Below are 144179 nucleotides of genomic sequence, written 5' to 3'. Positions count from 1 at the left end.
CACACGCTTCACACCATTGCAGAGCCTCCACCAGCTTCAACAGTCCACTGCTGACATTCAGAGTCCATGAATTCATGGGGTTGTCTTCCTACCTGCACACGTACATCCGCTAGATGTAATTTGAAACGAGACACCAGGGAAAACGTTTCCAGTCATTAACTGTCCAACGTCGGTGTTGAAGGGACCAGGCGAAGCGTAAAGTTTTGTGTTGTGCAGTCGTCAAGAAGACACGATTGGACCCTAGTCTCCGAAAGCCCATATCGATGATGTTTCATTGAGTGGTTCGCATGCTGACATTTGCTGATGCGCCAGCACTGAACTCTGCAGCAATTTGCGGAAAGGGTTGCACTTCTTTCACGCTGAACAATTCTCTTTAGTCGTCGTTGGTCTCGTTGTTGCAGGATTGTTTCCTGGCCACAGCGATGTCGGATATTTGATGTTTTACCGGATTACTGATGTTCACCGTATGCCTACGAAATGATCGTAGAGGAAAATCGTCACCTCATTGCTACCTCAGAGATGCTGTGTCCCATACCTAGTGTGCCAACTGCAACAAAACGTTCAAAGTCACTTAAATCTTGATAACCTGCCATTGTAGCAGCAGTAACGATTACAACAACTGCGCCAGACACTTGTTCTGCCGACCGCAGTGCCGTCTTCTATCTGTTTACATATTTCTGTATTTGAATACGCATGCCTATACCAGTTTCTTTGGCGATTCTGTGTGTACATACAGAACTGGCCATTAAAATTGCTCCACCAAGAAGATATTTAGATGATAAAAGGGTATTCATTACACAAATATATTATACTAGAACTGACATGTGATTACATTTTCACGCAATTTGGGTGCATAGATTCTGAAAACTCAGTACGCAGAACAATCACCACTGGCTGTAATAACGGCCTTGTAAAGCCTAGGCATTGACTCAAAGAGAGCTTGGATGGCGTGTACAGGTACAGCTGCCCATGCAGCTTCAACACGATACCACAGTTCATCCAGAGTAGTGACTGGCGTATTGTGACGAGCCAGTTGTTCGGCCACCATTGACCAGACGTTTTCAATTGGTGAGAGATCTGGAGAATGTGCTGACCAGGGCAACAGTCGAATATTATCTGTATCCAGAAAGGCCCGTACAGGACCTGCAACATGCGGTCGTACATTATCCTGCTGAAATGTAGGGTTTTGCAGGGATCGAATGAAGGGTAGAGCCACGGTCGTAACACATCTGAAATGTAACGTCCACTGTTCAAAGTGCCGTCAATGCGAACAAGAGGTGACAGAGACGTGTAACCAATGTCACCCCATACCATCACGCCGGGTGTTACGCCAGTATGGCGATGACGAATACACGCTTCCAGTGTGCTTTCACCGCGATGTCGCCAATCACGGATGTGACCATCATGATACTGTAAACAGAACCTGGAGTCATCCGGAAAAATGACGTTTTGCCATTCGTGCACCCAGGTTCGTCGTCGAGTACACCATCGCAGGCGCTCCTGTCTGTAATGCAGCGTCAAGGGTAACAGCAGCCATGGTCTCCGAGCTGATAGTCCATGCTGCTGCAAACATCGTCGAACTGTTCGTGCAGATGGTTGTTGTCTTGAAAACGTTCCCATCTGTTGACTCAGGGATCGAGACGTGGCTGCACAATCCGTTTCAGTCATGCGCTTAAGATGCTGGTCATCTCGACAGCTAGTGACACGAGGCCGTTGGGATTCAGCACGGCGTTCCGTATTACCCTCCAAAACACACCGACTCCATATTCTGCTAACAGTCATTGGATCTGGACCGTCCGCAGCTCGTGGTCCTGCGATAGCGTTCTCGCTTCCCGCGCCCGGGTTCGCGGGTTCGATTCCCGGCGGGGTCAGGGATTTTCTCTGCCTCGTGATGACTGGGTGTTATGTGATGTCCTTAGGTTAGTTAGGTTTAAGTAGTTATAAGTTCTAGGGGACTGACCACCATAGATGTTAAGTCCCATAGTGCTCTGAGCCATTTGAACCATTTGGATCTGGACCAACGCGAGAAGAAATGTCGCGATACGATAAACCGCAATCCTGATAGGCTGCAATCCGACCTTTATCAAAGTCGGAAACGTGATGGTACGCATTTCTCCTCCTTACACGAGGCATCGCAACCACGTTTCACCAGCGAAAGCTGGTCACCTGCTTCTTTTGTATGAGAAATCGGTTGGAAACTATCCTCATGTCAGAACGTTGTAGGTGTCACCAACGGCGCCAGCCTTGTGTGAATGCTCTGAAAAGCTAATCATTTGCACATCACAGCATCTTCTTCCTGACGGTTAAATTTCACGTCTGTAGCACGTCATCTTCGTGGTGTAGCAATTTTAATGTCCAGTAGTGTACATAACCATTGGCGATTCTGAATTTGATTCATGTATGTCTGAGTGGCACGATCGGAATTTGAAATAGACGCCGTCCGAGAACATAAAATCACTGATCTCCCTAAGCGGGAAATTAACATGTGCAGAAGCAATGAAAAGCGAATCTGTCGTGAAGCTACTGATGGAGACCTGTGCCTGATACCCGATTCAGTAACGTGTTAATTTAGTGCAAGTGAATGTGCTGTGAAGGGTTTGTGGATCCGGTGGAAGTTTGCCGGGGATTTCCGTGACGAGCCTCGGCGCTGCAGACACTGCTACCTGCGGGACCGCAGTGCACTGGACTGGATTGGGCGCGGGCACTGCGCCACGGCACGGCAGTGATAAAAGTGCACGGCGCGGCACGAGGCGAGGCGAGGCGCGCGGATTTATACCAGTGGCCAGAGGCGGCGCTAATGGTTATTGCGCGGGGCGTGTTTGTGGACCGGCAGAGGTGTGTTTTGTGCGCGCGCTTGCGCGCCGGGCGCAGTTCACAATCGTTAATGGCCGTTATGGATGGAATTGCTCAAATGCGCGCGGCACTAACTCTGGAGGCCATCGCCAACAAATTCCCGCCGCTCAGCGCGTAGCACATCGCGATAAGGTGCGAAAACGACTGCGAGCGGCGAGTGCTCAAACAAAGCGGCTGGTCGCAACTACGACGGCGAAGCCGCCGCAGGGTCCCGCGTAAAAAACCCAGACACGTCACTGGCGCGTAATTTCTTGGCGCCCTTGAACTGGGCACTGCCGTCGTACTTTGAGGGGCAGTACGCGGCGTGGGAGGTACTGGTTATAACTTATGACACTGTCAATGAAATTTGACGTTGTCAACCGGAGCACGCCATCTAGTTCCAAAGTAACTGTCGGACCCGAATTGAAAGACAAATTATGGTTAGCAAGTTTCGCCTCTGGAGAGGTACCATCAGAACTAAAAATCCTCTATCTTGTGACGGAAGAAACGTGAATTTCAGCGGTTCCTGCAATGAAGGACTGTCTCAACAATACCGTTTATTGAGATTTGGAAATTAATATTCGACCTATCTGTAAACCATGTGGCATGTAACATGAGAGAAGGTTTTCCGTTTCTCATCTCATTTATCACTATATTTTGGCTGCCACGGTAGTCAAATACGTCTCGTTACCTGCTGGTTGCTAAGATAAATAAGATGAATAACGGTCGAAAAAAGCGGAACCTTTGACCATAGAAGTGGCTTATCTTGGGCTACTTAGGAAGAGGACTTAGCAGAAATGGGAAACGAAGTAGCCGCTCGAACAGACTCTACTGTTGTACAAGATTATGTAATTCTAGTAACGCCGCTATCGCTCTGCAGTAAGTGGATGATGCTTGCTATGCCACACTAAGGTTATTCGCGCGTGCGAGAGAGAGAGAGAGAGAGAGAGAGAGAGAGAGAGAGAGAGAGGGGGGGGGGAGGCGAGAAGAAGAGTCAACTTTTCATTGCTTTTGTCGTTATATATCTCTTTCAGATAAATCATCCTATTTTCGATACATTTTGTAAACTGATTAATGAAATTAACAACTAGACTCTTTTTGTCGAGTGGTGCTTCTTCCAAGCTCCCTTAGCAACCCAGTTATCACCTTATCTGTTGAATCATCAAATAAATGCTTTATCTCGGAAAATTTTATTTGAGTTAATTTCCGTATCTGTAATGCTTTGTGAACTAGAGAGCCACGCTGTTGGTTGGAGTTTCTTGCCATGTTCCCTTGTAGTGGCAACCAGTTGTTATGTGCTGATGTGCTACAACGCACTGGACATGTTGCACTAAAATTACGACATTTCGTTTCGAATGTGAGCGGGAAATCGAGACAAAAGCAAGTCACTTCTCTTCGAATGCTAGCCGAAAATTGTATTAAAATTACGCCATTCTATACGAATGTGTGCTTATATCCTAATAAAAAAGGCGAAAACATGTTTTATAGCGCTCTGTCCGTGGTAACTGGAAAGCACTGTCGGGTACTGAAATGATGGTCAGCCACACTACGAGCTACGCAGAGAAGCGACGCTGCTGTCCGATTTTTACTGTGCATTTTCTGTTGTGACTTCTTCGGTCCCTGCACAAAAAGTGGTACGTTGCCCACAGCACCAGTTCGGTAATTTTCTTTGAAGCTACCTATAGCGTATTATGCAAGTGTGGAGTATGAGGACTTCTTTAAAAAGCTCTTGAAATGGCTCTGAGCACTATGCGACTTAACTTCTGAGGTCATCAGTCGCCCAGAACTTAGAACTAATTAAACCCAACTAACCTAAGGACAACACACACATCCATACCCGAGGCAGGATTCGAACCTGCGACCGTAGCGGCCGCTCGGTCCCAGACTGTAGCGCCTAGAAGCGCACGGCCACTCCGGCCGGCAAAGCTCTTGAAGTCATGGCACTGTGGGCGAGTGGCGTAAAGTACAGACTGGTAATTCGCTGTTGTGAGTTCGATTCCTGCAGATTCCGACATCTTCTTTCATTGTATTTTATTCCTTGCAATGCTAAACTATTAATTACAAAATTTATATATATTTTAAGAGCTCAATTTTGATACATAAAACTAATTTATTCAGTTTAATTAAGATTACTCCCACTGTAAGTAAAAAAGCTACAGGCCACAATGTTGTGGAACAATGGTATAATTTTGCATGAGCTGCCGTTGCCCATGTGAATCAAAATGACGTTGCTGTAGCTGTTCCTTGGTTGTGCATTTCTTACTTGATTGGGAACTTTACAGATTGAGATATGTCGTAGGCTCCTAGCATTTTGGAGAATAATTCATACTTCAAAAATTGACATATCACGTGCCACATAGTGTCTAGCGATCACTACGTCCTTCGTCTTATATTGGTTGCGGTTTGTAAGGCGTGAATGTTACAAAATCACGCTGTACATAATCTAATTTCTTCTATCATTCATCTCGTTTCTGAATAAATAATTTAAAGGCTCAACGATGAGATTTCGCCTGTGTTCAGGTACCTTTGTCCTGACGCTTAATATATCCAAAATGTATTGACCATGGGTGCATTTTCATTGGCGTTATTAGTGACTAAATATGGAGTGTGAGTATGATGCACACATATTTTTCAGTTCTTAGAACTTGTTACTCTGTATCGAAACAGATCTATTAGTATAGAACACTATTTTGGGAAGAGAATCTAAATAAAATATTCTGATTACGAGATGTGAAATCTTAGATCAACTTGGTTCGAAACTAAGTTATTCCATTGCACGGTCACTTTTGTGAGAGATGGTCTTGCATCTCTTTACTTTCTGGTTTCTGCTCCACTGCCAATCAGGATGGAATCACTGTTGCCAGTAATTCTCTACCTTACGTGGCTAATTGGGTCTTTCGGCTGTAGTTACGTACAAAATAATAGAACAAAGTACAGGTTGTCTATGTGCAGTCACGAACACCCGGTGTGCGTTAATGGTTGCAGAATACTAGATAAATTCTACTGTAAGTCATAATTTTATATTTAGGACATTCAACCTTTTGATGAATAAAGTTGTTTTAAGTTGCACTTAAATAATAAATTTTAGTCTGATGCGATATTCGGTCAAAGTAAAGTGCAACGTAATCTGTTAATCAGTGGTGCCTAAACATCTGTGTTAATCATAGAAACTTAAATAATCAGCATCAGTTCGATGTGCTTGTACACATCATATTAGTCAGAGCACTTTCAACTTTCAATATATCAAATAACTATTTCAAACTTTTAAAATTTCAGAGCGATAATCAAACACTTACTGTAGTCACTGATGAAGACGAAATTGGAAAGGCATTAACTGAAGCATCGTATGCAAACAGCGTATGTTTGCGTAAAGCATTGGATCTTCCAAGACAGTAAACGCATGATATGCTACACTAGAAACCGTAAGGTACTGTCTCGTTCACGAAGAAATCGTGAATTAACGTGGAATGTTATTTGAGCCGTCTGATCGTCTGGAGCACCGCTGGAGTATGCTGTGTCGAAGGAACGTAAGGTGGCGCCATCATCTTAGTTTAAGGTCTGCTCGTACTAATAACACGCACTCCGTGTTACGTACCCCTTTCTACATGGTTCCCGCGAGCAGGTGTTTGATCTCATAAATGATAGAGCACACACAGTCTGGCAGATGAATAAAAAACAGTCATCAACGCGATGTTTGTTTTGACCACAGTGCTCTACTGGTCCTGCTGGAGGTGGTACGCAGTTGCCTTCTTCCGACATTTGAACTGGAGTACCATCCCATTTAACTGTAACGTGAATTCTGGAGAACAGGACAACCCGGCAATTTCCGTTTATTTAGGTTGAGCTTAAGACGGAATTTCGTATTTAACGTGGTCTGTTTCACTACACGTAAAGCATGCTGGCAGTTGGCTCACCTAGATAATGTATGCATGATAGCCCTCAATGCGCATTACATACGGAATCGGATTTTTAACATCAATTTTGATGGGTCGTATTCCATTTTGGACGTGAAGTGGATAAAAAATTGCTTAGGACTCTTAAGTGCACGAACGTACCCTTTTGTCTGCAGTTTAAGTCTTATTATTCCGTTGGGATCTTCCATTGCTATGTTAAAGACACGCACATTTGTCAATTTGCCTTCGACTGGACTAACTGTAAATTTGAAGAGAGAGAGAGAGCCTGTTTGTTAATATTTACTCAAAGGTATCAGTACAATCGACTCATTGGTGTAAAGTTGCACACTGTCTGCTCGATCTCATTTTTTGTTTCATGTGAGCTGTTGACCTATCGGTATGCTTGGCGAATTCGTTTACACTGTTTCAGACAATTAGGAGAGCGTAACGAAGCTACGTAATAAGCGCGACGGCGTGAGTAACACCTGTCTCCTAAGCCCTGCTGAAGTGGACACAGTGACCTACGGCTGCGACCGCTGAAGCAGAACTGCCACAGAAACGAATATGTAGAGCAAATAGGTGTACAGTTTCTGGAGTGGTTAAGTTTCTCCCTAGGCTTAAATCCCATTGAATCTGTATGGAAAGAAAATCTCACCTGTCAGGCATCTAAAACAAAATCGACAACAGACTAAAACTACTAAGCGGTCTGTAAACTCTTGATCTTACCTAATCTCTGATATGTCAATAATCCATGAATATCCGCTCCATGCACTCAGCGTTAATTCCCACATGCGTTTATCTTACTCACATGGATGTCTTTACCATCTCATTGAATGCCTACCTCTCATCACTCAAAGTAACACTTCCGTACATCCTATACTACGCTATAATTTCGAACAAAGCTACGGTGCCGTAACAATACTGATATACTCCATCAACCCTACACTTACAAAACTCTTTATTCCCTACCAACGTTATATCAACTGACTCCCACCTTCAGACAGTATAATATCCCCAGATATTTATCATCCTGCCAACTATAACTCTTCCTCATCTATCCCACACCGTATCAGGGATCCCCCTTTCCTTTCTATCTTCACTATCTTTGTCTTCTTCGTACCAATGACCCGTTCACACTCTAATATAATATTTTCTACCTGTCTCCAAACACCAACTCTGTCTCCATAATTAAGAACCCAACAGGCCCCAATGCTTATAACTACACCCTACAACTAAACAGAAAGCTTGATGTTTTCTGTTCTCTAAATAGACTTTTCCCCATTTGCAGTAGCTTCAGCTTCTAGGGAAACTGCAGTGCTACATTTTAAGATAGTTACCTGGCTGTAATGTATTTTCCTTACATATTTATTATTATATTTATTATGCCTTTCAGTTTTTCTGTGTTAATTAAAAACGAAGAAAACCAGCCATTAGTTTTATAAAAACACCAACGAATAAATATGTATTTTCCATAAATTTTGAAAATATATAGAAATATTTCGCCATTATATATATATATATATATATATATAATTTTTTATATGATGGAAGGAAGACAAAACTCAATGCTATTTCAAAGGAAAGAAGCAATGACGGGAATAAATGAAAAGTTCAAGTGGGATTAAAATTCAGGGTGAAAGAATATCAGTAATGAGATTCGCTGATGGCATTGCTACTCTCAGTGAAGGTGAAGAAAAATTATAGAATATATTGAATTGAATGAATAGTGCAATGAGTAGAGAATATGGACTGGAAATCTGAAGAGGTATGAAGCCAATGAAATAATAGAAATAAAAATAGCGGGGAACTTAACTTCAAAATTAATCAAATGGTAGACGAAATGAAAATTCTACTACCGTGTGTGTATGTGTGTGTGTGTGTGTGTGTGTGTGTGTGTGTGTGTGTGTGTGTGTGTGTGTAAGGGTACACAATATGTTTACACTTTTATTGTTGTACTTGCACTGTACAACTCTTTATATTATACGGAAACAAGGTGGCGAGCAGCTGATTGTGTTCTGGGCTACACACAACATTTCACAGAGAGTAAAATAATGTAGTTCACTGCAGCATAGCATTCCAGACGCTATTTTCTATTTAAATCACTTGTCTGTATTAAATTTTTTGTGACAGTAGCTGTACTCAAAAGTACAGCATGTTACAGAAACCACATAATGTATTAGCAACGTACATAAAAAATTCATTTTCCATTTTGTGAATACTTAACCCAATCACATCAGGTGACGAGCTGTAGTCGCAGAGAAGAAAAAAGTGAAAATGTGTGGTTGTGTAAAAGGTGAAGTGGGCTCTACATTTTGAAGACTCTTTAGAGGTAAATATTCCCAAGAATCATTCTAGCTGAAATGTAAAACTATTATACCAGCTGATGTGTATTAAATCTGATTTCGCACCAACCAGTATAATATTAAAACACAATACAATTGGGTTAGAAACAGAACTTTGTACAGGCAGTGAAAAGCAATTTTCCTGTTATTTGAAGGGAAATCACTGAGGATGCTGTGACTTCATAGGAAAATGTTTCGGTGGAAACAAAAGGATATCTGCGTTTGTTCAAGGCGGAACATGCCAATTGCAAATTTATTCAATGCATGTGACAAATTGCTGTCATCCCAGTACTCTCTGTGTGTAGTCAGGTACGGAATACAACTGTTCACCGTGCACGGTGGGCGTAACGTTTTTATTTTTGTCAGCGGACTTCCTTGAAATCTCTTACTGAAATTACATCTAGAATGGAAATTCCAGCAAGTTTTCAAATAATGGATGGAAATGTTCGTGATTTCGTTTGTCAAGAAGACAGATCAAATAGCAGCACAATATGAAGTGACATGCGCATACCGGGATGCTTTCTCATGCTCAATTAAAAGAAAAAGCTGTGCAGAAAATTGCTTCGGAGAGATTACTTAAAGCTATGAAGTATAATAGTTGACATGGGCAATGAAGTTAGTGTCTTTATTAACAGATAGCATGGCACAGAGACAATTCGGGGCAGCAGGGTGGTGCGCGCAGTTTGACAGTTGCAGAGGCGACCTCAAAAGCCGTATCATTCCAGTGACAACTGAAATATTGGTCTGTCAGGCCCACGGATACGGCACTGGCCTCTCGGGCATAATACGCTGCGCCGCTGCCAGGCTTCCAAGTAAATTAAACGCCCGTAACAAAAACAGCGTACAGCAGACAACTGAAAGAAAGGGAAGGGTACGGGGGAAAAGTGGAAGCTTTCGACATGCCGCTTGAAATTAGAACGTAAAAATAACACACATCGCAGGCGATAATATAGAGGAGCGGTGATTAATGGCGCGCCTTTTTCGCCCCTTTTCCTTTTATCGCAGGCAGCAGACCATTGTATTGGAAGGGTAGATAATCGGCAGGCGGCCTGCATCGAACTGAAAGCGCACGCCGACCGTACAATGTATAATTGGATCCGGCCGGCATTGACGACGGCCGATAAGGAAAACCGTTCGGCCACACGAGTAAATCCTTGTTAATGGCAGGCCAACGGCCCCCGCCGTCAGCGACGCATGAGGATGTGTCCGTGTTGCAGAAGAGAAATTCTTTCCTGGTCCGGCCGCACAGTTCAAGGTGATAGATGTGTTGACCTCATGAAATTCAACGTGTGTTAACTAACATTTACAGCCAAAAGGCAACAGAAATATGAAAAATTAACACTTCCCAACAAAGACCATGTAGGTATGAACATACAGGATGACAGTTACTGAACTAAATGAAAAAAAAAATTGCTTCAAACTACGGACGTAGTGCACACAGTTTATGCAACCTTAAAAACGTCACTGTAGATTGAGGTTGTGACATGTTCGATATGCCTGCCATCAATGGCGCTGACGTGGCGCAGACAAATATCGAAACTGTGCATGACGCACTTAAGTGTCGGAACATCGATGCTGTCTATGACCTCCTGATTCGCTGTTTTCAGCTGAGCAATGGTTTTGGGGTTGTTGCTGTACACCTTCCTTTAATACAGCTCCACAAAAAGGAGTCACATGTGTTCAGACCCGGAGAATACGGTGCCCAATCTAGGCCCCCGCCAGCTGCCTCTGGGTATCTCTGAGCAAGAATGCGGTCCCCAAAGTACACATCAAACACTCTCCTGCTTCCATGGGGTCGAGCTCCGTCTTGCATGAACCACATCTTGTAGAAATCAGGGTCACTTTGGGTAATGGGAATGAAATTAAAACCTTCACGTACCGTTCGGTAGTCACCGTGCCATCAAGGAATACGGCACCGATTATTCTATGACTGGACGTTGCACACCACAGCCACCTGTTGACGAAGAAGAGACTATTCGACAGCGAAATTCGGATTCTCAATCCATCTAACGCTCCAGTTTTGCTTATTGACGAACCCATCCAAATGAAATTGGAATTGTGCATGCGCATGCGCAAATTAATTCCCGTAACGTCCAGCGCCTAACAGTGAAGCATGAAAGTCCTAACGCAATAGTTATAACTATTTTATTTCATATAGATCAATAATTGTAACCCTGTGTATCGACACATTACACACTTAGTACAGCGTACATTATAAAATAACATGATATTTACAGGATTTCGTGTCATGGATACCAATTTACTTATTACAGCACCCTCTAGTAGCAATCAGCTGGTTAAAGAAAAACGTAGAGGGGTAGAATATAATTCTGGGAAGTAGTGATCCACACCACTTCCACTTGTCGCATATATCCTCATTGAATTTTGCCGGTTTTCGATGCTGGAGAAGCCGCCTTTCCGTGAATGTCTCAGACATGCTCCTTGCGAGACAGCTATAGCAGTCGCGCTGGTCGAGAGATGTTTTCTTTTAATTATAGTTGGCTTTTGTTACATCAACAGAACTAGTTCCAACTCAGAATGCTACTGTCGCACTGAATTCACAGTTCCATATTCCACACATATTTATGAATAATTTAAAAACCAAATTTTATCTACATTAACGGTAACAAATATGTCGCCAAATAGTCTTTAGTTTGTAGTTGCAGGTTATGAAACATGTTTGTATATATACAGAGAGAGAGAGAGAGAGAGAGAGAGAGAGAGAGAGAGAGAGAGAGATTACAGTTTAACGCAGAATTTTAAAAACAACACCACGACAACTTTATAAATCTTTATGTCAATGGCGTCAACAGATGCTAGGGAAGTTTTTATTTAACCGCCCCTAAGAGCTAATATCACGCCTTTCTGTGCCTAGGACGACCAAAGTATGTGTTGTTGATATCCTCCGCTCTCTACAGCGCGTGACGATACGACGTGAATATTATGGAGGTGTTGTCAGTAGATGACGTGGTTAAGTTTCAGTCTGACAGTGGTCATTACGAATCGCCTCTGGGTCCCTCAGGAGGAGAGTCACGTTTCATACCAATGTTTCGTAGTACAATTTTATCTTCCGTTTATGTTTCTACAGATCTTCGAGCTCTCTCTTGTGCTTCCATTCTCCCTATAGGAATTAGAACAATAACTGGTGTGCTCCTCTTTGCATTCAGCTCTTTACTACATTCCTTGACAGTCGGTATACCTTCTCATACGGCACGATAGCGCCATGTCCCTTGTTCCGCCCAAAAGCATGGTACTGTGATCGAGGTTCATGGACTGATGATGAATGGCGTTACATAGTGTTCAACGATGACTTGCTGTTCTGCACTACTCCGGATGGACATTGTCCCGTGAGTATAGCGGTTACTTGGGAAGACTTCCAGTACATTAAATATTTTGCAGAGGGACAACGATCTTTCTCCTGGCGTCATGTTGTGTGGAGTCATCGGGTATGACTTCAAGTCACGACTGGTAGTGGCTGAGGGAACACTGACTGCACAGCAGCGCGCCACGTGTCCTCATGTGTTATCCCTCATGCAACAGTATCGTGGTGCTATTTTTCAATAGGGCAATGCCCGTCCATAGATGGCATGAAGTGTCTGCACAATGTTGAGGTACTCCCGTGACCAGCAAGATCCCCAGATACCACATGGGTTCAAAAGTATCCGGACACACGCAAAAGCATACGTTTTTCACGTTAGATACATTTTGCTGCCACCTACTGTCAGGTTATCTATATCAGCGACCTCAGTAGTGAATAGACAGCGTGAGAGCAGAATGGGGCGTTCCGCGGAACTGACTGATTTCGAACGTGGTCAGGTGACTAGGTGTCATTTGAGCCATACGTCTGTACGCGAGATTTCCACACTCCCAAACGTCCGTAGGTTCACTGTTTCCGATGTAATACTGAAGTGGAAACGTGAAGGGACATGTACAGCACGAAAGCGTAGAGGCCGACCTCGTGTGTTGACTGAAAGAGACCGCCGACTGCTGAAGACGATCGTAATTTGTAATACGCAGACGTCTATCCAGACCATTACGCAGGAATTCCATACTGCATCAGGGTACACTGCAAGTACGACGACAGTTATGCGTTAGGTGAGAAAACTTTGATTCCATGCTCGAGCGGCTGGTCATAAACCAACCATCACGCAAGTAAATGCCAAACGACGCCTCGCTTGGTGTAAGGAGCGTAACGGACGATTGAACAGTGGAAAAACGTTGTGTGGAGTGACGAATCACGGTACACAAAGTGGCGATCCGACGGCAGGGTGTGGGTACGGCAAATACCCGGTGAACGTCATCTGCCAGCGTGTGTAGTGCCAACAGTAAAATTCGGAGGCGGTGGTGTTATGTTGTTTTTTATGTTTGTTATGTTTTTCATGGAATGGGCTTGCATCCCTTTTTGTTTTTTAGTGGCAGTATCACAGCACAGGACTACATTGATGTTTTACACACCTTCTCACAGTTTAAGAGCAATTCGGGGATGGCGATTGCATCTTTCAACACGATCGAGCACGGCCAGTGGCGGAGTGGTTGCACCACAATAACATCCCTCTAATGGATTGGCCTGCATAGAGTCCTGACATGAATCCTACAGAACACCTTCGGTATGTTTTGGAACGCCGACTTCGTGCCAGGCCTCACCGATCGACATCGACAACTCTCCTCAGTGCAGCACCCTGTGAAAAATGGGCTGCCATTCCCCAAGAAACCTCCCAGCGCCTGATTGAATTATGCCTGCCAGAGTGGAAGCTGTCATCAAGGCTAAGTGTGGGCCAACACTACACTGAAAATTTTTGGAAATTTGGGGTAAGTGTCTATGGGACAAAACTGGTGAGCTCATGGGCCCCTAGGCTTACACACTACTCAATCTAATTTAAACTCACTTACGCTAAGGACAACACACACACACACACACACACACACACACACACACACACACACACACATGCCCGAAAGAGGACTCGAACCTCCTACAGGGGGAGACGCGCGAACCGTGGCAAGGCGCACGGCTGCCCCTCGCGGAAACCACATTGATTTTCAGCATTACCGATAAAGGGCGCCACGAACTTGTGTCCCGATTCTTTTGATCACATAGTGTATGTCCTGTAAGAGAAAATGTGGGTCCTTCTGGGACTCCAAGTTCGTCGCAGTACCTTTATCCAGGTTATGAACGACCCTGTTGCGGGCCAGCTCGGCTCAGGAGAGGACTACGCAGTGATGACACTCTTTTCAATCGTATCAGTGGAAGCTTCCAGGCCAGAGGATGTGCCATATCATACCAATAAATGGGCTGATTCCACCAGGTTCCTTGTATATTTTAGGTGATTGGTAACCACTGAACATCGCATACCACTAAACCGGATGAGGTATCGTTTAGTTTTCCCTTCCCCTTCAGGCTGCTTTGCTAGGCAGTGATTTGTGTTAACGATCAGTGAACAACGAGACGAAGAACAAGCTAGGCTTATGGGATGGATTAGCATTAAGTTATTGGGAGAAATCACTGAAAACCTTAATCTGGATGGGCGGAAGGATTTTTGAACTGCCGTTCCACAGAATGTGATTTCACTGTCATATTGATTACGCCATCTCGCACGGATTATGTAGAATCAGCTTAGATACCCTCTCCTCCAAAATTTTAGAAGTGTCTCCAAATCCTTCGCTCGCTTCACACACCATAAATTTTTAAAATTCTCTTAGCTCCTGGGACACGAAAATATTAACCTTTTCTACACTGGCTGAATGGTTCAGTCTTTAGATCCTACTCCACCGACGATTCATGAGAATCTTAAGCTGCTGCCACGACTCTATAGGGTTAGACTTTATTTTTTTCGTCTCATAACTCTTCAACTTATTTTCCAGTTCTGCTGCTATTACTGGCTCTTCACAGATATCTGCCTACACTATCAACTCCATCCTTCCTCGTCTATCGAAAAATATAGCCTCCACCCGATCGTCTTCCTTTCTAATTCACCTGCTATTTACCTCCAACATGTGAATCCTATAATCTTTTTTCATGTAATATCTACGGATAAGTTTCTGTGCTACTGTCATTAAATGCCCTCGCTTTCATCGGACATACCCCCGTCATCACTGTTATGTAGCAGTAAAATAAAATCTAAGACAAAGAAAGAGAACGATGCTCCACAAAAGAATTATCAGGATGCGAAGGAAATCGGCATACTTTATGTATATGTACGGATATACCCGTGGTCTAGGGGTAGCGTCTTTGATTCATAATTAAAACGTCTTCGGTCCTGGGTTCGATCCCCGCCACTGCCTAAATTTTGATAAATAATCAGACTTCCGGCATAAGAAGTCAGCCTCATTCTGCCAACGGCCTTGTCAAAGAGGGCGGAGGAGCGGATAGAGGTTCAGGGCACTCTCTTGTCCTAGGGGTGGGAAATTGCCCCTAAAGGCGGAAGAATCAGCAATGATCAACGACATGAGGATGCAGAAGGCAATGGAAACCACTGCATTAAAGACACGTAAAGTGTATCCACAGGACATGTGGCCCGTAATTGAAGAAGTGTCATGATGATCTCTCCATTGGCAAAAGATTCCGGAATAGTCCCCCATTCGGATCTCTGGGAGGGAACTGCCAAAGGGGAGGTTACCATGAGAAAAAGATTGAATGATCAACGAAAGGATAACGTTCTACGAGTCGGGGCGTGGAATGTCAGAAGCTTGAACGTGTTAGGGAAACTAAAAAATCTGAAAAGGGAAATACAAAGGCTCAATCTAGATATAGTAGGGGTCAGTGAAGTGAAGTGGAAGGAAGACAAGGATTTCTGGTCAGATGAGTATCGGGTAATATCAACAGCAGCAGAAAATGGTATAACAGGTGTACGATTCGTTATGAATAGGAAGGTAGGGCAGAGGGTGTGTCACTGTGAACAGTTCAGTGACCGGGTTGTTCTAATCAGAATCGACAGCAGACCAACATCGACAACGATAGTTCAGGTATACATGCCGACGCCGCAAGCTGAAGATGAACAGATAGAGAAAGTGTATGAGGATATTGAAAGGTTAATGCAGTATGTAAAGGGGGACGAAAATCTAATAGTCATGGGCGACTGGAATGCAGTTGTAGGGGAAGGAAGAAAAGGTTACAGGAGAATATGGGCTTGGGACAAGGAATGAAAGAGGAGAAAGACTAATTGAGTTCTGTAACAAGTTTCAGCTAGTAATAGCGAATACCCTGTTCAAGAATCACAAGAGGAGGAGGTATACTTGGAAAAGGCCGGGAGATAAGGGAAGATTTCAATTAGATTATATCATGGTCAGACAGAGATTCCGAAATCAGATACTGGATTGTAAGGCGTACCCAGGAGCAGATATAGACTCAGATCACAATATAGTAGTGATGAAGAGTAGGCTGAAGTTCAAGACATAAGTCAAGAAGAATCAATACGCAAAGAAGTGGGATACGGAAGTACTAAGGAATGACGAGATACGTTTGAAGTTCTCTGATGCTATAGATACAGCAATAAGGAATAGCGCAGTAGGCAGTACAGTTGAAGAGGAATGGACATCTCTAAAAAGGGCCATCACAGAAGTTGGGAAAGAAAACATAGGTACAAAGAAGGTAGCTGCGAAGAAACCATGGGTAAAAGAAGAAATACTTCAGTTGATTGATGAAAGGAGGAAGTACAAACATGTTCGGGAAAATCAGCAATACAGAAGTACAAGTCGCTGAGGAATGAAATAAATAGGAAGTGCAGGGAAGCTAAGAAGAAGTGGTTGCAGGAAAAATGTGAAGACATCGAAAAAGATATGAATGTCGGAAGGACAGACTCAGCATACAGGAAAGTCAAAACAAGCTTTGGTGACATTAAAAGCAACGGTGGTAACATTAAGAGTGCAACGGGAATTCCACCGTTAAATGCAGAGGAGAGAGAGCAGATAGGTGGAAAGAATACATTGAAAGCCTCTATGAGGGTGAAGATTTGTCTGATGTGATAGAAGAAGAAACAGGAGTCGATTTAGAAGAGATAGGGGATCCAGTATTAGAATCGGAATTTAAAAGAGCTTTGGAGGACTTACGGTCAAATAAGGCAGAAGGGATAGATAACATTCCATTAGAATTTCTAAAATCATTGGGGGAAGTGGCAACAAAACGACTATTCACGTTGGTGTGTAGAATATATGAGTCTGGCGACATACCATGTGACTTTCGGAAAAGCATCATCCACACAATTCCGAAGACGGCAAGAGCTGACAAGTGCGAGAATTATCGCACAATCAGCTTAACAGTTCATGCATCGAAGCTGCTTACAAGAATAATATACAGAAGAATGGAAAAGAAAATTGAGAATGCGCTAGGTGACGATCAGTTTGGCTTTAGGAAAAGTAAAGGGACGAGAGAGCCAATTCCGAGGTTACGGCTAATAATGGAAGCAAGGCTAAAGAAAAATCAAGACACTCTCATAGGATTTGTCGACGTGGAAAAAGCGTTCGACAATATAAAATGGTGCAAGCTGTTCGAGATTCTGAAAAAAGTAGGGGTAAGCTATAGGGAGAGACGGGTCATATACAATATGTACAACAACCAAGACGGAATAATAAGAGTGGACGATCAAGAACGAAATGCTCGTATTAAGAAGTGTGTAAGACAAGGCTGTAGCCTTTCGCCCCTACTCTTCAATCTGTACATCGAGGAAGCAATGATGGAAATAAAAGAAAGGTTCAGGCGTGGAATTATATTACAAGGTGAGGTGAAAGGATATCAATGATACGATTCGCTGATGACATTGCTATCCTGAGTGAAAGAGAAGAAGAATTAAATGATCTGCTGAACGGAATGAACAGTCTAATGAGTACACAGTATGGTTTGAGAGTAAATCGGAGAAAGACGAAGGCAATGAGAAGTAGTAGAAAATAGAACAGCGAGAAACTTAACATCAGGATCGATGGTCACGAAGTCAATGAAGTTAAGGAATTCTGCTACCTAGGCAGTAAAATAACCAATGACGGACGGAGCAAGGAGGACATCAGAAGCAGACTCGCTATAGCAAAAATGGCATTTCTGGCCAAGAGAAGTCTACTAATATCAAATACCGGCCTTACTTTGAGGATGAAATTTCTGAGGATGTACGTCTGGAGTGCAGCATTGTATGGTAGTGATACATGGGCTGTGGGAAAACCGAAACAGAAGAGAATAGAAGCATTTGAGATGTGGTGTTATAGACGAATGTTGAAAATAAGGTGGACTGATAAGGTAAGGAATGAGGAGATTCTACTCAGAATCGGAGAGGAAAGGAATATGTGGAAAACATAAGGAGAAGGGACAGGATGATAGGACATCTGCTAAGACATGAGGAAATGACTTCCATGGTACTAGAGGGAGCTGTAGAGAGCAAAAACTGTAGAGGAAGACAGAGATTGGAATACGTCAAGCAAATAATTGAGGACGTAGGTTGCAAGTGCTACTCTGAGATGAAGAGGTTAGCACAGGAAAGGAATGCGTGGCGGGCCGCATCAAACCAGTCAGTAGACTAATGGAAGAAAAAAAAAAGAAGATTTACAAATGTCAACAATTTCAGGAAAAAAACTGGATGATGTATTCAAGTGAAAGAGCTTCAGAAATCAAGCAAGTCAACAAAGACTCGATCCGCATCTGGACATTATGCAAGCTTGGCACTGATTGAAAAAATTGTTGGAAGTCCTCCTCAGTGTATCGTGAAACGTTCTGCCTCACTGGCGTGTTACACCTTCCAAATTCCAGACGATAGGATGGCCCAAACCACAATGCTCCATGCGTTCTCCATTCTGGAGAGATCCGGCGACCTTCATGGCCAAGGTAGGCTTAGGCAAGTACGAAGACAGGCAGTGGGAAACCTCGTCGTGTGCAAGCAGGCAATGTTTTGCCGAAATGCAAGCCCTGGATGGCTTACCATGCAGGGAATCAAAACGGTGCGTATAATATCGTGGGCGTACCGCTTTGCTGTAAGGGTGCTGCGGATAACAACCAGAGCGGTCGTGCTATGAAAAGAAGTGGCACTACAGGCCGTCACTCCTGGCTGTCGGGCGACAGTCAGGCTGATATCCCACCGGTGACCGGGTTGTTTGCACACACGTCTCCGTACTGGACTCTCATTGGTTAGAGTACAATTGTTTTCAGTAGTGAGTCCCGCTTCGAACTGAGCCCCCATGACGTGCTTGCCAAACACTACCTTGGCCAGAAAGATCGGCAGATGTCTGTCCAATTGAGCACATTTAGAGCATTATGGAGAGGGCCCTCTAACTATTTCGGGATTGCGATGATCTAAAGCTCGTATTGGGAAGAATATGACAATGTACCTCACGAAGATTTCCAACAACTGTGTCAATCAGAGCCGACCCAAATAATTGGTTGCCTAAGAGCCAGAGGTGGACCAATTCGTTATTCACTAGCCCAATTTGTGCAGCTCTTCCTCTTAAAGAAATCATTCAATTTTATGAAATTGTAAGTATTTGTTTCTTTGCATACGCACGCCACATCTACCGATTTCCGTGCCATTCGGTTAACTGCTTCGTGATACGTCCTTTTTGGTCTTAGAGTGTCCTAGAGCTGCGTGGTTTGCAATGTAAATAATGAATAAATAAAGTACAGCTTTCTGTGCATTTATGTTCACAAGACAAGACTGTCTTACAGAAAATGGTAGACCAAAATACGTAATATTAAACTAATAACTTCTGACTATAACCTATTTTGCGTACGCATAAAATGTTATTTTAGACATTAAATTACATTCGAAGTTTTTTTAATACACGCGATAGTGACGTATAGCCGAAATAGTCTGAAAGCAGTAACACAAATACAACATTTGCTAACCTAAGAAGCTTTGCAGAAACGGATAAGGTCTTTTTTCAGATCTTCTAGCGTAGACTCTTATGCAATATAATGGCCAGCGAGGATCGTATCCCTTGATTTGGCACTGAAGCCCTTCAGAGTTGGCAGTATCTGCAGTATCCTCTCTATTACAATACGTAAAGCTCCCTCTAAATGTGAAGTCTTGTAGTAGGAAGACAGTCGTAAAATCCTCCCCATAACCCTTCCATTAGGCGGCCGTAAAATCATTATCTGACACCGTTGATGCATCCTGAGTCCAACGACATTCAGGACTCAACAACAGTCCCAAACATTCACTACACTCATTTTCTTATAAACTACGTATTTTTATTGTCATGAGGCGTTGACACATCGCCATGAGATCATCGTCCACCATTCTTTCTACCCAGAAATTTGCTCATACACGTGACTTCCTGGAGCCAAGAACATTTCGCTGTATTTCTTATCCTAACTGCTTTAACTGAGCAGCCATGTTAAGTGTACTAGAAGACAAGTAAACTGCGCATCACGTTATTATCATGTAAAATCTCATCTAGTCTCGATATTTGGCCCGAGAAAGAGAGACCACATTTTTTACAGTTATGTCATATGCAGGGATGGAAAAAATAATACGGACACTTGCCATATACGAAATATTTATTTATTAATAAGGAGTTGACACACCACTGGCTTTGAGAAAATCTGCAATTTTTCTCGGAGTAGATTCGTGGAATGTCTGAATAGTTTCCAGCGGAATCTTCTTCCACTCTTGTACCACAACATCCGCCAATTGCTTCAACTATTTTGGAGCTGGAAATCGCTCCACACTCTCTGCTCTAAAACTCCTAATAACAGTTCAATGATGATGAGGCCTGGCAATTGTGCCAGCCCAGGATGAAGTTTGATGATATTCTGATGCTCCGCAAGCAACGCCTGAACCTTTTTGACCGTGTGTATGGCGCATTATCATTTTGTAATGTGGCAGTGTTTAACACCAATATTCTGCTCCCAGTAAGGACTTCCTTGTCAAGGATGTCGAGATATCTTTCCGCAGTAATCCGTCCAAGACCATCTGAATACCACGATATATCAGCCGGTTCCTCAAGGAATCTTCCGTCTATGCTTCACTGTAGGAATCAGGCAAGCCATATTATAGCCTTCCTTTGAAGTTTTCCGTACATACACCTAGCCATTTGTAGGAAATAATGTAAACGACTCAAATTTAAAACTTTCCGAACGTACAATTTGTTCTATAAAATTTCGGGAGAACTGCCGGATGTCTTAACTCGCTGGCACGATGTCTCGGCCAAGAGCCTTTTGCCATCTTCAGGTGGATACGGTCTAGCAGTAAACTAAACTCCTCTCTTAAAGATCCTGCTGGCGTATACGCGTTGCTGCTCTGTGAGCGGTCCGTGGTGAAAGCTCGCCTCTTCGATATCAAAACGATTGTCTTCGCACGGTAAGACAGCAGGATAGCGTCAATTACGCAGAGCACAATCACGTTCCATTCGGAATTTGACTGGATACCGCAGTCTCTGTTCATAAGGGCTTCAAATGGTCAGCACTGATCCAAGATTATAGAAAAACATCGCACTGTGCGTGAATGGCGTCGTCCTGCCATCTTACCGTGCGAATACAATTGTTTTGATCTCGTAGAGGCGAGCTTTCACCGTGATGCGTGCTCAGACCAGCATACAGAGGTACAGAAGGAGACATGCCTTCAAGCAGTGCAAGCGCAATGCCAAGTACATCACGAGGTATGTGCCGGCGGTAACTTAAATAGGGGAACTTAGTATGCTGCTCGTCAATATTCACCTGAAAATGACGAGAAAAATTTTATAAAACGATTTAAACGATTATTCATCCGACCACAGCACATTCATCCAGTCATCAAGTGTTCAGGTTTTATCATCGTGGCATTACATCTTTCGCGCCTTCGCGTTGGCTTCCGATGTAAAAGCTATTGCAATTCCAGCCCTTCCATAAAGGTTTATGAAGCTTTCGTCGTACGGCTTTTGTCGGAACAGTATTACTCAAGTGAGAGCTGAGGTCCACAGTCACTTTTCCGCCGTAGTTCTACGTTGTCCGGCCACAATCCTTTCCAGTGCTAGTCGGTGTTTGTCGAAAAACTTCGCCTGACGCCCACTACTCGCCCATGATTTTATACCATGTTTTGTGTCTGATGTAATTACCATGGATACTGTCACTCGTGAAACAGTCATTATTGTCACAGATGGTCCCGCTAACCATGTACCAACGAATTGTCTTTTTCTGACGTCAGAGACATCACGCAGCTCACCGATCGCTTGTGTTAACAGTAGTAGAAAAAATCGTGTTATACACTGAAAGACAATCTCCAAGATTTGGCCCGTCAACTGTGCAGATCATCCGCGTCGTAGTAGTTACACGTAAGCAGTGGTGCCAACTTGCAACAAGATGTACTATAATGTATGGTGTTGGTATTTTGTCCACCCACTGTAGATCCGGTAGAGATTTCGTAATACGAGGACACTGAATGACAGGTTACACAAGCTCCTAAATAGTTGCAGTCATTTTCTGTGGAATTAAAGTCTGGTGATTTAGAAGGCCAGTTGAGGTCCAATACCGTGCCTAAGTGTTCAAATCGGGAACGGCTGCAAGTAGTCTTGTGAACACTGCTGATTTTATCTTGTAAAATGGGTGTCCGCAGCGATATTCACCATGATGAGGTAGAAGAGAGGCCAATAATTCGTCAGCCAGAGTATTGAAATAAATATACACCCGCCAGGATAGCCGAGCGAAGCCGGCACGGTAGCTCAGCGTGTTCGGTCAGAGGGTTTAGCTACCCTCAGTAATAAAAAAAAACTGGGTAAACGGATCAACGAACAACCTCAATGAGTGTCGTCGGACGTCCGCCACGAACAAATCCAACGAACAGTATAGAACAAAATAAGATTAAAAAAAAGAGCGCTAACGTGCTGCTTTCTGGACTCGGGTAGGCGCGCTGGCCCCGGATCGAATCCTCCCGGCAGATTAACGACGACGGCCGGTGTTTTTTTTTGTTTTTTTTTGTTTTGGTTTTAGGGCGCAAAACGTCTACGGTCATTAGCGCCCGGTCCGTGACTTAGTAAAAAACCGAAATTGAAAACCAGCAGCAATGGGAACGAAAGTCATAAAATTGGAGAAACTAAAAGCAGAAGGAAGGCTTAAAAATCCGCGACAGAAAGGGGTTGGTTGTCCCCAAAAAAAACTTCAAATGACTGACGTCATTTCACTGGCACTAATAAACTTCAGAACGCGGTCGGCTGAGCGCGTGTCATCTGCTAAAATCGACGATATATCAGGCGATAGCTGTAGACGGGAGCGTAACGGATTAAAATAGGGGCACTCAATTAAAAGGTGTCTTACCGTCCACAGCTGAGAGCAGTGGGGACAGAGTGGGGGAGGATCGCCGCTTAAAAGATGTCGATGGCTAAAAAGACAGTGCCCTATCCGGAATCTAGTTAAAATTACCTCCTCCCGACGACGCGTTCGGGAGGAAGAGGTCCAAGCACAAGGAAGAGCTTTAATGTCCCGCAATTTATTATGGGTAAGTGTCGACCAATGCGTGTGCCATAAATGAACAACACGTCGACATAGAACGCTCCGTAGATCGGCGAAGGGAATCGATTGAATAGCTGGCCGAGGAAGAGAGACCGCAGCCTTGGCTGCAATATCGACCGCCTCATTTCCACAGATTCCAACGTGTCCCGGGAGCCAGAGGAACGCCACCGAGACGCCCCCCAGGTGGAGCAAGCGCAGATAATCCTGAATCCGGTGGACCAGAGGGTGCACAGGATAAAGAGCTTGGAGACTGAGGAGAGAGCTGAGAGAATCTGAGCAGATAACGTATTGTATCCGCTGATGGCGGCGGATGTAGTGGACAGCCTGGAGAACAGCGTAAAGCTCCGCAGTATAAACCGAACACTGGTCGGGAAGCCGAAAGTGATTTGGGGTGTCGCCAACAATATAGGCTCTCCCTACACCTAACGATGTTTTCGAGCCGTCGGTATAAATAAATGTGGCGTCCGTCATTTGTGCACATAGAGCAGCAAATGCCAGACGATAAACAAGTGAAGGGGTACCATCCTTGGGAAATCGACAAAGGTCACGTAGCAGGCAGATCCGGGGACGGAGCCAAGGCGGTGCTGTACCCCAAGTTGTCAAGAAGGTTTTAGGAAAGCGGAAGGAAAGAGAATGGAGCAGTTGACGGAAGCGGACTCCCGGTGGTAGTAGGGAGGAGGGGCGGCCTGCATACCCTACATCAAAGGAGGCGTCGAAAAAAATGTCATAGGCAGGATTAGCAGGCATGGAAGACAGATGGCTAGCATAACGACTCAGAAGGACTGCTCGCCGACTGGACAGCGGAGGTTCAGCAGTCTCAGCATAAAGGCTTTCCACAGGGCTGGTGTAAAAAGCCCCAAACACTAAACGTAATCCACGGTGGTGGATAGAGTCGAGACGCCGAAGAATAGACGGCCGAGCAGAGGAGTAGACTATGCTTCCATAGTCCAATTTCGAGCGCACTATGGCGCGATAGAGGCGGAGAAGGACCACTCGGTCCGCTCCCCAGGAGATACCATTCAGGACACGGAGGGTGTTGAGGGATCGCAGACAGCGAGCCGAAAGATAGGAAACGTGGGAGGACCAGCACAGTTTTCTGTCAAACATAAGACCCAAGAGTTTAGCGACGTCTGAAAACGGAAGGTTGACGGACCTAGATGTAAGGAGGGCGGAAGAAACTCCTGACGTCGCCAAAAATTAACACAAACGGTCTTACTGGGAGAAAAACGGAAGCCGGTTTCGATGCTACAAGAGTGGAGGCGATCGAGACATCCTTGAAGACGTCGTTCAAGAAGGCTGGTCCGTTGAGAGCTGTAGTAGATCGCAAAATCGTCCACAAAGAGGGAGCCCGAGACATCAGGAAGGAAACAATCCATAATTGGATTGATGGCAATGGCAAACAGTACAACACTCAGCACGGAGCCCTGGGGTACCCCGTTTTCTTGGGAGAAAAATACGGGGGAGAGTAGTGTTCACCCGCACCCTAAATGTGCGCTCTGCCATAAATTCGCGAATAAAAAGGGGCAGCCGACCTCGAAAGTCCCAAGATAACAGTGTGCGGAGGATGCCTGTCCTCCAACAGGTATCGTATGCTCTCTCCAGATCAAAAAATATTGCTACTGTTTGGCGTTTCCGGAGAAAATTGTTCATGATGTAAGTGGAGAGAGCAACAAGATGGTCAACTGCAGAACGATGCTTTAGGAATCCGCATTGGGCAGGTGTTAAAAGACTGCGGGATTCCAGCCACCACGCTAAACGGTAAGTCACCATACGCTCCAAAACCTTACAGACACTACTCGTGAGAGAAATGGGGCGATAGCTAGAGGGGAGATGTTTGTCCTTTCCAGGTTTCGGAACAGGAACGACGATAGCTTCCCGCCATCGTCTGGGAAAAGTACTGTCGGTCCAAATTCGATTATAAAGGCGAAGGAGGTAACGCAGACTATGGGTTGATAAATGCAGCAACATTTGGACGTGGATACCATCTGGTCCTGCGGCGGAGGAGCGAGAAGAAGAGAGTGCATGTTGGAGTTCCCGCAAGGAGAAAACAGTATTGTAGCTTTCGCGATTTTGAGAGGAGAAAGCAAGAGGTCGCACTTCCGCTGCACGTTTCTTCGGGAGAAACGCTGGCGGGTATTTTGAAGAGCTCGAAATCTCAGCAAAGTGCTAACCCAACGAGTCAGAAATTGCGACGGGGTCCACTAATGTGTCATGCGCGACAGTGAGCCCAGAGACCGGGGAGAAACTAGGCGCGCCTGAGCACCGTCGAAGCCAACTTCCAAGGAGGGAGTGAAGGTGTTAAATGAGCTAATAAAGAATTTCCAGCTTGCCTTCTTGGTATCGCGGATGACACGACGGCATCGCGCTCGGAACTGCTTATAGCGGATACAGTTGGCCAAAGTAGGATGGTGGCGGAAAACGCGGAGAGCACGTCGCCGCTCACGTATTGCACCACGGCATGCCTCGTTCGACCAAGGAACTGGGGGGCGCCGGGGCAATTCGGAGGTGCGTGGTATTGAATGTTCCGCAGCTGTAAGAATAACGTCGGTAATATGTGTGACCTCATCGTCGACGCTGGGAAAGTGACGGTCATCGAATGTCGCTAGAGACGAAAAAAGTGTCCAATCGGCTTGGGCAAACTTCCAGCGTCGTGGGCGCATGTAGGGCAGTTGAGGCTGCAGTCTAAGGACACATGGAAAGTGGTCACTCGAGTGTGTATCATCAAGGGCGAACCATTCGAAGCGTCGAGCTAGCGGAACAGTACCGACCGCAAGGTCCAAATGAGATAAATTTGTCGTGGAGGCAGACAAAAATGTAGGGACCCCAGTGTTGAGGCAAACTAGATCTGCTTTGGAAGACGTCTAGCAATAGTGAGCCACGTGGACAAGGATGTGGAGATCCCCAAAGCGGGTGGTGGGCATTGAAGTCCCCAACCAGCAAATATGGGGGTGGAAGCTGACCAATAAGATGAAGGAGATCAGCTCGTGCCATTTGTGTGGACGATGGAATGTATACAGTACAAACAGAGAACGTGTATCCGGAAAGGGAAAGACGGACTGTGACAGCTTGGAAGGAAGTGTTTAAATGGATTGGGTTATAATGGATAGTTTCATGGAGAAGAATCATGAGTCCTCAATGTGCTGGAGTGCCTTCAACAGAGGGGAGATCATATCGGACGGACTGAAAATGTGGGAGAACAAAGCGGTCATGGGGACGCAGCTTTGTTTCCTGAAGACAGAAGATGACCGGCGAGTAGGATCGTGAGAGGATCGACAATTCATCCCGATTGGCTCGAATACCGCGGATATTCCAGTGGATAATGGACATAGGGTGAACAGAAAATGGAGGAATGTGACCAAGGTCGCTGTCAACTCAACGACTGCTCAGAGCTTGCGACCGACAGCATGGAATGGCATTCAGCTGAAGGCAGAAGATCCTGATCCGTAGGTTGGTCAGGAGCAGCTCCTGCCACCAGCGATCGGCCGGTTGATCGGCCGCCAGCAGTGCACCTCGGCGACACAGAAAACGGCCGAGTGCGATTTTCGCCAGGTGGTGCTGTAGATGGGACACGCCTTGGCGGAGAAGGAGAGGAACTGGGTTTCTTTGTAGCCTTCTTGGAAGTATGATGTTTAGAGGAAGGAGGAACTGATGGTTGGGAAGTAGCCGTACATAAAAACTCTTCACGTGTATGCTCTTTTTTCGAAGTCTTGGTGTCTGACTTTTGGGCTCGAGATTTAGCAGAACTCGACGAAGGGTGAGCCAGAGAGTGGGCAGGCGAAAGTGGTGAGGTTGAACGGGCGATCTTTGCGCTGGCCGATCTGACGACCGTGGCACTAAAGGTGAGGTCGCAAGTCTGCGTGGCCGCCTCCTTTCTGAGGCACAGTGGGCTGTCGACTGGCGAATAATTTTCGAGCAGCAAAGGTCGACACCTTTTCCTTTAATTTCCTGGATGAGCTTTTCGTCCTTAAAAACGGGACAATCTCGAGAGGAAGCAGCGTGGTCACCCATACAGTTGATGCAGCGAGGGGATGGAGGTGGACAAGCACCCTCATGGGCATCCTTACCACACGTAACACGTTTTGCCGGATTGGAACAGGACTGGCTGGTGTGATTGAACCGCTGACACCGATAGCAACGCGTAGGGTTTGGGACGTAAGGGCGAACGGAAATTATCTCATAGCCTGCTTTGATGTTCGATGGGAGTTGAACTTTGTCAAATGTCAAGAAGACAGTGCGGGTTGGAATGATGTTCGTGTCAACCCTTTTCATAACCCTATGAACAGCCGTTACGGCCTGGTCAGACAGGTAGTGCTGAATCTCTTCATCAGACAATCCGTCGAGCGAGCGTGTATAAACGACTCCACGCGAGAAATTTTAAGTACGGTGCGGTTCCACCCGGACAGGGAAGGTGTGTAGTAGTGAGGTACGCAGCAATTTTTGTGCCTGGAGGGCACTGACTGTTTCTAACTACAGGGTGCCATTCCGTAATCTGGAACAAGACTTTACAGGACCTGCAATTGCGTCGACACCTTTCTGAATAATGAAAGGGTTGACTGTGGAGATGTCGTGACCTTCGTCAGACCGAGAAACAACAAGGAACTGTGGCAACGATGGAAGAACTGACTGTGGCTGGGACTCTGTGAACTTACGTTTGTGAGCAAACATAGTGGAAGGTGAGGAAACCATTGCGGAAGAATCCCCCATGATTACCGGCGTCTCCGATGGCGCGCTCCTCCCTTGTGGGGGCCCTCTCTGAGGGCACTCCTGTCATAGGTGATTGTTCACACCTCAGGTCACACCTCCCGACAAACGGACGGAGGGACCAATCGGCACTTTCGGAAGGTATCAGCTCGGGTAATCACCCGTCCCTGGGCCTGGCCGTTACCAGGGGGTACGTACGTGTCCTACCTGTCTACCCGGGGCGGGGAATTACGCGTTACCCTGTCACCGGCTACGCATTGAAGTGCGTGGGTCGGCCTTCAGACACGCACAGGGAGGAAGAAAGAGAAAGGGAAAGGAAAGAAGAGAGGTCTCAAACGCCGCAGCGGAGAAAAGGGTAAAGAGAAGAAGTAAAGAAAAGAGAAGGACAAAGGAAGGATGAAGACATACAAGCAAGGAAGGCGAAGAATGCGGTACATTTACAAGCGTCCGTCTCCGGACGTAGGCACAAACCATACTCCCAGAGGGGGAGAAAGGGAAGGAAAGAGCCAGAGGTGAGGGGGGGGGGCTAAGATGGGGGATGGGGAAGGATGCGGAAATGGAAGGTATGAAGCCCGGAAAGGAAGGAAGGCCACATTAGCTCGGGGTCCCGTGCTCGCTACGCACGTATCCACAAAAGAGTTGTGGATCCCCTGGGGGGGACGGCTGGTGTGCCGGGCAGGTTGGATGTGGTTTTTAGGCGGTTTTCCACATCCTGCTAGGTGAATACCGGGCTGGTCCCCATGTCCCGCCTCATTTACACGAATCGCAGACATTTGAAACACATTCACACTATTTCACGATTTACACTAGACTCAGACAGCTGGGGTACACTAATTTCGTCCCGGGGGATATGGGGTGGCGGCAGGAAGGGCATCCGGTCACCCCTTAAAATTAACCATGCCAAATCCGCACTTAACACTGCTAATGCAGGATAAAGACAGAGCAAAAGAAAGAAAGGAAGTAAATATTGAAATAAATATACTGTCCAGTCACGAAAGATAAAACTCTAAACGTCATAGGATAACGATCTACTTTAACTACACCTTCCAAACACTGCACGTAAACGCATCATAGGGTCTGCGGAAAACACAATGCCTGCATCATTTAAAAAGTAGATCTGCGACTCGACCGACTGCACTGCACGCTCCCAGCCAACTAGTAGCCATTTCCTACGTTCTTAAGCCAATTGAAGAAATGCAACTCTATGTACAATGACCTTTTACAGGATACCTTACTCGAAATATCGACTGCATGAAATACATTCGCAATGTTCGTCGTCAAAGTGGCTATGATGACCTGCATTCGTTGATAGCTGCATTTCCTGTCGGTTTTGAAACCGACTGTCATTGATTAGGCGTGGTTCCAGACTCCGGTCCCCGTCGCTTATTCAGCAAGACTCAGTCGCCAGGAGCACATCCGAAGGTGTCTAGTGCAGCTCTGGACGAAAAGTCAAGAACGGAAAAACTTTTTCGACCGTGGCCATATTCATCAACAACTATAGCATTTAAGTCCATTGTTTCTACGCCGTATTACATGGTTGTTAGTGGAATACCGTTCTTTGTAGACACTTTCGACAGCACCCAGTGATACACGAACAGATAAGGCATTCTACTTTCCTACACGGTGATCGACTCGTCGAAATACGATAGCTCTTTTCTGCCTTTCAGTCATGCCTCCACATCAATTTTACTGCAGTGATAGCAAACAGTTGAAAGGACATACACTTCCCTCCAAAGACGTTACAATCCTCAGCGATTGAAAGTCACATGGTCACCTCGATGCATTTATGCACCAGCTCAAGAGCTCCAAATGCACCTACGTACTCTTTGAAGGAAGTGGTTAATATTCTCACTTCTGGGGGTGATCGAAGCAGCCTGGAGTAACTTTCTGGAGTATAAGCGTAATATAACAGAAGATAATAGCGGGTATACACTGAGGCGACGTAAGTACAGGGAGGAAGTGAGCCTGAACTAGTAGTGCTCCCATCCGTGGCGGAATAGTGCATTACCAAAGCAACGCTACAAACAATTGGTGTCGCAGAAGGTACAGAAGAGTGGAGATCGTACAGGTATATGGTGTTGTACACACAAGAAGTGAAGTGAATTTTATACGTCCTGTGGCGATTATCGCTCATCTGCATGGCCAGCTCAGATGGCTAACTGCGTCATTGGTCTTTGGTGGTTGTTTGCCGACTGATTTGCTGTTATAATTAGCAGAAGCGTACGTAAACGAGACACGGAACGCCTGCTGATCCGTCATTATGATTACGACGTCCTGGGCGGCGCTGGGTATAGGTCGGGCAGTGAAACCTATTAACTGGCACAAAACTGGGGTAGACGACATGAGGGACGTTTATAATACATTAACATAATTGACTTTAAGGAACCACATAGATTGATTAATGTGCAACTGTTGTGTACTGCTTCATACACAACTGTAAGTTGAAGCGGGCTACAGAGACGTGCAGCAGGTCTCGTTGAAGGAAAGCTGGACAGGAGCTGAAATGATTAGCAAAAAAAATAAATACAGTAAACAGAAGCTTTACTCTGCTTGTAGATTTCACTAAGGGCTGAGAAGAAACTTTACAAAAGAAGAAACAGCAATAAAGTCCAGCTATTATGAGAAGCAAACTAATGAGTCTCGTGCAATGTCAGGCTCCCATTACTAATGCACGACCGAACTGTCGAAGTCTGGCTAAGACTGAACACTGGCTGTGCAGCTGCCGCCAGCCATGCTGTTTCGCGGTTGCAGAGGGCGCTTGTAGCCGGAGCCACTGAAGACGTGGCGCCGCGGGCGCGCATCATGGGATCAGCCGGGTCCCCACGCAACCGCAATCGGCGTCTGTCGTAAACGTGCGTTTTCGTTGCCAGCTGTGAGACAAGGTGACGGTAGTATCGATGTATGATATATCAAATCTCCCACTCAAGTAAAGCAATCTATAATATTCGTTGCACTTAATTCCCATTATTTTAGTGAAAATATACATTGATGAGCCTAAGCAGTATGATCACGTGCTTAAGAGCGAGTTGCTCCACCACTGGAAAGATAAATCACCAGTTTTACGTGACATGTGTTTGACAAGTCCTTAGTAGATTTCAGGAGACATCTGACATCAAAGTCCTACGCACATTCACGCAATTGCCACAAATTACGGGCTAGTAATTCGTGAGCACGAAGCTGACTTCCGATAGCGTCCTATATGTGTTCCATCGGTGGCAGATGTGACGAATTTGGTGGTCGAGACTACATTCACTATTATGATACATAAACCTTTGTAGGACTATTCTGACCTGTAACAAACAATTATCCTGCCTGTAAGATGCTATAGCCGTCACTTAAGACATCAAATGTGAACGGATGCAGACAGCACTGTTCAAGTAGTCCAAAGCTGTAACGGTCTTTTTCATTACTACCACAGGTCTCATGGAAGCTGAATGTCCACAACATATTGCTATCCTCGGTGAAAGCGAGATAAAATTGTAAGACCTGTTGATTGGAATGTACAGTCTGATGACAGAGTAAACCGATGCACCAAAATAACGAGGAGTAGGAGAAATGGAATTAGCGACGACGGAGTACACGGAGTTAAGGAAGCAAAATAACACATGACTGACAAAACAAGCACATCAAAAGGTATCTAGCACATGCAAGAATCGTCAAAAGAAGCCTACTAATATTGAAACTTTCCATCATAATGGGGCATGGGAACAAAGTCGAATGATAAGTTGAAATTATAAATAAATTTGCTTCTGGCTGCAATTTCTACTAGTGTCAAACAAAATACTTAACGTTAGGAGCAATTTTTGAGAATGTAAGTTTGGAGCACAGTATTGTATGGAAGGATATTGCAACTGATAAAACGAGGAAAGAACACGTTCTCGGAAGAACTGACGATGAAAGAAATATAAGGAAAACATGGATAAAAAGGGCTGGAGAACTGACCGAGTGTTGCGGCTTAGGGGAAAATCTTGACAGGCAGCGAATCAGAATCCCACACATCTTTTCATTCCGGTAATACGTTGTTATGCAAATTAGCCATATTTTATACGCAAATTAGAATCAATCTCACGTCCAAAACTATTACATTTCAAATTAAATCCGCTCGAAATCGGAGGGACCGCGGAAACGCTGGTTTATTTTCAATTGCAGTACAACAACAGTGACAGCGTAGCTAATCCTTTCCCGTGCCTCCGCCTAGACACTTGTAGACATTCCACTGGATGCACTGTATATGGGCTAGGACTTTTGTATCTCGCCTGGAAGGCGGCGCGTGGGTGTGCTCCTGTGATGTAGAGTGTAGGCCAATTGTAGGAAGCTAGGAGGAGCAGCGGAGGCAGATCTCTCGGTACTGTAAGTAAAGTAAAATTGGTTTTACTGTATCTCAACACGATAAAAAAACGTGAGTACATAACTTTGTACTGAGGAGCACGCAGGTGCGAAGCCGTACGTATCAAAGCTAACGGAAGTTACACAGGCAAAATCTGTAGTGGCTCTCCCACTATGAAAATGAAACAATGTTGGTTAGTCGTCTGCTCGTGATCAAATGGGCTGAATATGGAGCGGCGCTCATAGAGCTGCACAGCGCCGGCTAGAGGGCGCTGTTGTCGGTATGGCTCGTCCGCTCTCCTAATACCAACCTAAGAACTTGTACCTACGGCGTGGTATCGTAGCTATCGATACCACAAAGACGATTTCAGCGAGCTGTGCCAGCCACAGACGAGGAACGGCAGTTAAACACGAGGACCGTTACAACACCGACTATTTTGATTTTGCATCTGCTTTGGTGCTGGAATCAGAGGGTCGGGAGGGGGGGGGGGGGCGGATGCTGCAGATGGGGCTGTGCATTGTGCTCTATCGGCTTCCTGGAGAGACTGTCAGCCAGGGGCACTCTGCACTTTTTTCTACTTATAACGTCTGCGAAGCATTTAGGTGTTGGAAGGAGATTTAGTAAATAACGTAACCAGTTTTTCAATCATTTTTAAGAGAAAACTTTCCAGGCTAGATACCTATTTCTAAAGCTTTTTAAAAGACTCAGCACGTCCCTGGGAATGATGGTCAAACGTTTCGGCCAGCTTTTCGGCATCTAATCCAACATTTTGCGTTTTATTCCTTTTTCATATTTTATATTGCCACTCTAGGAAAAGCGTGGATAACGTGTCAAATAAGAATCATCTCGATAGGGTGGAGTATCGCGACGTAAAATTTTTGCACACAAGTTTCTGGAAGAGTTGTTTCTGTGTACTTTATTGGAAGGGCCGCATTTTTCCTACGGCGGTTGGAGTACAGCGGCGTTTGCCAAATTTTGTTTGGTGGATAAACAAAAATGTTACATTTGTGGCTGGCAGTTGCTGCTTGACACGTGGAAAACATCACAGAAATGACGCGCTCTGTACTTTTAACTTCACATCGGATATTTCTCTGCGTAGAGCGACTTCAGTCTCTGCTTACAGATAGGACACCTCGTCCTTTGTCTGCAGAAGAGCTACTTCGCATCTTACAATCAATGGAGACACTTGGGTTTCCACATGCAGCTGCGACGTTTTGCGGTCACGGCACTCGAGGCGGAGACATGGCCAGCAGACTCCTTGGTCATACCTCGTCCGAGGGAGATGTTGCAGCGGCGCCCACACAGCTGAGTCTAGCGAGCCATCGGCGGCCCCCGCAGCCGGCATATTCACACACCCGTCGATGGTGAAATTTACTGGCGGCAACGTCTGCATAGATCGCAGTGAATTTAATAACAATCAATAATACCAATTAGGTTGGCCCAATTGCACGACTTCATTTATGTTCCAAGCATGAATGCAAATCACTGTTGTCGACTCGGAGGTTTGAGTGAGCTATAAATTATTACATTACGGAGCTGGACTTAAAAAAAAAGTTCAAATATGTGTGAAATCTTATGGGACTTAACTGCTAAGGTCATCAGTCCCTAAGCTTACACACTACTTAACCTAAATTATCCTAAGGACAAACACACACACCCATGCCTCCTTGACTGTAGCGCCCTAGACCGGTCTTCTAGTCCCGCGAGGCTTACCATCACATGCTTCCCTTCCAAAATTTTATCTTGTTTGGTGTTTATCATTATTGTCGTCGAATCGGAGATACCTGTTACCTACTTCTCAATGTTTTCATGAAATCAATTTGTGCTAATAAACTGAGCACTTCAGTGTATTCTTGAATTTCATTTCGTATGTAGTCATCCCCATGCACAGTTAAGGGAACTATGTGACTACCCTCACCCATTCCATTAATCCATCACTGGGCCTAAAATTCAGCCATTTGTACACGTTTTAAAACTTGTCAGTATAGAAATTCCACACTCAACCACAACGTAGCATCTACTGGGCGGAGTTTGCAACGAAGTCAGTCCCGCCATTCTTCCTGCTGTTAGCGGCCTTAATGTCAAACACTTCACGGGTGCACTCAGCCGAACTCGATTCGTCCTTCACCACATGAACTGACGAGTCATTTCAGTTTCGGTATCAAGAAAGCCGGAGTTTGTGCAAGAGGCGTTCAATAAGTAAAGCACAAATTTCGGTTAAAAAATGTGCTATTTTTATGGGACATCCTGAAATATTTCCGCTTTTGCCCCTACAGTTTCATGCAATTCCGATTGGTGGCGGCGCAATGCGCAGTCCTGAAAATGGCTTCTGTAACAGATGTGCGATCCAAGCAGAAAGCTGTCATTGAAGCTCTTTTGGCGGAAAACCAGAGCACCGCAAATATTCATAGGCGCTTGCAGAATGTCTGCGCAGACCTAGCAGTCATCATTGCAACAAGATTGAGAAAACCTGTGCGATCTCCCGCTTGCCGGCCGGCCGCAGACAGACGTGACTCCTGCTGTGTTGCAACGTGCGGACACTCTGACTCTAGGTGATGGACGGATCACAGTCGAACACCTCGCTGCACAACTGGGCGTCTCTGTTGGCAGTGCTGACACATGCGTTCGCCACTTGGGCTACTCTGAGGTCTGCGGCCGTTGAGTTCGTCGCTGCCTAGCAAAAAAATGGTTCAGATAGCTCTGAGCTCTATGGGACTTAACATCTGAGGTCATCAGTCCCCTAGAACTTAGAACTACTTAAACCAAATTAACGTAAGGACATCACACACACCCATGCCCGAGGCAGGATTCGAACCTGCGACCGCAGCAGTCGCGCGGTTCCGGACTGAAGCGCTTAGAACCGCTCAGCCACAACGGCCGGCCGCTACCTAACATAAGACCATGAAGAGTAACTGAGGACTATCTGTGCGGAATTGATTACGCATTATGAGGCTGATCGTGATGACTTTTTGGTCGAAGATGGTCACAGGCGATGAAACACGGGTTCGTCACATCGAACAGGAAACAAAACGGCAATGCATGGAGTGGCGCCACACCACCTATCCTCCGAAGGAAAAATACAAAACCGCAGCCTCAGTTAGTTATGTCATGGCGACGGTCTTCTGGGACTATGAATAGGTTATCCTGTTTGATGTCCTCTCTCACGGTGCAGCGATCAAGTCTGAAGGGCATTCTGCATTGTACTCTCAGGAAATTGAAGAAACGACTTCATTGTGTGTGTGTGTGTGTGTGTGTGTGTGTGTGTGAGTGTGTGAGTGTGTGTGAGTGTGTGAGTGTGTGTGAGTGTGTGAGTGTGTGTGAGTGTGTGAGTGTGTGTGTGTGTGTGTGTGAGTGTGTGTGTGTGTGTGTGTGAGTGTGTGTGAGTGTGTGTGTGAGTGTGTGTGAGTGTGTGTGTGAGTGTGTGTGAGTGTGTGAGTGTGTGTGTGAGTGTGTGAGTGTGTGTGTGAGTGTGTGAGTGTGTGTGTGAGTGTGTGAGTGTGTGTGAGTGTGTGAGTGTGTGAGTGTGTGTGGGGGGGGGGGCACAAAAATGCAAAAGAACTTCTTTCTCCATGACAACGCAAGGTCTGAATCAAATCTGCGCAACAGAGAGGAGCTTAGAAAATTCTAGTGGACAGTTCTTCCTTATTCACTCTACAGCCCGGATGTCTTACCTCCCAACGTCCACGGGTTTGGCCCCATGGGGGACGAATTCGGTGGGAAATAGTACGTGGATGACGTGGAGGTTATTGATGCAGGGGGACGTTGTCTCCGACGTCGACCAATAGAATGGTACCACGCGGGCGTAGGGGCCATCCTGGTGTGGCGTAAGACCGTGAAACTACACGGAGATTATGTTAGAATATAGGTTGTTGTAGCCAAAAGAGTGCGGAATAATATGATACATCGGAATAAAATCATCTCAGAAAAATTGTATTACCACGCCTATCAAACGCCCCTAGTAGTGGGTATTGACTAGTAAGTTTGCCCAGAATCATTTGTTGCGAAATCTCAAAACAGTTTCATTCTTCACTGCGAAACTAGGCTCCCTCCCAATCGTCGCCCCCCCCCCTCCCCCGACGAGTCCTTACCACAGGTCCTGGATACGCTCTTTAAACAGACTGCAACAACTTACCCCGTCACAGCTAACTACTCCCTCCCCTTCCTTGCAACCAATGCGGAATGTTTCGTAATAGGAAATACTGTCCAGCACTTCATGTTGCTTAGACACTGAGTGAACTAAATGTGTGTTCATCTCCGACTACCGTATTAAACACTCAGCTGTCATCCTGCGGATTAATCTTAATTGCTGTAACTAGCTAGCTGCTACTGGAAGAGAGCAAACTGCACGCGGCATATAATTTAGGTAATAACAAAGGGGGAGCGCAATTTGGGTGTGGCAGGCAGCAGGTAGCGGGTGGGCTGCAACGTGACGCCCAGGTGGCGCCCGTGTGCAACTCGTTACGCTGCCGGTCGGGCGACCGCGAATTACACATTACTTGACTCAACCTGCGTGGCGCGGCGCGGCGCGGCCGTGCGCTCGCGTTGTTAATCAGCGATTCGCCCCCCGGCTGTGATTAAACTGCTGATTACAGGGACAGCCGGCCATAACGCTGTTATCATCGGCGCCCGGAAAGGCGACAGACGCGCGCGCCACATACATGGTGTTCATACGCACAGATGCCAGCCTCTCTTACCAGGCTTCCTGACATCATAAAAATAGCGTTCAGCCCCTTCTGGTAACAGACGTATATATCTAAAGACACTTAAATTCTCCTAGGGAGAATTAAACATACACTGTCGAATAACTACACGCCTGATCATAAAAATAGGTACATCGCGAAGATAGTAAGCAACAAAATTCAGGCTTTCACGAGTTGAATTACTCGAAAATGTTTCAGCATTTAATTGATGAGCATTTCAGGGAAACCGCACAGTTTTTTTGATGCCTAAAAGAAAATCCCCATGCAAGAGGAGAAGGGACGCGGCAAGAGCAGCCCAGTTCAAACAGTTCCTTGCAACACTCGCAGACGGAAGAGATGGCAGGAAGAGAATGAAAGATGCGTGTGTCTAAACGGATCCACAAGAACAAGCGGCAGCTCCCTCTCCCTACTGCTGGGGATCACGAACGCCAGGAAATCAGGCAACTCGAGACAGGCGTCCTGTAGCGGTGGGCCGACCAGCATTCGTTCAAGGGAGTCCTGTACTGGAATTGCCGGTGCAGGTCAACACAATTACAAGTTCAAATACACATTCAACAAATAACACTAACGCTAGTACTGACTCGAGACAACCAACAGCTGTGAGAACAGTGGTTGACCCGATCAGAATATACCCTAATCTTGAACATTCTATACAATTATCCCGCCTGGAGGAGCCGGCTGTCCTGACCACTGCACTGCGACATCTAGTGCGAGTAGGACATAGGTACGGGCGTAAGGCCACCTTCTCGGTCATGGAGGCTGTTGACAGGATACAACTAAAGACTATGAATCTCCCCACCGACTTTGGCGCCCTGCGTGACCTAGTAAAGAAGGTGTTTGAGAGAAGGAACGAAACCTTCAACTTAGATGAAATATACAATCAGTCTGTCCTATCCAATGGGAGAATAGCCTACGACTGGACGAAAACCTTCCCAGCATCATATGTACACACATATTTCCCATAATTACAGAAATACAGATAGGGCAGCTAAATGCACATAATAGTTGGCTGGTCATGCAGGAGCTTCGAAGAGTGGTGGAGGAGAGGAGCCTTGATGTGCTCTGTTTGCAGGAGCCATACTCTCTTGCGGGGAATGTAGCCTTTGCTGCCATGAGCTGGCAAGTGGTAAGCTTCGGAGATGACCCGAAAGCCACCATCATAATAACCAACAAGGCACTGCGGGTAACGGTGTTCTCACATCTTTCGGACGATCACTGCAATGTCATCGAACTTCAGTCACCAATTGGCGTGATATACTTAATAAACATGTATTTTCAATACGGTACAGACATTGACGTTTACCTTGACCAACTCACGCAGGTGGCAACGGTGCTGAGGGGCAGTTGTGGTGGCGGACGTGAACGCCAAATCCTCCCTGTGGCACAGTGGCACCCGAGATGAGGCAAGCTGGAAGAGACTATCATGTCTCTACAACTCCTCATTGCCAATAGACCAGGAAACCCCCCCCCCCCCCCCCCACCTACACAGGAGGGGGAGGAGATGGAACTAATATCGACATCACGTTGATGACCACCAACATCGCTGCCAATATACAAAACTGGATTGTTACTGATGGAGAAACAACCAGCGATCACAACTTGATCACATTTACAATTTCAGATCGGGAGTGCCACTGGGACATAGGGTGGGAAGTACAACTAAACTCTAACAAGACCAATTGGGAGCGCCTTGCAAGAGAGTTTGACACTCCGACATGGCCAGATGATGACGAAGATATCGACAAACACGCCGAAGATCTGGTGGGCGCTCTTACCAGGGCAGTCAAGGCTGCTGTACCAACCAGGAGGAGAGCCGTTGCGGCTTCTCCATCACCATGGTCAGCGGAACTGGGGCAGATGCGTCAGTCTGTCAGGAGGGCGAGGAGGTATTACCAGCGAAGTGTCGTCTGGGAAGAAAAACAAACATGGCTACGAACATACAGGGAAGCCAAAGAGCAGTTCCAGAAGGAACTGCGAACAGTCAGGCTGGAAAGCTGGAAGGGATACGTGCACAGCCAATTGGCTATGGATCCCTGGGGCACTCCTTACAAAATAGTAAGAGAGAAAATCAGGTCGCCAATGGTGCTCTCCACTATCAGGGACGGGAACCGGATGACTGGATCTTGGCAGGAAACTGCTGAGGTCCTCCTCCACTCCCTCCTCCCTGATGATAAAGAGGAAGAGGACACAGAAGAACAATGCCTAATTAGGCAGGCTATGCAGGCAGACTACGAGAATAACACCATGGTGTACCCTTTCTCAGAAGAGGAAGTGGCAGCCCACATAAAATTACTAAAGAAAGGAAAGGCCCCAGGACCAGACGGCATCATCGCGGAGGTGGTGCAGTACCTCGCTCCTCAACTGGTGACACCTTTAGCAAGAATTTACAACGAGGCCCTGTGCCTCAGAACATTCCCCAAATTCTGGAAACAGGCCAATGTTGTAATTATCAAAAAAGGGCGGGACAAAGACCCTAAAGAAGCAAAATCTTACAGACCTATCTGTCTGTTGGACCTGTTAGGCAAATTGCTGGAGAGGTTACTAGCTGATTGACAGCACACCGGATGTTGTGCGGGATGAGCGACTGACAATTCGGTTTTCGGCAGGGGCGATCTGCGTGTGACGCAATTGCCCTCGCATCCGAGGTCTGTGGGTCGTCTCCGCACAAGTACATAGTTGGCATCATGGTGGACATCAGTGGCGCCTTTGATAACCTGTGGTGGCCTTCGCTCTTCTCCTGCTTGTGGGAGAAGGAGTGTCCAGGGCCGCAATACGGCTGTCTTAGGAGCTATTGTATGGAAAGAGAGGTCTGGCTATCGTCCCCTAGCGAGCGAATTGGCAAGAAAATCACGAAAGCATGTCCACAGGGCTCTGTCCTGGGGCCACTCTTTTGGGATATAAATATGGAGCCTCTCCTGGAGAGCTTGGAAAATAGTGTGGATGTGCTAGAGGCGATAGCTTACGCTGATGACCTCCTTCTGCTGGTTGGCGGCCTAAGTCGCGAAGACCTCGAACCTAAAATTAATAGGACACTAACAATTCTTACACAGTGGTGCCAAAACACGAAAATGACTATTGCGCCTAGCAAGTCAACATACTTGTTATTGAAAGGCCAATTGGCCAGGAATCCAACGGTAAGAATCGAGGGCTCACCGGTGATTCGGCGTCGAGAGGCCCGGTACCTTGGAGTAACAATTGATGAAAGGTGGAACTTTGCCAAACACATCGAAACAGTCACACATAGATCACTAGAAGCTCTAAACAATTTGATCATGATAGGACACAGTAGGTTTCATCTTCCACCAGAACTCATAAAATTGTACCACAACACCATTCTCGTTTCCATCGTGGGTTACGGATCCGGAGTGTGGGCACACAGGCTCACGAGGGTCGTGCCCGCTATGTCTGTGAGGAGGGTGCAACGTAACATGCTTCTGCGCTCCATCGGAGGGTACAGAACATCTCCAGGAGGGGCACTACTAACACTCATGGGGGGTGTGTCCCCTGGACATCAAAATCCTGGAACAGGCAGCCTGGTACTGGGTGAAAAGGGGAGATATAGAAGAAACCGAGAGCATCTTGGGAGTGCGGGTGGGGGACAAGTTTGCAATTAAAAGGAGAGGAGAAGAGCTATGGCAAGAACTCTGGAACGCAGAAACAACAGGCCGAAGGACTTACCAGCTGCTCCCAAACATCAAAGAACGCCTCCAACTCTCGCATTTTCAACCAAGCAAGGGACTGGTGCACTTCCTCACAGGGCATGGACCGTATCCGGCATATCTTTGCCGATTCGGGAAAAGGGCTACCTCCTCGTGTGATTGTGGATCTGAATGGGGCACTCCGGATGACGTGATCTATGAGAGCCCTGTCTTTGATGACGTAGCCGGGGACTTAAGAAACCAGCTGCCTAACAACAACACGTACCAGTTAATTAGAGACCCTACTACATTCACCATATTAAACCGCCTTGCCAGCGAGGTGTCAGCAAAAGTCCTGCAAGAATATCTCAGGGAAAATATATGAGCCACCAGACATGACATAATTGAAGGCGACCCATCCCATTCCGCCAGGGCGTGGACTAGCCAATCGCTGTGACGGTAGGAATCCGCCACGCCCTGGAACAAGGGGGAGGGAGCGCCAATACCCGAAATTGACAACTGCGCACCGACTGTGACTTAGAACTAATTTAACCACTTAGTAGATAGGAGATAGAAGACCCCTAACAGAACCTGCAGCGACTTTCTTTAAGGCCAGCCCAGTGCCAGGGGCATACTCACTGGGGTTATCTCAGTGGGTACGGCCACATAGTAGGTTTATATTTAACAACTGGCACGCCTGTAACGCTGCAGGAAGTAGCCCTTAGATTAGTTAGCTAAGAGTAGAACTAGATCTTACCCAATAAGAAACTAACTCCTCATTTCCTGTAGCAAGTAAGTTCACTTACACTAGTAATAGAGGTTAACAATGCTGCTAATATCAATTAAATGTAATGTAGATCTAAGACCCACTAATGTATTAGGTGGTGGGTTACAATGTATGAAATAATTTTGAATAAAGAAATTTAAAAAAAACCACACAGTTTGCGTAGTAGTAATGCTATTGATGTTCTGTATTTGAGAAAAGATTATGCAGCTAGTTTTTCAATCGAATATCGCACTTAAATGCTGGTTGCTTATGACAAGCTCGAGCCATGTCTCGTGTAAGGCTGAGAAATGTCTACCATCAAGTATTGGAATTAAATTTAGAAAAATCGCAGTTCATACAGTTTTATAGTGTAAAAAAATCCCACCATCCATGAACCTCGTACACCTACAAGAAATAATAAATGAGATAAGAAACAGTAACTTCTCAGGGAAACATACCGATGAAAACTTAAATTGGAAAACCATTTAATGGACGTCAGTAAATTAATACATTGTGCATATTTTCAGTCATTCGGGTCTTCTGGGGTAATATTCCTCGCTTAGGATGAAAACATTCGTTGCACACAAGAAAGTAATTATAATTATGGGTGGAGTTCACACACATAAATGTTACAGATATTTCATTAAATCAGATGGGAATATTAATCACAGCCTCAAATAAACAGAGTTTCCCCAGAAATTCCGACAACGCTTAGTAATCTGTGCGGGATGGCGAACTGTTCGATTTCAAGAAGGAACCAACATCCGGAAACGTATAGCTTGGGTGCTGGAGGGTGTCTAAGTCTGAAAGAATGGAAGAAAGATTGAGTTTAACGTCGCGACGAGGTCGAGGTCATTGGAGACGGAGCGCAAGCTCGAATAATGTCAAGTATGGGGAAGGAACTTTTTTTATTATTTATTATTTACACGTCTAGTTCCGTGGGACCAAACTGAGGAGCAAATCTCCAATGTCATGGAACGTGTCAGTACACGAAATTACAGCATAAAACTAATAGCAGATCAGATAAAATGTTTATGAACCCAAAAATTTGAAGCCGTAAGTGTAAGTAAACGCAGTCAACAATATAATATACGATTTAGCTTAATTTGTCAAGGAACTCCTCAACAAAATAGGAGGAGTGACCCATGAGGAAACTACAGTTTCGATTTGAAAGTGCGTGGATTACTGCTAACATTTTTGAATTCTTGTAGTAGCTTACTGAAAATGGATGCAGCAGTATATTGCACACCTTTCTGCACAAGATTTAAGGAAGTGCGATCCAAATCCAGGTTGGATTTCTGCCGAGTGTTAACTGAGTGAAAGCTGCTAATTCTTGGAAATAAACTGATACCGTTAACAAGAAACGACAGTAAAGAAAATATACACTGAGAGGGCAATTTCAAAATAACCAGACTATGGAACAGGGGTCGACAAGAGGTTCACGAACTAATACCAATTATTGCGCGAACTGCCCCTTCTTGAGCCAAAAATATCGTTTCAGAATGGGAAGAGCTAGTCCAAAATAAAGGGTATTTTTCGAAGATCCAGCACTAAGGGTATGAAACGGGATGAAGGATTTTTTTTTGAAAAATACTGTTAAGGGAATTTTGAAGTTAGCCCTACGAAAATTGGTATTTGGTTTCTCGGTCAGAAGTAAAGAACTACGTGTTTCAGCTTTCTTTAATAATTTACCCTACGGGGTGAATTAGTATGTGCAAGCCTTTTTTTTTGAAAATACATCATTATTGAGGAACTACTAACGTATTTTAAAGCTGCATCTACGAACCTTTGTATTTAATTTCTCAGTTACTAATTTAAGTAAATTAAAATGCGGGTTCTTGGTTAGAAATAACCAAATACGTGTTTCAGTGTTTCTGGAAGTTCAACCCGCAAGGGAGAAAATAATTCATTATATTAAAAAAAATTTAAGGCTAAATATATGAAAATTGGTATTTTACTTCTCGGTTAGATATAAATAATTGTTAGGCTGATGAAAGTTGCTATGGAAATATGTCCACAGGAGCTCAATAGGAATGATTAACGAAAACTTCGGACTCCAGTTACCAGAATCACCTTTTGGTTAGAAGGACATTCGGAAAAGAACATGCTTATATGGCACGCTGCAAAGGTTATAAAGTGTTTCAATCTGTGAACAACATAAAAATTCGATTAAATAAAAACGAAAAACCTTTCTGCATGCCATATTAATTACTCTAGCGAAGCAGTGGGCTCTAAGCTAGTTTTCTATATTCTGAAACAGATCTCATCTGCAACCTCTTCGCTTTCTACATTTTCTGAGGAGGTAGCATGGAACACAAGCAGAGAAGGTTTTATAGTAAACAGGCGCCGCAAATGCATACCTTAAGACCTATGAGTACTTGTTCAGTAGATGAGATACGTTTCGCAGTAGTGAAGATGAACAGGTGCTCACAGTTCTTAAGATATGTATTTTAGGTCCCATCAACCAAAAGCTATTTTATGTAGAACAAACCTTTTCTTGCTGACACACCCCTACAGAATAATGAAAGAAGAAAAATTTATCGCTCTACTTTCTCGCTGTTCATGCAGAAAAATTCGAGCATTAGGCATGAAGTTTCGATTCCTTGCTTCTTTACTACTAACTCTACTCGGAACACATTTGCAGAAAGTACCATCATATGCCGCCGAAGGCACCAGCAAAATTATATCTTCTACTACAAATAGTTCAGAAAATATGACGTCATAACCATCGATATGCATAAAAACTAGCGTTTTCGTTATTATATTGCTTAATAATCTGATACTAATAAAACCAACATAATGTGGGTTTCTTCTCATCAACCATGAAAGTATTATATGTTTAATGTCAAATACTTTTCAAGTCAACTGGATTGATAAGTGATTAGATGTCTGCTACATTTCACATCTGGGTGTTTCATGTAAGGAATCGGGCTGGGCAGGTCGCTTGTATTCCGACTAAACTATTTGTAGCTGCTCAAAGGTATAAGGCATCGCTAATATAAAAGTTGTTTTAATGTGCTGATTGATATTCCTCACCCATTGTTCAGACAACTCATCTCATTTCAAACGTCTCACTACGCGAAATTTCACCATAAAAACAAACTCGTAAAGAACGTCAAATTCGCATCATATTACACTTCACGATCATCAGGAATACTTAACCGTAAAACGTAAAGCTGTCGACAACGTAACGATTGTCGCGATGACCACAGCGTTTTACTGGGCATGGCCCTGCTGGAGGTGTCATACCTCTGGCTTCCTCCGACCTTCAAGCGGACTTAAGCCGTCGGCACACGGACCGTGGTGTCGAGCGTCAACGTCGAGCGTGCTGAGTTCAACGTGCTGCTGAACGCTCAGGAACGATGGGACTTGTGTATTGGGTACGTGGGCCCCAACGTGGTATACGCGATCTCAACGCGCTCCAGCGGCAGTTGTGGGATGTTTCTAGTTCGTAAATCACACTGTTTACTCAACGGGCGCGCGGAAAATTCCCACGTTAGCCCTTTTAAAACGCACATTTCCTCTACTGTCCATATGCTAGTCACGTAGTTCTATGCGTAATATACTCAAACATTAACTTCAATATCCATGTACATGTTTGAAAGCAAAAAGGAAACTACCATGTCCAGTCACTAAGGACGCAGGCTTATAAAAGTTCCATTACAAATAGTGCGATACAAATTTGCAATAGTTCTGCACATCAGATAAACATTATTTTATCAAGTGGCTCTGAGCACTATGTGACTCAACTGCTGAGGTCATAAGTCCCCTAGAACTTAGAAATACTTAAACCTATCTAACCTAAGGACAACACACACATCCATGCCCAAGGCAGAATTCGAACCTGCGACCGTAGCGCATTATTTTATCATTCCCACATTTTAGTAAAACTGTAAGGTCAGTCTTTCATGATCTCTGCTACTACCCAGTTGCAGAACCTTTACAACGTGCGAATTACGAAACTTAAAAGAAAAAGGAACAAAATAGCTTTATACAAGTAGCGCAAGCAGTCATATAGATTAAGTCAATCGAAGAAACTCACTCTTCAAAAAAGATGAACTTATATTTACATAACATCAAGTATATTAGTGTATACTACCTTCAACTAATAATAAAGCAGCAGAACCTATTAAAGACGCGAATGTTAGGAAAAAAATATTTGCATAAGGCAAGGCCTTAATCATCACTATATTTCGTATTTCGATGCGAAACCGGAACGCTACTCACTGCACTATACGGGCAAGCCACGCTTTGCGGCGAATCCCAACATGTTGCCATTTGCTAAAACTTCAATCGTAGTTACGTCACTAATTGAAATTTAACAATGACAAATTGTACCATGAACAATGTTGTTTCTGGTGGATCCTCAGAGCATCGCCGTCTTCAAATGGCATACTCTCATAATAAACAAGTTACAGTAATTCTTTTTCCATGAATATGATGTTTCTCATTGTTTTATTGCAACGAATCAGATAGTTAACAAAGGATTTTCGAGTGACTCTCAGTTTTCTGGTGCTCAAAAACGGCATATATACGTATAGGTTTGAACTGAATGCCAATATGGCGCCTCGCAGCTCTTTGCCGAAGAGAGATGGTGTGCGTGTGACGTTGTGCCATACGACTGGTCAACGTACAGACGCACGCTCAGAATATCTCACAAACTAGATATTGCTCTGCACGTTCGGAAAGACTCCCGAACGTGCTATTCCACGCTATGATGTCAGAAACTCGACACGCTCAACGTTCGGATGCATGGTCCGTGTGCGACGGTTTTACGCTGCCGTTATACGAGCACCTACAGTTTAACATGAAATGCAAACAACACTGCAACGAGGCCCTTCTCACATGACCCATTGCAAGAGGTGAAACAGGTCACAAGTGAGAAGAAAACTGTTAGAAGGTCGAATTCCAGACCTTTGGATTTACAATCTGGAACTTGTCCAACGAGACACATACGAAACTTCCGAACTCCAAATGTACATTTGTTTTCGCCTTTAACACAGGAAAACACAATATTAACGATTTACGACGTAATTATTGATTGTTAATTCGAATTTTCCGAAATACTCCAAAGCACTGAAAACAACAACATTTTAGCTAAAAAATTACTAGTAATCAAACTGAAATAAATTACTGTTTTTTGAAAGCAGTTGATTGTTTGACATACGAAATGTAATCAGAGTAATTAATTATTATTTTGTATTTGCATGTAGTGTCTTCTTTGCTGTATGTAGAATTACTGGTGATGACCAGCAGTACCACATACTAGTATGGTGGATAAACAGTAAGCACACTTTAGAAAAGAGTAAGAGTTTGATGATAGAAATGAAGTATTCATCATTATAAGGTTACAACTGTACGTTATTTTCGCGCGTCCGATATGCATATCCTAAATGCCCATTCTCTCCTGTGTTCCGTGTTGCACCGGCAGGGGTGGCCGAATGGTTCTAGGCGCTACAGTCTGGAACCGCGACCGCTACGGTCGCAGGTTCGAATCCTGCCTCGGGCATGGATGTGTGTGATGTCCTTAGGTTAGTTAGGTTTAAGTAGTTCTAAGTTCTAGGGGACTGATGACCTCGGACGTTAAGTCCCATAGTGCTCTGAGCCATTTGAACCATTTGTTCCGTGTTCAGAACCCATTCAGTCCAATCAAAGTGAAATGTGCTCAGGCTCCCTATTCCCCCTCCTTATTTCTGTAGCTTTGCTGCCTAATCTTGATCAATTTTGTGGTGAAAATTTGTAACGTAGTCTTCAATCCTTGATAGAGTAGTTCTGGCTTTCTTTTATTGTTAATAGGTAGTCAATGTCAAATTAGGCACTATGGTTCTATTATATGTGGTACCTTTTCAGTGTGTACCAAGTTCCAACCTTATTCATAAGAGTGACATAAGGTGCGTTAATTAATGTTAATTTATATTTATTAACCTATTTTTGATTAACAGTGCCGAGTCTGCAGGCAAAGTTAAACCATAGTTCAGGAACTTGTGGAATGGTCTGTGAATTACCAGCGAAAATAGTGTCTTCTGGTAGACAATATTGTCTCACTATTTCTGTATAGCAGTTACACCAAATTAACTCGCAGCTAATCTAACTGCAGCGGGTGAATCATTCCTTACGCGTAGATATGCAGTTGAGCTGGCTAGGTAGTGTCAAAGTCGTACAGCAGGTGAAGAATAATCACCAAGTAGGTATCACGCGTTTCAGAACAATGTCCATCTTCAGAAATCTACAGAAGTCCAAGGGCAGCACAAGGACAGAGCGTTACTAGTTGTGTACGTAACATCGCATAATAGACTAGTCTGTCATCTAATTTTACGTACACAACTACTAATGCTCTGTCCTGCTGCCATCCGAATTCTGTAGATTTCTGAAGATAGAAGTAGTTCCCAACGCGTCATGCATACTTTGTGATCAATAATGTCATTCTTAACCTAGAGTATGACATTTTATGCGACCTAGCCAGGTTAACTTCAGATCTACGCATAATTACTAGAATGGTCGATAGCCTTTTACGTGACTTTCTTTCACAAATTTATTGAATAATTCTTGGAGCAACGAAACAATGGCCGCATTAAGCTGTACACAGCGAAGTATCTCTATCGGAGATTTAATGAACCGAGTACACACTTAGGTCTGACAAAATGTTATACGACCACAAACAACATATATCCAGTGCGATTTACCGCTTCTTTGAAGAAGCAGGATGCATTTCATAAATGCATGTATGTCAAGCAGAGCAACTGTATTCGAATACGACATTGATGCGAAGCACACGATTTTGAGAGTGGCTTCACTTCCTTAAGGCTACCCGATAAATGAAATACTAGCAAATAATTCTGATGTCGTGCTTGTATCTACGTCTGCATCTACATGGATACGCTGCAAATCACACCTAAGTTCACGGCAGATGGTTCATCGAACCACCGTTGCAGTAATTCTCTATTACTCCACTCTCGAACAGCGAGCGGAAAAAAAGAACACCTACATCTTTCCGTGCGAGCTCTCATTTCTCTTATTTTATTATGATCACTTTTCCCTATTACATCAGCGTCAACAAAATATTTTTGCATTCGGAGGAGAAAGTTGCTGAACGAAATTCCGTGAGAAGATTGCACCACTACGAAAAATGCCTTTGTTTTAATCGTGTCCATTCCCAATCGTATCATTACCGTGACACTCTCTCCCCTATTTCGCGATAATACAAATCATGCTGTTGTTCGTTGAATTTCCTCGGTGTACTACGTTAATCCTATCTGTTAAGGATCCCAGTCCGCACAGCAGTACTTCAAAATAGGACGGACAAGCGTAGTGTAGGCAGTCACTTTAGTAGATGTGTTATATTTTTTAAGTGTTACATCAGTAAAACGCAGTCTTTGGTTTGCTTTCGTCACAACATCTTCTACGTGTTCTTTCCAATTTAAATTGTTCGTAATTGTAATTCCTAGGTATTTAACTGAATTTACAGCCTTTAGATTGGACTGATTTAACCGAAGTTTAACGAATGACTTGTAGCATTCAATCGGATAACCTTACACTTTTCATTATTTAGGGTCAATGGTTAAATTTTGCTCCATTCAGATATCTTTACTAAATCGTTTTGCAACTTGTTTTGGTGCTCTGATGACTTTATTAGACGACAAACAACAGCTTCATCCGCAAAAAACCTAAGACGGCTGCTCATAATCGTTTATATAGATAAAGAGCAGAGGCTATAACACGTCCTTGGGAAGAGTCAGAAATCACTTCTATTTTACTCGATGACTTTCCCTCAGTTACTTAGGCGATATTCCATAAGCACGCATTTTCACTACCAGATGTTTGTGTGGTACAGTGTAAAAAGCCTTTTGGAAATCTGGAGATACGGAATCAATTCGAAATCACTTGTCACTAGCACTCACTACTTCGTGTATCTGAGGAGCTAGTTGTGCTTCTCAAAATCGATTTTTTGTAAATCTGTGTCCCAATAGACCGTCTTCTTCGAGATAGTTCATAACGTTCGAACATAATACATGATCTAAAATACTGCTGCATATCGACGTTAATGATATGTGCCTCCAATTTAGTGGATTACTCGGACTCCCTTTCTTAAATATTGGTGTGACTTGCGCAACTTTCCAGCTTTTGGATACGGATCTTTCGTAGACCGAGCGGTTCTATATGATTGTTAATTATGGAGCTATTGCATCAGCACACTCTAAAAGGAACGTAATTGGTATACAGTTGGGACCAGTAGACCTGCTTTTATTAAGTGATTTAAGTTGCTTCTCCGAGAATATCTACCTCAAAGTTACTCATGCTGTCAGCTGTTCTGATAAGAATTCTAGAATTTTACTGCGTCTTCTTTGGTGGCAAAATTTCGAAAGGCTGTGTTTAATAACTCTGCTTTCGAAGCACTGTTGTCGCTAGTATTTCCACTGCTATCGCGCAGAGAAGGTTTGTCTTTGTTTTGTTCCTAGCATACTTTATGTACGACAGGTTACGAAATAAAGCTTCGTTGTGGGAACTATTGTAAGCATCTCACATTGATGTCCTTGCTAAATTACGAGCTTCTCTAAAAGATCGACAGGCTTGGAGATTTTGCATTCGCTTGAATTTGACACGCTTTCTTCGTTGTTTCTGTAGTAGTGATCTGACCTGTTTTTTGTACCAAGGAGGATCAGCCCCGTCTTCTGTTACTTTATTTGATATAGATCTCACAGTTGCTGTCGATATTGTTTATTACATTCCAGACCCATAAACGAAAGTTAGGTGGCTTCGGTTTATACAACTGAGTGCTCATAACTTTTTTCTTTCTTTTTTCTAAGTTATTAGTTCCTGTTCTTATGTGTTGTAACTTTTTCAGTCCATGCAGTTGTGTTTAAGAAGTTGAAATATGTCAGGTTACAGTTCATGCAAGGAAACCACAGTGGACCGACTAATACGAGTTTTGAGGGAACTGCAATTTAAAGTACCATCAGATCAACTGAGAGTATTTTATGACGACCAAATCAGCACCATCGGAGTACTTTGAAAACTAGAATCTTGGTACGTTCTGCTTTTTACACGTTTGTTTTCACGAAAGTTAGTGTCCAGACGCGTGGGCGAGGTAGAGACCGAAACTGAGGGTAGCAATGCAGAAGGAGTAATGATTAACTCCATTTTCAGTTGATGCTTTACAAACGAAAACCCAGGAGAACTTCCCCAATGCATTTATCGTGCCACTGAACAGAGGAAATGAGTGTTAATGTCAGTGGCGCTGAGAAACAGCTGAAGTCATCAAAAATAACAAAGCCCCAGGGCACGATGCCATCACCATCAGATTTCGTGCTACATTTGCGCCTGAATTACCCCTTTCTTAACTATAATCTATCGTAGAGTCCATAAACAAAAATCCTGGCGCAGTAATTGGAAGAAGGTACGGGTTACACCCCTTTGCGAGAAGTATAGTTGAAGTGATGCACCAAACTGCCGTCCAATATCAGTGAAATCGATTTGTTGTAGAATCTTAGGGCACATTCTGAGTTCAAACGTGATGAGGTATCTCCAACAGAATGACCTCCTCCTTGACAGCCAGTAAGGATTCCGAAAACATCGATCGTGTGAGACCCAACTCGCACTTTTGTCACCAGATATATTAAAGCTCTGGATAAATGCAATCAGGCTGAATCAGTACCACATCTACGCTTCTTATGGAAAGTAGGATCTTATGGGGTATCTGACGATGATTTATTTGATAGGGAGGATGCAGCGGATTATCTTGGGTAGAGAGTTACCGACAGATGTAGCAGTGACTTCGAGTATGCCCCAGAGAAGAGTGTTAAGAACCTTGCTGTTCATGTTGTATGTTGTATGCTACAGACGTTGCGGAGAGTATTAACAGTAAGCTTAGACTTTTTGCAGATTATGCAGTAGCATATAAAGAAGTATTGACTCAAAGTAGTTGTATTAATATTCAGTAAGACCGTGATAATATATTAAAGTGGTACAAAGATTGGAAACATCTGTTAGGTGCTCAGAAATGTAAACGAAGAAAGCGTAGTATCCTGTGACTATAACATTAGTGAGTCACAGCTGGAATCGGTCTAACGCACATAAATACGTGGGTGTAACACATCGTAGGGATATGAAATTGAGTAAAAGCATAGGCTCCATCGTGGGTAAAGCAGATGGTAGACTTCTGTTTAATAGCAGATTATTGGGGAAATGCAATCGGGCTACAAGGTACATTGCTTACAAATCATTCATGGAAACCATCCTGAAATACTTCTCAAGTGCGTATCAAATCTGCCAAACAGGATTGGACGTATATAGAGAAGGGCAACACGAATGTTCACAGGCTTGTTTGAACCATGCAAAAGCGTCACAGACCTGCTAATGAAATTTAACTGACAGACTCCTGAAGACAGACATAAACCACCCGGAGAATACATACTTACAAAATGTCAAGAACGGGCTTTAAATAATAACTCTATGAGTATGCTACATTCCCAGATATATCACTCCCGTAGGGATCGTGAGGACAAGATTAGATCAATCAGAACGGTCATATTCTCCGCACACCATTCATAGATGGAATGGAAAAAACCGTAATAACTGATGCAATGGGACGTATCCTCTGCCATGTACTTCACAGCAGTTACGCTTCACGATACCGCAAAGAGGCGGCCTTTACAGACGGAGTAGGCCTTACAGGCTCGTACTGGATAGGTATAAAGAAGAGCATGGGCTGTCCTCTTTTAAAGAACCATCCAGGCATTCATCTTAAGCTGTTTAAGGAAACAACGGAAAATCTAAATTTCGATGGCTGGAGATGAATTTGAACAGTCATACTCTCGAAAACGAGTTTATTGCCTTTTTTTTTTTTTTTTTTTGTACTGCGATACCTCGCTCGTTGGGATTCCGAAACATTGCAGTCGTATGATGGAGCTGGTTTGTGGCGTGTTACGCTCTATCTTTGTCATACAGCGTAGACAGACTAATTATTATGTGAATTTTATGCTGTGTTCCTTGTCTTTCAGAAGAGGTTTGACGTAGATTCGTACTCAAACAATGGCTCTGAGCACTATGGGACTCGACTGCTGTGGTTATCAGTCCCCTAGAACTTAGAACTACTTAAACCTAACTAACCTAAGGACATCACACACATCCATGCCAGAGGCAGGATTCGAACCTGCGACCGTAGCAGTCGCACGGTTCCGGACTGCGCGCCTAGAACCGCGAGACCACCGCGGCCGGCACCAATGGAGTGTTAAATGAATATTACTGTTTATTATATCAATAAATGAGCTGGTTGACATTGTCAGAAGCTTAAGAGGCAGCCCGATGATGATATTGTTATATATAGAGGAATCGCAAACCTAGAAAATTTTATCGAAATTCTGGAAGACGCGTAGAAGATCGCCTCTTGGTGCAGGGGTAGGCAGTATACCCTCACCACCAACAAAGGTATCTCACTGCGAAAAAAAGAAACCCTCACTGTATGCACGACTGCATAAATTCGCTGGAAGCAATCGCGGCCGTTGAACATGAGTATGTCTACAGAGGGATATAAAGCGCCTCAGACAACATATACTAATTGTAGGAAAGGCAGATGATAAAGTTCATCAGAACTACAATAACACCATGAAGCCAATAACTTACAAAACCGCCGTTGGACCAGTAATTGCTGTCACTTCATACGGAAACAATTTCAGTGTTTCCTTGAACGCTTGAGGTGCGTGTGGAAACACGGTTTTGTTTTCGAGTGATAATTTGTGCAGGTTTTTTGTTGGTTTCTGCTACATCGAGTCCAAAATATCCCAAAACTTCTGTTTGTTTCGTTTAGGTGGTCTTCCATTTCGGTCGACATCTAACAATGAGCCTGTCTCTCGGAATTTCTCGGTAAGTCGACAAACCGCAGCACAATGAGATACAGCGGTTTCAGTGAATTTTCTAGCAGATGCCTCCTGTACTAAATCTGTATATTTATCACCTTGTCGAAACACATGTTCAACAGTAAGAATAATCTCCTTATATGAAACCATCATAATTTAAAATCGAACCGAATATGTAAACACTACACATTGCATTCAGTAGCTTTCGTGAACAGAACCAGACATTTACATATTATGTAACGGTAGAGCTAATTAAAAACAATCGCTTGTATAAAAAGAAAAGGTACTACTAACTTGTGTTCTGTCAACTTTCTTTCGAACTTCCAACGCTATGTACATCCCTAGTCCATTGGACAGCGATTTTCCGAAAGCAAAGTATTTCATATGCTATTGGCAAAGAGCATCAGCAATACATTAATTTTAGCTGCACTGCAGAAAGAATTAGCATAACATGAATTAGAGCGTCTGCCATATTCCGTTCAGCAATAACTGAGGACTGGGTAGGTTACCAAGTTATACCTTTGTCTTTCACAAGAAAACACCATTACAGCCTCTGCCGTTCACATAAAAAGATCTGAAAAGTCCCCCAGGTGTCGAAAAACATATGGAAACAGCCATTCATCACATCATCCTGGGTGATTTTCAATGGGCTTTGAGAGTTTCAGTAATGGGTATGCCCTCTGTTGGTGTTCAGCACAGCCAGGCGCCTATGTGAGATGCTCCTTATATTTCGAAGGCCACCATGTTGTACCCGTTCCCATTCTTCTATGGGAGCCCATGATTCTCGGAGAGCAGGATGACCTCGAACACACCTATCAGGCACGTTCCACCCACAAACGGTGGGCTTTGGGTAGGGAATCAACGACGGCCAGTCTATTACTTCAGATATTACTTCGCAAGATATCCCTGTTGACGCCCGCCACATAGTCACTGGGATTAGAAGGAATTCAGGGCCGCCACCGTATGCAGCAGCCACTACGTGGTCCAACAGTTCGATATATTGCCTCACAACATCTTCACAGCATCTTCACAATATCTTCACAACATCTTCACAACATCTTCACAACATCCTCACAACATCTTCACAACATATTCACACACGAACACGGCTATCACCTTGCGTTAGAGGATATCCGGACTCGTTTGCGATTAACACGTTTCACCAATGACTATGTTGCCAATTGACACGGAAGCAGCAGAGCTGAAGGCAAGCTGCAGACGTTGCCCTGTCAAGCGAATACTTGATTGTTAGGTCCTTTCTCATGAACTGTTCATTACAGTCTGATCGGACACGGCGGCTTCAGTAGCTCCTCTGAGATTATCTTGCAGTGCTCTTGCGGTAGCTGGACGGCGCCCCAACGCAGAGATGGCCAGATGGGGTCTTCACGTGGGGTTGTAATGCGACGGTGACCTCGTCCAGCTTGAGTTTTGTACCGACCTGTCCCATTACAGCTCGTCCACAACCTATGAAGAACAAACGTGGAGAGGCTTAGGTATCCGCAGAAACACAATGGGAAGCCCATCCTTTTTTAGATTAAACAGTTCACCTTTGCAGCTTTCCTGGATGGAGAGGTCGCTTTGCATGTGCTTAGTTGTGTAGAATGTCCAAAAATGGAAGCTGCCATGTGTGTACATTAATAGAGAACAGCGGGAGAAGCCGGCAGCTGTGGCCGAGCGGTTCTGGGCGCTTGCGTCCGGAACAGTGCTGCTGCTACGGTCGCGGGTTCGAATCCTGCCTCTGGCATGGATGTGTGTGATGTCCTTAGGTTAGTTAGGTTTAAGTAGTTCTAGGTCTAGCGGACTGATAACCTCAAATGTCAAGTCCCATAGTGCTTAGAGCCATTTGAGCCGTTTTCGAACAGCGGGACACCGGCATTCACTTCCTTAGGAGCGGTCATCTGACACTTTAGTACAAGAAAAGTGAATGAATGGTGACTGATTTTAACTATTGCCTACATTCAAAGCGAAGATCTGAAGCCATTCAACAAAGACGCAGGTACCGCCTGTATCAAAATAGATTTGACATATTGGACGTCGATACACGCGTTCCTGTAATTCTTGTTTTAGTCATTGCTTACGTATACTGTTTAATGGCTCCGCCACTTTCTACTTATTTATTCTATATGTACATCTACATACATGCTTCACAGGCCACTGTACGGTGCGTGGCGGATGGTACCCTGTACCATTACTAGTAAATTCCTTTTCTGCTCCACTTTCAAATACTGCGAGGGAAAGACGACCGTCTACATGCCTCCGTATGAGCTCTAATTGCTCGTATGTTACATTCGTAGTCCTTATGCGAAATGTGTGATCGCGGAAGCAGAATCGTTCTACAGATAGCTTCAATCGCCTGTTCTCTAAATTTTCTCAATAGCGTTCCTCGAAAAGAACCTCGCCTTTCTTCCAGGGATCGCCATTTGAGTTCCCGAAGCATTTCTGTAACACTTGCGTGTTGGTCGAGCCAGCCGGTAACAGATCTAGCAGCCCGCCCATGTACTGATTCGATGTCTTCCTTGTATGGATCCCTAACACTCGACCAGTGCTCAAGAATAACGTCGCGCCAGCGTCCTATACGCTGTGTCCTTTTAAGATGAACAACAGTTTTCCAGAATTCTCCCAATAAACTGAACTCCACCATTCACATTCCCTACGGCAATTCACACCAGCTCTTCCCATTTCATATCACTTTCCAACACTACACACAGATATTTAAAAGACATGACTGAAATTCAGCACACTACCAAAGCTGTATCCGAATATTACGGGTCTGTTTTCCCTACTCATCCGCAATTTTTCTACATTTAGAGCTAGCTGCCGTTGATAATACCAACAAATGGCTCTGAGCACTATGCGATTTAACTTCTGAGGTAATCGGTCGCCTAGAAATTAGAACTAATTAAGCCTAACTAACCTAAGGACATCACACACATCCATGCCCGAGGCAGGATTCGAACCTCCGAACGGAGCGGTCGCTCGTCTCTAGACTGTAGCGCTTAGAACCTCACGGCCACTCCGGCCGGCGATAATACCTACAAGAAATCTGTTATTATCAATAGTCTGCGAACTTTTTTTTTTCGTTGCCTGTGTCACAGAATGCTAGGAATAAACTTTCCCATTCCCTTGAAACTTTTACTAATGATCTGTTAGCCAAGAACTATTCATGAGCTGTTGATAATCACTAGGCGGTCGAAACTGGTGTACCCACAAAACAATTTGTGTGAGCAATGATTAACACCAATTAATGTTTCTTTCGGCGCAAGTGAAGGGGAAAGGGGAAAGTGACAGTCATGCACAAAGTAACTTCCGCCACACACCAAATGGTAGTTTGTGGGCTGTAAATGCACATATAGAGTCTAATAATGATGAAGAACACCGTACTTGGAAAGTATATGATACCGAAACAACGGCCTCACTCTGTGCTTATGAACGCGAAGGTTCTTGTCACGTAACAAAGCGCGAAGCTCAGATCGCCAGTCATTACAGGGACCATTTGTTTGGATGTCGTCCCGCTTTCCAGCGGGCTCATTCCCTGAGGAATGTTGAATCTGACCGCTCCCTAAACGTGACCCATCTGTTCGCCCGCGGCTCGCTCTCCACCGGCGCTGCGCGGCGCTGAATAAATGAACTGTTCCAAGGGCGGCGGAGCGTGCGCGCATCGCTCGGTATTAGCCGCATTTTTGGCCCGGGCGCTGTACGGCAGATATCGACTGGCCCAGCTCTCGCGGTGCCGATTCCGGAATCCGGAGTAATTAGTTACAGTGATTCCCGTGCCTGCCGGAATCCACCCTCCGCACCCCCCCGCACCGCTATCAGGGGGGTCCACCGCACGCATCGACCAAGTAGCCGGACAATCCATCAACCAATCGAGCAAGTGTCACTGACCTTCGACGCGTGCTAGTGCTATTCGCACGTAAAAAGCTGCTCGCGAACTATTGGCATGGCCCCATCTGTCTCGATTAGGGTGATGCGTCGCGCTGATGAACCACGCTTTGAGCGGGAGGACAGCGGACCGGCGTAATGAAATACGTGAAGCGATCACCCGCGTCATTCGTAGCATTAGATGGCTCGTGTGTCATTCTAGTCCCATTACGTTGAAGAGGTGAGCTTAATTATCCGTAATTAGGAGTGACCTAACTGAAATCCCCATGCGTTGTATAACGGTAGGGTGGAGACACATAGAATGAAAATTGTCACACGCGTAAACCATCAATTAATGATACGCACACCTTATAGAATTCCATACACATTATAAAAATGTGTGTGTGTGTGTGTGTGTGTGTGTGTGTATGTGTGTGTGTGTATCATCCATATCTCCTCCTAAACCACTGGAACGATTTCTACCAGGCTAGGTACACATACCCTTTACTTTCAGGCAACAGTCGCTATCGGAGTGAGAACCACCTACCCACCATAGTTTACAAGATATGACGTCATAAACAATGGGATACATGAGAAACTGCCATATCATGTATGACGTTCAGATGTATTGCTTCTGTGCTACTAACTATATTAGCAATCAATTTTGCAGACAATATTCACATATGCCGCTAAATGCACGTGCAAAATTGTATCATAGTACCATACATAGTTCAGAAGATATGACGTCATAGACACTGAGGCCCCAGAAAAATGCAACGTTGTGCATAACATTTCGATTTATTACCCCTTTGCTACTACATTCGCATCACATATTGCAGACAGTAACCGCATGTGCCGCTCAATCTGCGTACAAAATTACCACGTGTCGGAGTCTGCAATGTCAGAATTCTGAAGGTGGTAGAAAAGCTACAAAGTTCAAAAAGAGAAATAAAAAGGCTCATATTAGGTGTAGTGGGGGTCACAGAAATGAAAGAACAAAAGTATTTCTCCTCATACGAATGTAGGATAAGATCAACAGCAGCAAAAAACAGAACAGTAGGAGTAGAATTCGTTATATATGACACCGGCATTGTATTCTATAGAATGCCTAGGTAGGAATACAATGGTTGACGGTTTTAAGCAAACTATGAAACAAGTTTTTTTGTGAAAATATTACGTATATTTTCTTAGACAATCTAAACAATTCTTAAGCATTATACATAATTTTAGCCAAACTATGAAATACAAGTTCTGTTGTGAAAATGTTGTATACATTTGCCCGGTAATCTACACCGTTTCTATGCATTATACAGAATATTCGTTATCATTTACGCAAAATGTTAAAGGGCACGTGGTCGAAAGTCATTAATTACTGTGCATTTCCAAATGAAAGAACAAAACTGTGAAACAAAGCACAGGATATATTTATTCGAAAACAATGAACGCGGAACTCAGATTGATGTACTTGTTACTGTAAGTACTCACTTTTCTTATTCGAAGAAAGGAAAACCTTACATTTTGGCAGTTGTATCTTTTACATCCATTTCATGACTTAAAGAAAAACGCGAAGAGAAAATTGTTACAGGTAAATCACAAAATAGATCCGGCATGACCTAGTTGTTGCAGCAGGGTGGGTGAGCTAGGGCGACATTTTGAATTGCACTTAATTTTCTTTTTGACATAAAGGCACCTGTCGGAGAGATATTTCGTGGTCAGGAACGTCTTCAGTTGTCATTAAGTTCTTCGGACATACAGTGAATTCTGATCTAGCGCTGATGTGCTTCAAGATTACTTCTGCAGTTCCAAGTTGCTAAAAGCCATCTTCCATCACGTTCATAACAAATGCCAACTGACAGAGTATCATCCCTCCCTTTGTCGGCGTCGGGAATCGAAACTCGCACAGTAGCACCCAAAGGCAAAAGAAGATATTTTTTATTAGAATCCATTTTCATTTTTTGGCCTGAATCTCAAGATCCAATTTCGATTCCCTTTCAGTTCGGATAGATTCCTTAATGTTAAAGCAAGCACTGCACAAAATTCCAACCCATAACCTTCTGCTTCGTCGCCGTCATCGTCTTCATGAGCATGTCCGCAGATGGTATGAACGTTTTGGTTACACTTGTGACATGTATGAGCATCGCTGTTTTGTTTTAAGCTGAGGTAACGGATATCAGAAAAAGAGGGATTTTCGGTAACCATAGAAGTGAAACGCTCTTCGATAACCATGACTTCATCGTTGCTTTGGGTTCCTTCTCATAGACTGCATTCTCATCTACGTCTTCTCCACGGAGATGGGCCTCTTGCATTGAGTCGTGCCGTCTTTCTTTCTGCTGTTGTGTTGTTTGTACGGTCTATATTATTTTATGCAGCTGTTTCTCAGTCTCTACGACTTGTAAAACATCGTCAGGAACGGAGGAGGATAGTAGCTTTGTAGCAGAATAGAGCTTCGTATGGTGACCTGTTAATCCAAGAGTGATGCGCTCTGTTTTTCCTAAGTGGAACGAAGTGCAGTCCGCCACTCCACCACCCTGCACACAAGCACACAACATATTTTCAGTGTCCCGATTTGCTGTTTGGTGCTCCTCTGACTGTGTGAGTGGCGTGGCTTACTATGGATTACCTTATAGATGTGCCAATACTCCTTTAGGCTGTTTACCATATTGTTTCCAAATTCCCTGCCGTTATTGGACTGTAGAATCGTTGGTACACCAAGCAACGTGAACATTTCAATGAGGATGTAGGCGATTTCTTCCGCTCTCTTTGATGTCAGACCCCAGTGAGCCACAGTCTTAGATGATTTCGATTGACCGTTATAAACTTTTGCACTCTATCAGGACGGGCCTGAAACCGATGAGATCGACCTGACAACGGGAGCTCAATTGTAAATAAAAGATCCTTCGGTTAGCACAACACCTTTTTTTATTCTGCAAGGCTCACGAAAGTGAATATGCAATTCCATATCATGACGGGTAACGTTCTTGCACTTGGCTGAAAATTCTTTCAATATCGTGTTCCGGCCTCCACGACCTGCAGCCAAATGTGCCTTACGCAGTATGTCAAGATACTCTGAGTTCACAACATAAAATTGAATAGTACTAGTACATGCTTTAAGAGGATAGATCCACCTAGTCTTATTCTCAACCATCATTACGTCATAGTGTTTCAACAGCCAATAGCCTCGTGGTTCCTTCATGTTCGCCTTAGCCTTTTCCACATGGTTGACTAACTTTTGGTAACTGGTTTCAGTTAGGAAAACACAGTTTTAGCGGGATCGGCTCTTACTTGAAGTAATTCATCGCAGAACCGTCGTTGTGTGATTCCTATTTTGGCACTACACTCCCTTCCTAGATGGTGATATAACGGGAAAGTGTGACGGGAAAGTGTCTGCGGAACTTCAGCCCGATTATATCCGTGGCGAGATAGTTGAACGTCGCACAACAACGCGCTGCCTTCGCAATCATTGAAGAAAGATTCGAATGCCTTCGCAAACAGGGGAGGGGGATAATTGACGGGGTTACGGGAATAGGCGTATTGCGAGCGTTGGAACTTTAATAGTGGCAAGTATTTATTTACAGCCAGTACAAAATAGTTACGTGTTTCAAAGGTTTACAGACCTTCAAAGTAGTCACCAGCATTGTGTATAACGCGTTTCCAGTGATGTGGAAGTCGTAGGATACTCTTAGCAGTGCCAGTTGTGTTGAAAGTTCTAGTGGCGCCGTCTATTGCCCCACGAATTTGTAGCAGATCTGAAGCGAATGCGGTGAAGTGTTTCCTTCTGTTTGGAAACCGAGTTGAACTTATAAGGACATACGTCAGGGGAGTGCAGTAGGTGGTATAGCACTTAGTGGCCCATCAGTCAAACAAATCAGTAACAGCTTGCACTATATTTTATACGAGCTGTAAATAAATAGTTGCCGCCATTAAAGTTCCAAGCCTCTTATATACCGTACTTTGCCAGCAGACAATCTGAGAAAGTATACAATGCCTAGGAAATGTATAAAATATCAATAATTTCGTATTTTGACGTTAGATTTTAGACGTTCTACATATTAGCTAGGCATTCTACAGAAAGTCGGATTCCACGCAATGCCGGTAACACATATAAGAAGGTACGGGAGAGAGTGAATTATGTAAAAAGCTCAAACGATAGCGTTCATCATCTGAATCGATAGAAAACAAGAACAATAATAGTCAAGTACACACGCCGACACCACAAGCAGAATGTAAAAAGACCAAGAACATGTGAGATTAATTTGAAAGGGTAATTCAGTATGAAACGAGAGGTGGTTATTAGAATCATGGGAGTTAGAACGTGGTAGTAAGGAATAGAAACAGATTTATGTGTGGATACGGACTTGGCATAAAGAATGATGCAAGAGAAAGATTAAATGAGATCTTCTACAAATTTCACATAGTAATAGCGAACAGCAAGATGAGGAGGTATGCTTGGAAAATGCACGAACACGCGGGAAGATTCCACATGCATTACATGAGTGGACACGTATTTCGAAATCAGATTTTGGACAGTAAGGCGTACCCAGGGGTAAACATGCCACAAATAATTTAGTAATGACGGAGAGTAGAGTGGTGTTTAAACAAATCATGAGGAAGAATCATTCTTGGGCAAAATGGAATACTGAAATACTGACTAACGATGAGATGCGTTTGAAGTTCGCTAGGGCTGTAGATATTGCCACGATGAATAACAGAGTCGGCAGTTCAAGTTGAAGAGGACTGGTTCAAATGGTTCAAATGGCTCTGAGCACTATGGGACTTAACATCTTAGGTCATCAGTCCCCTAGAATTTAGAACTACTTAAACCTAACTAACCTAAGGACATCACACACATCCATGCCCGAGGCAGGATTCGAACCTGCGACCGTAGCAGTCCCGCGGTTCCAGACTGTAGCGCCTAGAACTGCACGGCCACCGCGGCCGGCGAAGAGGACTGGACATCTCTAAAAAGGATAATAACAGAAATTGGACAGAAACACTTCGCACATTCTTCGTGCAGTAAAAGTATATGGAAAAATCAATTACAGGAAATCCTACCATTCTAGAAAGATGTACAACGCACTATGCCAACACGATAGGGGCAAAGCCGGATAACTGATAGCGCTGGAAAACGATATGGGCAAATATCCGCGGCCCACTGCTCAACTGAAATGAACAATCCCTGTGGGACACGGCTGTTTACTGAAATACTCCTTCAGACAACAAACTAGGACTTAGTTCCCCGCAAATGAGTAATCTTTGGGGAACATCATCACTTAAGATGCTGCGTGACAGCTACTGACCAAATACAGGTTTCACAATCCACGAACGGTTCACAAGACATTTTATTCCCAAACAAGTCATTTTATTAAAAAATGAAGAAATAACGCATATCTCGGGCTGTATCTATTACTTAATTAGCTACAAAACTGAGATCAGTCTCGACGGTTACTGCTATTACCTGACAACTGAACACAACAATTTACTACAATGTGCAAAATACAAAAGTAACAGCGCCAATTTCTTACATATTACGTGTTTCTTTCCATGTTACGGAATGAAATGTTACACGAGTATTCGAAAGTAATGATAATCGGTAGTACAGCAGAGTGATCAGAAAAGAAATGAGCGTGTACGTCTCCCACTATCTGTTCAAGAAGATTTTTCTTTTTCGTTTTAAAAGCGGAGCCTTGCTGTTTTAAAACGGATGAGTTGGTTACCAGAGTCGTCGTCCCCCCTACCCCCACCACACCTCATTTACTATTGTATCGGGTCTTCTTTTCCCGGAATACTGCAGTAACTCGGCGTGGCATGGACAAGTCACTTCAAGTGCCCTACAGAAATGTTGAGGATGCTTCCCCGAGAGAAGCCCATAATTGCCAATGTGTTTCCAGTGCAGGATTTTGTGCTCGAACTGACCTGTGGATTATGCCCCATGATTATTCGATGGGACTTATGTCAGACGAGCTGGGTGGCCAAATCATTCGCTCAAATTGTCCAGAATGTTGCTTAAACCGGTCAGGAACAGCTGTGGCCCGGTAACCTGGTGCATTGTGAACCATAAAAATTCCATCGTAATTTGGGAACAGCCGGCCGGATTGACCGTGCGGTTCTAGGCGCTACAGTCTGGAACCGAGCGACCGCTACGGTCGCAGGTACGAATCCTGCCTCGGGCATGGATGTGTGTGATGTCCTTAGGTTAGTTAGGTTTAATTAGTTCTAAGTTCTAGGCGACTGATGACCTTAGAAGTTAAGTCGCATAGTGCTCGGGGCCAGTTTGGGAACGTGACAACCACGAAAGGCTCCACATCGTCTCCAAGTAACCAAACATAACCATTGCCAGTCAAAGATCGATTCCCTGGGACGATAGGACCGAGTGTATTCCATGTAAACACACCGGACACCATTACGGAGGCACAACCAGCTTGGACAGCGCCTTGTTGGTAACCTAGGTCCATGGCTTCTTGGTGTCTGCGCCACGCGCGAACTCTATCATCAGCTCTTCTCAGCTGATATAGGCAATCATGTGAACCGGCACTGTTTTCCAATCGTCTGGGTTCCAACCGATATTGTCACGAGCCCGGGGTAATCGCTGCAGCAGTTGCCGATGTTAGCAATGATACTCGCATCGGTCGTCTGCTGCCATAGCCCATTATACCAGATTTCGCCTCACTGTCCTAATGGATACGCTCACCATACGTCCCACATTATTTCTACAGTTATTTCGTGCATACGTTAACTGCCCGAGCCTACCGGATAAGCGATGAAAATAACATTAAAGAAGAATTAAAGGAGCTACAACACACGTTTCATGCCAATCGCTGTGATGACACCATAAGAAAGGTTCATGTGGTTCAAATCGCTCTGAGCAGTCTGGGACTTAACATCTGAGGTCTTGAGTCCCCTAGAACTTAGAACTACTTAAACCTAAGGACATCACACACATCCACGCGCGAGGAACGATTCGAACCTGCGACCGTAGCGACCCCGGACACTCCATCGTTCACCAGTGCCATCGACATCTTCAGTGTTTGTGCGTCGTGTCAACAGTTTGTGGTGTGGATTGTCATCGAGTGTGAACGGCTTCATGCTTTTTATGTTCATGTGACTACTGTTTCTTCCCCGCCGTTTTGTTCCAATTCATGTGTCTTCTCTGTTTTACCATTGTCATATCTTGGGCTGAAGAGCGGCGTATTGTGCTGCTGCCAGCCTACCTGTTTTTATACGGGTATTAAAATCACAATAAAGAAAAAAAACGTGCTAAACCAGTCGTGCCCCGAGAAGGCCGTTGCAAATTCGGCCGAAACGTCGGCTTTAGTTTCTTATTGTTGTTAGATTTTAGCAATGACGCGGCATAATACCCAGAAGAATTTTAATCACTATGACACCAGCCGCGGAAGCCTACGTTCTTATAGCATGCAGTGTTGCTTGTCTGTTAACACTATCCACTTTACACAAACGCCGTTCCTCTCGGTCGTTAGGTGAAGACTGCCGGCCACTGCATTCTCCGTGCCTGTGAGGTAGTGCCTGAAATGTATTCCCGGCACACTCTTCAAACTATGGATCTCAGACTATTGAATTCCCTTACGATTTCCGAAATGCATGCGTCTTGCTGCAACTGTCATTTCGTGTTCAGTCAGTTGTTTCCCGTTGTGCAGCCAGAATTACGTAGTACACCTTTTCACATGAATCACCTGAGTACAAATGATAGCTCCAACAATGCAATGCCCTTTTATACCTTCTGTACACGATACCAACCCCATCTGTTCAAATTGTTCAAATGGCTCAGAGCGCTATGGGACTTAACTTCTGAGGTCATCAGCCCTTAGAACTTAGAACTACTTAAACCTAAGGACATCACACTCATCCATGTCCGAGTCAGGATTCGAACCTGCGACCGTGGCGGTCACGCGGTTCCGGACTGTAGCGCATAGAACCGCTCGGCCACTCCAGCCGGCCAAACCCCATCTGTATTTGTGCATTTCGTTGCCCCATGACTTTTGTCATCTCACTGTATGAAGAGCACAAAGTAAGATTTTAGTTCCAGTCCTATTACCGTACGACACTATGGTGCACGTTTTGTACACATACACGTATTTTATAATATTTTCATCATGTTCAGTACACATTAATAGAGTTTTTACATCATGACAAAACTGTTGGTCGATTAGTCACACCCGAAGATGGCAGTAATATGTTGGAATGGGTAATGTGAATATTTGTAGTAATTAGGTAAACTTGAGATCATACTGTTTTTCTTCTAGTTTGCTCTAGTAATTTGTTTGCAGGACCACAGAAAATCAGTTTTAATGCAGCAGTGCCGTAATTTCCAGAAGCTACGGTACATCTTAATCATAGTGTGCAGACCAAAGCGTAAGTTTGGCTGCAGCTAAATATGTGTGCTGTGCTGTACTGCAGCGCTGCACCATCTCTCGCGGTTACGCGTAAATTACGCTGCGAAACGTTAGCTGACCTCGCGGGTACGCCATAGCCTCGTGTTATGAGGGATCGTTACTTAGTATTATCCAGTGCGAGGAGCAACATAAAGCAGATTCCAAAGCCGTATCCGTGCATGCGGAGATAAAGACAGGCATGCCAGGTCGCGGCGTTGTGGGGACGCTTTCATAACGTAGACGTTATCTAGGGGCACGCCAGACTGGGTGGACTGTCCATCAGATAAGCGAAATTTCTGGACTAGTAATTACGTCGTCTCACCAGTTAGTGGATACAGGGTGTTCGAAGACGTTTCGTTGTATCATTAGAAGGAACTTTTCCACAACTTGATGTTTTTGGGTTACATACCACAATCGGTTAAAACGGGACTTTTATAGGATCCCTTTGTTGTCCGTCTCTCTGTCTGTCTATTAGAAACGCTTTTTCTCAGGAACGTGTGAACGTGTCAAAATGAAATTCATGTAACATACTAAGGCCTACGGTCCCTTACTGGGGTAAAGCGTCTAAGTCAATGCATTAAAAAGGTACGGTCACTTATGTCACATATTTTTTCGTCACAAACTTATTCATCAAAACCTATATGCTATTTGCCGTTTGCCTAGACTTGTGAAATGTTGCAAGAATCAAGACTTCACAGTACAACGAAAGGGAAAATAATTCGGGAATTGTAAATGTGTAATTATATCACGCGAAAAAAGAAAAATTTTCATTTGTTATCAGATGGTCTGTCTGTCCATCCGACTGTAAATACTCCTTTTTCTCACCAACAGGTAGACGCATCAACTAGAAATTTATGTCATATATTAAGATCTACAGGTTCTTGACGGGTAATAAATGTAAGCTTCTACGAGAATACGCTTAAAAGATACGGCCATTTGTATCACAAACTCCGATACTCGCAAAATCACTCATCAAAACCTATATGGTACTTCCTGTTGACCTAGAAATCCGAAACTTGGCAAGAAGCAAGGAGATACAGTACAAGTAAAGGCAAGAAGTCCTGAAGTTTAATTTGTAATTATTTTAGACAAAAAGTGTTTATAATTTTTTATCCGACGTCAAACTTTAAATTAAACGTTGATGAAAATCTTTGAATCCCTGGGATCAATATTCTGCCAGTGTAAGAGCGCAGTCGATAAGAGACAAAAATGGCCGAAATTCTCGATTCCCGGAATGGAGGAACTGTCTTGATATATAACTAAGTTTGCACGGAACAGTCAATTCGCGAGTCCTACACCCAATCATATTTTCAAACATTTTTTGTCAAGTTCCACGAAGTGTTTTTTGCTTGCCTGCGTTTCCTCATAAGAGTATTTTTCCATGCCATGTAGGAAGACCTACGTTGGGAACAGAAGCTGAGAGTGTCTTTATCTTAAATGTTTATTACATTTGATGTTCAACATACCATTTACCTGTAACCACCTGTCATAAACATGGGTGATCGCTGGAATGAATGAATGTGGGTGCAATAGCAACCGCATGTTACTGGGTGAAAGTAGGTGGACTTGTTTGGTTTAGATTTTCGGCAGAGACCTGGAAATAGCCCTGGAATTCAACTTTCAAACTCTAATTGAGGCGCCACTCAAGTGGAGCGTCGGAACATTATCGGCGAGGGTTTTCGTAACGACTGGCATTGCAATGGGCTCTTTGCAAAGAATGTGTTCGTTAGAATTTTAGACGCAGAAGTGATGGAAAATTTTGACGGTCAGTAAACAAGCGTCGTCCCTTTGGTCTTCTGAGCAGAGGATATGCCACGTACGGCTAAATAATTCGTTTTGTTGATTTGTCATTTCTCCCCCTCCAGGTTTCTTCGACCTCTGTGATTGGAGGCAAGGAATATTTATTCTTGGGTGAGAATTTTGCGGGTCGTAGAAAAGTCGAGTCGCAGTCGAAGTAGCTGTGCTGATGTGTAATGAGTATGATGTGTTGCTACCGTGCACACATAGGCGGTGATTTTGGACGTCAGTTACTTCAGATTTTTTGAGGCGAGAGCTTTCTGTAATTTTTATATAATTTGTTAAAATTACTACGGTGTTCTCGCGAGTGATAATTTTGCTATAATTTAATTAAATTCAGATGGGACATAAATTTTTCATTGCCCCGTCATAATTCTCTTTATGCATCTTTATTCTGATTATGTTTCTTTTCGCTGTGACGCACAAGGCAGTTTTGAGAATTCAACTTTGGCTAGAAATATTTGGTGAATATTATATTTGGTAATTCATTACATTTGCATAGATACTCTGCAAGCCACCGTACAGTGCATGGTGGAGGGTACTCCGTACCACTATCAGTCATTCTTTGAATGCCTGAAATTTTGCTCGTGAGCATATGCGCATCCATGTAGCATCTCCTGACACAATCTAATCCTCGTTGAAAAACGACGATTAATGTAGTTTGCTCTGATGGAACCATAGTGACAGAGCTTTATTTGAGTTCCATAACTAAGGCAGTTCAGGACTATTCTCCAATTAATAAATAAATATCCTGTAAGTTTTAGTTTAGTTCGTTGAACTTTGTCTCAGTGTGCATAATGACACGCCATCCTTCCTCTAGCGATTACTGACTTCATGTACACTCTAAGAGAAAGCTATTAGGAAGCATTTAGTAAGCTTTAGTCCCTGATTGGCTGATCTGAAGTCCGGTTGTCAGATTTCCTTGTGATACGAGCTAGAGCGTAAGTCAATATTTCTATACCTTCAAACGACTTAGCACTCTGTGCAAAGTAGAGTATGTTAAGTCCTGAATTTATTCGATAGCATGCCTCAAGCTACGAAAAATCCTTGTTATGGTGCGAAAATCATCATACCAGAAAAATAACTAGCAATATTTAGAGGTTTAGGGTAGTTAAGGAGCAGTGGATGACTTTTAGCGTCTTAGGTTATAAAGTTCAAATGAGGAAACAAATAGACGTATTTTAGTTGTAACCTAGATCCTGACGGATAAGGAAGGTGTTACATCGTGAACACCTTATCAAAGGTTACTTAACTTATAGTCTTACAACATTGAATGGCAATGGGCACAAATTATAAAATTTATTAATACTCGATCAGATTGTCACAGGTAAACTCAAGTCATACAAGAGACAGAAATGGGAGCAGGAAGCGGATCAGGTTATCGACACTTTACAACACAGTCTGTCGAGTGAGGGTACCCATTCAGCAGAAGGGAGATTGTGACATAAAACAAAACAACACACGTAGACTCGTGAGTTCATAAGACAGGTTGCAAAAAAACTATGTCTTTCACAAGAGCACATAGCGAGAAACTGAAATCAGTTAACAGCCTGTTAAGCGAATATAGCCGAATAAGAACAGACATAGTCATTACGACCTGAGCCTTGCGTCATAGCCCCACGCCAGTTTCCTTTAAATACCCCGTCTCTCCAGCTGACATCATGGGTTAATGATTGAGATCTGTAACATTCACAGCACTAGCACTCGATTCCATGATTACACCACTGTAATGAATCTATGTCCTAAATGCTCCAACACAATCTATGACCTAGCCAAAGATGTACTCGAGACGACAGTAACTTCCACATCTGAACTGAATGGGCCACAGCCAAGACTGTTGCAGATAAATGACTACTTGTAAACACTGAGAATAAGTGATTGATCTCTAAAAATGTCTTGTTGGCGTCACTGATGCTTCACAGGTTCCAACAGCTATCCTGACTCAACCGGAGGTGTCTCCACTCGGCCCTCTGTAACAGTATTTCCATGCTTGTGTTATATGTTAATAAAACTTTCATTCTCATGCAACCTCAATTGCAGCATTTTTACTACAGAAAAAAGTCGTTCCTACAGAGAATAATGATTCTTGTGACCCAACAGCATTGTGCAGGTCTTTCGACTGGACACCTCTTCATCGATTTGCGTGCCACTAACCAACCTCAGAATTTCTAATCGAGAAGGTGCCTACAATTCAGCGTAGAATCTAAATTGTGTGTCATTTCAGGCGAATATTCACATAAATGAGAGTTGAATGTTAGGTTAAAGGCTGACCAAAATAATCTGTGGTCTGGCCAGGATTCTATTCTGCCATCTTACAGCTTCAAGGCATGCCCCCTTCCTCTATATCACCAGGCTCGACTTACTGCTTCTCAACAATAGTGTGAGTACATGATGGCTGTTGGATGTGTCTGGAAAATTCCAAGTGGAGATTACAACGTAAAATGCACAGGGGATGCGATCACTCATCTTATCGCCATATTTTAAGCTTTTGAACACAGTAGTTATAATGGGGGGGGGGGGGGGGCGGGGGGGCAGCGGGGCACCGTATAGACAGGTCACACCAACTGTAGGCTGGAATGCTGTGACTGCAGAGCGGATGATGACGATACTGACTCAGGACACCAATTTCTCCGAAAGAGTGAACGTGGATCTTTCCAGAGGGACCACAAATCATCGTTCGACTGGCTCCGACGAATAGGCTGATATAACAGCTGAACTACATAAGGATGTAACAGGCAGTGTCACCACAAACAGTTTGGAATTAGGCACAGAAAACTGGTATGAGATCTCGGGTTACCATTACACGGTTCACCTCTGGCGCCACACCACAGAAAACAGAGTCTTGTGTGGTGTAGAACTAGAGTAAGCTGCAACACTGAACGGCATTGTGAGGATTGCATCACCTTACGGTGGTCGCATCCTCGCCGATGAGTGCGTACACAACTTTATGACACGTCACAGCGAAACTCGAGACCCACGTCTTCTAGGACCGGGAATCACGGTGTAGGCATTTATTTAATTTAGTCATAGGATTCATACGGAAACAGTTGAAGAGGGGCTGAATCATCGCCAGTAAGAATAGTAAAAACCGGTTGCCGTACACTCCATGGTCAGCATGATAATGCAGAACTGCATATTCCAGTTCACAGACCAAACTCCCAGAGGAATGTAGAAACACTAATCCATTCTGAATATTCCCACGATATGTCACTCATTGAGCATGTTTGGGATGTGATGGAAAGACGTAAAGCCCCACACAGGAGTCCAGCCAACAGTCCTTATGAACTGGTACAGCTAGTGTTTCAGGCACGGCAAGAAATTACTCAGCACGTCATTCTGAGGCCGTTTGCTCTCATGCAAAAATGCTTCCTAGTGTAATTTTTTTACTTTATATTTTTCATGTTTTGTAATCATGAATAGGGACGTTCTGCTCTGTTTCCTTAATAAACGATTATTAGATTATCCATTCAGCTGTTTTTGTTATGGTCACATGACCAAATGCCATATCACACACTTTGAAATGGAAGTAGTACGTTTGCAAGAAAGGCAAATAGCGTATTCCGTTGACCTTTCAACTCTTGTAGGGATACAGTTTGTGCGGTGTAGATGTGAAGATACAGTAACAAACAAATGAAATGTATCTAATCCGTAGCGAGCAACTGGAGACGATGGTACCGTATACCAAAATACTCAGAAAATGTCTAAAGAATATCCAAACCAGTACGGTTACTCGAGGCAGCAGTCATTACCAGGCATTCTATGGGTATACGGGGTCGTTTCTTGCATTTCAGCATTTAGTAAGTGCTCAATAAAGACAATGTAACGCACAAAGTAATTCAAAAGAGTGACGTGTTATTCACTTATGAAACATGTAGAGTATATGCTCCCTCGATGTTACGATTCAGATAAACATGCAAATGAGAAGAGGTATCGCTGACTAAAATTTATTTTGTATCATTTTTAATATCCTGTTATTTTTAATACATTTTATAATAATTATGTGAATGAAATAGTGGCTCTTTCCATGACCTAATATTTTTCAACATAATCCTACTTAACAAAAAGCAGGAAAAATAGAGTAGCACGTTATCATTCGTTGATATCGTTTACCAGAAAGCCAAGAGCCAGTGATTTTATGTTTCCCGTCATCGTCGTGGTCGTCTTCATAAATGGACACGGAGGAGTCAGGCATATGCCTGTTCCGTTTCCATAAAATTTATGTCCGTCGTTTCCTTGGTCGACTTACGTCCCTCATCCGTTTCGCGATATAATTAATGTTGTGACTTGGCAAGACAGCCAAGTCACTATGAGGTGAAGCCGAAAGGCACGCGCTTAAGCTCACGCAGACTGGCGTGAGGTCTGGAACAGGTCAGAGAAATAAGACTAGCAAAACAGGAGGTAACTGGTAGAATACTTAACTTTAATCCATAATTGGAGAACATCGGTCTGATGGTACGGGCATCACAAGTTAAATATCTATTGATAATGGCGCCTTGCTAGGTCGTAGCAAATGACGTAGCTGAAGGCTATGCTAACTATCGTCTCGGCAAATGAGAGCGTATTTGTCAGTGAACCTTTCCTAGCAAAGTCGGCTGTACAACTGAGGCAAGTGCTAGGACGTCTCTCTAGACCTGCCGTGTGGCGGCGCTCGGTCTGCAATCACTGACAGTGGCGACACGCGGGTCCGACGTATACTAGCGGACCGCGGCCGATTTAAAGGCTACCACCTAGCAAGTGTGGTGTCTGGCGGTGACACCACAATTAAGGCTTTTCCTGGATTATCTTTCATCCTTTATCATATGTTGTTTCCACCTCTCCGTGTACAAGTTATTTTCTCATTAATTTCACGCACATAGCTGCCTGTAATTGTTTTACTTTTCTCCAACTGTGGGTTTTAATTGAACTTTTTACAGCATCTGCCCATTTTAACGTAATCTTACAAGATGTGAGATAGTTTGAGTAGTGGCTGTGAGCGATACTGGAAGGGATCGGGTGCAATTTTATGTCACATATCCTCTTGCTTCTTTCATCGCAGTGTTCGCGCTTTAATAACATTTCTTTCTTTCTACTACTTTATGTAAGGGCGCTGCTAACATCGCCTTCGATCGCAACTAAACCAAACACACACACACACACACACACGCACACACACACACACACACACACACACACACAAATGCGCGCTATCTCACACACACGTTGAAAGTATTTCTAAAAATCTTCATTCTTGATTAAATTTCTTCTTGTGCAATCTACATCTACATCTACATCCATACTCCGCAAGCCACCTGACGGTGTGTGGCGGAGGGTGCTTCGAGTACCTCTATCGGTTCTCTCTTCTGTTCCAGGCTCGTATTGTTCGTGGAAAGAAAGATTGTCGGTATGCCTGTGTGTGGGCTCTAATCTCTCTGATTTTATCTTCATGGTCTCTACGCGAGATATACGTAGGAGGGAGCAATATACTTATTGACTCGTCGGTGAAGGTATGTTCTCGAAACTTCAACAAAAGCCCGTACCGAGCTACTGAGCGTCTCTCCTGCAGAGTCCTCCACTGGAGTTTATCATCTTCGTAACGCTTTCGCGATTACTAAATGATCCTGTAACGAAGCGCGCTGCTCTCCGTCGGATCTTCTGTATCTCTTCTATCAACCTTATCTGGTACGGATCCCACACTGGTGAGCAATACTCAAGCAGTGTGCGAACAAGTGTACTGTAACCTACTACCTTTGTTTTCGGATTGCATTTCCTTAGGATTTTTCCAATGAATCTCAGTCTGGCATCTGCTTTACCGACGATCAACTTTATACAATCATTCCATTTTTAATCACTCCTAATGCGTACTCCCAGATAATTTATGGAATTAACTGCTTCCAGTTGCTGACGTGCTAAATGATGAAGGATTTTTCTTTCTATGTATTCGCAGCACATTACACTTGTCTACATTGAGATTCAAGTGCCATTCCCTGCACCATGCGTCAATTCGTGGCGGATCCTCCTGCACTTCAGTACAATTTTCCATTGTTACAACCTCTCCATATACCACAACATCATCCGCAAAAAGCCTCAGTGAACTTCCGATGTTATCCACAAGGTCATTTATGTAAATTGTGAATAGCAACGGTCCTACGACACTCCCCTGCGGCACACCCGAAATCACTCTCACTACGGAAGATTTCTCTCTATTGAGAATGACATGTTGCGTTATGTTATCTAGGAACTCTTCAATCCAATCACGCAATTGAACTGATAGTCCACATGCTCTTACTTTGTTCATTAAACTACTGTGGGGAACTGTATCGAACGCCTTGCGGAAGTCAAGAAATATGGCATCTACCTGGGAACCCGTGTCTATGGCCCTCTGAGTCTCGTGGACGAATAGCGCGAGCTGGGATTCACACTATTGTCTATTCGAAACCCATGCTGATTCCTACAGAGTAGATTTCTAGTCTCCAGAAAAGTCATTATACTCTAACGTAATACGTGTTCCAAAATTCTACAACTGATCGACGTTAGAGATATAGGTCTATAGTTCTGCACATCTGTTCGACGTCCCTTCTTGAAAACGGGTTTACCTGTGCCCTTTTCCAATCCTTTGGAACGCTACGCTCGTCTAGAGACCTACGGTACACCACTGGAAGAAGGGGGGGGGGGGGGGGCAAGTTCCTTCTCGTACTCTGTGTAAAATCGAACTGGTATCCCATCAAGTCCAGCGGCCTTTCGTCTTTTGAGTGATTTTAATTGTTTTTCTATCCCTCTGTCATCTATTTCGATATCTACCATCTTGTCATATGTGTGACAAGCTAGAGAAGGAACTATAGTGCAGTCTTCCTCTGTGAAACAGCTTTGAAAAAAGACATTATTTCGGCCTTTAGTCTGTCATCCTCTGTTTCAGTTCCATTTTGGTCACAGAGTGATCCACCTACCGCTTTGACATAAGACCAAAATTTCTTACGATTTTCTGCCAAGTCAGTACATAGAACTTTACTTTCGAATTCATTGAACGTTTCTCGCATAGCCCTCGTCACACTACATTTCGCTTCGCGTAATTTTTGTTTGTGTACAAGGCTTTGACTACGTTAATGTTTGCTGTGAAGTTCCCTTTGCTTCCGCAGCAGTTTTATAACTCGGTTGTTGTACCACGGTGGCTCTTTTCCATCTCTTACTATCTTGCTTGGCACATATTCATCTATTGCATATTGTACGATGGTTTTGAACTTTGTCCACTGATCCTCAGCACTCTATGTACTTGAGACAAGACTTTTGTGTTGAGCCGTCAGGTACTCTCCTCAAGAATCCCATGTCTGCTGCTTGTATTTGGCGCTCATCGATCGTTTTATCTATGCAAATCTTACTCCTTAAAACAGCAATAATATCGCCAAGTTTTTTTATGAAATTTAATTTTTATACTTTCTCGATTTGTGTAGCTTAGTGCACTGTATACATTCCACATATTCCTTGAAAATTATACTTGTTTAATACTGTATCATTATCACAATAATAACTTATATCGCATTCCAAATATTTAAAGGGAAATACTTGTCCAGCTACTTTGTTATTAATTAGAGTTTTCGACCTTGAAAGGCCGTACCTTTTCCTCACGCAATGAAATTTTTTGAATAAGTTCTATATGTATTTGCTACAGCCCGTGTACTGTCAACTGGAAATCGTGTTCACTTTCTTGCATTATTACTGAATCATCTGCTTATAGCAAGGCGCATAAATTAGTATATTTTGCTACTTTAGTATCTGAACAATTAACTGGTTTCCAGTTTTTAAGGGCGCTGCAATTATATCATTAATGGTAAAAAGGTGGTTGACAGGTGAACACTCCTTTTTCACCGCTTTCTTATCACGTATTTATTTCGGTTTTTGTTTCACGTTACAACCTTCGATCGCTCTTCGGAGGGGCGGTGAGTAGCCGCTACCATTCATTATTGCCGATGATTTATTTCGACAACTCCATCAAAAGTATTTTTAAAACTATAAAAGCGAAGTATTTTCATGAGTAAATTTTCTTTGTTTTTTTATGAATCGTTATTGTATTGCGTCAGTAAAATTCTGTATTTGCATATGGAAAAGACCTAATTTGCTTTGGGAGTAATAAATTTTTCGTTTACCCTAATAAAGCAAGCGATTCCATTTCCAACTAGTTACCTCAGCAAGTAACGAAAGACGTTATTCACAACGTCAAGCACGAAATTTAGTAGTGCATGGGTGTTACGTTGGGCCCTCTCAGCATGGAAAACGGTGATTGGTTGTGAAAGAGGAATGGGATATTTTCATTGAAATGGATTACAAATAGTCCCCATTCATTCAGTAGCTTTGAACAGATCAGTAATAAAACTTTCGTAACTTTACGTGTGTTGAAGTAACGAAATCATCAATCACACAGACAGCCTGTTAATCGATAGAGGGACATACCGCAATTACAAAAGCCAGTGCTATCCGCAGCATCAAAAACTAACACAGATTAAGAGAAACATAGAACACGTCCAAGGAGCTGAAAAATGAGTTTATGAAATATAAAGAACTGGCAAGAAGCGACAGGCCAAAATATCATAGTCTGTTTTAGCCTTATCTGCGACTGAGATCAGGTAATATGAAGAAGGAGTGGACGTAGGAAACCTATTTTCACTCACATCGAAAGGACACGAGTATGCCTTCTGATAACTCTTATTCGTCTATAAATATATTATGACATTCTGACATTCACATCACCCAGTGTGAGGACCGCGGGAAGTATATGCAGCAATTACCTGTTTTTGCGTAGTCATTAACAATGACAACGTTTCGCTTTCCACAAGCCGTCACTGGGCAAACCAAAATCCAAAGAGACGACACCATGCGTATCCTGGAGCGCTGGTACTTTGCCAGCTAAGGCTAATGCAATGTGTTCACCGAGATGAGGGAACTCCAGGAAGGACTGCAAATGAATGTTTCGTTAAAAGGGCTGAGTGAAACGTGATTTAACTGGACACGAAATTAAAATAACTTAATTCCGAGAAGAATTTTTCTAATTATGAAATTTTCTCTGTATGCGCGCTTTATACGGTTGCTACCCGTCTGCCTTGAAAATACGTAGCGTAATTCTTAAGTCTCAGTACACACATCCGTTGTTTTGTTCAGCAGCTGAAACTTATTCGTGAGCAGGCCTCTAGTTCGGAGATAAGAATAACTATTTGTCATACATAATAAGCAAATATTCTAAGCCACCGTTCTAAGCCAAAGTTATTTTCTTTTTTGCTATATTACTTTTCTGTGAAATAAATGTACTAAAACATTAAGGACGAGTATTAATACTGATCACTTACAGAACTTTTATCACCACCAAATATCTTTAAGCAGTAATCGTCCTCTTGTCGGAAGGTCTATTGTTCGTATTTTCATGTAATCATGTGAGAAACAAGTTTAGATGAGTAATTAAAATTGCAGTTTAAATAATAAACGAGTTGTTAAGAACAACAGTCCGACGGCTCCTAGTTGTTCTGCGACTAAACTTTTACGATCTTTGCTGAATTACAGATAAGTCATCTTCTCCTACACGTACATCTACATTTCATAAATCACTTACGCGTGTAGAAGATGGTACTTCGTGTAACACTATCACTTCCTCCTTCCCCCTCCTTCCCCTACCACCCTCCCCGCCCTTGGCAGTTCCAGTCGCTACGTCGTTGAATAAAAGGACATTCCAATTTGACTAAAAATAATTACGATACTGTTATCACAGAAGATAAGTAATGTCTTTTTTCTTGTTGATAATGTTTCAGTGTCCGCAGCTCGTAGTCTGGCGGTAGCGTTCTCGCTTCCCGCGGAAGAGGGTGTGGGTTCGATTCCCGGCGGGGTCAGGGATTTTTCCTGCCTCGAGATGACTGGATGCTGTTGTGCCGTCTTCTTCATCATCATTCATCCTCATTACTGTCGGAGGAAGGCAATGGCAAACTACCTCCGCTAGGACCTTACCTCGTACGGCGGTGCGGGTCTCCCGCTTCGTCCCCTACACTCCTTGGTGTATGTGTTTTAGTACTGTGACGCTGAGATGTTACAGCTAGAGTAAAAATTTGAGTGAATAACGATGTAGTGAGCAGCTTACAGTCTCTTTACAAAGATGCTATTAGGAGAAATTATTTCATCTCCAATACTGAGGTAGGTTGTCTGAAGGGCAGCTGTAAATATACAGAGTGTTCCAAAAACACACCGACAAACTTTTGGGACAGGTTTCTTACACCAACACAAGAAAAAATATCTAGTTAACAAGGGCTCTAAGACGCATACCTTAAGAGACACGAGCACTAGCTCATTTTAGTTACTATGAAATAGAGCTCGTCTACTACAAGTTCATTGATTTTTATGTTTTGGGAGGAGGTGGTATGGCCAAGACAAGCAACAAGTGTAAGAAACATGGGCTCTAAAATGCATAAATTAAGTAGAAGAGATGTGTTTCACACTAGCGCAGATGAACAAGTGCTCATAGCTCTTAAAGTTAGTAGACATTTTTTCTCATTTTGGTGAATACCTCTTCCGCCTCAAAAAATGGGAAGCAAAGACCTAGCAATAGAAGGTATCTGTTTCATAGCATCCAAGATGAACTAGTCCTCATATCTCTTTGGGTATGCGCTTCAGTGCCCATGTGTCAGATTTTTTTATTTATTTCTGTAGAAGGAAACTGTCTCTAACGTATGTCGGTGTTTTTTCCGGACATCCTGTATACGTCACACGCCACATTAAGGAATGTGGTGGCCTAGTTTGTATGCTTATCTGCGACACTTCGCGGGATTTGAATACCTCTGGAAATGAGTCCCAAGGTTGTGACGATCAAGCCTACTTGGTAACAGGCGTAACAGCAGTAAGTGTTATATTTATAGCACTAGAAACACTATACGTGATGTAGACTTAAGTGGGAGTGATAGGTACAACGTGTATTTATGGGAAACGAGCTATATTTGTGTCGGACCGTTTTACGGCGACTAGTCACAATTCTGGCCTCATTTAATCCATACATGTGGGACTGTGATACGAAATTATCGACTGTAAAGGTTAACTCTGGCATGGTTGAAGTAATTTCGTTCTTGCTACGCTTACAGCTTACTAACTGAGAAAAAAGTGCGGTGAGGCAAGGGCATTCGCAGCCATCTCATTATGGTGCTGCTAGTTGTTGTGATAGGTACATAAAGTTCTGAAACATGCGGAGGAATTTCAAACTGGCCAAGTATATACATAGTTCACTTTCTTGGATAAAATTTTGTATGGGTAACACACACACAGCCTATTTGAGGAATGGGACATACGAACATTACACTAAAACGTCTTGAGGTATTTCGTAACTCATACTTATGTCAAAATTTTAAACATGGCTGCAACAGCAACTGTTGAAATTTTTCACGATAAAGGATGACAGCCAAAAACAGTTGCAGGATAAAATTTTGTTAAAATTTCTTGACCAAGGTTTCGGTACATATAAATATACCTTCATCAGAAGTAAAAAATCGTGAACAGGAAGACACTTTCATTAAAAAAGCCATAGCACCGGAAGTGAGAAACAAAAGCTTAAGTAACAGTGAAATTACCAAAGTAATACAGGCACAAAATCTTTAGTTACTTACTGAAATTACATCATGTAATGGAGATTAATAAAACAATTATGCCAAAGGTGTCGTCAATAATTGAAACATCTTCTCTATTAGTACAACATGACTAAGGCACAGCGCCAAAGCGAACAGTTTAGCACCATTACTTCGCTTATGAACTATCGAGACAAGAGTGTGAAAGCACTAGGGCAGATGGTTTCGCCGAGAGAGGGCACTTGTATGTGCCAGACACTCGCGCATATTAAAATCCATGAATACATACATAAGCGCATAAAAAATTATTAAAAGTTGTGTTAATTCAAACTTTCTGTCATAATAAATAAAACGTATCAGGCCATTTAAGTAAAATAGAAAATATAGAACCAATTTACCTGTGTCCTAGTGTCAAACAGATAAAGCTTGCGCTATGGAACATCTAACGAGAGAGGGCACTAATGTAATGCGCGAGAATCTCGCGTAACGTAGGCGGTGAAATACATACTAGCGAAAACAACCAAAATGTTATAATAAAACGAAACCATCTGTCGTTGTGAATAAAAACATACTAGTCAATTAACCACACATACACATCGAAAATCACAACCAACAAATATCAAAAATACGTAAAATCCCAACAAGACAGGAAAAGCGCATTTCACCGGCATCAACAAGCAAGAAAATTAACTTCTAGTCAGCCAGACTGTATTACATTAAGGCAAGGAGGGGTTTGAAACTGTCTAAAAAATTTTTGTTTCGAAGCTGCACCTGTTCATTAAGAACAAAACCATCTTTTAGAGACAGATGCTTGAAAATCTCTAATTCTTCGAGCAAGTCTAGTTTGTCACCTTTATCAGCTTCATGAAGCAGCTCTACGTCGTCCAGTTCACGTGGCGTGTGTTGTAAGAGCCATAGATGTTCGGCAAACGTGGAATTATGTACGTTTTCCCCATTTTTACCTAACATGTGTTCTTTATACCTAACTTTAATGGGTCTACCTGTCTGTCCAATGTAATAGTTAGGGCAGTCGTTACAAGTAATTTTGAATACACCGGACTTAGTGCCGAGTTCTTCTCGTGGTCCAATATTATGAATTACTCTTTGTTTCAGGCTATTATTTACGGAAAAGGCAACTCTGTAACCGTATTGTTTCTGTAAAAGTCTTCTTATCTTATATGAAACGAGCCCCAAAAAGCGAAGTAATGGTGCTAAACTGTTCGCTTTGGCGCTGTGCCTTAGTCATGTTGTACTAATGGAGAAGATGTTTCAATTATTGACGACGACTTTGGCATAATTGTTTTATTAATCTCCATTACATGATGTAATTTCAGATTTTTTACTTCTGATGAAGGTATATTTATATGTACCGAAACCTTGGTCAAGAAATTTTAATAAAATTTTATCCTGCAACTGTTTTTGGCTGTCATCCTTTATCATACTTATGTGTTTTACTATCTGAAAGGATAAATACCGTTTGGGTAAGACAGACTAAGCACTCTTAAGTCGTCGGCACACGGAGCGTGCAACCGAACGTTGAGCGTGCCGAGTTTCTGACGTCACAGCCTGGAATAGCACGTTCGGGAGTCTTTCCGAACGTGCAGAGCAATATCTGGCATGTCAGATATTATGAGCGTGCGTCTGAGCGTTGACGAATGTGATGGCACAACGCCACCTACGTCATATGCACGCTGTCTCCCTTCAGTACAGAGTTGTGAGGCGCGATATTGGAATTCATTTGAAGCCTATACGTATAGGGTATATGCCGTTTCTGGGCACTAGCAAATTGAAAATCACTGGAAGACCCGTTGTTAACTGTGTGATTCATATTCGTGGCAAAAGTATTGTTGTAACTTACGTATTATGAGAGTATGCTATTTGAAGGCAGCGACACACTGAAGATCCATCCAAATCGCGTTGATATTGGTACAATTTGTTATAATTAAATTTCCATTAGTAACATAATTATCTACGATTAACGTTCTTAGTGTGGGGTAATATAATATGGCTTAGAAAGACTTCAGTGTTATTGGTTTAGCGTAATGAGTAGCGTTTCTATCCTCCCATGAGTTTTTGTTGGGGGCGGTGGTTCGCGTCTTGTCACTACCAAATTTTTTCCCTAACATTCGCGTTTTTATTAGCCTCTGATACTTTATTACTAATTTAATATAAGTATAAACTATTATATTTGATGTTATGTAAATATAAATTCACCTTTTTTTTTAGGGGTGACTTTGTTCGATTGGCTTAATCTACAGGACAGCTTGCGCTACTTGTATAAATATATTTTGCTCCTTTTTCTTTTACGCTTCGTAAATCACATGCTGCAAAGATTCTGCTACTGGGTAGGAACAGTGATCAAGTAAGACTGACCTTGGGGTTGTACTAAAATGTGGGAATGATGAAATAATGTTTATCTTATGCGGAGAAGTATTCCAAATTTGTAACGCACTGTCTGTAATGGAACTTCTATAAGCCTGTGTCCTTATTCACTGGACATTGTACTTTCCTTTTCGTGGACGATGGAGGAAATGTGCTTTTTAATAGAGCTAACGCGGGAATTTTACGCGCGCCCGTTGAGTGAACAGTGTGATTTACGAACTAAAAACATCCCTCAACTGCTGCTGGAGTGCGTTGCGATCGTGTATACCACGTTGGGGCCCACGTACCGTATGCACAAGTCGCATCGTTCCTGAGCGTTCAGCAGCACGTTGAACTTGGCACGCTCAACGTTGTCGTTCGACAGCACGGTCCGTATGCCGACGGCTTTAGGGAATGGACGGGTGTGTGGTAAGGGTGACATGTAAAAGTAATCAAATACGAACTTGAGACAAAAATCTGCCCTTTTCCCATCTATTACAAGACAGAGGTAAGTAAGCAACGGAACAACCCCGGACAGTGAGTGCTGTTCTTCGCAATGTGCCGAGCAACTCTGCGTACGACGTCGAAGCAGTGATGCGATCGAAACCACCGGCGGCTGTGTGCACGCAGGACGCTGCTGCCAGCCGATGCAGGCTAATCACATTATTTACGGAGCTCGCCGGCGGAGGTGCTGACCTCTGGCCGCAGAGTGCCGAGTCGTGTCCATTTCTGGAGGCCAGGTGCTGCGCCACCCACGCATCCTCGTCGAATCTTCTCCTCTGTCCGTCTGGTCCACTCAGAGTTAAGTGCTTCTCCGCTAAGGCTGCCATGCAGATCAAAAATGTACTTTTATTTATGTACAGTACTAAAATACGCTTTACGTCCTCCAACGTCACATAACAGTAAATTTTTATTTTCTTGCTTAGCAGATCCAGTGCCAAGAACAATAAAGTGGCCTGAATCAAAGTAAAACTGCGGGCGTGTAGCGCACGTTTGCTTAACCTACGAATATTCCCTGTAATAGCAGAAATGTATGTTACAGTTCTCATACCTCTTATTTCTCAAAATTAAGAGACAACACGTTAATTCCATCAACTGACTGTCATAAACAAATGAGAAAGAGTTGTATAATATCCCTGCTTCGTGTAATGAATGGCATATCGCCATGAATAAATGCAATATATTGCCATTATAAAATGGTATTATTGATTGGTCTCTGACATTCAGTTGGACAAAAGAAATACAGTTTTATAGTTTAAAAGAACGAGTGGGCTCCATACTTGGGGTCTGCGTTTACACTACGCGATATTTAGTGCTAGATCACGAAGAGATGCAGCACCAGAACAGTTTAGGTAGAAACCAGTACTTCGTGTAGGAACTTCCGTAGCATACAGTGCTGCCAGTCTGTACAGATCGCCGTAATGTAATTTTGATTCGTTGACTATAAAATCACGTGTAGAGTTCGCTTGTGTAGCCGAAGCAGACGCTGAATGACGAAACGATCGAAAAAGGAAATGAATGTATTGAACAGGGAGTCAATTTGTCGTCCAGTGTGATGCATGTATGGTACGGCAAGTTCATGACCTTCAAAACTGTGGAATTTGGTAGTCCGTTGGACAGATGTTAGATTGTAAGCCTAGAGACCGGAATTGTTCCGTCCTCATGTAACCATTTTTAACAGACAAGAACACATTCTCCTCACCTCTGGTGAAAGTAGGGTTGTACCATGGTTCCAGATACATCTTAAACATGATTTCCCTTCATTGATGACTGGAACAGTTATGGTTTAGGTTGGGCGATGACAGATGCAGGTCGCGGCAATTAGAAACTATTTCACCGGTAAGTTTTGTGACAGGAGAAATTTTATTTTTTTAATGAATAAGTCACGCAGTACTAATTTCTTATTTTTTTTGAATTTTATTTGTTCGAAGAACTGGTATCGGCTGGGATTCGAACTCTAATCTCCCTTTACGCGGAAAAGGGCCCCTCCAGAACTGTACATTTCACTGGTTCCTGAGATTTCAAATACTCGCGATGTACACGAACGGTGTGTGTCTGGGTTCAAAATCTAGTTCAGCACAAAAGTTTTAATCATGTCCTTTTCAAGCTCTAGCACGGGCTCAACTAACTACTGCAGCAAAATAATTTTGATTCTTAACATGTCTTCCTGCGTTTTCAGCCATTACAATATTTGCCGGTTTCGATTCCCATTCAGACACCGAACTTTTCTTCCCAGCATTTCGTGTTCAAACATGGCTCTCCTAGCTACAGATGATAGTGCCTCTTGATGTGTAGTCAAGAACGGTATTAAATGTGAAGTGAGGGCCACTCTTAGCTATTATTTTGGAAATAAAGAACAGTTTACTTATTTGATTCCATCCATCTCGTTTTCATTTCGAGACGCAGTTGTGATTCCTACAACCAACTGAGCGAGTTTAGATGGGGGTCAAATTGTTGGCTTAAGAGCCGCTGGATGGTCCTTTCGGAGAATTGCCACACAAGTTGGACGTTCTGCGTCAGTTGTGCAACACTGCTGCTATCATTGGTCACGTGAACATTCTCACACCAGTAGATTTGGTTCTGGACGTCCACGCAGCACAGACGCCCGCTACTATCATCGTATTGTAAAGGCAGCAGTGGCAGACCATGCATCTACGACAGCACAACTAAGAGGATTTGTTTTCCCAGACGTGTCAGTACGAATTATTATGAACTGGCTGTTAGCAACGGAGCTGACACCTCTAGCCCGTCTTTCAATTATGCACGGCTTAACCGGTGCCTTCAGAGTATAACTTCGAAGATTGAATGGCGCTGCGTTGTCTTCAGCAATGAAAGCAGTTTCTGCCGGCACGCAAGTGATGGTCACTTACGCGTACAACATAAACATTGTGAGAGTTGCCTCAGAGTGCATTAGTCCAAGACACACTGGCCTAACACTAGGTCTTATGATCCGGGAGAAGATAAGCTAAGACTCTCTTTCATCTTTGGTGTTTCTCGAGGGAAGGCTAACTAAGGCTCGGTATGTGCAGAATGTTGTTAGCCCCTTAATTTGGCCGTTCTTGAGGCAGAAAGGTGATCTTGTGTTCTAACAGGACATGCCCGGACTACTCGTAAAGCTCAACGCACTCTGCAATACGTGCAGCAACTTCCCTGGCCAGCACGATCTCCAGACTTGTCTACAGTCTAACACTTGTGGGGTATGATGGGACGAGAAGTGACTCGTACGATTCATCAACCAACAACTCATACTGAACTTCGTCAACAGGTCCAGTAGGAATGGCATAACATATCACAGGACAGTAATGGCCATTTGTGTGATCGATCGGAAGCCAGATTTGGTGCCTGTATTATCGCCCGTGGACACTACACAACGTACTAATTTGTATGTAGCAGCATCGGTCGATGTCTGGTACGTCAGCACAGCTTGTTCTGTTGATCTGTAAATACAATCATTTCATACTCCATATACACTGTTGCAACAATAAGGTGTGAGTAAACTGGAAACCTCTGAAAGGGTCTACTAATTTTTTTCCCAGCAGTGTATTTTGAATAATTACATTGTACAAATGTTAGGAACAACAATTTGTGACTACTTAGCAACCTTCAAGTGAAACAAATGCGAAAGAAATAAAAAATTGGTTCTTACATATTATGTGTGTCTCACGGTATAATAAACACATCTCAATACAACCATATAATTAATGTTTACTCTTGTTGGTTCAAGTATTAATCATTTGTATTTTCATTAGATTCACCATCATTTCGTAGTCTGAAGTAGAATAAGGATTACGGACACGAAAACTTTATAGGAGAGTGTGGGAAAGGGCCCTGTTTCCGCCACCTGTAGCTCATTCAAGAGTAAATCTCTCTACTGCTTCGTAATGAACGCTTAAGTGAGCCGCCCTGATAGATTAAATCAGTGTGCAGGGCCCGGGTTAACGCCTTTGTACGTAGTGCACTGTGTCAGCTGAGAGCAGGCGTCAGAGCTCGACGCCAAAGGCGCACTCTGGTGGGCCTCCTCGTAAGCTCTTTCAGCCTATGTAGACACCCTCTCGCTTACCCTTATTAGCGTTACTGGGAGGGAAGGTGTCTCTCAGGCTAATCGTGAGCGATGTTCGTAATACCTCCATGGATGTGAAGAGTGTCTATCATATCCTTTTACATGTCTATGAATGGGTACTGCTATCTGAACGCGTTGCGCTGGCTCAGAAGGCGATCTGCGCTACTTCAAGTGGTAAATCAGTTCTCTCCCCATGCCAACTTTCCATCCAAGTACATACCTACTTTCGAGATCCGGATCGCTGCATGACGAGTTACATTGCAGGATTGTCCACGTAGCACAAAACTACCTGCTACAAATTCTCATTTCCGACGCAAAACACCAGCGACTACCAACTCAAAATTAAGGTACCCAGATCTCAATAAAATAGTGCTCGACTAGGCTTTGTATCATATCGAAGATTTACGGCTTAGTATACAATTAAGACAAGGCACAGTGTAGCAAGAACAGGATCGCAATGAGTGTGGGCGTTGTTGGGTTGAGAGGAGAATACATGCTCAAACGAGTTTCATTTGTTTTCTTTTGTCAACCTTTCCTTCCAGGAAGGCGTTTGACACAGAATACGCTACTACTAGCATTAAATTTGAAACAGTTGAAACAATTTAAAAATAAAAAACATAATGAAGTTAAATTCTTCTGGGTTATTAGGCCGCGTCATATTTCCCTTAAAATAATCGACATTTCGAGCCCTCTTCTGGGATCTTCCTCAGGATCTTCTGGTATCCACTACTGCTAGAGCACTGTCAGAGACCAGTGTCGCGTTCTCTTATATAGGGGAGTTTTCCTGCGTTCATGATGGAGAAGTAGTAGCATTAGTTAAAATTCTTATGGCTACCTTTGGCGGACCATCGTCATAGGTTAATATTCCCTCGCTGATGCAGAAGAAAGGGCGTCATAGGCTATACTCCTGTGGATACAATTGGTGACTCATCGTTATTAGATAGGAAGATACTGTTCTACACTTACGCTGGAGAAGCGTTATTGGTTGAAATTCCTCATCCTGCTATGGAACAGCTACTAGCTGATCCGGTGTATCACAAGTTAAAAAGTAATCAGATAAACAGAATCGTTCGGAAAGCAAAAAACCTGATATCAGACTCCAGATTGGATAGCTCTATTACAAAGAGATTCTTTGTAATAGCGCTGTCCAGTCTGGAGTCTCTAATACCTATCTCGCCCTGAATGTATGGACTACCCAAAATACATAAAGAATGGGTTCCTTTGACCCTATCGTCAGCGGGATTAACTAGCCGACATTTTGTTGCACGTCATTTATCTGGTAAACTGAGACATCCAGTTGGTAAAACAAATACTTTTTTCAAAGATTTGAAACAGTTTTTAGAAATCAGACGCACCCTGAAGATATCTGCAGGTGATATTCTCGTTAGCTTCCATGTGACATCGTTATTTACTAATGTCCCAGTATCAGATACAATGGATACCATAAGCGTGAAAGTTGCTCCAGATGTTTGTTACTTAACTGAATTATGTCTTCGTTCGAGCTATTTTAAATACAATGGTGAATTCTATGAACAGGCTGACCGCCTTCCTATGGGCTCACCCATTTCGCCATTGATATTTTTATGAAACATTTTGAGCAACAGGCATTAAATAGCGTTCCTTTGAACTCTTCCTATTGGCTCCGCTACGTGGACGATACATTTGTTATATGACCACACAGCGAAGAACTTCATGCGTTCCACAATTTTTTAAGCTGAATTCACATTAAAATCAAATTTATCTTGGAGGTTGAGAGTGAGGTCGGTTTCTCTTTCCTAGATGTTTTGGTATACAGAAGCTCTGATAACACTGTCTCAGAGTGTATAGAAAGCCGATTAACACAAACAGGTATTTAGATGCCACTTCGCACCACCACCCAGCCCAGAAGCAAGCAGTGCTCAACACTGTCTTCGCGGGCCTACCGTATCAGCGATGACGACAACTTTGAATCGGGGTTGAATTTTTTAAAGAGGGCATTGAAGGCAAATGGCTATGATAGTTGTTAGATCGGCAGGGCTTTTAGGCGGAATATTGATCACGCTAATAAGAATGACAAGGAATCGCCTTCTCACTCCATTAGGTTACCGTACGTTTCTAGGGTTACTGACCGCTTAAGCGGAATTAGAAAGAAAAATGGTATTCAGACATCTTTCTTTAGTGAGAACAAAAAAGATTTTTTCCGGCGAAAAACGGATGCACCTTATTGTCTCCACAATAACAATGTTGCTACGGCAAAGTGTATATAGGCGAAACAGGAAGAATTGTTAAAGAACGCATTGAGAAACACGAAAAGCACACGCTGCTAAAACAAAGTGTAAAATCGGCAGTAGCGGAACATCATGGAAACTAACTCTAACATCGATTTTAATAACGTACGTGTGCTGGCTAAGAAAACAAACATTTATGGAACAAAGTTCCGAGAAGCGGGCGAAATTTCCAAGAATGCACCTAATTTCAATAGAGATAACTTCTATAGGCTTCCGGCATCATGGCTCCCTGCCATCATGGAAGCGAATATGCGCCGCGATGTGCGAGCAAAATAAACAACGCGCTGGAGGTCATCTCGGCGGACAATAATATTTTGGCTAAACATTCCCACTCCCTTGCCCTATCCGTTTCGCATCTAGCCAATGAAGACGGACAGCCAATAGCTGTAGGAGGTATTTCTACCAGTAACCCTTCTCCAGCGTAAGTGTGGAATAGTGCCCTTCTATCCAATAACGATGGGCCTCCATTTGTATCCATAAGACTTTAGCCAATAACGCCCCTTCTTCGGCATCATTGCGGGAATATTAGCCTATGACGATGGCCAACCAATGGTAGCCATAAGAATTTCTAACAATATTACATTTTTGACATCCTGGCAGATTAAAACTGTGTGTCCGACCGAGACTCGAGCTCGGGACCTTTGCCTTTCGCGGGCAAGTACTCTACCATCTGAGGTACCGAAGCACGACTCAAACCCGGTCCCCACAGCTTTACTTCTGCTAGTATCTCGTCTTCTACCTTCCAAACTTTACAGAAGCTCTCCTGCGAACCAAGAGAGCTTCTGTAAAGTTTGGAAGGTAGGAGACGAGATACTAGCAGAAGTAAAGCTGTGGGGACCGGGCGTGAGTCGTGCTTCGGTAGCTCAGATGGTAGAGCACTTTCCTGCGAAAGGCAAAGGTCCCTAGTTCGAGTCTCGGTCGGGCACACAGTTTTAATCTGCCAGGAAGTTTCATATCAGCGCACACTCCGCTGCACAGTGAAAATCTCATTCTGGAATATTACCACTTCTCCAGCACGAACACGGGAAAACCCCTCTCTATAAGAGAACGCGCCACTGGTCTCTGACAGTATTCTAGCAGTAGTGGACACCGAAAAATGCCAAAACAAAAAACGTCATTACGAAAACATATTCAACAGTTCAGATTCTTAATTCTCAATGGTGTGCTACATATGGTTCCGAAGTTGTGCAGCGACCGTAAACCCTAAAATTACCAAATAAGCAGCAACCAGTCGCAAGATAATGTTTTCCTTTATTTACATTTTCGCAAATCTATTTCAACTGGCTAACAGCCATCATCGGTGCTTTCAACGTGTATGTTCACTGAGTAATAACACTGTCTTCAACAGACGTCAAACATAAAGCCATTCTTAAATCTTGAGAAAAAGGTGGCAAACGACAAGCCGGAAACAGTGATCTGGTCTTAATGTCATTCGTCGCCAACACAGCGACCTGAGTCAATGTTTCTGATTACACCCTAATCGCTGATCGGTCGAACCGCAAACACATCAAATAAGCAGTAACAGCCCAAGCCACTTCACACGAATGGAACACGTTATTTCCGTTATCAGACCTGTCTACAGAGCAAATTCTACACTAGTAGTGATCCAGATTTATTTCCATCCAGCCACCAAGGACACAAAGACATGTGTAAGCACAGTTTCTTCTGTACAATACGTTAAGTGATAAACTATAAGAAAGTCGGTGTGCGGCATATGAAAACACTACACAGCCCGGTAAATTAACTGGAACCTAACTGGTTAACACATTTTGGGCAATTTCTGTCTATCAAATCACTGCTTCGGCGCAACTGACAAGTATTGTAAGGGTTTTACTTTTATTTTCAACACAATGCAAGGTTCCTTTTTATACGCACGTAGAAACAGTGCAACACCGCCAGCAATAAAGTGCTTCTTGAATTACCGTAGCAGAGGAATTCGTAAATATACACCGAGTCCACAAAATCCTCAGGCCTAGGACAAGATATTCAAAGAAATTTAGTATCCGAGGCGCAGTGCTTACAGAATGTACAACATTTCATCCCAAGCGAGCAGAACACTGTTAGCAGAAAATGATAATTTTCACTCCAGTTAAATTGAACAGCATTCTCCGGTATCCTCTGTACCGCCAATTTTCCATCTATTTTCACGACTGGGACCGCCACAGCCAGTGTCCGCACACGTCCTCTGTTCGCCTGACGTTAGTGAGCGGGGACCGCGTCTTCGCCGGCCGGTGTGGCCGTGCGGTTCTAGGCGCGTCAGTCTGGAACCGTGAGACCGCTGCGGTCGCAGTTTCGAATCCTGCCTTGGGCATGGATGTGTGTGATGTACTTAGGTTAGTTAGGTTTAAGTAGTTCTAAGTTCTAGGGGACTGATGACCTCAGCTATTGAGTCCCATGGTGCTCAGAGCCATTTGAATTTGAGCCGCGTCTTCTTCCCTGGACGACAACCTGAATCCCAGTCAGCTCCTACTTGCCCGCCCGGTTGGCCGTGCGGTCTAACGCACGGCTTTCCGAGCGGGAAGAAGCGCCGGTCCCCGGCACGAATCCGCCTGGCGGATTTGTGTCGAGGTCCGGTGAGCCGGCCAGTCTGAGGATGGTTTTTAGGCGGTTTTCCATCTGCCTCGGCGAATACGGGCTGGATCCCCTTATTCCTCCTCAGTTACACTACGTTGGCGATTGCTGCGCAAACAAGTTCTCCACGTACGCGTACACCACCATTACTCTACCACGCAAACATAGGGGTTACACTGGTCTGGTGTGAGACGTTCCCTATGGGGGTCCACCGGGGGCCGAACCGCACAAAAAACCTGGGTTCGGTGTGGGGCGGCGGAGGGGTGGACTGCGGTAGTCGTCGTGGGGTTGCGGACCACTGCGGCTGCGGCGGGGACGGAGCCTCTCCGTCGTTCCTAGGTCCCCGGTTAACGTAACATAACAGCTCCTCCTTGCCGGGCGCCGGACTCCCTCGCGTCATCCACCAGTGGGCCCTCTTTCGCCGCTGGCGGACAACCGCTGCTCTTCGGCGGCGCAGCGGGAAGTTCAAATACCGGTGCTCAGTGTGACACCGTAACGTCACACATGGTGTTCACTTAGAAGAGCTGTTTTCGTTTACGTCGTTCTGGTATTCAGCACAAAGATTTGTTTGATACATCTCGTAACGCCAGCCTATCCTATGCAGTCGTCTTTGTCTCTACATAACTACTACAAGTAATCGATTTCTCTCTGTATTCAAGCTTTGGTCTCCCGCGAAAATTTTTACCACCTCCTTCCCCTTATACAGACGTAAACATTTTCCTCCATTTTTTTCCGGATTTCGTTTCAGTGCCCCTAATTTAATCTTCAGCATTCTCCTGTACCGCCACATTTGAAAAGCTTCAGCTCTCTTTTTGTCTTACCTATTTAATTCCTTCATTTCAGAGCCGTACGATCCTATCATTCAAAGGCGGGTAGAAAAGAAGGATAGATGCAATGATCACGGACGACCAGTTTGGCTTTACAAGAGGTAAGGACAGAGTAAAAGCAGTACTCGCCTTACGATTAATTCTTGAGAAGAACTAAAGGACAAGACCCATATATTGCCTTCATCGACTAAGGAAACGCATTTGAAAGGACCGGTTTTTAAGACGCTGAGAGAGACTGGCACAAATTATAAGGACAGAAGAGAGATGCACAGACTGTATAGAAGAAGGTGGTTATGGTAAGCTGCAAACAACGTACATAATAAGCAACTATTAAGCAGGGTGCAGAACAGGGCTACTCACTCTCTCCTTTCTTATTCAATGGATACATTCAGCGGACGATGGAGAGGTAAGAGACAGTAGGAGCTATAGGAGGAAATAGGATTCATGATAAGAAAGCAGACGTACTGAGATTTTCTGATGATATCTCAAAGCTAAGAAAAGATGCAGAAGCGATGCTGGACGAGATGGTAACCACCCTTAGCTCTTCCTATGAAATGAAAATTAACAGGGGTAAAAAAATCTTAGTGGTGAGTAGACAAAATATCTATGCCCAATATTCACTTAAAAATGACCACTAAAGGCCCTTGAAACCTTTGTCAACCTAGGGACTAAAATTACATCAGGCGGAAGGTCAAGGAAGGCTATCAGAAGCCGGATTCACCATGCAAAATCTGCTTTTAACAAGAGAGCAAACCTTCCCACATGCAGCAGCAAATACAAACATCTCACTGAAAACTTCATAAGACCTTTGTTTGGAGTATGCTGCTGTACCGAAGTGAAACATGGACACACGGAGCCTTGGAAATGTTGTACTACCACAAAATGGTCAAGATTTCCGGGATAGACGAAGATCTCAGACGAAGAGGTGCTCCACAGATAAGAGGAAGAAAATCCCTGTCGCTTGAGGGGAATCGAACACATTACGGACACATGGGTTAGTGGACTTCTCTGACATGATGGTATGATTAAAAGTCTCAATGACGGTGCAGTAGAAGGGCAAAATACAAGAGTCAGACCGAGACTAGAATACGTAAACCGGATTATGGAGAATACCAGCTGCACCACCTATACCGCTAACGAAAGGAAGACCGGCAGCGGAAATGCAGACCAAACTGCTGCTAAATGAACTAATGCTTGAAGACCTAAGAATATCGCAACTTTACACTCTAGACAATCGCGTTATGTAATGACTTACTTAAATTTATCATCTGTATTATCTCTACTTTGCAGAAACGCTTTTCATGAGGTTGCTAGTAATTTAATATTTTCTCTCCTTCGGTCATCATCAGTTGATTAGCTGCCCAAATATCAAAACTCACCTATCTCTTCGAGTATCTCGTTTCCTAATTTAGTTCCACAGCATTGATGGTTTTCGAATACAATTTATTACCACACTATTATTTTTGCTGCTGTTCTTCTTGAAACCTCTTGTCATGACATTCTCCAATCCGTAGAGGTATAGGTACAGTATCTAAAATGTTGGTTTCAACTACGTAATAGTATGATACTGACACGAATGCATAATAATTTATGGCTTTCTCACAACGGCGTTCTTTACATCCTTTTTAGAAAGTCTCATCTTGTTTAGCCTACTTATAACTGAATTATCTGTTTCTGTTTCCCCATCCATTACCATTAGCAGAAGTCTACAAATTAATGAACAATTTTCAAAATATCCTTGTAGTCATATCACGGCTCTGATCTGCAGTTTCGTGAGATTTCAGTACCCCGAGGATGTGTATTAGTTTCGTTTGTTTTACGCATATTGTCGCGGTTTGCCACCGTTTTCAGTTACCGCAGAAACATGTTATAGAAACACAGCGTAAAATAGGAATTCCAAGCTTCACACGGATTCGCACAAGCGATTCGGTGATGTGCATTAATGTAAATTACGTATTCAAATGAGAGCCGGCGCTCCAAAAGCGTTGTGCGGAGAATAAAAATAAAGCTGATACTACAATGTATCGGTAATCCTCTTTTTATTAAAACCGCAGTATTTTGTCCATTTAAAATCAGATACTCAGAATATTCTACGCATTTAAAAAATGAATAGCGCATGTTTCATGCTGAGATTTATTTATACCACATCCTTTTCAATTCAGATTATGTAGGTCGTGCATGATAGCGAAGGCAACAATATGATAAAATTCCAAAAAAAAAAATATTGTATACAGGTTCTATGGACTCTTAGGTGCGTGAGCATTTTAAGGTACAATCCGTGTCCAAGTCATGATTGTTTTAGTAAAATTACAAGAACAGCAAGCTGTCGATGTGTAAGACTTAACGTGGTGCGGCTGATAGAAAATTGTATTCAGCAAATTTAACAAAACCGATACTGGTTTTTCAGTAACATGTTACGATGGTTAAATAATTAATTATTTCAGCCGCTGATTTTACTCTATTGATCAGATGTTATCGAATCGACCTGTAGCAATGCTACACAAAACTGCAGCGGTCAGATACATAGATGAATAACGCGTCAGCTGATTTGGTTGCTTACCATATCCTACCTGATATACAAAAAGTAGTAGTAAACAAAAAATAAATAAAAATAACAACACAAACTGAGTCTCCCTGAATCATCTCCAGCAGAAATGATGACTCATTTAAATTATGAGCCACTGAATCCAATTATAATTTTTTCTCATAGCTGCAACAAAAATTACACAAATTTATACGCAAATAAATAGTGATTCATTAAATTTATTTGAGCAAAGACTAACATACATTAGTGACAAAAATTTAACCCCTAAGAAAATTAGAAAATTCATCAGCTCACTAAAAAGTTGTGACTCTTCCTGTTGTGATGGAAAATGGTAGAATACTTTCTAATTTTTTTCAGCAAGACTTTTTAATTGTCTTTCAATTTAGCTTTTCTCCACTGAGGAAACCATCCTAGGCTTCAGGAAAATAGTCCTCACAGGATTAAAAAAGAAAAATTAAGTTTTTTTATTTTCTGCTATCTGACCAAAACCTTTGACTGTATATATAACAAAATTCTACTTGGCTCATTAAAATGCTGTGATAATCTTCATGAATACAGGAATCTGGGCTTCGTGACAGTGAGCTGGGTGTCACTCTGAAAGATTGAGTAGCAGGATGAATTAACGTCACGTTGGGGAATTCGACGTATGAAGTCACATGTTATTTGATATCTTGTCCGTTATTGATGTTAACCTGTGTAAAGGATGTTCCAATAATTATATAGAACAGTCCTAGAAACGTGAAATTTATTGATGACGTAAGCATACTAAACAAATCTCAAATTTTCATCTTGCTAAACACAGCTCAAACTGTGTAGTTGAGCAGGTTTAGAATTGGTTCACAACAGACAGCATCAGTATTAATCTTGTAAGGACGGATATTAGGGAATTTGAAACAAGCAAAACGAACTTGGTAGGACCAAAACAAGTCATTAATACTCAAACACCATATGGAACAAACTGTGTAAAACCCATTGGGTCACCAACAGCATAACAACTTAAAATGGCATCCGCGCATAGGCGAACAAAACAGGAAGCTTATTTCAGCACGATTTGCTCTTAGAAGCTTACTGCAAAGATGGAACTGCTTGTTTATATTGTATATTTTCACTTTCTGTTGACTTGTTGAGTTCTCTTGTTGGGCGCGGTACTCAGAGTAAATAATGAGTTTATTCAACGGAAGTGAGCAACATGAATATTGTGTAAAATAAATAACGACGTATCTTGCAATGGTCTTCTTAAGAGTCTTGGGATTACAGCACTCCACTTTTAATAAGAAAGAAAATATAAGAATTATATTGGTATGGTTTTAATCTTTCTTTAGGATTCAGAGCGCAGTTGTGTACTCTGGTTCGTAGACATTTAACAAACTTCCATCAAAAACCACGCAAGAAACAGGGAAACCCTGTTTCACCCCTTACACATACTTACATAGATTCATGGACTGAAAAGTACTGTTAGCAACATGTCAAGAACCAAATTTCATTGCAGAGCTGTATGGCACGTGTTAATGTATTGTAAACAGGTCTGTGTTATTACACAAACCGTTTACTATTTCCTTTGAAAATATGAATGTAATTGAATAAATGTCAAATGACCAACTGAAGATTAAAAGCAACTAATTACTAGAATTAAGTTACTAACAGCTTTATGAAAGTAGCTCCACTTCGAATTCACTGAATTAAATTTACCAGGTGTAAGAACAAACATCATTTAACTGTACAGTGGCAGTCCATTGTTACAGTACATCTCTTTTTTTTTCATGTATGCCTTGACTACATCCATAGCGTGGATGGTTCTACTTCTTGTGGGGTCTATGGGATACGACAAGTGAATCGAATAAACTCAGAAATTGCTCAACGGTTTAGACAGACATACTGGAGTCACAACTGATTGTTCGGCTATTACACGTCAATCCATTTCACTGCGGTCCTGAATTTCGTTGAATAGTGGCACAGATTGCCTTATTCCATCACCGGATTTTTTTTCACTGGGGTATTATTGACAGTATCTTTGGAACAATATGCAATGGAGTTACGATTCCTGCACGCTACTGCAGGTAGTAGTAGTAGCAGAGGGTTTTTTTTTGGGCGTACGACAGCAAGGTCTTCAGCGCCCGTTCAGTAACATAGTGAGACGGGTGTCAAGAAAAATCCCAGAACAGGAATATAAAACGGAACATAAAAAACGGGGAATAATCGTTGAAAAGTATGTGCTCGCCCACACCGAAGCGTGGGATGATGCAGGGTGTCAGCAATAAAACATGGACAACACAGGAAGAAAATGATAGAGGTAGCTAAAACAATGTAGCAGATGGAAGTGGCTGGCTGACCGCAAGAAAAAAAAGGGGAGGAGTCAGCCACTCTGCAATACACTAAAACCTCCAGCCTAAAAGTTTAGGCCAGAGTCCAGACACGTCACAAAACTTAAAAACCCTAGACACACACGTCTCATATTTAGCTAATACAGAAGGCAGATCCACATCAACTTGTGCTTCCGCCCTTGCATCACGGTATAAAATGCAGTCTATTAAAATATGCTGGACAGAGATGTGCACACCACAAGCATCACAAAACGGAGGATCCTCCCGCCGTGATAAAAAGCTATGTGTGAGAGGACAGTGCCCGATCCGAAGACGTGTGAGGGCCATCTCTTCCCGCCTGAGCAACCGCAGTTTATTGGCCGTCACCGCCAGCCATTCGTCCTCCCACAACGTCATGCACTTCCTGTGGAGTGCAGCGATGACTGACTGCAAGGGGATAGGACACTGGACCACATCCTGCTCTCTGCAGGCCTCCTTGGCAGCCCGATCGGCCTGTTCATTGCCCCATATTCCGACATGACCAGGCACCCAGCAGATGGATACCTCTTTACCCCGCCGTTGGGGCAAGTACAGTTGGTCATGTATCAGATGGACCATCTCCTCAGTCGGATACAGGTTCTGCAGTGATTGTAAGGCACTAAGAGAATCGGAGCAGAGAAGAAATCGATCGCCCCGAACACGATTCATCTGCTCCAGTACCTTCAGGATCACGTGGAGCTCCTCTGCGAAAACCGTATATTCAGCAGGGAGGCGAATCCGGGTAACTTGATCAGGGAACACTACAGAACAGCCAAGGAAATTCTTTTGTTTGGAGCCATCAGTGTAAACGACAGTGAAACCGTGATGCACATCTAAAATGTTAAAAAACAGACACTGGAATGTAAAATCTGGTGTTCTATCTTTCTTAAAATTAGTCTAGTCTAAAATAAGTTTGGGTCTCCGGAGGAGCCAAGGTGGAGATCTGCTCCAACCGCGACGTAAAACACGAAGACCAGCCATAGACATCGCAGCGAGGCAATCCTGTGCACGAATCCCATAGGGCTGCGTCGCACGTTGCCGGTTATGAAAGAACCGTGCCAGAGGAGGCTGAGCAATGGTATGGTACGCAGGTGTGTATGGTGTGGACAAAGTTTTATACGCCTGCCGTACTGTAAGTAGCCGTCGCCGCATATGAAGTGGCGGTTCACCTGCCTCTGCACAGAGGCTTGGAATGGGGCTAGTTCGGAATGCCCCAGTGACCAACCGAAGCCCTTCATGGTGCACAACGTCCAACATCTTTAAGTAAGGAGGCCTCGCAGACCCATAGACCGTGCACCCATAATCGAACCGGGATCGCACAAACGCCCTGTAAAACTGGAGCAGCCAAGTCCTGTCAGCTCCCCATGTACTGTGGCTAAGACGTTTTAAAATACTTAAAGTTTGAAGCGACCGCCGTTTCAGGTCTTTAAGATGAGGTAACCACGTGAGCTTCGAGTCAAAAATGAGCCCCAGAAATCTCAAATGGCTCTGACCACTATGGTACTCAACTGCTGAGGTCATAAGTCCCCTAGAACTTAGAACTACTTAAACCTAACTAACCTAAGGACAACACACACATCCATGCCCGAGGCAGGATTCGAACCTGTGACCATAGCAGTAGCGCAGTTCCAGACTGTAGCGCCAGAACCGCTCGGCCACCAGCGGCCGGCCCCAGAAATCTCACCGTGTCTTTAAAAGTAAGAATAGTGTCCGTCATCCACAACTCAGGAAAGGTTAAAATCGAACGAGAACAGTTAAAAAGAACACATACAGACTTCCCGGTGGAAAACTTACAACCACTCGCCTGCGCCCAGTAATCCAAACGTCTAATAGTAAGTTGCAACTGACGCGTTGTCGTTGCAAGGCTTAAATAAGAGCAAAACAAAGAGAAATCATCCACAAACAAGTAACACTGGACACGACTTTTCACTATGGACGTAATGCTATTAATAGCGATGGCAAAGAGAGTCACACTTAAAACGCTACCCTGAGGGACACCGTTCTCCTGCTCAAAGCGATCAGACAGGACGTCACCAATTCGGTATCTAAAATATCGTGGCGAGAGGAAAGACTGAATAAAAAGAGGAAGACAACCACGAAAACCCCATTCGTAAAGTTGGTCCAGGATGAGACGCCTCCAAGTGGTATCATAGGCCTTCTCGATGTCGAAAAATACACCTAGAAGGTGATGACGGCGTAGGAAAGCTTGTTGTATAGCCGCCTCCAGGAGGGCAAGGTTATCGAAGGTGGAACGAAACCTCCTGAACCCACACTGAAAGCGACTAAGGAGTTGCCGCGATTCTAACATCCAGGCAAGGCGGCGGTTGACCATCCGCTCCAAGGTCTTCCGCACGCAACTAGTGAGGGCAACACTACGGTAGCTACTCGGGCTCGTGCGGTCTTTCCCAGGTTTTAAAAAAGGAATTAAAACTGCCTCACGCCACGTGGCAGGAAAGTGACCCGACGCCCAAATGGCATTAAAAAATGCGAGGAGGATTTCTTTGTTGCGCATTGTGAGGTGCCATAGCATACTGTAATGGATCCCGTCGTGACTAGGGGATGTGTCACGAGCTCCAAACAATGCAGAATCCAGCTCCCACATAGAAAATTGGCAGTTGTAAACTTCATGAGAGCTGGACTGGAAGTCCAGACTACATCTCTCAGCAACGGCTCTATGGCGCTGGAAACCTGGATCCTGACTGGTTGTTGCAGTAACTGTGGCAAAATACTCTGCCATAGTCTGGGCAATGTCTCCCGGATCCGTGTGGAGAGTTCCGTTATTCATTACAGCAGCTATGGGGCACCTCCCTCCTCTGCCAGAAATTCTCCTGATGGTCTCCCACACAATGGAACTTTTGGTGGAACGATTTATGGTGTTCAGGAACTGTTGCCATGACCTCTTCTTGCTCTCACGAATAATGCGGCGACATCTTGCCCTCGCCACCCGAAAGGCTGCAAGATTCTTAGCAGTCGGCCGACACTTGAACCGACGCAGAGCCGCACGCCTGCTCCTGGTTGCAGAGCGGCATTCGGCACTCCACCAAGGCACAGGTGGCCTCTTCCGGTAGCCTGTGGACTGTGGAATGGATGCTGCAGCGGCGTGGTGGACCGCTTTGGTAATATGATCCACCCACACCTCAACATTCGCACAGTGTTCGAATTGGGCCAACTGGCTATAAAGTGTCCAGTCAGCTCCACTGAGCACCCATCGTGGTGGTCTCCTTTCGGAGCCCACGCCATCTGGCAGGTGAATCCAGATTGGGAAATGATCACTGCCGTGCAAGTCAGCAACCACTTCCTAGTGAGCACTGGCGGCAAGAGCTGGAGAGCAAAGCGAGAGATCAATGGCAGAGAACGACCCTGTGCAGAAATGAGTACTCTGTCCTCCATTGAGCAAGTAGGCACAGGATGTCAGGAGAAGCCTCTCAACTGCTCTACCCCTGGGGCAAGTAATTGGAGAGCCCCAAAGCACATTGTGGGCATTAAAAGCACCACAAATAATGAATGGCTGGGGGAGCTGTGTAAGAAGGTCGGTGAGGGCCACTTCATCAAGTGCATCATGTGGGGGCAAGTAAAGCGAACATACAGTCAATGGATGACGCACGTGCACGGACACCGCAACGGCCTGTAAAGTCGTCGTAAGTGAGAGAGGCGAGGAGTGGTATGGTAGTCCGTCCTGACGAAAATATCTACGCCGCCTCTAGCTCTCTCCCCACGCAGGTCGCCCTTTTTGTGGAGTGTATAGCCTCGTATCTCAGGGGAGTATGATGGATGGAAATACGTCTCCTGGAGACATAGACACAGTGGTCTACCCTGAGAGAGTAGACGAAGTTCCTCCACATGCGTCCTGAACCCTTGCAAGTTCCACTGAAATATGGGAGCCATCTATGTTGGTGGTAGCACCTTCATCCTGTCTCTACGACGGGGCGGGGAGACCGCAGCAGGTGGACGGGCAAGCGTGGGACGAGATGATTGCCCCACACATACATCGAATTCCATCAACTCCGGGGAAGAGTCAGATGAAGCCTCACGTAAAACAACATCCGCATGGTCAGATGGTTTACCACGGGATTTGACCCGCTGTTGCTGCTGTACAGGAGCTTTCTGTGGTTTGGTGGGCTTTGGGGGAGCTGATGTGGGAGTGGTAAGTGGCGCACTGGGCTTGGGAACAGCCTCAGCTGTTGGAGGCGCCAGGGGCTGGCCCAAGTTCGCCACTGTACCTTTGTCTGCCGTTCGAGTAGGGGCTACTGGCTCTGAAACACTGGCTGCGTTGCAAGTGCACTAACAACTGCAGGTGTTAGTGCCAACACTCACCACCTCGGTCTGCGTTGAGGCATCGACTTTTGGAGTAGGCTTCTGAACCAGGAATGCAAAAGATGTAGCAAATGTGGGAGGTTGCATCGACTTATAGATCTTCTTGGCCTCTCCATAGGGGATACGCTTGGTTGTTTTTAATAAAAATATTCGGCAGTCCCTACTCCAAACAGGGTGGTTCCCAAAGCAATTAATACATTTAGCCGGAGACGAGCAACCAACTCCTTCATGAGCAGCCTTACCACAGTTTCCACAGGTCGCTTCGCCTTTACATCCTAAGGTGGTATGCCCAAAACGCTGGCATTTAAAACAGCGCATTGGGGGTCAGGAAATAAGGCCTCAAACTAAGGCGAAGGAAGCCAGCTTTAACATGTTCAGGAAGTTTTGTGCTACTGAAGGTCAGAATAAAGTAGTCGGATTTGACAAGATTGCCATCAACCCTCTTCATGATGTGTTGGACATCAACGATACCTTCCGGAGCCCACTCACGTTGCAGTTTTTCCTTGGGAATGTCAACTAGATCCCGGCATGTCACAACACCTTTGCTGTAGTTCAAGGTGCTGTGCAGCTCAGTGTCTATGGCATACTCTCCAAGGCATGTAGCAGATTGGAGGTTAGTTGCTTGCTGGGAAGTGGAAGTTTCCACTAGCAAGGTCCCATTACGTAAGCGCTTCACCGATTTTAAGGAGCCACAGATTCCCTCCAATCCCTTTTGTATACAGAAGGGCGAAACCTTCTCGAAACTACCTTCCTTCCGTTTCACAATGAGAAACACATTCGGATTACCAGAATGCATTCTGTTACCTAAGACTGGACTTGTCAAAGAAGTGCCGGAGTCAGGGGGACTGACTGTACGAGCCCTCTTAAGAGACTGGGTGTTAGAACCTTCCAGCGGCCCACCCTTTCCGCTGGGAGGAAGAAAAGAGGATTTCGAAGGATCCATCTCGGTCCCACGAGCAGCTAGGGAACTAGAAGTCCACCTAGACAGAGCCCCGCGTGCCTAGGTAAGCCTTATACAACTGAGGTGCGGCAGGTTCCCCAGAGGTTGCCCGCTAACGACTGTTCCACCTCTACAGCCATGCTTCTCATCAGCGCACAGCACACCTTGAGATTGAGGGGTTGTTTATAGAGGTTTATTCCATCCTCGCGATCCGGGCGGTCAAGCCAAGATCCCCACTCTCTGAGACACACAACATTCCACCGCCGTGCCGCACGGTGGTCGCTGAAGTATGCCCAGAGCTTACGGTGACAGAGGACTGGCGGCGCTTACCAGTCCCCAGCTCAGGAACCCCGGGGTCGCCAAGCCCGTACCCAGCGAATGAATGCTGAGCCCCTGTGGGCGCTACTGCAGGTGGTGTTTCCAAGTCGATCGCGGAGTTCACATAGACTGCTTGCTTGCCACGGGCAGAAGACGGAACAAAATATCAGTGATGGGATTTTTCAGTCAGCAAGCATAGTAATGCTGTAATTATTAAAACTTGGGAGACATAAAATAATAATGCATAATGACTTTGACTATCGACCACCAGCAATTTCCATCTGTCGCGAGTAGCTTTAAGCTGACTCTACTATTTATGATATGAATACACTAAGACTGCTAATTGGTTTGAAAGAGGACGAGCCGAAGAGAATAACTGCGGTACTGGGATTTATCTTAAAGTTGTGTTTCACAAGAATCAGAAGCATTTAAAGAACCTTATCTGGTCTGCTATAATGTACTTCAAACTGAACGAGTCTTTTAACACTACTGTTTACTGGTTCCTTGTTAGTACAAGGCCAGAGAAGAGAATTAAATGGTGCTGGAGGTCTGTTTCTTTAAGGTACTGGTGAGGTAGAGTACCGATTGGTCTGAGACATATATTTTCACAGTTAATTGATAGCCATCATGAGGTGAAACATTTTAATAATGGAATGATACTCCACCTCAGCAACACAGACGTGTTACGGTATGCCTAGACAATTAACGTAGAAGCTTAATTCGTGCTACTGAGTTTCAGTCACGATCTCTAGAGCAAACATCTCTCGACTATTGTATATGGGGAACCTTCAAGAGTTATGCTTTCCCAGGAAAGCTAGCTATTCTAATGTCGCTACGGAAAACCCTTAAGATGACGAGTGTTGTGATGAAAATGAACGCTCTGACAGATATACGTAGCTTTCTTAGTAGCTCGGCCACAACGACTATTTGTTCTTGTGAGGGCTTGCAACGATTGAAAAGTAGCTAACGTTTGACTTATTTATTTCACACAATGACGATTGTAAATTGCTCAACTGTTCGCTGGCAATAACTTCGACCGTCTCGCGTATCTAAAATGAAACAACAAAGGCATAGGGTCAGTATTTTAACTTCATTTTTTTTGAAAGACATTGCCAGTCGGAGAGTTAGTACGCTCTATGGATACCCACGGAAAAATTCATTTATACACAAGTACATTGCAACGCTGCAAGTCGCAATAAGATATGTGCATGCCTAGTGACTGCTTGCAGCTATTAACAATAGCTTACATTTGATTAAACTAATTTCTTTCACATAAGGACGGCTATAAATTGCTCAACTCTTCACTGGCATTCGGTTCGATACACGAAAGCCACACCGAGAAACACTAACCATTCTAACTCAAAACAAATGGTACCAATTATCCGTTCATGTAACATACGTTGCAAAAGTTGCAGTTCGCTACTGATAAGTACATGCGAAGGTTTCTGACTCACTTACAGCATGTAATTACATTTTTCTGATGAATATAAACATGTGTCAATTTTTATAATATCATACCATGTTCTATGGTTATTTAACATCACAAGTAGAGAGAGAGAGAGAGCCGGCCGAAGTGGCTGAGCGGTTCTAGGCGCTACAGTCTGGAACCGCGCGACCGCTACGGTCGCAGGTTCGAATCCTGCCTCGGGCATGGATGTGTGTGATGACCTTAGGTTAGTTAGGTTTAAGTGGTTCTAAGTTCTAGGGGACTGAGGACCCCAGAAGTTAAGTCCCACAGTGCTCAGAGCCATTTGAAACATTTTTTTTGAGAGAGAGAGCTTATCATTTTTCGTAAGGAGTTTTTCATTTTTCGCGTGTATTTTAGCTATAATCGTGTCCAAACACGTCACGTTAACTGGTTTAGTAATGATAACAGTGGTCGAAGTTGAGCTGAATCGGTGACCACACCACAGGAGAAGTAGTTTCTCTTGGTTTCAATAGGTATGGAACTTACTGGAAACTGGAACAGAATTGCTCGTGAAGGACTTGCGTACGCGACGTCACTTAAGACAGATCGCACTGCCGCTATTCTGTAGCAACTGGGTGATGTATTGCTACGCAACACTGAGTTTGCTTGAGAGATGGTTGGTTGATCTGGAGATCAAAGGAACTAAAATGCGTGGTTATCAGTCCGTTATTCGGTAGTCACAGAGGTCTCAGATTAATACCATACCCGAAAGGAATCCTATTGCTTGTAATCGGGGGAAAGAAGAAAATGCGTAAAAATATTTGTGTATCCACACTGAAGTAGAAAACGAAAATAGCAAGCCAAAATTTAAAACATTAACTTAAGCGAATAAAGCGGTGGAAGGTGTTAGAAAAATATAGGAGATGGTCTTGACTGGCTGATCGCAATAATAAAAAATGACGAGCTAGCCACTCTCCAACATATAAAAAACCCCAGCGTAAAAACATAAGGCAAGAGAAACCACACAATGAAAAGTCGAATACCAAGTCGAATAGAGAGTACCAGAGGAGGGAGTAAGAGTTCAAATCCAGGTAGGGCGAGGGCGTGAAAGATGGGGGTAAGGTGGCAACCCTTAAACAGAACGATAGACACTCCCTTTATCGATAAAACTTAAAACTAAGTTACCCATTGAGGCATTGTCATCTAAAATGGAAGGGATCGCACCAGGGAAATTAAAAGTCAATGTTACTTATAATCCGTCTTGACTGCATAAAATGTTGATTCACATGACCGGTTTTTGTTCCTCTAGAACCATCTTCAGATCTGGAATTTCGGTTACAGGAGTAACCTGTCCACACATAGCAACCTTCAAATGCGGGAGTCCTGATGCTCCAAGAAGATGAGCCTCAACTCCTTAGCATATGTGGGACAACCCCTCCATGACTGACTGGCTGGCCGCCGTGCTGGATACTGTGTGCGAAAAGATCCATTATTATCATGGGCGCAGAAGCTGACAGCGGACAGCACTCTGTAAAGTGTGCTCTCCCAAATAGTGGGATTCTGGTTGATGTTGCAGAGTCATGACAATATTAAGGTGCAGGAGGTCACAGCAGACGATGGATATATGGTATACCACGTAAGGTGACCTTCCCCAAATTGCCCGCACTTCTGAAAATTTTGAAAATATTGAGGTCAAACCCTGAAATAGAACCGTAATACTCGAGGCCGAAAAGTAGGAGACTCCTTTCAGTCGCCTCTTATGACGGAAAGGAATACCTCAGGCCTATCCTAACCTCCGAATCATATTACGTGTAAGAGAATTAAGTCTTCATTAATTACTGACGATCTCCTCTCAGATTAACTATCTGAGTCACATTTTGTGCACTGGTGCCTTGAATTAATAACAGGAAACTTTTGCTGAGTGGTACTTTTTCTAAGCCCAAGTGGCACTAGGTCGGCTAGTTAGTACTATGTTACCTTGCTTGTCCATCACACAAGTTTTTTGCCTTGCCATATTTTACTATAGTTTTGTGTGTATTATAATGCCTGGTAAACTAAAAAACTCATTATGGGACTTCCACAACTGTTGCTACAATTCTTCCTGGTGAATAAATTCGCACCAGTTGTGTATGATTTGGATAAAATCGTAAAAATGACTCTGGTTTTATGATGTAAATCGCATCTTCAGACGGTGCAAAAAGCAACGGAAACTATGGGGGGTACTATATAAAATTAATTGACTCTAGAACAATCCTTATGGTCAAGGAAAGATTCTTTGAGCCAACAGCAACTCGCCAGGGAGACGGGGCATTACCAGGGAAAACAGGAATGAATCAACAAATGGAAGTGAACACCCGGACACATGGTATAGGCTTCAAAAAGTGAATTGAACCTCAAATAGAGCTTACATGCAAGTGCCCGCACCGCCATATGTCGTAGATGCTCAGCAGTATCGGTCAACAAAATACCGCGCAAACAGCAATGACACGCCTCAGTGCACATATGACTCACAGAATCATTTCTTCACACCTGCATTATACATTGAATGATTTGCTTTTATTATTTACCCTGTTCGAGACCTAGCTCAGTCAGTTCCATTCATACAGTAATATGGTTTCAGCGCTATTAGTAACTGGTAACGTTTTGGAGAAAACGTGAGAAGTGCTGCCATTTTGTTAGCTACGATTTGTTCGGTTGTCCATCCCGCTCTTGGTATAAGTTCTGGCGACGGCGACTCTATGCGTTGCATGTGTAATCAGGTGTCTCACTGCCATTAAACCCGGTAGGCCGTCTCGCTAGACGTCCACGCTATGCGCTGCCCAGGGAACTTACATAATTGTGAGCTGTTTCTGATGTTGATGTGTTAGTATCTTTTATACTTTCTTTTCTTTGTGTAGGCCCCGTTTACATTGTGTGGCATTGGTTGCCTCAGAGAATCTTTTCATGGCTCATCGCACGGGATCTTTCACGCTACTTGATACAATTTCTGGAACTTTTATACGACACGTACGATTTTCTCGTATGCAATCAGGGTGGGACTTGCTGATCAACTGTATGGACCCTTTCAATGTCCATAAATTTTATATAGTGTTTTGTTTCTGTTGTTTTTTGTAGAGCCCGAAGATGAGATTTAGATCTGAAATCCTTTATCAAAATAAAGTATATGTCAAGTATTACTGGAACGGAGTTATTTATTATGAAAAACTTCGTGAACTACCCTACCAAGACGTATCTGAATTGAAATTCCGCTAACTTGTCCGCATTGTGGCTATGTATTTCATAACTGATGAGGAATTTGTAATGGTGAATATGTGCTAGGCTCGTAAAATTATGGAGAGCAAATGGTCTTTGTAAATCTTATATTTTGCGCACCACTTGGTGCCCACTAGCACCTTTGTCTTACCAGCTTGTTACTAGTAAGGTGATTTTTACAACAGTGTGCTACCCTTTTATATTGTGCAGTAATTTATAGTTGTTGACTCACTATCAGCATCCTTTTCTTTGGCTGTGTGTGAAGAATGGAGAACCTTTGTATCGCGTAGGTGTTCAGAATACGACCAGCTGTTTGGAGGCTCGTTTCTTTTACACGGTGAGTGACAAACTATTGCCACCTAGAATAACTCCGGAAGTATGATAGAAGCTGAATGTTTTGTGGGACAAATGTTGCATTCTACAACGGGGGCCGTAATATGACGTTGGTTGTTTGTTGCTAGGTGGGGTCGCGTCAGAGATATGAAGATCAATTTTCTTTTTTAAATTTCTATCCTGATCAATATCGTTCGAGATTCTATGTCACCAATTTTAAGAGTGAAACTAGGGTGAGGAATTTGTTTTACGAAATTTAGAAGTAGTAAAAACATGACTCGTTCATGAACCGGTCCGTTGTGCTGTTGGAATTTAATTGCAGCTGTTTGTTACCCAGATTTTGTGCCTCTATCAGCAGCTACCTTCATGGAAATAAATCTATTTCTCTTACAATGTGGCAGCGTTCCGACAGACAAATCGAAACCTCGCTGGGCGTAAAAATGTACACCACAGGAAGGAATCTCTGGAAGGATTTACTGAATAAAATGGGTGTTTAAGGTTACGCAGAATAAATTGTTTTCATCCAAATAATATTTAATTCAAACTAATGAGAAAGAAGTAAGATCTGCATAAGTAAATTACAGTAGCCTGCTTCCAACACACATCTGTAGTCTTTGTCAACTTATTTAATTAACATTTAGCTATAGCAAAGTAAAAGCTAATAACACCTTCGAAATACGTCCAAAGACATTTATTCAGAGCGATACTGAAAGTTATCAGGTTCTCCCACATTAAAAGCTTCTGATAAATATTTTCAGGAACTAATATGAATTATCTGTGAAAGAACACTTCGCACTGAAACCAGCTAGCGGGCTTGCTATGTGGGAAAATCGAACAGCCGAGAGCTAGGGCGGTCTTAATTATTCATGAGACACCGTCCTTCGTATCTGATACATAAGACTGGGAAAGTATAGGATAGAGGAAAGGGTAAGCGAATCTCCGCTTTCTACTACGTCGAACTGAAAAAACTGGAATTCGGTTTCAATGGTAACTATGTATTTTAAGAGATTAATGGAAAAACAACCATGGGACGGAATGATAATAGCTTTTCGAAACGAATGTTTAACGCAAAACACGATTCATTATAAAAGTCGACATTTACTCAGCAGCTTGCTGTGGAGAGTCTACACAGGGACCTGTTTTTGTGGGATGTGAAATGAAACCACCAGTCAGAACAAAAGACGTCACCATCGTACCTGTTCCCCTCGATAACTGACGATGACCACAGAGGATATTTAGGTGCAACGAAATTTTGATACGAAACAAACCGGAACGAAATAGAATCGAAGCGTTCAAGATGTTGTGCTACAGAGGAATGTTGAAAATCTGGCGGACAGGCAAGGTAATTCATGAGGCGGTTCACCACAGAATTAGTGAGGAAAGAGGTGCGAAGAAGAGACAAGATGATACGACATGGGTTAAAGCGTCAGGAAATAGCCTCTATGGTGCTAGAGACAACTGTAGAGAGTAAAAACTGTAAGAGAACACAGAAACGGGAATACATCCAGCAAGTAATTGGGGTCGTAGTGCGCATGTGCTACTCTGAAGCGAAGGGGTTAGCGCAGGCAAGGATTTCGTGGCGCTCCGCATCCATTTGGAAATTACTCAATGCAGTTTTCTAAAGCTTCTTTTCGTACCACTCCAGTTGCCCACTAATTGCCCTCCTGGCTGAGTCACCTGGCCTGTTCGTTGACTGTCGCCTTAGGATGCCTTTTTAAAGCTTTCCATTGTACTCCCATGGCGCGCCCCACGCACTTGCTTCCAAACGCATTGTTTTCTCCAGCCACTTGTTTCACCTTTTGCTCATTAACATACAGTATAAAGGTTCAGTATGTTAACACCGTTGATTGAGTGTCATCCCTTTGCATTTTATGGTGTACATTATTATAGGCAAATCTTCCGAAGCCAGTTGACACATTCACCTTCCCGTTATGATGTATGAAAAACTCTCATATAAGATGCAAAACCGACCTTCATTAAATCTGCCACCTTACAAGTTTGCTGATAATCTGTAATTGCTGAGGAACCCCAGAATGTAGGTAAACAGCTTTGTTAAAAAGGCTAGTTAGATATTTCAATTTTGTACTGCTTTTTATATTTGTTAACAGAGCTATGTGTAATTTGATGATTTGAATTTATGTTGAATTAATGACGTTAGGTAATACTTGCTGTTTGAATCTCATTGTTTGTGAATCAATTGTGAGTAATGTAATTTCAGTTGTCAGATATTTTTGAAACGACAAACTTAACTTGAAATATAATTCTGCTGAAAAAGTGAGTATTAGTAATTTACCATAATCCCATGATCAGTACCGGCTCAGTCCAGGTCATATATTTTTCAAAGAAGTTGGATTTTCTTAAATGTTCTCGTATATCAGTGAAATGAATTTCGTTTGCATTTCAGGCATTATAGCCAGCATTGCACGCTGCTGAGCCTGTAGATAGCATATTTATATTTTTTTATGAAAGACCAGAATATATCGCGTTACTCCGTTGCTGCTTTAGAGGTCAGACGATGTAATTTATTTGCTATGTGCACAGGGGCCAAAGTTATCAGTTTTCAACAGGGCTACATGATTCAGTGCCTTAGTGGCTGAATGTATTTTGCAGTGACTGTATTTCTTTATTGGTATTGGGAGTTGCATTCCCAAATCAATTCGTGTAAGGTTTTACCAACAATAACACACCACTTGCCAGTTGCAACACGCCACACGACAATTCGAGTTCTGTATCCATTCCACAGTTCAGACATTCATTCAACGTAATTGTAAAGTTTTCTCATTTTTAAAGAAAGTTGTAATGGTACATTGCGAGACTGCATGTCGTACTTATGTAGTGGCGAAAATAGTGAAACAGGAATTAGTACAAAAACAGCGAGTACTTTTTGACGTCAGTTGTACTTGTTATTATAGATGGGCAAGGGCATGAAACTGGATTTCGCATACTGCGAGCGGTGACCTGAATCACTTAGGCTATCTGTGTTCGACTTGTGGACCGCGTCTAACTTCCATACGTCATATTCTCCTCATCCCTTATGCTCGCACTTTGTGACTTCCGCACAAGGAGAGACAATTTTTTACTATTGTCACTTTAGCCCATAGGGGCATATACAGGGTGTTACAAAAAGGTACGGCCAAACTTTCAGGAAACATTCCTCACACACAAAGAAAGAAAATATGTTATGTGGACATGTGTCCGGAAACGCTTACTTTCCATGTTAGAGCTCATTTTATTACTTCTCTTCAAATCACATTAATCATGGAATGGAAACACACAGCAACAGAACGTACCAGCGTGACTTCAAACACTTCGTTACAGGAAATGGTCAAAATGTCCTCCGTTAGCGAGGATACATGCATCCACCCTCCGTCGCATGGAATCCCTGATGCGCTGATGCAGCCCTGGAGAATGGCGTCTTGTATCACAGCCGCCCACAATACAAGCACGAAGAGTCTCTACATTTGGTACCGGGGTTGCGTAGACAAGAGCTTTCAAATGCCCCCATAAATGAAAGTCAAGAGGGTTGAGGTCAGCAGAGCTTGGAGGCCATGGAATTGGTCCGCCTCTACCAATCCATCGGTCACCAAATCTGTTGTTGAGAAGCGTACTAACACTTCGACTGAAATGTTCAGGAGCTCCATCGTGCATGAACCACATGTTGTGTCGTACTTGTAAAGGCACATGTTCTAGCAGCACAGGTAGAGTATCCCGTATGAAATCATGATAACGTGCTCCATTGAGCGTAGGGGGAAGAATATGGGGCCCAATCAAGACATCACCAACAATGCCTGCTCAAACGTTCACAGAAAATCTGTGTTGATGACGTGATTGCACAATTGCGTGCGGATTCTCGTCAGCCCACACATTGTGAAAATTTACAATTTGATCACGTTGGAACGAAGCCTCATCCGTAAAGAGAACATTTGCAGTGAACTGGGGATTGACACATTGTTGGATCAACCATTCGCAGAAGTATACCCGTGGAGGCCAATCAGCTGCTGATAGTGCCTGCACACGCTGTTCATGGTACGGAAACAACTGGTTCTCCCGTAGCACCCTACATACAGTGACGTGGTCAACGTTACCTTGTACAGCAGCAACTTCTCTGACGCTGACATTAGGGTTATCGTCAACTGCATGAAGAATTGCCTCGTCCATTGCAGGTGTCCTCGTCGTTCTAGGTCTTCCCCAGTCGCGAGTCATAGGATGGAATGTTCCGTGCTCCCTAAGACGCCGATCAATTGCTTCGAACGTCTTCCTGTCGGGACACCTTCGTTCTGGAAATCTGTCTCGATACAAACGTATCGCGCCACGGCTATTGCCCCGTGCTAATCCATAGATCAAATTGGCATCTGCCAACTCCGCATTTGTAAACATTGCACTGACTGCAAAACCACGTTCGTGATTAATACTAACCTGTTGATGCTACGTACTGATGTGCTTGATGCTAGTACTGTAGAGCATTGAGCCGCATGTCAACACAAGCACCGAAGTGAAAATTACCCTCCTTCAATTGGGCCAACTGGCGGTGAATCGAGGAAGTACAGTACATACTGACGAAACTAAAATGAGCTCTAACATGGAAATTAAGCGTTTCCGGACACATGTCCACATAATATCTTTTCTTTATTTGTGTGTGAGGAACGTTTTCTGAAACTTTGGCCGTACCTTTTTGTAACACCCTGTATACCAACGATTTTCGTAATCTTTGTGTTTATACAGGTATTCATGTCTGAAACACATTGTAATACAGGGTGATTCAAAAAGAATACCACAACTTTAGGAATTTAAAACTCTGCAACGACAAAAGGCAGAGCTAAGCACTATCTGTCGGCGAATTAAGGGAGCTATAAAGTTTCATTCCGTTGTACATTTGTTCGCTTGAGGCGCTGTTGACTAGGCGTCAGCGTCAGTTGATGCTAAGATGGCGACCACTCAACAGAAAGCTTTTTGTGTTATTGAGTACGGCAGAAGTGAATCGACGACAGTTTTTCAGCGGGCATTTCGAACGAAGTATGGTGTTAAACCTCCTGATAGGTGGTGTATTAAGCGTGGGTATAAACAGTTTACAGAGAATGGGTGTTTGTGCAAAGGGAAAAGTTCTGGACGGCCGAGAACGAGTGATGAAAATGTAGCACGCATCCAGCAAGCATTTGTTCGCAGCCCAGGAAAATCGACTCGCAGAGCTAGCAGAGAGCTGCAAATTCCACAATCAACTGTATGGAGAGTCCTACGAAAAAGGTTAGTTATGAAACCTTATCGTCTGAAATTGGTTCAGGCGCTGTCTGCAGCTGATAAGATTAAAAGAATCGATTTCTGTGATTTTATCCTTGCTCAAATGGAAACAGATGAATCTTTCGTTTCAAAGATTGTGTTTAGTGATGAAGCAACTTTCCTCACTAACGGGAAAGTCAACCGTCACAATGTCTGTATATGGGGCACTGAGAATCCGCGGGAAACAACTCAGTATGAACGTGATTCGCCTAAGGTGAACGTTTTCTGTGTTAAACCTCCTGATAGGTGGTGTATTAAACGTTGGTATAAACAGTTTACAGAGAATGGGTGTTTGTGCAAAGTTTTTGGTCCCTTTTTCTTCGAAGGTGCTACTGTAACTGGACTACAGTATCTGGAGATGTTAGAGAATTGGCTGTTCCCTCAGCTCGAACAAAAAGCACAACAATTCATATTTCAGCAGGATGGAGCGCCACCACATTGGCACTTATCTGTCCGTAACTACCTGAACGTCAACTACCCGAGGCGATGGATCGGCCACTAGGCAGCCCGTGACAGAGCACTTCATCACTGGCCTCCAAGAAGCCCTGATCTTACCCCCTGCGATTTTTTTTATGGGGGTATGTTAAGGATATGGTGTTTCGGCCACCTCTCCCAGCCACCATTGATGATTTGAAACGAGAAATAACAGTAGCTAACCAAACTGTTACGGCTGATATGCTACAAAGAGTGTGGAACGAGTTGGAGTACCGGGTTGATATTGCTCGAGTGTCTGGAGTGGGCCATATTGAGTGAAAAGAAACCTTTTTAAATACTCTTTGTAATGATGTATAACAGAAGGTTATATTATGTTTCTTTCATTAAATACACATTTTTAAAGTTGTGGTATTCTTTTTGAATCACCCTGTATAATAAAAAGACACTGTATTACACAGACTTTGTAAAATCGTTGGTATATAAGCCTCGACGGGCTAAAATGACGATAATAGAAATTAATCTCACCCCGTGCGAGAATGACGAAGTGGTAGCATAGGAGATATGGACATATTGACATATGGAAGTTTGGGTCGGTCCGGGTTTGTTTACAGACAGCCGTCCATGTTTGGCCGCCCCGGCATGAGGAAGTCAACTACTGCTCTCTGCAGCAGAGGGCTTATTTACAGCGGGGCGGGGTATCGTTTCTTCTACAGGAAAGTGCTTACTGAACTCCAAGCAACATTTACATTTCGTACATATCTGAGAAAATAGACACCACGCATTCATACAAACGAGTCGCCTCGATGGGCTACAAATCCTCCACCTTCAATACGAATACCTAATCACGTTCTACCTCCTGTGGTAATCTCAAAGCAGCGGGCACGAAGAACATGGACAGGCACTGTGGATTAGTGTCGGTGGGCTGTTGTGTGTGTCGGCCGAGGGGCGTAAAGAGACAGTCCCCGTAATCGTCATAAATAACATGTCCGTGTGGCGCAGTGGTTAACGCATCTGCCCATGTTTGAATCCCGATCTGGCACGCATTTTCGCTCAGCACCGCTGATTCCGCGTAAAATGCCAGTGCAGCTGACATCGTTAGTTCATTCCCTTTCCTTTCCTTTCTCCACCTCCACCCTCAATTTGCATAATATGTGAATGACACGTCTTCCGCGACGAGAGTAACCTAGAACTTTAGATTTGAATGGTGCACCGAAAAGCCTACCTCTCTCGCTATGGACGATTAATGATGTCAAGTTGCCTAATGAGTGGGTGAGAAGCGTTAATCTGACAATGGCGTGAATGGTATATATGCAAAAAGTATAGCTAACGACGTTTTTGAGAGAATAATCACGAACGCCAAAGGCGGCGTAATATGTAAACACAATAATGTTTCTGTCAGGGCAGTATGACTAAAATATGCAGGAGTTAGCTTGCGATCAGTGAAAGTCTGTAATTCACAGGTCTAGGTACGCTCGGAAAGATCAGAGAAAAGCTGACATTTTATGGGACAGTTTGCAGTTTCAGAGAAGTGGCGTGGTCCGAAAACTTTTGGCTTAGGAATATCAGTGGCAAGCTCTTAGCTTAAACAGAGTTACAAACGCACATGTCCTCTTAGATGACTGTGCGCAATTAGGGTGTGTGCTGTGCACGGAAACTAACCCTGCATGTACTACATACGCAATTCCACTGAACACCTGTGTGGAAACTGTGACCAATAAGGTACTGAGAAAAGTCCATATGGAGCAATGCCATCTCTACATGTGTTCTGTTAAGGCGGAATAACACCAAAGTTGGGTACATAAGGTACTGAAAGTGAAGGAGATTCGAATCAGAAAGTTACACAATCCATCTTCGCCAGAAAGAGAACAAAATGTCGATCAATAAAGCTGAAAATACACTAACTCAATCGAAAAAGGGAATATCAGTGTCACTAATTGCATAAGTGATGAGGAACACTAGGATGCGCCTATGGAAGTGAAAGAGTTTGCAGAGATGGCAGCAATCGTTAGTGAAACTACCGCCGCAGAGCAAGGAAACGGAATGGAGAACGACATAGTAAATAAAGTAAATTAATGAGCTGCTACCATCGTCGCTGCCAACGTATAGCAGTAGGAACACGAGAATGCGCCTCTGTAAGTGGAAGGGGGTGTGCAGATGGCAGTAATCATAAGTGGCAGTAAAGAACAATTCAAATAGCTTGCAACTGTGTATTTGGAATACACAGAAACCAAATGCGACGACGAATCCATGACTGATGAAGGCACCACGCTGAAAAAATCCATAGAAAATGGACGCGATGCCGAAATCTCTTCTACACTGTGACAAGTGTCAAAGTATTCATTGCGCTGGTGCAAACCAACAACAGTAACTTGATCAAACCGGATACGGCAAACAGAGAAGAAGCAGAGAATCGAAATCCAGTCTCTAATCAAAAAACATAAAACGGAAAAGGACACTGAAAGCGCTCCAATTTCAGTGTTATATACGAAGGAATTTCATGACCTTCAAGAAAACACCAGCGAACAAAACATTGTATCGTAAGGAGCCGAACCGCTGGACGCCCAAAATATAGCCTAACTTCGGCTGTGCAGTAGAAACCAATGACACTAGTTAAGGATGGCGCATTGTTTACATGTACTTACAAATAATGACGTGCACGTTTCTAGTGTTAACATATGTCATCAATCGCTTATCTTAAAACGTGTGTATTAGTTGGGCGACGAAACGGATATGTAGTGTGAACCACAAATGTTCGACCGCAGACCTGGTGGTATATCATTGCTGGTCCTGTTTACACAAGACGCAAGTGGCTAATTTTCTTATACTTGTAAAACTTTTATGAAGTAATGATGATAATTATATCCTGAAATGTAAATAAATGTTTTTAATATTGGAAAAAGATGACGGAAGTGATTAAGGCGACCGTTTGCGATAAGCAGGAAAGCCGAGTTCAAGTACCGTCCGGCACGAATTTTCTTGTGGCACTAATAAAACTTACAGCAGACGTCAAAACATATTCTAAATTTGCGAATTCATATCGTAGTGTTTACAACAGCTGTGAACCGTCAGAGCCTGTTCCTTCAGACGCGCATACTCGTACATGTCTAAAGGTCTTTGTAGTATAACATAAAGACCACACAGGTGGAAACCACACCTGGAATTTGTGTCCTCGTAAACAAAAAAAAAAAAAATTAGAAAAAACTGTACAGTATAATACACAGAGACACTTCTGTTTGTTTTCTAACTTGCTTCTCTCTTCACTTTCCCTGTAACTACATCATTCAGCACCAAGTTTACCTGTCCTGGATAACCTGACTAAAGTCCCAAGAGCAAGCCCCGTATTATGGCGCATGTTTGTCATACATCAGATTTCTGTCCTCGCTAATTCCTTCAAATAACTGTTAATTTCCTACACTTTACGTGCGTTTGACGTTTAATGTCTCTTTCTGGAGAACAACATTTTAGAAGTTTCATCTCTTCATTTCGTACCTTACGAATGCGTGATTATTAATGTTTGTTCAGAGAAGCCACATTACATAAAATTTCTCCCTCTTCCCTTTACCAATGGTTCTCTTTAACTTCCATTCACTGTTGTGCCGCACAGGGGCGCACCCAAGAATTTACTTCACAGTTTTCCGTGAGTTTCCTAAATCAAATAACCTACATGTTGGGATGATTCCTTTGTTAAGTTCCTCGTTTAATATTGTGTTGTCTAGACCAACGGTTTATTGCAGACCTTGCATTTCCTGTAACGGACTGCCTTTACGAAAAATAAGACGTATAGTGATGATTAATCTTCCTCTTTAAACATTATGTTCCCCCATACCTAAATAAATCCACTCTCAAGGTGGATGAAAGCAAAGACACCCAAAAACTCTATCCAAGATTTCTAATTTCATCTGTTACCAAAACCAACTTAATGGGCACAATGGCGTTTAAGTACAAGTGTAGTTGCTCGGTAAGATTCCATCCTTCATCAGGAGCGGTCTACAGTTGTGTAATACCATAGCAGTGCGAATCTATTTGTTCTTAATATCATTTGATTTTGTCTGTCCTGATGTGCTTCGCGTCCAGCGTCATCTCTATTATACAGGCAAAGTATAATGTTACCTAAGACGTCAAAATTCGAATACAAAACTTGGAGGGGGGGATTCATAGAGAAGACGTTTTTCTGGGCCTCTTAATAGCAGCATTACTGGTTCGTCGCACTGCAGTAGATAGACTAGCTTCCGCTCTCTGCTAAGAAGAATTAAACAGGAAGGAATAAAACTCAAGAGACAACTTTCTGTATCTGCTACTATTTATATCAACACTAGTATTATTGTTATTGTGATTATTAGAAGCAACAGCAGCAGCAGCAACTAGTTTTAACGTTATTACCTCTTTGTTAGTACATTTATTCACATCATAAAAAGACAACTTAAAATCGGTTTTAATTCTATTAATGGAACTTCAGTAACATTGAAGATACTACAATGATTATCATTCCTTATGTAACTACGACGTAAATATACTGTACCTGTAAAATCCTAGTCGGATGGAAAAGGTGACATGAAGGGCTAGTGTGTTCAGCTTAAATAAATAAATAAGTGCCTCAAAGAAAAGTAAAAGTGAGAAGGAGACAGTATTCTGTTTCTGCTGGGTTCATTCCATGATACTATATTTAAGTCTACCAGTTTTTTCTTTTCTAGTTTCTGAAGTACCCACATTTCCTTTCCACATTAAATTATTCACCGCACGTGTCCTCATCATTCAGGAATTGAAATGAACTCTTGGTGTAAGTAAACTCAGTTTATTCGCGGAATTACTGTTCGGCTTTGTCGATTCTGTTCTGTCATGTTATATAATATCGCAAGTAAATTGTTCTACAATATTTTAATGACATAAATATTAAAAAGAATGGGCGACTGCAATTCCCCGTCTGTGACCTCGACACACCTCAAACAGTGATGTGTCATCTAAAATTTTGTACAACTGTTACTAAATGCAGTCCCGTCCTGCAAGACATGAAATTTCTTTAGCCTGTTTGTTACGACAAATGGTTTTCACAACGAGTGAGGGATACGTACATTCATTTATATGTTCTCCGTAATATTAGGTTGTATGTCCTGGTGGAAGATGCAGTCAGTGCTCGGTCCAGCATAGGAAAAGTAGTTTTTGACTCCACATTTGAGTAATTCTGTTATTACATATGAACGCACTTGAATTTTACTGGCAAAGTGTTTGTGTACTCTGGGCCAAGGTTTAACTGGCTAAAGATGAACCGTACCCGATGGCTGGTTTGAATACCGCAGGGGTTTGCACAGGTGGTATATTCGTACGCAGAAAACTATATGGAAACCTACAGTTTAAAGCTCACGCCAGGCAATATTGGCATTACACACATACACAAATCACTGCCCGAATTGACCGGAAAAGTGAAAGGTAACTGAGCATAGTCATCAGTTTGACCGAGGAATAACCTCCGAAATTCTGAATTGATAGTTGGACGCTTCTCCTTCGAGCCACGCAAATACCGGTTTGCCTTTGCAATCTGTAGCTTTCATGTTACCACCTTCCTAAAACATTCCTCACAATGGTGGTGTAATCAAGTAGTGGATACGGAATTTAATTTAAATGTTTTGACGGTAATATTTCAAAACTGTGATATATGTTAATCACAGCTATCGACGCAGTTCAAGCAGTGGTTTCGAGAATCAGCAGAGATTAAAATCATTACGAGTATCTCTGCGGTGCTGTTTGCGTTCATTAGTCGAAGCTTCTCTAATTCACTCAGAATCTTGTAGAAATGTAACTCGCACTATTAATTTACCGTGTGTCCACATGGCACTATCACTAGCACTGTGCCGTACTACATGTTACGTTTTCAATTATCTTTTCAGGCTTATTTGTAATATTTGCTTTTTAATATTTCAGAAGATAATTTTCTAAACGAGGCTATATACTTTTCGTATTATCTGCTTTCATACTTTCTCTAAGTTGACAGTAGTAATTCACTTGTGAGCGACTGCGCAGAGTCTGAGCACATTGCGGAGGAGAATTATGTCGGAGAGAGAGCTGTTCCTGCGGACCCTACTGAGGCACACTTTTCACTGGACAAGTCGCTTTCCTGTCTCTGCTGGCGACCAATGCTACCCCTCCCTCCATGCCCCCGTCCCGTCCCCCATCTCCACTGCAGTGAGAACACGCTCATATGACAGAAAGTTCCAGGGTGGAGTCTGGGACTGCGCCAGCAAAGTCATCCCACTCTCGTGTCGTCCAAGAAGTCCCCGAGACACCCCGCTCCGGAGCTTCGGTGCTCACTGAATTCCAAAGGCGATTTGTTTCACTCGGCAACATGTTGTGTCCTTACGCGTGTTAAAGTGGATTCGCCGCCAAACTCTAGCTGTAGGTGACTTGAGAGAAACACTGTCGCACATTCTAGTTAGAGATTATTGGAAGCGCTCAGCTCTAGCGCACTAGCATTTCCGAAACGGCTGTTACTGTTGGCTGTGGATACGTACTTCTATACATCGGTGCCGCCTGCGAGTTACACGCATCAACGATGTGCCCATTATAAAGCCAAACATGGACGGTGGGCATGGATAATCGATTATGCTTCGAGTTCGTCGTGGACGTATTCCAAATAAACTCAACACAGGACTCTATGGGATCTCAACACATTAGCATAATCTCATCCTTCCGACTCTGTGAAACTACGATCACAATGACGGTAAACACATAATTGACCGAATACATAGTCTCGTAGGGGAACAACCACTTAGGGAAATTTCGAACTGTAACGTCGTAAATCTCTTGATGTCAGCGAACCCTTGTTCACAATACAATCTGACGTCCTGTGCCACCTACATTTGTGTAGCCAATCACAGAAGCTGATAATATACAGGGTGCGGCAACGAAGCTTCCTGATTTAAAAACGCAATAAAACTCATTTTATGTATCACTATTTGTTTAATTTTTTAAATAATGTGGGTAATATAAGTTTCGTCTTACACAGTTTTGAAAATCACATCAGGTAGGTGACGCCCTCCATTGCCCATACTCTGGCTAAGCCGATTTCTGGGGTTTCTCATTATCCTTACTGGCACAGTGGCCCGTAAGTTGCCACTTTCTGCCTGGCTGTACAAAGACCTTCAATCTTGTAGGGTCATTTGACGGTTGACATAACCGCTAGACTAAAAAAAAATAAAAAAAATCCGCAAGGGGCCAAATCGCGGGAGTGGGCTACCCACTCCGAACGCAACTTCATTTCTCGGAGGAACACGTGTAAGGTACTTCTCGAAAACGTTCCTGATGACGCAGCTTTTTTTCTCAGTGGTGACACCTATTGTCACTTGACTGGGTGCGCCAACAAACAACACGTGCAGTTCAGCCGACATTTAACACCGGAACTGCATCAAAGGCGTCTGCAGTCATCTAAAGTCATAATGTGGCGAGCAATTTCCTTAGCTAGGATTGATGATCCCTGGTTTTTTTTAAAGAAAATGGTGTCTCAGTGACAGTAAATTCGGATAGATATATGAACACGTTGGAGGAATGTTTTTTCTACCACTTGATGAATTTGACTTAGTGGACATATTGTTCGAAGAGTACGGAGCAACGGCTCACACTTAAAGGGAATAAATTTTTGCTCTGAGGGAAAACCTTCCAGTGTGCCTCGTCTCAATAAGAGCCGATTCGGACTGGCCATCCGCCATCCCGATTTCATCCTTTGCAATTCTTTGTGGATTTTTTTAAATCCCGTGTTTATATAAACTGTTCAAGATCGCTACAAGGCCTAAAGGACGATATCAGGGTAGAGAGTGCCAACATACCCGTTGCTATGCTGGTAAGGGTCTTGAGGAACGCCATAAATCGGCTTATGTCGGCTTATACAGTGTATGAGCAGTGGGGAGCGTCACCTACCTGATATGACTTTCAAAACTGTGCACAACGAAGCTTTAGATATGTTCCCACATTTTTAAAAAATAAAAGAAAAAAATTATCTGATTCACAGAATGGGTTTTATTGCGTTTTGAAATCAATGTGTTATGTTGGCGTACCCTGTGTAAAATGCAGACATATCAGCAAACCAACCACACTGAGAGAACGAATATGTAATCAAATTTATCTTACGAATGGCAAATGAAAGGAACGAAATCACTGCAGTTGATGCTGGACACATTGTTAGCGCCCAGCAACCACACTGAAAACCCAAAAACTAATCCCTAATTGTATGTACTAATTGGCGCAGCTGGTATCCTCCCCTTTCCCCACCACCCCAATCCCAACACCCGCAGCTAGACTAGACACTCGCACGCACCCCACACTGTCCTACAGTTTTTTCCCCCTGAAAAGCACCCCTACTGAAGCATTATTAATGAGTCCACGTAGTCAGACATATGGGCAACAAAGCAGGCACATATCCTTTGACTTTTAAATAGTTATAATCTTTTTCAGCTTATGTAAAGGTCACCATGCAGGTTCAGGTGTGGAGTAATTCTACATCTCTCTCTCCATTCTCCATGCGAAGATCATAAGCATATATAACAAAATAGTGCAGAATATATTAACGATGGAATGGAACTAAAAGCGATGAAAATGGAAAGAAACGGGAGCGATCGTACAAGCGATTGTAGCACAAAGGCGTAATTAGTTTAGACGAAACGTAGAATAAAATGATGTGGTGCTCTTTTCGTGAATAGTATTATCGGAATACTAAGCTTTCATTGGTGCTACAGCACTGAAAACTGTTTAAATTTCAGTTGAAGTCTTTAGGAAGAGTAGTGTTTCGTTTCATCTGCATCGTACTCTATTTTTTGGTAACTCGAGTTGAAAGGAAGCCTTGCGTCTCTGATATTGAGACTGAACGTTTAAAAATTGTGATCAAAATCTCCGGTGAAAACATCTGACGGAAAACAAAAGTGCCTTTAATCTAGTTTGCGGCTAGCTGACTGTGGACCTCAGTACAATTTATCACTGGTTTAATCGCTTTAGTGATTGTGTTGAACCACTAGTGATGATCCAAGACCAGAAGGACACACAACCATCGAATGATACATTAGTTGTGTCTTTGGTGAAACGCTGGTTAGTAACTTTGTGCTGGGACTGAAGCGGATGGCAGCAACAAAGGAAATTGGGAACTTTTTTAATTTGATGATGAGACGGCAAGGGGCATATTCTCCGATGTGAGATACTGGTTATCATGCATACTGAGGACTCGATAAAGTGGACCAGCCTACCGTAGTCACGTGACTTGTCTGACCGCAGCCAACCTAAGTTAGTGTTTGAACCACTGCCGTGGTCAAGGAAACATATGCTATAGCCACGCAAGCATTTATCGTTAGTTCTAACCACATAAAGTTTTTGCTATACTTGTCATTTTAGATTATGTCGCAGTCGCGGAGTTCAGCAGGACGAGTGATTGCAAAAGTTTACGTTTCTCATCCTGTGGAAAAGCAGAAACTTCTAATATTCATTTATGTAAGTTGAAGTGTTCCTCCATTTGACGACAGTTGAGGTGTTCATCGAAAGTTACACTCAAGTTTTTGGTACGGTATCGGGATAACGCCGACTAGAATAAGAGACAGCTGTTCGCGGAATTCATCATTATAGTAAATTTCTGAAAGGATACTCGAAATATTTTCGCATCTTATTTCAGGCCCAGGTTTTATCCCCATCTGACAACTAAATGCAAATGGCCATATATCTGAACGATGGCAGTACTAATATTTTCAGGTCTGGCACTTGGGTCGTCGTTATATAAATGTAATTTACGGTAGGATAGGTGGGCGAAATGTCATAGTACCCAGAATTTATCCCTGTGGTCCTTCTAATAGAACATAGTGCCAGGAAGACTTTGCATTCCAACAGACACCACAATGACGCCTGTTTCTCAAGTATCTTTCAGAGCACTCCAGCTCAAGTGGAACGGTGATGGCTGCTCCGTCGGGATCGTTTAGCGGGGAGCTGCCGCACAGCAGGCTCTGTCCCTGAGAGGACGTTGCCCGCGGCGCGCCGCCATCCATCACGGATGCCGTCCCACCCTGGCGACTCTCATCCGACTGGACCTTTCTCGGAAGTGGAGGGCAGCATTCGAAATCGGAGACCACGACCATTAATTCTGTCGCACGGTGGCTGCCGTGTGGTCTCCAGCGAGACCGTGCCTGTCGATCGAACATTTCAGATCGTCTTATAAAAGAATATAATCTCACAATATTTCTATTAACACGCCGATTGTCGCAGACTCTACTCCACAATGACCTCGTTAAATGGTACAGGACTTGCATTCGTATAGGGCGAAGTTCAAAGCCCCGTTCAGTGGTCCATATTTCGGCTTACTGTAGTTTACCAGAAACTATTAATGCTAATCTGGTTATAGTTTCATCGAAAAGATACGGTCGATTTTCATCCTAATCATTTTCCCATTCGAGCGAGTGATCCGTCTCTAAACAACTTGTCATCGACGGAGCTTTAGCCTATAATCCTGTTTCCTTCTTTTTGAGTAGAGCTCTCAGTTACATAACTACTTTATTACGCATTAAACCAGTACTAATATTACGAATTTGGAAGTATTTCCATCTGTTACGCTTTCACGACTAAAATGCTGAACCGATTTTGATGAAACTTGGAATGTAGATAACTTGAACGATGAGGAAGAATATAGGCTATTTGGTGATTGGTGCTTTTTTAATAAGCGTTTCTGGCCTTCCTCCGTGGGGTCTGGGGTTCGATTGCCAGCAGGATCGAATTTCTTCAGTTCGCGCCTCAGGGTGCCCGAGGGCGAGCGCGCTTGCGCTTCTGCGCTTGTGTGTGTGTGTGTGTGTGTGTGTGTGTGTGTGTGTGTGTGTGTGTGTGCGTGTTTTGTACTCATCACAATTTTATCATCATAAACTGGCAAGTCGCTGAAATGGCCTCAAATAATAACACTTGCAGTAAGCGGCCGAACTTCCCCAACGAGGTCATAATTTCATACACGTATTTCGTTTCATTTTAATGATATATGAGCGCAACCACTGGTAGCTGCTAGTTTCTGTACAAATTCCTGTCAATGGGAAATTTATTCCCTACATACACCTAACCAGTTATTTACTACTTTCGCAATTCATATTAGTGCACTGTACCAAATTACCCCGGAAGTCTACCTTTTCAGTTCCACTTGTTTATTTAACATGATGAGTTGTTGCCTTCTGCTTCTCTATTTTTGTATCTTTAAAAATTATAAAGATTATAGTGTCATTAGAAGAAATATGAAGATAATGGAAGTGATTATTAGAACCGTATTTTATTATATGTGCACGTGGTCATTTTGTTAACTAGGGACAAAGTGCGGGAAACAAGAAAAAGAGCAAATAAGGTCATGTGGACATGCACACTGGTGTCCAAAATTAAAGCAACAAATCTCTGTTTTCCCGTCCTGTGTTTAATTCACGATATAATCATACAAACTGTCAAAAGATGTCCGTATGTTTGGTTCTGCATGGTAGATGGCATTCCGGTCGACGGACAACCACGCCAACAGTGGCGTCAGAGCACCTCTCAAACGGGATAGTATTTGCCGGTCAGTCCCTCATCCACAGTCGCCGTGTACACAACCACAGACGGCGCGGTATGGTGCAGAAAAGACGCCTGCCAGACTATCTGCGGTGGAGGGCCATAGGAAGAATGGGAGCACGAGAATCTCAAACTCGTGTGGGCGATGGCTTAATGCGAATCGTTCTGTCGTTCCTCGGATGTGACGCCTAGAGCGGAGTCGTCGACCTGCCGTCTAGACGGTTGAACAGTGGCCTAGTATTCTTAGCACAGAGGAGTCCAGATTTTGTCTGCAGAATCTGGTCCCCCGACGGATTCGCTTCTGGAGTGAACGCGCAACATGATTTAGGGACCCAAAAATTGTGGAAACACGCCGATATCGAGGATGATCCCTAATCGTTTGGGCCGGGATTCTGTTGACCAGTCGAACACCTCTTCATGAAATTTGTAAGTAGGCTGTTTATGTTTTCTTATAGGCAACGTTACGTAGCGCTCTGTATGAAAATCACTGGCTGTGCTGTGTGCAGTCTCTGGCTAGTTTGCATTGTTGTCTGCCATTGTAGTGTTGGGCAGCGGCAGCTGGATGTGAACAGCGCGTAGCGTTGCGCAGTTGGAGGTGAGCCGCCAGCTGTGGTGGATGTGGGGAGAGAAATGGCGGAATTTTGAAATTTGTAAGACTGGATGTCATGAACTGCTATATATATTATGAATTTTGATGACTATTAAGGTAAATACATTGTTTGTTCTCTATTAAAATCTTTCATTTGCTAACTATGCCTATCAGTAGTTAGTGCCTTCCGTAGTTTGAATCTTTTATTTAGCTGGCAGTAGTGGCGCTCGCTGTATTGCAGTAGTTCGAGTAACCAAGATTCTTGTGACGTACATGATTTGTGAAACGTATAGATTAATATTAGTCAGGGCCATTCTTTTGTAGGGATTTTTGAAAGTCAGATTGCGCCTAAAAATATTGTGTGTCAGTAATTTTTCTCAGGGGACGTTTTATATGTCGACCCTAAGCCGAGGATACCTCACTGGAATCTTCTGATTTTTTCTTGTAGTTTGTGTAATTAGTGTAGCTTTTGGTTATTGCTAGCGCGTAATTGTAGAGAGAATTTCCTTTGTAGTTGTAGTTTTTCTTTCGTGTACAGTAAAACAGTTGTGGCATGCATGTAGATTTGCACCAAGTATTTCGCAGCTGCGCTTGCAATTAACGGGATATCATTTTCAATGCTATGTTAATGTGTTTTCTTATTTTGCTCTTCAAATTGTGCTTTTCTATGTTGTCGTGTGAAATATTGTGACAATAATGGCGTGTGAAAACCGTAATACTGGGCTCCAAAGTAAACTGAGAAATAACAGTGAAGAAGAAAGCAGTGTTAACTAACGTTCAAAGTAGTAATTTGGTAATTGTGCATAGGGAAACGGAGCAGGCGGCAAACAATGGTGTAGACAGTGAAACAATTAGTGAACAGGGAAGCATTATCGATCGATCGGTCGGCAACAGCCCGCCTCATGAATCAGGAATGACAGGACACAATTTTGCAAATACTGCAGATTCAGGTTTTGGTTCCTCACCGTTTTCTCAAATAAATCAAGACACATTTTCTGCTTGTCAAAATGTGAATGTTGCCGGTGCAACTTCACTGCCGAAAAGCACTGAGGAACATGTTTCAGACACCAGTGCATTGTTATTACAGTTAATGCAACAAATGGGACAAAGGCTACAAAAGTCAGACACAATGGAACATCTTCAAAAGTTAGACACAACGCTTGAACAAAATCAGAAACAAATGGGACAAAATCTTCAAAAGTTAGACACAATAGAACAAAATCTTCAAAAGTTGGACACTATGGAACAAAATCTTCAAAAGTTAGACACCACCCTTGAACAAACACGTGAAGATTTAACTACTGGGTTACATAAAATCGAATCGAAATGTCAAAAAGTCTGTAATGACGTAAAAACACAAATTAGCGAGCATTTCCAACCTATTTTTTCGCGCCATGAAAATGCATTACAGAATCACGAAGCAGCCATAAAGGAACTGCAAACTATAGTTCATGAAAATCACGACACCTTCCAATCTAAAATTGAATCAGTTGCATCTACCGATTCGGTTACGCAACTTGCAAAAACACAGGAAAACTTAAAGGACACAGTAGATACTCTGAAAATTGGTTCAGAAAAACACATGGAGGAAATTAGCTCATTATCAGAGAAAGTAGTTGAACTTCCGGATCAGCTAAATAATTTATCTACGAAGGTAGATGATAATCTGAATGACACAAAACCGGTAGTCTTTAATGACACAGAAGAGTGCGAACAAATTAGGAAATTCAAACAAAATCAGAATCAAATTAATACGTAACACCAAAGAGAAATCCAGGAAGTACAAGATCAGTTGACACAGGTAATACAGGAATTACATATTTTAGAGGCCACTTGTGCTCCAATACGGGAAGAGGGACATAGAAATACGGGACAGCCACAAAATAATAACTCAGGGCACTTCGGAAATTATGACAGAAATTGGCAAGGTACACCGAATTTTGAGATGGAACCGCCGAAACGACGTAACAATGACCGACATGCGACTCGCCGACATGATGATTTTGACTATAAGCTGTTCATTACTACATGTAAATTCAAAACATTTAAGAATTCTGGCAACGACATTCATCCACAAGCATGACTCCATCAATTCTCTCATTGTTCTCCTCCCAACTGGTCATAAGAGCACAGATTAGAATTTATGTGTGGCTATTTAGAGAATGAACCAGCTGTAAGAATACAATCGGTCATTCACTATTGTCACAGTGAAGGAGAATTTTATCATGCCTTCCTCTCAGCATATTGGTCTCAAGCTACACAAGACCGAGTAAAACATAGCATCATAATGATGAAACATTTCGAACAATCTGAATTCTCCAGTCTTGTGAAATATTTTGAAGACATGTTGCACAAGAATCAGTACCTGTCAAACCCATACAGCCCCTCAGAACTCATCCGCATTTGCTTAATCAAATTACCTGAACTTTTACGACGTATTATTTTGGCAGGGCGTTGCAAAGTCGACATTGAAGCTTTTCAGGGACTCTTACAAGAATTAGAAATTGACACTGACAATCGCGGAACGCGAAAACAGGAACACAACAATTACAGATCACATCCGTCGCAATTCCGCGATGAAAGAAATAATAACTGGACACGACAAGGCTATTCTCACAACACAAATCGTGACCAAAACAGACACCACCTGTATGATAACCGTTGGCACAGTAATAATAATTACAGGGAAAGATCACCTCTCCGTGGTAGTGACTATCACAGAGACAATCAGAGAAACAGACAATATGGGAACCAAAACAATTCTTATCAAGGGAGACAGAATAACTTTAGACGCAACGGCCCAGCACGCAGTTACGATTCAGGGAGAAAGTCTCCACCACGTGACCGACAAGAAAGAAACTATGGAATCTACCGACATGACGACGGACGATATGATCGTAACGACAGGCCTGAATTGCATCAGAAATGGTGGGATTCAAACAGAGCAGGGCCCTCTCGACAAGGTGAATTTGTAGAAGTTAGGTCTCCAAATCCCAATAACGACGCGCGCCATCAAAGAGACAATACGCAATGACTCATACCGCTGGCAGCCACAAAACGTACTTATGGAACTAACGACGCAGCTGCCTTAGCTAGTAATTACGTAAAAATGGAGGACATTAGGGACATCTTACTCCAGGAACACGATGTAAAACATAACAACATTGCATATCCTGTGATTTCACATTACAGATAATAACGTAAAATTTACGGCAGTACTTGACTCTGGCAGGCCCATTTCAGTAATTAGTGAAACAGCCTTTAGCAAATAAAACAAATCGAACGATTGCCCCACACTTCCGTTACGTAAGATTAAATTACAAGGTGCAATCTTTGGAAAAAGTGTAGATGTACTCCAACAAACCAACTTAGAATTCTTTTGCCAAAGCCATAGCTTCTCTATGAACTTTCTTATTGTCCCATTATTGTCGACGGAAATTATATTGGGAGTAGACTTTTTTAATGAATACAAAGCAATCTTAAACTTTCACGATGCTGAAATAAGTTTAGAGAAAGAAGGTAAGTCAATAGCTTTGAAATTTGAAGATTGGCTCTCAAACCATGACGAAGAAGTTAATCAGCTTTACCTCCTGTTAGACAACATTATGGAATTTTCGACGGATCTTGACACTAACAATCACTCTGCAAGTACTGATAGGGATGATATCGATGGCGCATTTGATACTAATGAGTTAATTCAGAATAAAATTCAAACAATTGAGAATTGTAATGACACTGATAGGCAAGACCTTTTTGAGATTTTACAAGCATATTCCACAGTTTTTACTCACAAAACAGGAACAATCAAGGGATTTCAATACCAATTTCGTGTTCGTGAGCATACTAAATTTTGTGTTGGACCATACGCAATTCCGGCACATTATAGGGACCATGTTAGAACAGAAATACAATCTATGCTTGACGAGGGCATTATTGAGCCTGCAGTAAGCTCATACAACAATCCATTACATGTTGTTGAGAAGAAAAATGGATCGATCAGGCTTGTCTTAGATTCGAGACAAATCAATACTATCATTATTCCTGAAACAGACAGGCCGCAAACGTTGGAAGAACTTCTTCAAAATTTTAATCGTGTAAAAGTGTTGTCTTCTATTGATCTCAGATCCAGCTTTTATCACATCGAACTTCATCCAGAAAGTAGAAAATACACAGCTTTCCTTTGTTTCGGCGTTTCTTATCAGTTTAGGGAACTTCCCTTTGGTTTGAACATTTCTTCGGCAGCATTCATTCGCGGGCTAAATTCCATATAACCTAAGTTCTTAAAACGTCACATCACCTTATATGTGGACGATATTCTGATAGCAGAAGCCTCATGGGAGCAACACAATCGCATTCTCAACAGCTTGTTATATATTTTTGCAGAATCTGGAATTACAGTTAACTTGGAAAAGTCTGAATTTGGTAGGACAAAGGTGAAGTTTTTGGGACATATTATTTCTTCTGAAGGCATTCAGCCGGATCCTGAAAAGTTAGAAGCAATCAGAGCCATTCCAGTTCCATCCACAAAAAACAAGTCCGCAGTTTCCTAGGTCTCGTAAATTTTTACCGTCGTTTTCTGAATATTCAAATTCTAGTTACACCAAAACTTTGTTCTCTCACTGGAAAAAATACTATTTGGAACTGGGACGAACAAGCACAGTTGGAATTCAATTCTTTGGAAGAAGCGTTATTTAACGCGCCAATACTAGCTCATCCAGATCTGTCACAAGATTTCTGCCTTAGCACGGATTCTTCTAAAGTCGGTCTTGGTGCCCATTTATTTCAAGAAGCCACAGAAAATGACACTACTGTTGAGAAAACCATTGCTTTTGTTAGCCGAGTGCTAACAAAATCTGAAAAAAATTATTCCGTTACTGAATTAGAAGCTTTAGCTATCGTTTGGGCATTTAACAAATTCCGTTTCTTTCTTTCTGGTAAGCACGTAAAAGTATACAGTGATCATCGTGCATTACAATTTCTTATGTCTTCAAAATTAAATCATGAAAGGTTAAAACGTTGGGCATTGTTTCTGCAAGAATTCCACTTCACAATAGTCTACATTCCCGGCAAGGAGAACACTGTTGTGGACGCACTGTCACGCGCACCGGCTGGGCTTGAGAAAAGTAACACAGAAGGCAATCTCGAGAAAAATTTCAGTATTCTTTACATTCAGAAAGTCGCCTTTGAAAACTTCATCACCACATCTTTAAAGGACATTGCTCATGAACAAGATAAAGATCCGATTTGGAAAGACATCAGAAGTAAATGGCATGAAAAGACACACACACAGATTCGGTATTATTATCTGGTTAAAAACAACATACTCTTCAAACGCTGCACTGTTGATGACAAGCTATGGGTACTTTGCATTCCAGATGATTTTGTTAATAAGCTCATTTGGTACATTCATTTCAGCTACGCACATTTTGGTCCACGAAAATGTTATCATATTCTTCGGACGACTTGTTATTTTAACAATATGGAAAAGAGAATTCGAAGAGTCTTGTCTATTTGTAAACTTTGTCAAAAGGCGAAACCATCTACTATCTCACATCGTGCTCCGTTGTTTCCTATCATTCCTTCTAAATTAAAAGTATTTGCTGCTGTTGATCTCTTAGGACCCCTTGTCAGAACATCGAATGGATTTTCGTACATTCTAGTCGCTGTTGAACTTACTTCAAAATTTGTATCTTTCACTCCGTTACGTAAAGCCACTGGACGGTCTGTATCCAACGCCTTTGTTAAAAATTTCTTACGTGTAGTTGGCCACGTTGCTAACGTCATTTCAGATAACGGACCGCAATTCAGATCTGCTGTTTGGTCACACATGCTTCGGAACCATAAAATCAAACCTGTTTTTATTTCATTGTACTCACCACATTGTAACCCATCTGAACGGATTATGAAAGAAATCAATAAGCTTTGCAGACTTTATTGTCACAGAAAGCATCAGCATTGGGACAGATATTTACATTTATTTCAAAATGTGCTGAATGAAATGCCTCATGACTCCACTGCTTTACCACCTACTCTTGTACTGAAGAATGAACAACCACCGAACAGAACCAGAGAGCTTGTACCTTTCCCGAATACACGTAAACTTCGACACAAAGACATAATTGATTTGGCTATTAAAAATATAAAATCTGCAGCAGACAAAAAGAGAAAACTACATGGTAAAGCAAATGCAAAGAAATTGTATATTGGTCAGAAAGTTCTCTTTAAAGCTCGTTTATTGTCACATAAGAAGAAACACTTGAGTCACAGATTCTTTCTAGTTTACGATGGGCTTTACAGAATTCGACGTATGCCACATGATAATTACGTTGAAGTTGAAACTCTGCGTACTAGGAAGAGTAAAGGTTTACACCACATTTCACATGTAAAATCGTTTGTTGAAAGATAATCTGCTTTTCAACTTTGTATTTGCCATAAAACTTTTCACTTCACATTTCTAGTATGCTTTGTTAGACTTAAGAATCTGTTAATATGCAACAATGTTTGAAGTTAAATATCCAGTCAAAACCTGGGGAACTTATTTAGACAGTAATTACGTATGCATTGTTATAGTGAACAGACGACACAGTGTTATACATTCTTGCACCAAGCTGCATGATTACGTAATGACAATCAGGCTTACATACTTAGAACTTATACTGCTAATGAGATATTAATGCAACATTTTCGTTTACTTGAAAAGATACTCTTTATTTTAAGTACATTCAGTGAGATTGAAGATGACTTAGCATTTGGTTTCTTTGATAGCTACATGATTATATCACGACGCTATTAATATGTGACACAATTTACATTGTTGCTTTTGCGGTGTATGTGTTTTATATCTGCACAGTTTTTCTGTATTATTCTGGAAAGTAAAACATGTTTTAGTAGTAACTTTTGTGGTATAGCTACAATGAGACAGCCTTTTTCGTAGCACAATAATACGTCACATTATAGTACTTTCTTGATCACAGTAAGGTACGTAATAACTACGATATATATACGCAAAGCATTTCACTTTCGTTTATGATGAGGTAAGTACATTGACTTCAGCAGAACTTTGCTTACAGAGGACGATAACTACGACACTTCCACAGAATTATCAAACAGCAAAACGCACATTTAGCGCTACAGGACACGCATTTGAGTGATTAATTTTGTACTTAAACCATTTATTTTTAAGATTTTTGAATTACAAAGAAAGTTTTCGTGATACATTTCATACCATTGCTGTAATCTGTAACACCTGAGGGTATAATTACATTAATCCTCAGGGGGGTACGCACTTACTTTGTGTACCATGTGTCTGGCAAACACAAGGAGCCCTAGCTAATATGGTATTTGCTTATACAACTTTACACATCGCTACCATATTACTCTCACACAGAATTACACAGCTATCTGATCATTTAACTGAGAGAGACAAATATTTATTTTACTACATCAGTGACAGATGTTTACGTAATTGCACAGTTGGATAACTTCACACTTACGAAATTGTATTTTGTCTGTACTTTGTGAACTGTTCATATTTTTTCGGAACCATTGTGATACAATGAGAACTTTGAATGATGTATTTGATAAGGGAGCATGATTTTAAAGTACGTTTGAGGTAGATGACACTATTGAAATGAGAAGAGAATTTTTTTAGGTTTTGACATTATTGCAGAAAGCTACGACGTTTTTGAGATTTGACTGAGGTGTTATGATGTTATTTTTACGACGACGATGTGTAATATGATGTTGAGGTATGTTTATGATCAATAAGATGATGCTACCGTAAATGAGGAATTTGATTATGCTACGTATTTATTTTGATGAAATATTGAAGAAGTGTCAACGAATACCTATATGAATAATGAGTAGTGGTTTGGGACTCTGATTTGTGGAAAAGGATGTTGGAAACCAAGAATCGTACTTTAAGAGTTATGAAATGTGTGTAAATGCGCGAATGTATCACAATGTTGATGAAAACTTTTTTAATACTGTTATATTCATAGGATTTTGTTTCTACACATTTGCAACGCAAATTCTCGACATGTGAAATTTTTTATATGAGACTGTCACTGTAATGCAAACTGGTGTCGTAAATATTTCAGTAAGAATGTTAAGTGACCACCTTCACATAATGAGTCGTGGGCACCCAGCTGCGTGACACTCGCCTGGAAAAAAACCATTAGTGTGTGCCTTTGAGAGGCACAGGTGAAGAAAAAAAAAAGGTGTCATTAGCCTCGCTATTGACATTCCTTTGTAGAAAGCATCGCAAATACGACACACTCAAACTTGAAAACATATGATTATACTGTGGAGCTCTTAATTTATGATATTTACTAAAATGCCTAATGAAACGATAAGAAACATTTCACGTCTATTGTCTTGCTAGTTGAGAGAAATGCCATATGGCTTGCTTTATGTATTTATTTACTCATTTTGTTTAATATCTCGTTTCTAGCTGCACTGCAGCATTGGTTAAAATAAAATTTAATAGATGTAGTAATATAGTTATTTTATGCCTACAGATCCAGTCAATAAGAAATTTATGATCTACTTCCAAGAAAATGAGGGCACATAAATAGACATTTCCCTTAACAGTTATTGCATAAATAATTTTTTACGATTTGGTAACTTATCTGCTAGTGCAAGTTCTCGTGATGCATCACTCTAGTGTTAAGATGTGACATAGGTATTAAACATGGCCATTTTTACTGTAATATTTTTTCTGCTTGAGCTTTGTCATGTTTAGATATAAGTTATTGCATTTGCTGCTGCTTGCTTTGCCAATTTCCATTTTTTTTTGTCATTGCTGTTTATGTTAACTGTTCTGTGCTGCTGCATTGCCTCGTCCCTTAGTTTAGCATCTGAGCTCAGTAGATTTAAGTTAGCTTAAGAGGGGGTAGACTATATAAGAGAATGAGTTGCGATGAATTGGAAAAAATGCATTGAGAAATCATACGAAAAAAGTACAGAAAGCAGGTATAGATAGGACTTTCTGAAAATAATGAAGAATGAAGGGAGATCTCCGAGAAGTAAAGAAAGTTTTGTTTGCATAATACTGCAGTAAAAGAAACCCTGTCCTTTCCTTGTGTTATCCCACTATGTGTTTGTGTTCCATTGTGTATTTGTGTTTTTCCTGTCTTTATGTGTTTAGCTGATGTTGTTATGTTGTAGAATTTTTCTAATACTATGTTATTTACTTTGTAAAGATGTTTAAACATTATTTGTTCTGTTTTGTTTTAATGCTCATGTGTGAAGTTGATGTTTCGAAAGTTATTCTGATCTTTTATGTATGTACTCATGTCATAATTCCTGTAACACTGATGTATATGTTATATCGATTCTTTTGTAAAGCCTGTACTACAAATGTTATCTGTATTGTTATGCTCTTTAATGAAGTATTTTGTACCTTTGTAATTGTATTCTTATGTTATAGAATTGTAATTGACACCAGTTCATCATATTATTAACTTGTAAGTTCCATTTCACTGCACACGTTTCTGTTGGTCATAGTATATGGACAATATGTGAGAAGTAGGGACTGTTGGTGTTTGCACGTGTGTTAATAATTCAGCAAGGGACTGGATAACAGCATTGCTGGTTCTAAGGACAATTCCAAAAACTTTGTGAGTGCACAAGTGGTGGTTATGGACTTGCTATATTATCTGAAAGACTCTTCAATGGTGATTGTGCACCTGCACGGTCACAACAGATGGCTGCTGGTCATCTCTACAAGGTCTACAGTGGGTCTGCATCTTTGATGACCCACCAATACCATTATTTCTACAAGCACTGCAGTGGGTCTGCACCTCTGGTGGCCCACCAATACCACAATCTCTACCAGGACTACAGTGGGTCTGCACCTCTGGTGGCCCACCAATACCGTAATCTCTACCAGGACTACAGTGGGTCTACTCTGTGATGACCTGCCTACCAATATTCTTCAAAACTTCGAATGACTCTGCTGTGGGTTTGCTCTGTTGTGACCCATTACTTGTCTGCATGTCGAGAGTCAGCACTGTCTTTCCGCTGGAAGGACAACACTACTTCTTCAAGACTGCATGGAAATCCACTACTTCCGTGTGCATTTTCTTCTACTGCTCAGACTTTCAAAAAAACACTGCAATTTTACTGTGATGAATGATCAGGACTGTCTTTATGATGGACTGTGAGAAAATTTTAGCTTTTGACCAACATTGTATCAATAAGTGTGTGCATTTGATATCTTTGTTATTGTATTTATGAAAACTTTTATCAAATCATTATTGGCCACTGCCCAAAACAATTTGTAAAATTTTTTGTGGGGTGCATGGGGGCTATGTAAGTAGGCTGTTTATGTTTTCTTATTGGCAACGTTACGTAGCGCTCTGTATAAAAATCACTGGCTGTGCTGTGTGCAGTCTGTGGCTAGTTAGCGTTGTTATGTGCCATTGTAGTGTTGGGCAGCGGCAGCTGGATGTGAACAGCGCGTAGCGTTGCGCAGTTGGAGGTGAGCCGCCAGCAGTGGTGGATGTGGGGAGAGAAATGGCGGAATTTTGAAATTTGTAAGACTGGATGTCATGAACTGCTATATATATTATGACTTTTGATGACTATTAAGGTAAATACATTGTTTGTTCTCTATTAAAATCTTTCATTTGCTATGCCCATCAGTAGTTAGTGCCTTCCATAGTTTGAATCTTTTATTTAGCTGGCAGTAGTGGCGCTCGCTGTATTGCAGTAGTTCGAGTAACCAAGATTTTTGTGACGTACATGATTTGTGAAATGTATAGGTTAATGTTAGTCAGGGCCATTCTTTTGTAGGGATTTTTGAAAGTCAGATTGCGCCAAAAAATATTGTGTGTCAGTAATTTTTCTCAGGGGACGTTTTAAACTGTGTGGGTGAATCAGCAAGGTTTAACTACTACAAGATATCGTGACGAGATTTTGTGACCTCGTGTGCGATTGTTGCGGGGAGATGTGGGTCCAGACTTCGTAATTATGGACAATACTGCTCGACCTCACAGAGCACGAACGACTGATGTTTCCTTGGAAACGGACGATATTACACGCATGGCGTGGCCTGTTCGCTCTCCCTATCTGAAGCATGTAGAGCATATTTGGGAGGCAGTAGGGAGACACGTTGCGTCACATCAGCATCTACCAACCACTCTCCAAGACTTGCGAGGAGCTCTGCAGGAATAAAGGTTGTTACTGCTTTGACGTGAGATTGATGACATCAATTACAGCACGCCTGACGAATTGGAAAAAACTGATAACATGATTGTCTACCTCTATTCATGTTGCAGTTGTTTATGTTCTGTATAATTTACTTTGTTTCTACTTTGCTATCACGTGTTTATACCGCTTTGTCACAAAATAAACGTAACCTTGCAAAATGTCGGTTTGTTGTCTTAATTTAGGACACTGGTGTAGTTATAAATGTAATCCAAGGGATGTACACTAACTTTAAGGTGTGAATTAAAGATCGAGGTATCAGCACCAGGTGGGTGGTTTGCCAGTAAAGGGTAAACCAGGCGATCATGTGGAACATTGTCCACAATTGCCGCTATCCGTGACTTACGATGCATCCAGTCCTTAGTACCTACAAGCTTGCCTCCGCCCTGACTGTTTTGTCACTAGTTCGTTGCACTTGCCCCCACGATTCTGGGTTTTATATCATCCATAATGTTCACAGAAAAGGCTGCCTTTATGGGAGACGATATCTTCAATCTTCATAACAGGTATGTGACCACCTCGTGGAACCATTAATCTTGTCTCTACGACTCATACGGAAGCATAACTGCACTTACTCCGTTTGACGCTGCCTCTTTTGCAGGAATACGTGCCTTTCGTGGTACGAAGGGTAATGTGGCAACTACATAATTGCGTTCTATGTCACTGTCTTCTTGAGTGTTTAGTCACAGCACTAATACAGATAGAACATTCTCACTTTTCAGTATGTTTTCTGCATGCTTTCAATCATTTAAACTTACATTGTCAAAGAACATTCTCACTTTTCAGTATGTTCTCTGCGTGCTTTCGATCATTTAAACTTACATTGTCAAAGATCCTTTATTTCGGCATTGGAGTGGGTGTACCTTCCTTGGAACATATTTCGTCATAAGACCTTTCCCTGCTCCTTATGCTTCCAGAAACAGTTTCCTGCAGGTTCTCCACATTTAGCAAAATAAGCCTATATGATGCCATATGGAATTGAGCCGTGTACCGACTCGTGCTACACCTTGTGTTTAGATTCCATTGGTTTTCCTTTTCTTCCCCTGACATGTTTGTTTGATGTGTTGTCTGTCATTAAGTGTTTGCTTGGTTGTCTTTTCTCTCTGCTATCGATATCTGCGTTTTTGCTTCCGGGAAACTGCTATGGGGGAAACGAGATCTTTGAGCGGTTGTAACCTCGTGTGGTGGCGCGGATGTATGGGCGTGGCGCGCGGAGAGTGTGGTGGACACGGGAGGGCAGTGTGGCTCTCCAGCGGGAAGCAGGCGTGGTCGGTTGTACCGAGTCGCTACGTGATGCATGTCGGTTGTGAGTAACGAGCGGGTCGAGTTGGCGGAAGATCTCCCCGCTTGTTGGTTGTATACAGAATCGCCCCATGAGTAGTTGCTGTTCATTTCGCCTTGGTGCGACGTTAACAAGCTTCTTTAAATCCTCCGATTCAACACTGGAGTTAAAAAGGAGACATCTAACATGAAGGAGCAGTCACTACCCATCAACGTTGCAGAGAAGACGTGAACTCCGGTGACAGAGCGTGCTGTCGCGTGACCGTGGCGTTTTGGGTACTCTGGCGACGCCTGCGCGGTCGGATGTGTGGATCCTCGCCATAGGAGGTCGTGTACTGCCTGTTCCAGAATATTTGCAAGTTAAGTTTGTGGAAGGTTTAATCATTAAGTAATAATTTTGTGTAACCAGCGTCTCTTCTGCCTTGTGGCCTCCGGTGACCGGGTTTCCTGTCCCTGACACCGGTGTAATTTAAGACAGTGATTTTTCCTCCTCCTCTCGTTACTGTCCGATGGGAGGTGTCGTTTTGGCAGTTTGTTTCGCTATCTTGTCGTGGGTTATGAGTAAATTCATGCTTCTTGTTGGTTGATCATGTGGTCGCTCATTCAGGACTGTGTGGTGTAATGTTTCCTTGCACGAGGATAGCTCTAATTTTGTCAGCAAGTTAAGCCATCTTATAACAAGTTTTCGTTGGCTAAAAGTCGGTGCAGTGACCAGCCTGAGAGTGGCAATTGTGTTTACAGGCGTATTTAAATTCGTTAGTATTCTGTCTAGCCTGAGCATCCCTGAGTGGGTGACTTGTGGCCGCCTTACACGGGTCCGCCATATCTGTTATGTTCTAATGATATTCCAGGAGACTTTAGTTTAAAAATTTTTTAAATTCCTCCAAGTTTGTAAATTCTTTTATTGCCGTTAATCATGTGTTTGCAGAGACCTGTTAAATTTTTTTAATGGCGGTGTTGGAAGATTCACAACCTCACCGTACCATATTGACAAAGTTCTGTATTTACTTTAGTAGCCTTTCTGCTAATGTTCTTTAAATTTTTTATATTGTTATATTGCTATAAATTTCTTTGATTGGCGTTAGCGGCGTATTTTAAAAGGTAGTTTATTGCTGCACTGCTACCTTCCGTGTTTTTTAAATTTGTTTTAAGCTGTTGTATTGCTATAAATTACTTGCTAGCCGTTAGCGGCCTGTTTTAAAAGACTGTTTATTGCCGTACTGCTAGTTTCTTTAAGATACGAATAAAACATTTGTGAAGATCTCGACAGTAAACTACTAGAAATTTGGCCCCCTTTCCCAACTTGTGGTATGGCTTGTAGTAACCGTAACCACTGTGTGTGTCAGGAATAATAAAACTGGCCAGTAACTACGTATTTGTATTGTACTCTTACCACTTTCTTCTAGTCGTGCAGCCACATCACCATCACCACCGCCACAATCACTACTACTGCTACAACAACTACTACTACTACTACGAGTAGTAGTAGTAGCAATTCTAATAAGTGTGATAATAATGATAATAATAATAATAATAACAGTAATAACACAAAACGTTACACTTTCTTGGGAACTCTGAAATTATATAGAATAAGTGACAGGCAGCAAAAGTCTCTCTACAACTTTTACAGCAATCAAATGGCAGTTGTAGTAGTAAGTGTCGAAGGGCTCGGAAGCAAGCCACTTATTGAGAAGGGATCTATAAAGGCACGTAGCCCACAACCACGTTATTCAGTGTGTATACTGGGGAACCAGTAAACTGTAGTGAAGAGGAATCTGAAAAATGAATAAAGCTCAGGGAGAAGAAAAAGCTTTATGATGTTCCGGTGACATCGTAATTATGTCAGCAACGTTTAAGGGCCGGAAACATCATTTTAACGGAATGAATAGTTTCTGCAAGAGAGTTTACAAGATGAACATAAGCAGGCTTAAATAACTGCAGCGGTGTGCTGTGGATTTAAATCAGGAGGTAATGAAGGAATTAGATCATCAAATTAGGTTAGAAATAGTAGTTTATTTTCTGGGAAGCAAAATCTGACGATAAACATAGTAATACGGGTACAAAACACATAATGGAAATAGCAAGAGTAGCTTTTCTGCAAAAGAGAAATTAGTAAAAATCTAGTAAAAATTTTAGTTTTATTATGTTATTTTGAAGATGTGTGGAGTAATGTCTAGAACGGAAGTGATACGTGAACGATAGATAGTGCTGATGAGAGGAGTACAGAAACTCTTGATGTGTAGATGCTGAGTGTTAGAGGGGTAGGTCGAGTAACTAATGGGGAGGTACCACATCGAAGAGAGGAGAAAAAAACTGTGTGGCACGATTCGACCCAAAGGAATATATATATCCTGAAACATGAAACAGGGACTTCGGTAGTGGAGAACAACGTGTGGAATAAAAACTGAATAGGGAGAACAGGTCGTGAATACAGTAAGCAGGTTCATTATAGGTTGATTTAGTTACAGTAACTGTACAGAAATGAAGAGACCGGCACAGGATTAACTAGAGTGGGTAGTTTCGTCACACAAGTTTTCAGACTAAATAATGACAATGATCATCATAACAACGTGTCATTAGAAATACTAACGAAACCAGGTGTACAGATACAAATGTTAGTTATGATGGCTCCCTGAGTCTACGAAAGAGCAGTCTAGTGAACACTGTCCTGCAGACGATGGGATGTAGTAAAGTTAGCCCACATAAATGTCATGAGTTTCTATCTTCAAGACAATTTTCAGCGGCATTCTGCAGGGGCAATGAAGGCGCTCCTGCAGCGTTTTCGATGGGAAGTGTTCATCACCCACAATACATCCCTTAATTGGTGGAAGGTGCGGCTAAATATTGCAAATAATTTTCGCGGCGGCTTTCATTTCGCGACCGATGCAACTTTACTTTCCGAATAGCCCTCGTAATTAGTTTTAACAGATGCACATATGACATTATTAATAAAATGTAAGGAATTTTGTTATTTACTTTCATCGCATCGAACTGATAGACTTTTTCTTCGTTGAAAACTAAGTGTTTTATCGATCAACGCTTCGTGCAGCCTACGTTCTAAATGGAATTGAAACTGATCAAGGTTTCGTGGTCTTTTGAAGTCATTTATTGGTGCGTCTTGGTTTTGCCGTCTGGTTCTTGATTAAATTATTACCAGGGATCAGAGATACAACTGTACCTACTTGCGAGATGGAAATGTATATGATACAGTCATCTGTATGTTAATGGATCTTAGAGATACACAACACAGCATAAGAGTTTGCGATTGAATGTGTACTCGCACTAAGGTGCAGTGTAATAAAATTAATGGCAGTGTAATAACATTAATGACACAATGATAGCGAGCGAAAAGAAACAGAACATAAGTCGTTAGTGTCATTTACCATGTGTAACTTTCCTCCATAACGTCTCAAGGCAACACTGGATGTACAACGTATCTCTAGGCAGCGAATTAAACCGCCGTAAACGCCACGCGGTAACGCATACCATTGCTGGACAAGCATCATCTGAAGTTCATCAGTACTCAGTGATGGCAAAACTATGACTTAATGCCTCAGAATATAGTGGTCTGAGCATTTTCAATCTACTTGACGTTCAGCTGGACACTAAATTTGTTGCGTACTCATTTGGCCAAGCACCACTCGAACACTGGTTTGTCGGGCGTCATGTTCCATCTGCAGAAACGGGCGTTAAAATGTACCACGGGAAACGCAGCAATATATCTGTAAATGTCATGTAGGCCGCAGAAGATCCAGGAACCCTGCTTCTAACATGACGCCGGATCAAATGAAAACACTAGTATCAATTCCTTCCCACAATGCACGCAGCAGTAAACTATGAAAGATTGGTATAATCGTTCCTTATATCAAACCGCTATTCTCATGTATAAACCACGCCAATTTCCTGTGGTCCTCTTACTGTCTGCAAAACACCACGTAATCGCTTCCCCTCTGTGTAAGGGAAAGACAGACTGACAAAATTTTTACTTGCGTGATTGAGATGTTAAATGCTGACCATAGAATGAGTGTTCGATTTCTAGATCAAAATTCCGAAAATCATTGTTCATTGCACTGTTACGGATAATTTAACATGGGATATGTGTGTGCTAATATGGTCCCGAAACTGTTGACAGATGACCAAAAGTCTGCCAGACTGTTGATCGTGTCAAATGTTACAAGCGAAGATCATTGTGATAACTCTAACAGTGGAATATATACGTTGCTAAGAATGTAGGGTACGCAACTTTCAGAGGTAGTAGTATAGAAGAAAACAAGAAAAATGTCTGGTTAACATGGACTGTAAAATTCATACCTGAGGAGCCATGAGCATTTGTTCACTTCGCTACTATGAAACTCATCTCCTCAACTGAAAATGTGCTCCTATCTCTTAAGGTACGCATTGTAGAGCCTATGTTACATACCACCACATCTGATAGTTGCCTACTATACGATCTTAGCAACGGCAGTACCCGCTCATACACTCCACTGTGAAGAGGTACCTGAACGATTTACGCTTATAACTTCCAACTCGTTAGTTTCCGGTACAGAAACCCTTTCCTCAAATTGGAACATTTATCCGTCTCCATCATCTTTGAAAGTTTGTAACATTGTCACAGAATAATCCCACATACAAAAACATTACAGGCGCCGGTACCTCTAACATTGACGATATGCAGAGTCGTTGGATAACGTTTCCGGACCTGGGTTCCTACTAAAAGTGTTATGAACTCACTCCCCTCTACAAGTCCTAGAAGTCTGTAACGAAAATTTGCGAACACCCTATACATTTCATTACTTTTCGGACATATCTTGTATATGTCCAAGTAATCAAAATTTATATATATGCTCAGTGGATTGGTTTGGTATGTACACGTTTTAAAATAACTGTGGTCTGATCGTATCATTCAAATGGGTTAAATGAACTGCTATGGTGCCATAAAATTCTTAATGTTGGATAGTTTATTGTTACTGGGAATTTACTCATAATTTATGAAGGTCCACAACAAGCTATAAATGTAACTTTGCCATACTTCTGGTTGTTTATTCATACTAACAGCAGGATTAGAACTGCGTCATGTGTCTCTGAATTTCCACGGAACTTTCACTAATATTCCTTCAGATCGTTTTTTACAGAGCATTCTGTCCTTCGGCAGATGATTCGTGTTGGTATTTGGCAGTTACAATTTACTGAACTGTTTGATCGAAAACACTCCTATCACCAACCACTTTCCTTGCATTGCGATTTTCATTTGTATCTGGATTCTTCTTCAAGCCCGAAGATGTTCCTTATCTCGCTACATATTACACTGCAATTTAAGCTGTTGTGAAGAAGATGCTTTCAAGCGTCTAGTAATTAAATTGAGAGAACTTCTAGTATCACTGCTGTATCGATCACTTCAAATTTCTCGATACTAAACTGAAATTCTGTGTCGCATATCGAAAAAAAATATTCTTTCTTGGCAACGAAGTCATAGGAACCAATAGAGAGATGAGCGAAAAAATTATGACCATTTGCATAACGGCTTGCTGGTCCATATTTGGAACGCAATACGACACGGTTTTGTGTGGTATGGACAAGTCGCTGCAATTTTCGGAGATATGTGGCTCAAATCATTAAAGGCACTGAAGGATGGCTACAGGCGGAGATAAGTTCCGCCAAAATTTTTGCGAAGAAACCGACGGTATTCCGAAAAGAGAGGCGAAAACCAGTTGGCGGTGCCGTGTTTATGCTGTTACAAGTAGTTATCCCGTCGCGAAATTGAAGTAGATAGTTCCTGTGAGTTCGTACGGGTAGAGGTCACTCTTGGCAACCACAATACAATAATAATTGGATCGGTTTACCGACCTTCTCAATTTCAAACGAGTACCCGACTCATATAACAATATTTATTGGTAAATTCAATGTACCCTCGATATGTTGGCGAAAATACATGTTTAAATCCGAAGGTACGCATGAAACAACATTCGAAATTGTGCTAAATGCATTCTCTAAAAATTATTTCGAGCACTTAGTTCATGAGCCCACGCGAATAGTAAACAGTTGTGAAAACGCACTTCACCTGTTAGCAACAAATAATGCTGAGCTAATATCAAGCATCAAAATGTATACGGGGGTTAGTGAACACAGGGTTGTCGTAAAGGGACTGAATATTGTAACCTCCAAATCCTCAAAAAATAAACGGAAAATATGCCTATTCGAAGAAGCAGATAAAAGTTCACTCGACACCTTCCTGATAGACATACTCTACTCCTTCCAAATTAGCAACGTAAGTGTAGACCGGATGCAACTTGAATTCATAAAAATAGTATCGACAGCAACTGAAAGATTTACACCAAATAAGTTAACAAACGACAGAACTGATACACCTTGGTACACAAAAGGGGTCAGAACACTGTTGCAGAAACAACGAAAAAAGCATGCCAAATTTACACGGACGAAAATCTCCAAGATTGCGATCTTTTGCAGAAGCTCGAAATTTGGCGCCTAACTCAATGCCAGATGCCTGTCACAGATTTCACTACGAAACTTTGTCTAGAAACTGACAGAAAATCCAAAGAGATTCTGGTCGTATGTGAAGTAGGCCAGCGGCAAGACACAATCAATGCCCTCACTGCGCGATAGGAATGGAAATACCATCGACGAACGTGCTGCCAAAGCAGGGTTACTAAACAAATCCTTCCGAAATTCCTTCAACAAAGAAGGCGAAATAAACATTCCAGAATTCTAATCAAGAACACTTGATACCATGAGTAAAGTAGAAGCAGATCTCCTCGGAATAGTGAAGCAACTTAAATCTGTTAAGAAAAGCATGTCTTCCAGACCAGACTGTACATCAGTCAGTTTCCTTTCAGAGTGTTCTGGTACAGTAGCACCATACCTAACAAAGATATACAACCAGTCGTTCGAGGGAAGATCCGTACCAAAAGACTGGAAGGTTGCACAAGTCAGACAAGTATTCAATGAAGGCTGGGGTAGTAATTCACTAAATTACAGACCCCTAACATTAACGTCGATATGCAGCAAGATTTTTGAGCATATACTGTGTTCGAACATTGTGAATTACCTCGAAGCGAACGGTGTATTGACACACAGGCAACACTGATTTAGTAAACATCGTTCTTGTGAAAGACAACTAGTTCTTTACACATACGAAGTGTTGAGTACTGTTGACAAGGGATTTTAAATTAATTCTGCATCTCTAGATTCCGAGATGGCTTTTGATATTGTACCACACAAGCGGTTGGTATTGTTTGTGTGACTGGATTCGTGGTTT

Source organism: Schistocerca piceifrons, chromosome 7 (assembly GCF_021461385.2).
Source record: "Schistocerca piceifrons isolate TAMUIC-IGC-003096 chromosome 7, iqSchPice1.1, whole genome shotgun sequence".
Lineage (NCBI taxonomy): Eukaryota > Metazoa > Arthropoda > Insecta > Orthoptera > Acrididae > Schistocerca > Schistocerca piceifrons.
This window is presented reverse-complemented; position numbering follows the sequence as displayed.